Genomic DNA, 143,685 nt, shown 5'->3' with positions numbered 1-143,685 from the left:
GAAATAGGAAAAAGACTGAGGTTGAAAAAGCTAAGTTTGAGCTCCATATACATTTTATAGTGTTGGCTGACCACCCTTTTAGACCTGTTGTTTATTGAACAGTAGACTTTGGTTTTCTGTTTAAGTTGTGCCTCCTACAAGCCCAGCCCATATATATCATACGTGAACACAAATATTAGCAAACTTGCATAAGCCTGCACTAATGTCCTTCCAAAGGAAATCAACTGTGGGTAAACTCTGTGCTCTAGAACATCTCACTGCTCAAAGAAGTGGGGCGTGTGTAAAAAATAGGCTTAATAAAATTGGTTAAGACAGTTACTACCATTCTTCCTTACTGCATTCATGGAAGAACATTAATGAGCAAAACCCATTGTGTTTCTGGCTTTCCTTGGCCATAGATGAGAAGTACTGTAGGAAAAGCTGTGGCATCCATCATTCCCGCAGTGGCCTACTAGGCAAGTACATGAGGGCATGCTCTGTTCTTAGTCCCTGCCAGCTAGTATTCAGATACATATTGCATCTGATTCTGGGGATAATATACCAGCATCATGTCTACTAGCCTTTGAAAGCCTTATCACCTCTAATATTGGCTAAACCTTTAAAAATCCATCCAAGTTGGGAGTTGTCATCACTATACATCACTGTACTCTGTAGTTGCTTATTCTGTGGTTTTAACTATGCACTAGAATGAAGAAGCACTTCTTAACTTATGAAGTTAAGATGCTTTGTATCAAACTGTGTTTACTATTGATCCTTCTTGGTTGTCCTCTTTTGCTCTAGCAGTCCTAAATAATCTGATATTATCCGCAAACCTAGTCATCTTACCGCTCACCCCTTATCACAGTTAATGTGTAAACATAATATCTGGAGTCACCCCTGTCCACATGTTGTTGACACCCTTAGAAGTGGGAATGAGGAATATTTGATTGTTATCTCTAGGGATAGATTTCCTTTGCTTAGAGAGGAACATGTCTTCCTGGCCATTGAGACTTTGTGTTTAGTCGTTTAGTCGTGTCCGACTCTTCGTGACCCCATGGACCAGAGCACGCCAGGCCCTCCTGTCTTCTACTGCCTCCCGGAGTTGTGTCAGGTTCATGTTGGTTGCTTCGCAGACACTGTCCAGCCATCTCATCCTCGGTCGTCCCCTTCTCCTCTTGTCATCACACCTTCCTAACATCAAGGTTTTTTCCAAGGACTCTTTTCTTCTCATGAGATGGCCAAAGTACTGGAGCCTCAGCTTCAGGATCTGTCCTTCAAGTGAGCATTCAGGGTTGATTTCCTTTAGAACTGATAGGTTTGTTCTCCTTGCAGTCCAGGGGATTCTCAAGAGCCTCCTCCAGCACCACAATTCAAAGGCATCAATTCTTCGGCGGTCTGCTTTCTTTATGGTCCAGCTCTCACTTCCATACATCATGACAGGAAAAACCATAGCTTTGACTATTCGGACTTTTGTTGGCAAGGTGATGTCTCTGCTTTTCAAGATGCTGTCAAGATTTGTCATCGCTTTCCTCCCAAGAAGAAGGCGCCTTTTAATTTCAGGGCTGCTGTCTCCATCTGCAGTGATCATGGAGCCCAGGAAGATAAAATTTGACACTGCCTCCATATCTTCCCCTTCTATTTGCCAGGAGGTGATGGGACCAGTGGCCATGATCTTAGTTTTTTTGATGTTGAGTTTCAGACCGTTTTTTGCACTCTCCTCTTTCACTCTCATTACAAGGTTCTTTAATTCCTCCTCACTTTCTGCCATCAGAGTGGTATCATCTGCATATCGGAGGTTGTTGATATTTCTTCCGGCAATCTTAATTCCGGCTTGGGTTTCTTCCAGTCCAGCCTTCCGCATGATGTATTCTGCATATAAGTTAAATAAGCTGGGGGACAATATACAGCCTTGCCGTACTCCTTTCCCAATTTTGAACCACTCAGTTGTTCCATGACCAGTTCTAACTTGAGACTTTATGTGCCTGGAAAATGACATGGCTGCTACTGAAATGTTCCTGCCTGTGTGTTGGCTCTATATGTGAGTAAGAAGTCAGGGTACTTCTAAGTTTATTCTGGAAGTAATAGCTGAGCATTCCATTATTTTTCTTCGCAGAAAATGCTTCTTCTCTGGTAGGACTTGATGATGTGTGATAATTTTATCTTTTTAATTAAGCTTTCTGCCAGTTTACCTGGAGTAGGTTTAAAGTTATTTAGCTAATAATTTCCTGAATTCTCCTTTGAAAAGTGGAACATGTGACTCTCCGACTGCTTTCCTTCTTGGCTTCTGTTTGAGGTGGAGCAGGACTTCCCCATTCATTACTCACTTAGAAGACAAAAGCCTCCCGCTGCGCCCCTGTGTAAATGGAGGCACCTTCAGGTGTGGCAGGGGCCCATTTAATCCCCATGCAGGACCAACACCTTTCTGGTCTGTGTATTCACCGGCCATTTGTGTGTGTCCACTTTATGATTGATTCTCCCACCCACACCCTTTTCTTTCCCTTCTCATTTTTTGTTATTGTTGAATCCACCTTATGTAAGCTGGTTGTTGCAGAGGCACACCCACGAAAGCAGCGCTTACATTAGAAAGCAACATGACCATCTGTATTCAGGATGGTTTTCAAGGTCATGTGCACTACTTCTGCCACAGCCGTTGTTCAGTGGCACACTCTAGGCATTATCAGGGCCCAAAGATGGGACTGGGTAGTGGAGAGATCCCCCATTATTATTGGCCGGGGGGGGGGAGAATGAAAGCTCATTGTCATGTTTGAAGATGCTTAGCTAATTTTATTTTTCTGTATCATTGTATTACACAGCTGGAGCTTGGCCACTTTGTTGGAAGCACTCGGAAGTAGGACACCCTCAGCCTTAATGTTTGCCTCCAGAGATAGTTCAGACTTCATTTGATCTAGGACTTTATCTTTCTGGTAGTCCAAGGTATATCCAAAGCTGTCCTCAGTACTACATTTCAAAGGAATCATTTATTTTTTTCTCTCAGCTTTTTTTAACTGTCCAGCTTTCATTACTCCTATTTTTGTTATATGCTTTTCCCCTACAAAACTGCCCTTCAAAAACTATTTTTCTAATAAAACACTCTGAAGATCACCTTTCAAGTAATATGATTTTGTTCCAAATTATATGGCTATGTCAGGTGTTTCTGTTTTGTTAGGCGGTCAAGAGACCTCTTGACCTACATTTTCTGTGTGTGCGTATGTCTACGAAGAAGGCTGACCATCAGCAAAGATCTTTACATGTGGTGAAATCCCCCGCTTATGCGATCTTCACATATCACTCCAGGCAATGATATTTTCATATGGATTATTCTAGGATTTCCTTCCTGACACTGACTCCCATTCTCTGTAATTATTTAAAGTAAATATAACTTGAAACCTTCAACATAGTTGAGAAACACTAAGCCAGGTCTAGTGTAAACCTTGCTATTTAACTAAGGCATATCCTGAATTCTTGAAGAAAGCTCCTGATAAAAAATGTTTGAGGTACATGATTATCTTGAGTTAGAGATATGCATGGATTTAAAAATGAATTACCAAATTTGCTCAAAAATTGCTAATTCATCAATTCATATTCATACGAATCAAAGGCCCCGACAAATATGAATCAATAAATTTTTAGTGATTTCTGGTTCATTGATTTGTTGGGCTATAAAATGGTCCACCAGGCATCTGGAGACACCGGAATTGCAGAGAAGCTTCCCTAGACTCTCCTCTACAAGCCCTACACATTTGGTGAAGATTGAGTTTTGGATGTTCACCCACAAGGAGAAAAGTTCGCCCCAGGCACCTTGAAACATCAAAATCACAGAGAAGCTCTCGCTGAATCTTCTCTACAGTCCCTCCAAGTTTGGTGAATATTGGGTTTTCCCAAGCCAGCTGCTAAAGGGCACTTTCCTCAGAGGACTCACTTTGTGGGTGTATAACTCAGATGTCTGAAATCCAGTCTTGGGATTGTAGAGGAAAGTCAGGGGAATCTCCTGTAATTTTGATATCCCTAGGTCCTTGGGGAGAATTTTCCTGGTGGGGCACTCTTTGTAGGTGTATAACTCATCCAAAACCCAATCATCATCAAACTTCCAGGGCTTATAGAGGAGTGTCAGGGGAAGCTTCCCTGTGATTTCATTGTCTCTAGGTCCTTTGGGGAGTGCAGTATTTTTCTTTGCAACATTGGACTTTCCTTTCACTTCCAGGCACGTCCACAGCTGAGCGTCCTTTCGGCTTTAGCCCAACCACTTCATTAGCTCTGGAGCTACTTGTACTTGTCCTCCGCTCTTCCTCAGTAGCATGTTGGATGCAAGTCATGATTGCAAGGTATACTACACTGAAATAAAATCTGACATTTGAAGCAGCTAGGCAATAAGATACTTAGATGTGCCATTCTCAGCAGTTCTCGGCAACAGGTTGATGGCAGAAGAGGTTATGAGTGGTGATCCTCTAGAGAAGCCCCCCACTTTTTATACAGTTTTCCATGGGAACCTGTATTTATTTATGATACCTAAAACTAATTGGCCACCAAATGTTCAGAGGGCAACCAGAAAATTTATTTGGGACAGAATGCTTAAATATTTTTCCAAGCTAAATGGCTTATCAGTCATTTTCCCAGTTCCCTTAATTGTGTTGACTTTTCTCAATGACCCTACAAATACAACACATGCTTCTGAAGTCATGCCTAATTGTTTTCCAAGCTCCCTTTTCCCTAATTGTGTTGATTTTTCTCACTCACACAAATAAAACACATTCTCCCTGTGCCTACGTGTAATCTCCCCCCTGAGCCATCATGAGCCAGACCGCTTTTGGGGTAAATTTCCCAAAAGCAGGACTTCTAAGAATATTTCTGTAAAGCAGTAAATTTCCCCAAAAGCAGGGCTTCTAAGAATATTTCTGAATAACAACTGAGAGATGTGTTTAAAAAAATTTTAATGACAACAATAGGCCCTTTTCTGAGGCTGTAATATTTTAAGCAGGAAAAGCTTTGGGGAACTGTTGAAGCCTGCTTAAGGGGAGGGGATACAGAGGCCTTTTATAAATACAGGCCCAGGCTGTATGTAGCAGTGTGGAACCAGATACTGTATAATGAAATATCATAAATTGCTGCCTCTCAAAAGTATTCTTTTTATTCAAATTTTATAGGTTTGACAGAGAAACGTTTTATTATGATAGCATTTAAGCCCTAAGTCTCTAGAAACAGCGGATCTGATATTCTCAGTAACTTTTTTTTAAAAAAAAGGTATTATTGGAATTTGTTACATTGTTAAAAACGTCAGACATATAATCCCCAGTTCTCCTAGTGATGTAGACCAGTGGTTCTTAACCTTTGTTACTCGGATGTTTTTGAACTGCAACTCCCAGAAACCCCAGCCAGCACAGTTGGTGGTGAAGGCTTCTGGGAGTTGCAGTCCAAAACTCCTGAGTAACCCAAGGTTAAGAACCAGTGATGTAGACAACATGATGCTGGTAAGCAACCAATGTAGGAACATAAAAAGCAGTCTTAAAACAGATCTTTTCACATAACATCCGGAGCATCCTTGAATGGCTTTGTGCACCCCAGGACAGACAAACGTGTCCCTCTTGACCAGAAATTCCTACGCAGCATCCCTCACACGCTTGTTTCATATAGCCAGTCAGTGTTTCACATGTCAAAAGTGAATTTGATGACTGCTAGGCAGTATTACTACTTAAGGACATACCTTCTTTCCAAATAGCCTAACCTAAAGTGCTATGCTTGTAATGACACAGAGCCATAGATGATATGAAGGAAACTCTCTCTTTTTAGTTCCTTTAACAATATTTTTCTATTTGCATGCAGGTGCACATATGTTTGTGTGCGTTGTTGTGCCATCAATGGCAAAAGGGACTGAAATGATCTTTTTATTCCTTGTGACCTCCCACTGCAACAGCATCACTCACTACCTTGGTGCATGCGCTCGTAAGATTAGACCACTGTAATGCGCTCTACATGGGACTACCTTTGAGGCTGATGCAGAAACTCCAAGTGGTGCAGAATGCGGTGGCCAGACTCTTTAGTGGAGTGAGAAAATACCAACACATTTCTCCAACTCTGGCCACACTGCATTGGCTGCCCATTCTGTTCCACATTGACTTCAAAGTGTTGATGCTTATGTATAAAGCCCAAAACGGTTTAGGGCCTCGATATTTGTCAGAATGCCTACTATCACCAAGATCTACCCGTATCACTCGATCGAGTCAGAAGGTGAGGTTGAGGAGCCTAACGCCGAGGGAGGCCCAAAAGGAAAAAACAAGAAATCGAGCCTTCCTGGCGGTGGCTGCTCGCCTCTGGAACAACCTCCCTCCAGAGATTCGTGCGGCCCTGTCACTGGGTATTTTTAACCAGGCCTTCCCTCCAATTAATACTTAATTCTTCTTTCTTCGTTTATCTTCTGTTATCTTTCCATCTTGAAGAATCTGTTTATTGTTTATTGTTCTAAAAAAATTTATTTTCGTATATGTACATGTTATTCTTTATTTGTCTGGAAGCCACTTAGAGTGGTCGCAATGACCAGATAGGCGGGGTGTAAATAAAATAAATAAATAAATAAATAAATTGCTCTGTTTTCTCAAAACATTCTATGTTCAAAAAACATGGAACACAGTAACATTCCCAGTTTTGTTCTTTATTATGGGTCAGGTGATTTCTTGTTTGTGCAGAATATTTATGAAATACAGTGCTGTTAAGAAATGTCCTCTTGCAATTGTTCCACAGTTACCTTTCCTGCTTCGAGTAGGATGTGGTGGTCTAATGCTTGCATGCAACACCATAATGTGGACTTTCTTTGCCAAGGCTCTGAGATATTCGTCATCCTCAGCTGCTGCCACTGTGACTTCAACAGCTGCCAACTTCATATCTTCTGTGAGTACAAAAGACACCATATAGCTGCACCACATGATTGGTCCATGCACATGCTGTTGTTAAGCAATTTCATATAGCTGCTACAGATGTTAATCCCAGAAATAATTTAAATGATATCAAAAGGATACAGAGCATTATACATAATTGCAGTGCCTGTATGGGTAGATCTCATATTTGTAGTCTTTTTTTTTATTTTGTAACACAGAGATCATGAATGCAAACCACATGCTGACAAGCACATCTATCTGTAAATTCTATTGAAACCAATAGGGCTTACTCTGGATAAGTGGGCTTAGTTTAAAAACAATTGACACCAAACATACATTAACCTAATATAGAAGCAAAATCACAACTAACCCTTGTGTATTATGACATACATAAATATAGGTAAAGGTAAAGGTTCCCCTTGACAATTTGTCCAGTCATGTCTGATTCTGAGGGGCGGTGCTCATATCCATTTCCAACCCATTGAGCTAGCGTTTGTCCGAAGACAATCTTCCGTGGTCACGTGGCCAGTGCAGCTAGACACAGAACACCGTGACCTTGCCACCATAGTGGTACCTATTTATCTACTCGCCTTTGCATGCTTTCGAACTGCTAGGTTGGCGAGGAGCTGGGACAAAGCGACAGGAGCTCACTATGTCATGTGGATTTGATCTTATGACTGCAGGTCTTCAGACCGTGCAGCACAGAGGCTTCTGCAGTTTAACCTGCAGTGCCACCACGTCCCTCGTGTAATATGACATACATAAATATATATAATACCAAAAGAGATAGTGCTGTAGTGGTTAATGGCTCGGAGTGCCAAGTTCAAATAATCATTTGGCCAAGAAACTACCAGGTGACCTTGAACTAGTAACACTGTCTCAGCCTGACCTAACTCATATAATGGTTCTGAAGATAAAATGGGGAACAGAACTTTCTAAACTGCCTTGAACTCAATGGAGGAAAGACAGGATATCAATGTACCTATTGTCAAAAAGTATGCTTTTTTTGTTTTGATTTTGCAATTTGCATTTTTTGTTAGCATATACATACTGGATTGATACCCAATACTGGGTGTTTTCCCAAAGGCCCTATCTTGCTGATGATAGGATATGAAATTTCGTGTTTCTGTATTGGCCCCACAACATTTCTAATACATTATTTCTTATATTTTCAAATTCCACATCAAGTGTGAAACTCATATTTGTTGTTGTTTAGTCATTAAGTCCTGTCTGACTCTTCCTGACCCCATGGATCAGAGCAGCCAGGCCCTCCTGTCTTCCACTGCTTCCCGGAGTTGGGTCAAATTCATGTTGGTCGCTTCGGTGACACTGTACAACCATCTCGTCCTCTGTCGTTCCTTTCTTCTCTTGCCCTCACACTTTTGCAACATTAGGGGCTTTTCTAGGGAGTCTTCTCTTCTCATGAGATGGCCAAAGTATTGGAGCCTCAGCTTCAGCATCTGTCCTTCCAGTGAGCACTCAGAGTTGATTTCCTTCAAAAGGAATAGGTTTGTTCTCTTTGCAGTCCAGGGAACTCTCAAGAGTCTCCTCCAGCACCACAATACACACTCCAAATACATTTACATGGTTCTTTTGGATGTTGTCTTGATACATTTGTTTACTTATATTCAATGAGAATGAGATGAAAGACTGGCAGGAAATAGATGTGCTCCGGTTTGCCCTGCTTTCAGAGACCCCCACTGTCCCTTAATTCCAGGTTTTACATGACAGGATGGTCAAGACTCCACCCATCACTCAGTCCAAGTCTCCTGGGTGAATCAATTCAACCCCAGTCTTCTTGTGTCCTTGTTCTCTCTCGTGCTCCACTTCAGCTCAGAGGTCTCTTTCAAGCTGCCACAGTCTTTTGAATTTATGCTCTCTTCTCCAGAACAATAACTGGGTTGGAGTGGAGCCAGGCTATGTTCTCCTTGGCATGGACACAGTCCTCCCCATAGGATCCTGGACATCAGACTGGTCTATTCGTCCCTAGGTCAAATCATGGTGGGATCACTGAGTGCTTGAATTCTCAGCAGGATGTTCTTATGTAATACTTGTGTAGCCATAATAAGGCATGACTTCTGGACACTAAGGACTCTTCTGCCACATTGGCCATACCTGAGGGTCAGTCCACACTTCTCTTTCCTCCTCCTACACGTCTCCCCTCTTTCCCTTCCTAACATTCCACTCCTCTTTTAAACTACCACTCCTTCCCTTCCCAAAGGTTATTTCTGCTTCCTGCCTTCAAGGACTTCTGGCGTCTGCCCAGCCACCCAGACCATCCTCTACTGAGGGTTCATCCCATCTCAGGTAGTGTCATGGTGAAATGTGCTAGACATACCCCCTCTGTTAAGCTGGTGCTCAAGGGGGTAGTAGAAGGCATTGCGGTGGATGAGTCGATAGCCTCCCATTCACATAACAGCAAATTGAGTCCTCTACATACTGGTTATTATGTGTGCATGTAACAGCATGCATATTCAAGAGAGAAGGTATTGATGTGTTTGGGGAAGTTATTAATATGGGGTTACCCTCACTAGGTGTAGGGTTGCTTCTTCTGTCAACTGGGTGCATGGTAGTTTATACTATTTCTCAAACAATATAGTCTTTTCAGTCTTAAAATTTTTTATAACCATACATGGGCCAAAATTCTGTTGTTAATTTATGCTGATGAAATGCCATTGGTGTAAATGCAGTGCAACAAATTGCCACTAATTAATGAGACTTTGCTTGGATTCCTGATCACACACCAAGCTCTCCAACTTGCATGCAGTATGGAATTTGCTGCTGTGAATTACACCGTTGTCCTTCCACCAGCATAACCCTGCAACAAGGTTTTGTTCCATTCTTTTTCATATCTCTGCAAAGTGCATTTCAAAGGGCACATCCTAACCTACCATAGCTTCCAGGTTTCTGTGGGTTTTAAGGTGGGTCCAGTGTATGATGAGTTCATAATACCTGGGAATGGAAGCCCACATTTAAGGCATCAGCTTTTTGGCTTGGGATGATGACCTCCTTTTTCTTTTAGGCTTTTCTTGGAAAATTGCTGTTTGGAGAGACCCGTGCCCTGTTGTGGTGGATAGGGATATCTGTTACCCTCCTTGGACTTCTGCTGCTTCACACTGGGCCATCTCCACTGGGAGAGCAAAAGAACCTGAAAGAGAAGATGAAGTAGAAACCAGAAGCCCTTTCCATTTGTAACACAGGCCAGAAATTCCACCAGGCCAAAACAAAAACAGGCTTTCTTGCTTCTTTTGCCTAGTGCGCACATATTTTCTCTGTTTTTGTTTCCACGGCTGGATTTACAACAGATACTGTATAACTGAATAGTGTAAAGACTGTGCTGACAGACACGTTACAGTGAATTCCAGCACGCGAAGCCACAAAAGATACACCTTTGAGAAGAGACCGTGTCATATTTCTGAGGTAAAATATGAGAGCGTGGCATAAACAAGAGTTACCAGTTGGTACAAATTATCTTTCTAAGGCTGCAGTCATACCAGGGAAATGCTCCTCACTTCTAACTATATTTTCTATACCTCTGCTGCAAAGCATCACAGTTACGTGGTATATATACCTGGATGAGCGTCTCAATGAGTTTTAATGTTGCTGATTCATTTTCTTCAGTTTGAATCATTATGGGCAGCTACACTATCATACCGATTCATTTTCTCTCTTGCTTTACGGGGCACTGAGCCCCTTAACTTTAATTTTTTTATTAAAAAATTTAAACAGTGCATCAATGTTTGGGTACTGTTTCCTGATGGGTGGATTTCCCTCTCTTGGCCAGGCACCTATGGAAGCAATGCATTGCCTCCAATGGACCCAACACCCCCAGCTAGGGCTGTTCCGCTTGTCAGATAGTGGGTAGAGTGATGCAACACTTTTAAAGTTGTTGGCATAAGTTTACCAACCTTTTCAACTCCAGTGATGGAAAAAAATTAAAAATTATAGAAGGGCATCTGCATGGCAGTAATGGTGTCTGTCTTCCCTGATGAATTTGTTTTGGAAAAATATTGATAGGGTTGTACACACATGCCATACCACTAAGGAATATATTGAAATGCCACCGGAACAAAAAATGAGAAGCCTCCCAGTGAGGGAGAACTGAACCACAGTTACACTGCTGGCCAGTAAAATGAATCGCTAATGGCCATGACAGTCATGCAACTGCAAAGTTATACTACAATCTAACTTGGGCATAAATAGAGAACAATTCTGTTGTGTGATCATGCCCTTAGTTTAATAAGAAAGATATGGTATTATATGCTTTCCCAGTTATGCTGCCAAATGTCAAGTTTTTTTAATAGAAAGAGAATGTCCTTCCCACTTAATAGAATATGTATGCATTTTATACTAAAGTTGAACAGATGTCACACATACTTTAAAAAGGAAACTGTATGGATTGCTGTTTCTGTGAAACACAGCTTGGTCTAATTTTGCAATATTTGTTAAGCCATGTTTATATCTCCTTCATCTGTTTCTTTGCACGTTCAAATAAAAATATGAGGTAATACACAACAGAGATTTTCAGCCAGACTCTAGAAACCTTAGGTTTAACACCATTTCCCCCAGTCACCAAAAGCATCATTTTGTCTTAGCCCTGGCAGTAAATGACCTGCTTCTCAGAATTTGCTTCAGCAGCAAAATGAAATAAGGGTACTGTTAGCTTATAAACCATAACACTTGTCTTGCATTGAGAGAAATGTGGAATAAAAATGAAATTAATAAGTCATGGGCCAAAATCTTGTTCCATAGTTATGCAAGTGAAAGTGGGATGGCATAATTTGCAGGGAGAAATTGCTACAAATTAATGAGTTTACACTTGCAATCCTCATTATATCAATTACTCCATTTCCCTTCCACCAGTATAATTGTGCAGCAGGACATTCGCCATGAGATGTCAAATCAGAAAATTTGGCAGTAAGAACCAGACATCTTATGTTCTGCTGTGCCACACTGTTGTTTCTGAGAATTTATATTTATTGATGAGAATTTCTGTATGAGGGAGCTGATACGTGGGCCAGCCTCCCTGCGAGTGTGCCGCCATCTCCCTCCCAGACAATGGAAGAGGGCAAAAGAGAAAGGAGAAAGGACACCCAGAAGAGCTGGAAAGAAAAGGAAGCCAGGGAGACCCACAACAAGAATAACCAAAAGGGTGTGATTTTGTAGAAGTGGAAGATCACTGGATGGGGAACTAACTAAATTCTATTTGCCAAGAGAAGGAGCAGAGAAGATCAGAAAGAGACAGGTACCCCCAAAACCCTCTTATTGAGGAGAAAGAGATACACCGAGAATACCCAGGCCTAGAGGAAAAGAGGAGGGGATGAACTCCTTTGGCTAGAGTAGCAAAGGAAAAAAGATTGAGGAAGGAGGAGATGGTAAAGGGAAAGTGGGCACATCACCCATGTTGTGGCAACAGCTAAACATCAACCCCTGTGAGCACTCATTGACGGGAGAGATTTGGAGGAACCCCGTGTTAGGGTTAGAAACCCCATTAACAGTTCAAAGAGATAGTTGATTTGAACCCCATCCTTTGTTGAATGGAGATGTTCCTGTGGAGGTGGTGGTGGAACCAACCGCCCATGTTAGACAATAAAGGTTAACCCAGCCACCTTGTCACTTCTGGGCTGGGGAGCGGATGGTGCTGTCAAAGTCAAGGAGGAACCCACTCACAACTATCTTGTAGTAAGGCAGTGTATGCAAAAAGAAAACACAAATGTAAGAGTCATCATTGTAGGTGGCCAGCCCAGCAAGTGTCACATAACAGCAGAGGCCAGAAGGCTTCCTTTTGGCTCGCTCTGGTATCTCAGTTTGATAAAACTGTTGCTCAAGTACAGATATCAACACTTCATGCCCAAGTAGAAATCATAGAGAGTTTGTTAGAAGCACAAGTTCCTTAAGTGTAAAAAGACATCTGATTGTCATTGCACAACTTTTTCTTGCAACTTTTAGCTTGCAAATAGTAAGCTTTCCTGTATGATTTGTCATCAGGAGGTAAACATAGTATTTCTTGGCATCCAATGAATATTTTACACCTGTAAGACTTACAATGCTTTCATGTTTCAGTGATTGCTAAGTATTTTGTCTGATTTGACCCTTAGTTCGACCTTTTCCACTTAACCTGCGGACTAGCTTGTCAGGCCCTGGTGTTGGTGTTCCTCCTGTTCTCTAGTTCAGCTGTCTCTCTTTGTGATACTTGTGGCTTCTACACAGCAAGCACTGGCAGCAAATAAATTGAAATCCAGGAACATTCTTCCCTATTAATGTGTCCAAGTCACACCAGCGAAATGTCTTTTCTCACGTCTTTCAGTCCCAGATAAGTCATGTGTTGCGGTGATGTGACATATATCCCACAGTGTGTGTTCTGATGTGCTTTGGAAGTGCCATAACATTTAACATAATTGGATGCAGTATATGTGGCTACCCCTCTGTAGCTGGACATACATCTTTCACTTTATGTGTTACTCTCTGTTTCCCCCTTTTTAAGAATAACAAAATTGACTCTTACATTGATATGTCAACAATACAACCTTTCTGTGTACAAACTTACCTGAGGTGTTTGTGCCTCTTGCAGCACTGCCTTCCCCTCGATGGTGGAGAACCCACAGCCCATTGCAGTGGTGGTCCTACGCTATTAGGAGGAGTGATGCTCCACAGGCTTATTGTCTGGAATACCTGGAGGACTAGGGGAGTGTAAGAATATGCACCCTGTCCCCTCTACTTTTTACATACCCTTCTCCTTTGACTATGGTCACCTTTCCTTCTTTTTCCTTTGCAATCCTTTGATATTTCACTTTCCATATTTCAACCCACCCCCCAGTAGATATATCCTACGCAACACCTTCACCAAAAATGACAAATAGGTCGCAACATGTCAAGTATAAACTAAACTGTGGTTACATGATAATAATAATAATAACCTTTGAACTGCAGAACTGGAAGGGACTCTATGAATCATCAGGTCCAGCCCATTTCAAGGAGGCCCTTTCAGTTCAAGGGGAATTGAACTCCCAACTTCTGGCTCTGCAGCCAGAGACTTAAGCCACTGAGCTATCCAGCAGTTCATGATAATGATGCTTTAGGAAGAAGCTCCACCCCCTCAGTCACCACTGTCTAGCAATTTGCACCACTCTGAGGCACTGCCAGCATTTGTAAGCCAAGCATAGGCTCCATTGCCTCAGTGCCAGAGAACAGTGTTGCATACACATCTCCAGGCACTCTGACATTGCCTTATCTGTTGAACAGTGGCAGCTCTCAACCATGGGTGAGGGTGGGCCCAACATTGCTCATGAATTGCATGTGCTGTTGAATCATAAATACACAGAGCCCATATCCATTTGAGCACATACAGTAATAAACTGAGAAGCATGTTGATGATGTGTAGGCTCCAGTCTCTCTGATTACTCTAATGTTTACCCCATGTTTTCTGCCTGTATAACTGGATGAGAATGAGCTTGGATATAGGAACAAACACTGTTCACCTTGTAAGCCTGTCCAATAGTGATGCTTCAAATCCATATAGTCAACAAATGGACAAATCGATTTGTCATTTTGGTGCCAGTCCCTCAATAGGAAGTTTTGACCCATTGAAGCTCTTGCCATTGGCAAGATTCCTCTCTCTCTGACAGAAGTGCCAAGGTGACCCTGCAGAGAAAGATGGGGTGTTGGGCTTGTACCACTTGCCACCCTCCTTGTGTGACAAAAGAGAGATTTATTTATTTATTTAGTCGCTGTTCCTCACATTAGTAATTAAGGCTTACGCCAATTCTGGAAGAATGATGAAAAAACAGGTAAGAAGTTCTGATAATACATGAAGACCAAGTAATATGGACAGACAGAGTGTGATTTTTATGTGACCCACTATATATATTTTGCATGTCTTTCTGTTTCTTTGAGAAGAAAATTACATTTTATTCCCTGATTGCCTCGTGGCGCAGTGGTTAAACCGCTGTACTGCAGCCAAAACTGTGCTCATGACTCGGAGTTCAATCCCAGGTAGCCAGCTCAAGATTAACTCAGCCTTCTATCCTTCTGAGATTGGTAAAATGAGTACCCAGCTCGCTGGGGAGGGGGCAATGTGTAGCCTGTGTAATTAACTTGTAAACCACCCAGAGAGTGCTTGAAGCCCTATGGGGCAGTATATAAGCAGCACACTTTTCTTTTTCTTGCTTTTTGTTTCCTGAATGTTTCTTGAATGGGTAGGTGGGAGATAAATTCCCTTAAGAAAACAAGTGAGGAGAAATCATGATTAATATTTAGAAAAAAATAGAGTACCGAGGAATGAGTTGAGGATGCTGCACACTAAGTTTGTCTTTTAAACTTCTCCAGAATACTCTTCTGATAATCAACAATGTAAAAATGTTTTAATTTCACAACTAAATTAAATAAATAATTGATTTTTTAAAAAATTGAAACACACATAAAGAATCTTCATGCCCTATTCTATTTGTTGAAATAAAATACATTTTCCCCAGTCTCCTTATTCATTGCATTATTCTTTGGTTTGCTGCTGTACTATTTTTCTGTAGGATTGATCCTAAAGCAATTCACAGTGCATCAAATGAACAGCAATAAGTGTAACAATTTGAAACTATAATACATTTTTTTTTCCTGGATAGCTTGCTATTGCAAGTTACTTTGTTCATACAATTGAAAGGAGCAGATCTTCATGTTAAAAATGCAGATTTGTTTAAACTGTTATGAACTGTTATTTAGCACATCACCTGGAAAGATTGCTGTGGGTATTATATATTTTCATCTTTGCTGGGTTGAAAGTGGCACAACTTCAGAGGATGAGACAGACGGAAGACGAACTGACTGTTCAGCAAATTTGGGCTGAGCTCTGATCTTGCATTCTAAACTATTTTTGTGGATCTTAATTAAGGTGGCCTTCAAATGGGCCTAGTTCCTTTTCTGTTAGTAGTAGTGAGAATTTAGCTAATCAAGAGTGGAAGAATTGTTCCACAGTAGAAAAGATTTTGTGACATTGTGCTTTTGGATAAACTGATGCTGCAAATAAAACTCTTGTTGAGGACAATTGTTTGATTAAACCTGGTACAACTGTCTTTTTTTCACACAGTTAAATCATGACCTCTGATTTCATATAAGACCATAAAAAGTCTCTTTAGTTAATAGTGGTTATGAAATGATTTTCATTCTGTTTTGTTTCAGAGTAGAGTTGTGTTTGTTTAGTCGTGTCCAACTCTTCGTGACCCCATGGACCAGAGCACGCCAGGCCCTCCAGCCTTCCACTGCCTCCCGGAGTTGGGTTAAATTCATGTTGGTAGCTTCGATGACACTGTCCAACCATCTCGTCCTCTGTCGTCCCCTTCTCCTCTTGCCTTCACACTTTCCCAACCTCAGGGTCTTTTCCAAGGAGTCTTCTCTTCTCATGAGATGGCCAAAGTACTGGAACCTCAGCTTCAGGATCTGTCCTTCCAGTGAGCACTCAGGGTTGATTTCCTTCAGAATTGATAGGTTTGTTCTCCTTACAGTCCAGGGGACTCTCAAGAGCCTCCTCCAACACCACAATTCAAAAGCATCACCTCCCATATCAGCAGAACCAGTATCCATGGTTTCAGTTGTCTGTGGATTACCGTAGCCCTATATACAACATACAAGGGGGCAGGCCTTATGGCCTCTGTCTTGCCTTCTCGTGGCCTTTGTCCTACCTCCTATGTTGTATATAGCAAGGTTGGTCCCCAACCTTGGGCCTCCAGATGCTCTTGGACTACCAGAAGCCTTCACCACCACAACTTCTGCTGGCCAGGATTTCTGGGAGTTGAAGTCCAAGAACATCTGGAGGCCCAAGGTTGGGGACCACAGGATTCACTGCTGTCTGCAATTTCAGGCATTTGCAGTAGATCATAGAACGGATCCCCCATGGATATGGGCGTCCTTCTGTATTGATTTTTTTTTTTAATTACAAAATTTAATCTGGATCAGATCAAAGGCCTAACTAGTCCAGTGTCTTTTTCCCACTAGAGGACAAAGCAGTGCCTCTGAGGAGCCTATAAACAGGACATGGTTACAACATCACCCTCTTTTCTGTGTTTCTCAGCAACTGGTACTGAAAAGCATATACTTCATGGAGATGGGATATAGTTGTCATAACAAATCAGTTTTGACAGCTTTATCCTTCAGGAATTTAGGATCTAATCCCTGCTTAAACTATTTTTGCGTGGGTACCTTATAGTACAGCATTCCATCATTTAGCTATGTGCTGTGAAATACTTTTCTAAAGCCCTATCCTGAATCACACCACTTAGCTTCATTAGATGACCCTACACTTCAGGATTATTGGGGCATTCTCTGTCCCATGCAGTTTTATCTACCCCTGTTTTGCTCCCCCACCCTTTATATTTTTGCTAATATTGTAACTTTTTCTCATGTGGAAGTTGCTCTAAGCCCATAGTAATTTGCTTGTCAATATTTTATATTGACAAAACGTTAATCCTCAAGTTACCACAGGCATCTGGCACAGTCTTTAGAATTGCACTCACACAGTTGATGGGAAAGCTGGCTTCTTTTTTTCCTGCAGATTATAACCCCAAACCATGTCATTTGAAACTATTTCTGGCAGTGCATTCTAGTGTAACAGACAAACCAGAAAGTCCAGTATGTGAAACTGTCTGCGACATAGAAGAATAATGAAAGTAAAATGAGACATGAGGTATCTCAAGTGTGGGGTCACATAAGGAAGATCATGGCAGACAGAATTTGCAAGAATAAACTGTAGTAATGTCATAATCTCACCGACACAACCCAGTGAATGTTGCACTAGTTCAGAGTTTTGTGTTTTTTAATTCCCTGTACAAACACACACATACATACATACACTAAAAACATCAGAATAGTTACAATTAATAGCTTCTTGTGATAAATCTCTGACAGTAGAGAGTGAGTATCCTTGAATACTGTGAAGATTCAGAAGACATATTCCATATATTTTTCAAACTTTTCAATTGTAAGGGACCGGAATCTTGCCTTTGAAAGAAATCCTTCGCTCAAGAGAAAAGTCTGAACCTGGCCTGGATTTCACACAGAAAAACAAACATATCAAGCACACAAAATATGTAGCTGCTTACAAAAAGCAACCAATTGCACAATATATATTCCCCTTTCTCACTTGTTAGATTTGAAACAGTATTGAGTAAGGTGGGAATCCACCATGTCAAGTAAGATAACAGCATACTATATCTAAAATAAATAGAAGCTTCCTTTATCTCTGCCAGCTGGCAATTCTCACAGCAAATCAAATATGCCTTCAGATGAACCTTGACATCACATCTGCAAAATAAATAAAATACAGAGCTTTGAAATTTTCTTAACAGGGATTTTAAAAAAAACCAAATACCAGGATGAGCCTATAGTTTAATTATTTAATTAACAATTTTAATTATACATTACATTGTTGATGTAATTGTTCAACGGCACTGCAGTCTAACATTCCACTTCCATCACTTTCTGGAGGATTCTCATAGTAGGTGGAAATGTTTGCAGTTCTTCAACATTAAAAACTCTAGGGTCTATTGTTTAGTGTTGCTTGTGTTTCAGATGTTGAAATCTAGACTTTGAGCTTGATTAACTACCAGAATCTTCCCTCCCTCTTGTAACTGTCTGGGTACCCTAAAAATCTGTTCTGGAGGGCTGGCAAACTCTCTGGAGTAGGTTTGGATGCCATCAAGGGCTGCAGGGGTAAGAGAGGTGATTCTGTTAACACAGGATATGGAAATACACCACTGGATCGTGGCCTCTATGTAAAACTATTTATACTAAGTATTGAGAAAGCTGATACTACAAAAGCAGTCATTAATCCTTTTGTATCTGAAGGTGTGATTAAATAGATACAACGCCTGATTGCACTCAAAAGGATTGATTTGATAGGAACAAGCTCCTTTAAAGCAACCCTTCAGTCTCTATGGGAGTTGCTCCACTGTGGCCCCAAAAAAGTAGTAAGTCCACTGCTAGTCTTAAAAGGTTCAGATTGGTCACAAATCAGGGTCAGACTGAAGCACTATTCCCTGTACATCATGTAATTGCCGGGAAATATCTCACACTAGACCATGCTACACGAGCTATGTGCCCATGTGATCACACCCTAATTTTCATTGTTGCCTGTGCGAGAGATGGCAGGAGAAGAACGCATACAGAATTTTCTCTCTCCTCATTTGTAGCAGAAAACACATTGCTATAATCCTATTTTCAGATATCCGGTAAATCTGGCAATATGCCTGCAGTGGGATTCTGTAACTAGCCCTAGAAATTCTAATGTAATCTCGAGGGTCCACAAAATAACTATAAATTATATTCCCAAAAAAAGGTAATTTGTCGATATCTTTTCTTCTTGTCCAGCGTTACTACAGCTCTTAAATGTATATATGAACGCACTGTTTACTCCCAATCAATATTTGCTGTACTCATTAACAGTACAGTGACCCACATTTTATGATTACTAAGATATCATTATTTGCTTTAGGTGTAGTCTGTTTTAGAAGAAGAAGGTGTTGACTAGTATTGCAATCTTCATACTACAAAAAAAAAACCCTATAAATAATGCTACATAATAATAACTTAGAAACATACTAGGATATTTCAGTTCCAAAGTCACAGTAAAACCATTTTCAATAATAACTGTTTGAAGGCCAGAACTAAAATTAATACCCATCAATTTTATCTGTCTTTTTTAAATGTGTAAATTGAGAATAGTGACAAAAATAATGACAACTTCTGACACCATAAAAACCAACAAGTTTATTACAGCACAAGCTATTGTGGACAAAACTGTGACTCTTTAAAGTGCCACCAGACCTTCTGTTGTCTTTTACTGCAACAATGTCAGTCTGGAAATTGCAAGTACTTACATATCATATGTGCAAGTTTAGGATTGGAGAACCAATCTTTTCTCCCATACAACTGATCTTCCCTCTGTATGAATTCCACATTTTGTGCCAGGATTTAGGCAGCAATGACACTGGCAAACCAAACCATTCTGATTTGCTGTGGCTTGATTCGCAACCTAGTTTACACTTCTCTTCTGATTAGGTGATCACATGGAGACTGCATATTTTTTTTGGTGCCAGTGTCCACTATTCTGATGCGGTTTGATTCACACTTCTGTGCACAGCCCCCTTCCTTTGATTTTACCTTCTGCCATTCCCTAGCTCTTCTTTTATGGCTGATTGTAAAGCTATTGGGCTCTTTAAAGTGTTGCATGGCCTTAGGGAAAAGGGAGAGTTTTTCAAAATTCTCCGTAATGCAGGGGGCCCCAACCCTTGGTCCATGGCTGGTACTGGGCCGTGGCCTTGGCAGGACCAGCCGATAAAGACAGATCTCTTGGGGAACCCGCATGCACCCACACCCACACATGGCCACCCGCACACACGGGCTGCCCACCCACCTGCACAGGTGCCTCACCCATCCATGCATGCACACAGGCATGCCCCACCCACCCGTGAGCACTCACCACCCATGTGTGAGCATGTCCCACCCATGCATGCACAAACGTGCACCCTACCCCTGTGAGTGCAGGGCTGCCCCTTCCCCCGTGCATTGACCTAAACTAGTATCTCAAGATGATGATAAGGTGTCTTAGCATTAGACTCAGTGGTTTATTTTTTTAGAAGAAATCAGACAGTCTGGTGTTCCAGGTGAGATGACAACCAGAAAGAAAAAAACATTAATTTTTCTTTGTGCTTCCAGGACACCATACCCAGTTGTGGGATTCAAGGAGTTGGGCTAGAAAAAGTAACTTCTCCATTTTCTGATCACTCCACCTAGAAGACTGCATTTTAGCAGGAGGTTTTTAGGTTTGTCAGGCACTGTGAAAGAAGCTGGGGCTATCTCAAAGGGACGGGCTGCACTTGAACAGAAAGAGGAGCAGCTGCTCTTTTAAAAAGACCAGAGCCTGAAGTGTGAGGTTGGAAAAATAATTTGTTAATACAGGACCAACATTATCATTGGGGGACATTAATTTATTATCCACAGTATTTGGAGGCAAAATTACTTAATTCACCAAATAAGCAAGAGCTAACTCACTAATTGGGACGTGGTGGTGCTGCGTGCTAAACTGCAAAAGCCTGTGCTGCAGGGTCAGAAGACCAGCAGTCGTAAGATTGAATCCACGCGACGGAGTGAGTGCCCGTCGCTTGTCCCAGCTCCTGCCTACCTAGCAGTTCGAAAGCATGCAAATGCAAGTAGATAAATAGGGACCACCTCGGTGGGAAGGTAACAGCGTTCCATGTCTAAGTTGCACTGGCCATGTGACCACGGAAGATTGTCTTCGGACAAACGTTGGCTCTATGGCTTCGAAACGGGGATGAGCACCGCCCCCTAGAGTCAAACACGACTGGACAAAAAATTGTCAAGGGGAACCTTTACCTTTACCTTAATTCACTAATTAAACAGTCAGTTTTGAAATATGTCATGGGATTTTACATTGTGACTTTTCACTGTCATCTACTAATGACACGCTTGATGCTAGCACCTTCAGAAGTTCTACTCTTGCCAGTTTCAGGTGGCCTTTTGCAGTTTGTTACTTTTTTCCCTAAGCAGCCTACAAATCCTATAATGGAACGGTTGATTCTCTTGTTTTGTGTGAGGCTGCTTGTAAATGTGCATCATGTGTCCTCATTTTTTTGGAACTGTTTATGCAATGTCTAAGCAACTATGCTTAGCCTATGCATCTGTGAATAAAGCAAATATTACAAAAGGTCAAAAGCCTCCTGCAATTAAAGGAAATCAAACCCAAGTTAAGTGCTGCATCTTGGGAATATCTCACCAATCATAGAAATGGGATACATCTCACATCTGGAATCACTTGCTTCCTTATGTTGCAAAGATTGACCCACCTTTCCCCTGCACAGCTGCCCTGGAACTTTGAATGCCACAGGGACACAGAAAGGAAATATGTTCCACGGCTACTGACACTCATAGCCATACATTGATGTTTTAAAGGTTAAAATCCTTTGGATTGCTTCTAAATGTAATTCTGACACAAGCGATTTAGTGCTGCTCAATCTCACCATTCCACTCCCAATTCATAAAGTATTTGCCCACAAAGGTATTTGTCCAGGCTGATACCTTATTCAATCAGCTTCTTTTGATTTCAGATAAGCCGTCTGTCACCTGTACTTGATAGATTTCTTATGGCTACTTAATCTGTTCTTATGTTCAGTGAGAAGTCTAAGCTATTTTATTTCCTGTCAACAACTCCCTCTTGGCAAACACCACCCAGTGGCCACATACCTTCTGACACCTCAAAGAATCTAATAAAAGGAAGACGGCTTGTTCAGCCCATTCAGAAAAACGGAGTACGAGCCACACGGCTGATCTTTGCAGAACCAAAGCTGAGGAGGCAAAATGAGCAAAACAGCTGGTAAGTACATGAGGAAATGTTGCTTCCTTTTGAATAGCTTTCTTCTTCTTTGCCCTTGCTTGATACCTCTGGGTGAAGTAATGCAGAATAGCGCACTAACAAAGTTAAATAATGTCACACATTAATGGGAACTCAGGCCCTGAGGTTCATATCTTGTTCAATCAGCTTCAAATAAGGTTATAATTTGCTTTTTGGTTGTAGGCAATCTTTAAACCATTGGTAAAAGGAATGCTATTTATATTTAAAAAGCAATGGGGGTATTGAAGAGATTCCAATGTTGCAGCCACATTACAATCACCTTCTTTTTTTTTCTTCTCAGCATGACTAATAGTTTTGTTATGGTCTTATCAGTTTTCATGGAAAGTTCTGTGATATAGTTTATTTATGTATATATTTATTTATAGTTCTCTACCATAGCTGCCAAGGTAAGAAGTATAGCTGAAATTACAAACACTTTACATGCCATTGATTACAGTACTGAACTCCCATTGATCTCACTGCTTGATCTATAAAATACAGACACGTATTTAGGCTTCCCAATGACACTCTCCCCAAATATTAATATGGCTGTTAATAACTGATTCAATAAGGGTGATTCAGCTAGCCTATTGACATTAGAGCTTTGGCTTCTTTAAAAAAACTGAGTGACAAGCTGGAATGCATGTCACTCAGTGCAACCACTGCCAAGGAGCTTGTCCACTTGAGGAAAAAGGTACTGTACCTGGTTTAGCAATGTTCCTTTCTGTTCTTTTTTCCTGTTAGTCGGACATTACATTTGATCTTCTTCTCTCTGCCTTCCTTTGATTCTCTGTCTCCGTGGGAGAAAACTATTATTTTGAAGAGGGCTTTATTGTGGATAGCTCAGTGGTTTAGGTAGCTGGCTGTGGAGCCAGAGGTTGGGAATGTGATTCCCCGCTGGGGCTCCTGTAGGTAGAGCCAGCCTAGGTGACCTTGGGCGAGTCCCAGGACCCCTCCAGAAGGAGGGAAGGGTAAAACACTTCTGAGTAGTCTCTGCCTGGAAAACCCTGAAAAGGGGGTCACCATAAGTCTGAACTGACTTGACTTCACATTATTATTATGTTGCGGGGGGAGTGGATTTCAATGCTACAATGCTTCCTATGCAGAGTTTTTTTTCTGTATCAGGGACTCCGAGTTTGGAAGGCTTTAACTGACTCTTTGTTAAGTTAAAAAGTGGGGACTCAAAAGACAAACTATAGTGGGGAAGGAGTTTATAAGAATGTTCTTCCTTGGAAGCAATTTTTGGGACCAGACTTTTGCCATACAATGTACACACCAATATTAGTAAGCCTCAGTTCTTTTCAGGATAAATCATGCCTACCTGTGGTCATTTGCTACACTAGTTTTGCCCATTCAGACAAGCCCTAAGTGTGCCTATGGGAAAAACTTCATTCAGTTTGTCCAAATACTAATCCAAATGATGCAAATTTGTACTCTTTGCATTGGTGCATCACTGCATAGACCAGTAATATTGATGCTCTTGAAAGCTGCCTAATAAATGATGTGTCTTTAAACAAAGTCATCCAGTACATGAAGACGAACAGGCAATTGCCCATCTGTGTATGTGTCACGTCCTAACAGCTGTGCTCTTGTTCAAGTATATTTTTAATGTGTTATGGTTTATAAAGGCTGAGATAAAAAGAGGTGCTTTTGTATTGGCCATTTTGTTGTTGTTTTTATGCTGACCAGACAACTCAAGGCTCAGTTCAATAAGATCAATGCCACTCCCCCCACCCAACATTTTTGCTTTTTTTTTGTACTATTGACTTGTTCCAGGATTTGTTGTGTTGAGCAGAGTTTAGTGCAACAGTGCTTCCTATGAAGTGCTCATTTCCACGTCAGAGGCTCCCAGCTGAAAACCTTTCATTAGCTCCAAAATTAGCTTTTAAAAATGGATGGGAGAAAATTCAAGAGGTAATGTTTCAGCAAGGAAATAAGTTGATCATAATTCCTTTCCTGAGAAGCCTAGACAATTTTCAAAGACATCGTTCAGCACTCTTTAGCATGAACCACAACTAACTGTTCTCATTTGCTGTGGTGTTTTTGTCCATCTGGTCACGTCTTAATCTCGAGGCAATTTATCATTGACCCTTCAGACACACTTTAACAGGAAGCAATAGAACAGCCAGAATCAGAAAACATTGAATGAAAGGCAGTGAAAAGCCTCAACAACACTTGCAAACAAAGATAATCAGGTCTGAGAAAATATGGGAACACAATGCAGAAAGTGCTGCCGTGCAACTATTTAAGATCATCATATATAAATTCTTTTATTTAAAAAAAAAACAAGCAAACAGCAAAAACTGCAACGAAGAGGGCTAATACTCTGGACAGAATTCTGTTATGTCCTGTCCATGCAATGCTGTATTGTATGAACAGCTGGATAGTTCTGGAACTTACAGAAGAAAGTATTCAGTACCTCCTTACGCAAGCAGAAGTCTCATTCATGTTAATGGGTGTTTTCTGCATTTGTTTCAGAAAAAGAGATTGTATTGAACTATGTATGTGAAGTGTTCATTTCCACCTGTGCAACAGGATAGTCACTTCTATCACTCAAATTTGTGTTTCAAATGTAATTCATTTCCCCAGAGGCACATGGCTGGGAACCTGAGGCTGCCTTTTAGCAGGTTGGATTAAAGGGATAAATTTCAATTTTTCAAAAAACAGAAAGCTACGATATTATTGAGTCCAATGCTAACTCTCATGTAAGTGGATGCCAGCCACACTGACATGCATGAAGTCTGAGAAGGAAAGAAGGAAACAAAGGTTTTGTTGACAAAACCTTTGGTCTAGATGGTCCAGATAGAAATCCAATAAATAAATAAATACATTTGTTGACCAAGAGTACAGGTGGCAGAGGTACAGCCTGGCTGGGTTTAACAGTGTACCTAGCCTCCTACAAGCGACCTACGCATGCATGACTAACTGAAGAAAAGAAATTCTTCTCATGTATTTTTCCCACTGCCAAATTAATAGATTCTATTTCCTTTTCTTTTTGTTTACTCAACAGAGAACAAACAAAAAAAAAAGATCAGAAATGCCACACCAGCTTTACAAGCAAACAATTCCTTAGAAATTGTTGTAGGACTAGAAAATTCCTGTGGCACTTTAGGCCTTCCTGGTTTTCTTTCAGGGGTGACATTAAAAATGATTGCATAGGAACCTAATCACTCATTAAGACAACTGTGTCATTTGCAGTGACATCAGTTCTTTTTAAAAAATAACTCATGTAAGAGTGGCCTTGGCTTAGGACTATAGCACACAAGGTCCCAGTGTGGCCTCTATGAACAGACATCCTGTTGCATGAAATCTCCCTTTAATGCCAGAGGTTTAAACCTCCCCTCCTTGTATGATGTATGCTCAATGTTAATATTTGCAAAATATTAATACTGACATCACTGCAAGTAATGCATTTAGTGTAACAGTTGACTTACAATATCAGGATTAATCTAGAGGAATCTGAGTTTACGTTTAGAAACTGATTTCATGTTATTCTTCCAGTGATATATTTCCTCCACTGATTTATTCCCCCTTGTCTGAGCATTGAGATCTGCAAACAAAGCTCATTTCTACCCTCTGACAACCAATCACACAATAAAAGCTCACCTGCAAGATACAGAACATGAGAAAAATGCTAGCATGTGTCTTTTACTTCTTCAGGGAACTCCAGCTGGAAATAAGAGCTCGGTGGCATGTCAGCCATTCTTCAGCTCTCAAAGGAAAAGGACAATCAAGCTTACCTGTCCACAACTGTGATGGTGGGGAAATGGAATGTAACACCTCTTCAGGCAGTAGTTGAGAAAGAGAAATTGGGATTCTAGCCTCATTCTTTTTCCATTATGACAGCCATCATTTTAATGGACGTTACAAAGCACAGAAGAGCTAGAAATCCTTAAAAGCTATAGTTTAAGGCAGATATGGGCTGGCATCAGGCTTCAGGGAGTCCCCTTTCCCCCCCAAGAAGATCCACCAGTTATAACCAAATAGTACACACGGGAAGCGGAGAATCAGTGGAATTGGTTGCCTACTGTAGCCCCGTCATCCTACACAATACAAATACATCTGCATTTAGTAACTATAGATTAGCTCTTTGAACATAAAGTTCTCAAAATTGGCCAGCTACACAAAAATTTAGTCAAATGTGATGAATCAGTACTTGTATCATGCAGGCGAAAAACGTGAGGTTAAGAGATAGTATATGGACAATCATGGCAGGGATTTTTTAAAATCACATTTTCTTTTCTGGTGTTAAATTGTTAAAAATCAGACACTCTTGCCAATCTACTGCTTTCTTTGGGTCTCCCCCACCGCATGGCCTCAAATTCTCTGATTCTAAATCTGCCTCTAATATGGTAAATAGGAAAGCCAATTAGATTTGCATACACCTGGGAGGCAGGAAAGTTTTAAGGGTCGGATCATACTTCCGCACTATTAAAGAGCAGGCTGGGTAGGTGGGGCTCGTCAGCCATGGAAGGCAGCCCATCTAGGAGAAGGAAAACTCTGATTTCAAACCTCCACTGCCTTGTGGCTATATCACTGGTGGAAAAGGCTTCAGGAGTTAACCTAGAGGCAAAATCCGGAGCTGGAGTTCCGAAGGCAGTTCGTGTCGTTCTGGTCCTTGCCTTTCCATTGGACCAGTTCAGCAATGTGGAGGGTGGGATCTGCTGCTCCGAAACAAGTAGCATGCTCCTTGTTTCGGAGCATGCTACCATAGTCTCTCGAGACTGAAGGATGCCTAGAGATGGTGAACTCCTGAATCAATCTGCAGCTCCTGTGTGAATATTGAGTTCAATTTCAAACATAGTACAGGCTGCAAAGCAAATCCAGTGTAGTCACACCCTAAATAGCATATCATTAGCAACAATAGCAGGGAAAACTATACCTTCTGTTGAGTGACAAGACACCATCCATGCAGTCTGTTGGTTCATTCACTGACTACTCTTCATTAGAGCTTAGGAGTTTCCATTTAAAATCTCTTTTAAATCTAAGAATCTAGTGTGGTCGATTTAGAATACAATTCACTGGGATTTCTATTTGCTACCATCTATTTATTTTACTTAACCATAGTTGAGTTTTGTTCCTTAAGCACATTTTGTTCATTGCTAGTAACAGGTATTTGTCTGTTTAGTTTCCTCTCTCTTTTTGAAAACAAAACAACTAAACAAAAACACCTTAACTTCAGGTTATCACAACTTTAAATAACATAGTTAGCTTGGTCTAAGGAAACCCTAGCTATAGAAGGCTTGTTGAGTTCTGCACAATCTCTCGTGCATAAGAGCAACCTGAAAACCAAAATAACGACAACACAACCGATACATATTAAAGATTTTTTTTGGTCTTTTCCAGGGGGTCCTCTGAAGGCTGTTGGCGTTGATTACCTGAGAGAACAGAACACCTTTCTCCACCATACCAATGACTATGCAAACAGAAGCCTGATTGTGAGACGTGGGCAAGAGTTTAAGCTGAAGCTGGCTTTTAGCAGGGAGCTGAATGAGGATGACAAAGTCCACTTGCAGCTCAGCTTTGGTAAGCACTGCCATCATATCACTTTTTCATTAATAAAATATCAGTTTTTAATTAATAAAATATGCATAGAAATATGTGTCCAAATATCAAGTCTTCAGAGATTCTGCCGTCTGTAATCACAAACCATAAGGATGTCAGTCAAAGCTGAAGCAAATTCATAAAGATTTCCACCATTTTCTGAATGACTTAGGATTTCAGAACTAACTCAATTTTACAGAGAAGTGCACTTTTTCTTTTCAGGACTACAGTGAGTAAGAAGGGAAAGCATAGGAATGAAGAGACATAGCAATGGAATGTATTTTGTACGCTACACTGATGCACCCTCCTTATCCATTCGGGTGGTCCATTCTATGCAGTTGTATCCCAATGGAAGCAAGCATATGTGTATTAGGGCAGCAACTGAAAATGGGGAAGACAGACAAAAGCTGGTGCTTTGACATCTTCTATTACAGTCCTTATTAAATTGTTGAATATTGTTCTCCTCTTCCTCCCTTTCCTTTTTATTATTATCCTATCAAAGATCGTAAGGGATCATGTCTATTCTGACTTCAGATGCAATGGCTCTAAATAAAGATGTTGCCTTGCATCCAAACCAAACTCTAAGATTTTTCAGCCAAGAGGTTTGTTTCTTTCCTTCACTTAAACAATTGGCTCTAATGATCTGTAAGATTTACTTCTCATTGCATGACCAAAGTATTCTAGATTTCCACATTTTATATGTCTTACCATTTTTAGTTCTTCATTCACTTTCATACTCTTCATTGGTTACCCTCTCAATCCAAGGAATTCTTTAACCCCTTGGGAAAAATGTATATTGCATGTGCATGCAATCTTTAGTGCAGCACGTGTTAAGACATGGGATTCCATACCATATGAAACATGCCATGTTAAATGTTACTCATTAGTATATATTTTTAAAATTTCAGGTGAAAAACCAATGGAATCCAAAAAAACATGTTTATCTTTGAATGCAAGGTCAGGAGAAAATGATCAAAATTGGCATGCTAAGATCTGTCAAACAAATGGAAAAGAGGTACGTACATATGTATGGAGTATTATATATTTAAATGTGCACTTAATAGTATGTATTGATTTATGTGTTAACAGCTGTCACACATAAGATGATTTAAAGTGCTAGATCAGATAAATTTCTGTCATGGTGAATCTTCCAATACTTTTCCTTTATAAGCAGCAGTGCAGTGGTAAATTTGGGAATGTAAGTGATCATGACGCCAGTCCAAACATAAAGAGAGTTCAAAAATGCAGGCAAAGGTCCACCAGATCAGTCCATATTCATAAATAAGCAGTAGGTCTTTTGTAAAGTTAATGGCTCTTAGTTCAAAACAATCCACTCTCAGATACTTTGTAGTTCGGCAGATATATTGCAAAGTTATACTGGAAAATACATTTCTTTGTCAGCTGCTCTGAAAATTGCAATTAAGTTTAGAGGAAACAGGAAAGCTGAGGAGAGATGATAGATGTCATAGTCCCTGCTATTGAGAAAGTTCAAGGGCTTCACTCCTTCAAGCCCTGGCTCCACTATAGAACTGTTTGTAATTTATATACTGTATTTCTTTGTATCAAGGAATGAGCAGGTGATGAAGGGATGAGGGAATCAAGAAACATACAGTAAATTCAGTATAACTCCAGGAGCTCTGTAAATGGTGCTGTGTCCAGTTTCCCCTTGCAAAACAACATAGTAAATGAGCCAAGGAACCATGTTGTGAAACATAGGAACAAACTGTTTTCAAAAGCAGAATCTAAAGAAACAAAAAAGGAGGCAAAACATGTGGCACTTTATAGACTAATTATTATATTTTAATGTCAGCTTTCATGGACAAGTCCACTTTGTCAGACATATGGAAAAAACATTAAAGTCTCTTTAATGTTTAAATAGTAAGATCCTGGTTCAGACTTGAACCATCATGGTCTTCTTCATGACATACTGAGAGCAGTAGAAGGAAGGATTAGAGGCGAAGGACAAAGAAGGGAGATGTAATTAATATAATGTCAGCTCACGGGCGAGGTGTCCATAGTCAGAGGCCAAGAACTGTGTAAGGTAACATAATTGTAAAAGCTGAATTAAGAGGAATTAAAAATACAAATGTGAGTGTAAACAAAATTTCTGCGAGTGAGGAAACAACTGATGGCAATGCCTAAATGGGAGAAAGGAAACATGCAACAATTTAGAAAATTTGTAGACTAAGCTCAGTTTGTTTTTTAAGCTGTATTTTAAAGACCATGAGTGTATCTCTGCATAACCCCTTCTCTAAGAAGACGCAAATGCAATAATGAGGAAAAGAAACAATGTAGGAAAAGCAGGTGAATCTTTCTAAAATCAGATGGAACAATTTTTTAAAGTATGTTGCATGCTTCTAATTTTGCTGAAAGCAGCTGCTTCCAGTTTGTTATATTCAATTTAAATATTTTATGCTATTAAATATAAGATGCATTGAGATAATTCTGCTGAAAATTCCTTGAGATAATGTTTTAGTATATAATGATAGCATAAGCATTCTAGAGATTAGTAAATGTAAAGCTTTTTTCCTCAACAAAAGGAAAAAAGAGGTGGGAACCAACACACCACATATTCATAACTAAATAAAGCAAATTTTTATTTATTTATTTATTTATTTATTTATTTATTTATTTATTTATTTATTTATTTATTTATTTATTTATTTATTTATTTATTTATTGCCATTGTAAGTATATACACAGTACTGTGTCAGTACTGTGTACCCATACAATGTAACCCATACAATGAAATTCACAGACATCCAGAGACCAGACACATGCACACACATAAAATTCCCCAAACACTCCCCACCCATAAAGACAGCGGAAAAACAAAGATATAGTGAAGGAGAAGGAATGTTCCCCCAAGTAAATCTGTGCTCTAATATGGAGAGTACAGACAGACAATCCCAAAAAAGTCTGAATGATAAGAGCCTCAAGGAATCTTATTTCTGTAAGACAGAAATGTGGGTGGGTGAGAGGACCTGACAGCTGTAAGCCATCCAGCAGATCCCGTTATCTTAATATTCACTGAGCTATGTTCACATTTGCACTGCCCCAGGGGAAATTTTGTGATATATTTTATTATGTGGAGTGTCGTCGTCCAATGTTGATTTTGTGGTTTTCTTAGTGTGTGATAGCTGTAAGCAGTCCAGCAGATGCAATTATTGGAAAATACCTTCTTAAGGTAGCAATGGGATCCAGCATTTATTGTCCTGAGAACAATTCCATCTATGTTTTGTTCAATCCTTGGTGTAAAGGTAACTACCATGTCCAAAGGCTTTATCTTCTATTACTACTGTGCGCGGAGTCTATGTGAGTATGTGAGTGAGAGTGAGTGAGTGAATGAGTGATAAAAAGATGTGTCTCTCCTCTCCTCATAAAAACAGTGAAATCTCACTCTATGATAATTCCCAAAGTATAACAGTATCTAATAAGATTATCAGGCTGTCCAATACTGTTTTTTTTTTTGAGTGTGTGTGATTTTATTCTTCTGCCAGTCACAATATAATCATTTTACACATGAGTAAATAAAAAACATGGGTACAATACTCAGTATTCTGTCACTGCAAACAGAGCTTACAAATTCCTGAATTTGAGCTCTTTCTATTCAGATTTATTTTAAAAATGGCTATCAGTTATAACATCTATATATAATTCCCAGTAACATACATAATATGGCTATGTTATACCAGTTATTGAAAGTAAGGCATTATTTCACTCAAGCTCTGACTGGGGGCTTCGCACAAGCACTTGGTTGTCCAGTGTAAGAAACAGGTGGCCTTTCACTTGATCTAACATGGTTCTTATAGCAGGGTTAGGAAATACGTGGTTGTAAAATGTGCTGGTTCTTGTTTCCTATCTCGCATTCCAGGATGGTTTGTTTTGTGATTGGTCATTGGAAGGCGAGCATGGACTTAATTTTCAGTTCTAATTTCCAAGGCATGTGTCTCTCAAAAAATTTCAACCTGGACTATACCTACTGGCTATTTTGCCAGACACCTCCCTAAAAGAACTGAAGATATGATGAGACTTGGCTGACAAGACTGACAATTAAGAAACTTTCAACAGTCCTGCTTAGGCCTTTCTTGAACCACAGTTCTACTAAAGCACTGGTTCTTAACCTTGGGTTACTCAGGGGTTTTGGACTGCAACTCCCAGAAGCCTTCACCACCAACTGTGCTGGCTGGGGTTTCTGGGAGTTGCAGTTCAAAAACATCCGAGTAACAAAGGTTAAGAACCACTGTACTAAAGCAAAGTATATTCTTCTTGTGGATCTATTTGATAATTAACAGCTCAGGCTGTGTTTTTAGGAGTTTCAAGACACCTGATTGGTGGAATAAATGGATCTTCTGGCTGCTTTCTTTCTGCCAGTGTTTTGTCCTTCCTCTCTTTTTGGGCTCCACATTCTTCCTTTACAGAGAAATCAATTTGGCACTTTTCCTCTTGAGTCATTGATACAGGGTGGCCCACTGTATTTCAAACAGGAAAAGAATTATGGGAATATGCTCAATAATTCAACAGTAGAAATACATATAGCCATCCATCCAAACTGCTTTTGGACATCTGTAGTTGGAAGATGGCAGCCAGGCCACAAATTTGAATTCAAGTTCTTCCATAATTTTATATGAATCTCTACCAGACTCTCTTGGCATTTGAAAGCCAGAGATGTGGTGTCACACCAGTCAGAAAGTGTTGCCTTTCAGCCTGAGTTTTGGTCAGCTGTATGAAAAAGTGAATAATACATTATGTGTTTGTTTTAGCGGATTCTGTTTTCATGGCGGACAATGATGAAAGAACTGAGTATGTGCTAAATGATACTGGTTATATCTATGTTGGATCAACAAAAAACATACGAGGCAGGCCTTGGAATTTTGGACAGGTAAGAGATTGCATATTTCTCTTTATTTATATACAAACACACACTTCTGTTTCATTTAATTAAGTGGCATGAATGTAAAATAATGTGTTATTATGTACCATCAAGTCACTTCTGCCTTGGTGACCTTCACAGGGTTTACAAGGTATGCCAGATGTTCAAGTAATGGTTTAATATTGCTGTCCCCCAGTAGGGTTTGGAGAGGATTGGCGTGGTCTAAATAGGGTCATTTGAGGTCAGGGGGAGGAGCAATATGCCATTTGGAATTATCTTTGCATCCAAATGGCATACTGACCCCAAACAACTCCATTTAGTCTGGCTCTTTCCACTGTCAATTTCTGGCTTAATAAACAAGCCATTTTAGAATCTCGACAAATTGAACATTTCCTCTGCAGAGGGGCAGGAGGAAATTGTTGTTTGCCTCTGCTAGACCATCACTGATGCACTGAATCACTTAAAATGTATTTTGAAAGTGCTTTCCTTGCCTTGTGTATAGTGCAAACGAAAAAATTGCTTGCAGCGACAGTTTCAATTAGCACTTCACAAAAAATCCAAAGAAAATATATTTAATTTAACCGAAGTGATTCAGTATATCAGTGATAGTCTAGCAGAGGCAAAAGATAATAATTTCACTTCCATTCAATTTCCTCTGCCAGGGAACAGGGGGAGTGTTTAATTTGCTGATATCCTGACGTGTTGTGCTCATGAAGCCACTTCACAATACCAGAAATTGACAATGGAAGGTGCCTTGGCAGCTTTGACAGCTGCAAGGCCTGATTTTGGTCCATCCCCAGCACATACTGGAAATGAACCCCACCAAAAAAAAGAAGAAGAAGAAGAAGAAGAAGTCCCTGAGAAGTGCTCAAAAGATGTGGGTAGAAGCACTCTAGGGACAGATTGGTTTTCTCTAGTGGTCAATCTGATCATTGAACAAAAGAGCAAACCAACTCCGCAGCACACCAAACAGTAGGACAAATGCCTGTTTGATTGAACCCCAACTATCATTTAGTTCTTTCCTTCCCAGAATTGTCCTCCATGACAGTAATTACATGTCACAAATGTTATGATGTAGCCTTACATGAGAATTGGTGCTATGTTATCCTTCTTTTCTCCCACCCCCACCCCATCTTGAATCATGTCTTAAATTATAACTAACTAGATTGGCAGGAGGAGTATGTGTGTGATTCATTTGTTCAATTTTTTCAGAATTTCTCAGTACAAGAGGGTTCCCAAAAATGATGCATACCCACAAATTTCACAACAGAATATACATTAATATGGTTTCTGGAGAGTGGGAAAGAAAAAAGTGTCTTTTCCACCTTCACACCTGAAATCACTTTGTGTGAGTCTAGAGAGGGGAGTTTTAAAACTATAGCCTGTCTCAGCAATAACTCCCTTGCCAGCTAACTTGCTGATGCCTCTTTAATTCCCACCACCACCAAAACCAGTCAAGGAATCATGGTATGGGTGGGTGTCTCAAGTGTGCACTGTGTGCAAAGAATTTTGTCTAAGCATTTTTGTCATATGACCATGTAGATAATCATGAATACGTTAAGCTTTAGATTCTGGCATGGGGTGCTTTCACATTTAGAGGTCATAGTGCTTCTATCCAAAGTAGCACTATTCCATCTTTTTCATTTAACTGATTTTTTGTCTGTTAAGAAAAAGACAGAACAAGCAATAGGAAATCATGGGAGGTTTCCAAACTAAAGATGAATGAAACAGGATGATTGTTCATTAAAGGCCTTGGTTGGAAATACCTTCTGAGTAGCACACCCAAGTAACATCATTACATTAAAAACGCAAATACACACACACATACACACACACAACACACACACACACACACACACACACACACACACACAAATTGTAGCTTATTCCTATCATTGGAGGGGTAAGAAGATAGAGGCGTGCTTCTGGCAATTTTCAGTGGGTGTTTTGGCCTTTAAAGGCTGAATTAATGTCATGTTCTATAATAAATATACTGTACTATGCTTTATGCATTACAAGAGAGCCATTTATATTCAAATATGATGTCTGCATAAACTCATTTCTGTAATTATCAGCACTAGCCTAGACGTTACTGTATATGCTGATTAAACATTATTCCCTTCTGAGCAGCAATGATGATTTCAGCCAATCACTTTTTTCTTAGATGTCAAAATAGCACAGTTCACATTTGAAATCCCTATAAAGAATTTAGATTACAACAGCAGCTGCATTGATTAAAGGAAAGGGAATTTTCCAACTACAGTACGAGCAATATAATGATGGGCAAACTATATGATTTCTAAAACAGTTTGAGGAAGACGTTTTGGATTGCTGCATGTACCTGCTAGACAAGAGCCAGCTGAAGCTGAATGCTAGAAAAGATCCTGTGATCATCTCTAGGGTCATGTCTGCTTTGGTATGTTCATCAATAAATACTTTAACACAGATTGCTGTATTTTAGATCATGGGGATGAAAACTGTAAAGCTATACCTTAGTTATTCAGAGCCAGTTCAAGGGATGCCTTGCTCCCCAGTCATGGTTGCTACAGAAGCATATAACAAAAGAATTAAATTAAATTAAAAATCATGCGACAAGTAATAGCATAAGTACTATTCTCACACTGAGTGTTGTACAGTATCAGATGGCGACTTTGGACTGTTGCATGTTTTTTTGTGTAGAACGGTGCAACATGGTAGCACTGGCCAAGTCTTGCGGTGAACAGCAAGTATCTGGCAAGAACAGGTCTAAGCAGAATGAAGAGTCTCAGGGCAATCAAAGATGGTTCCTAGGAAAACCAGCCCCCTTTTTGCCACCAAAGTTTCCTTAAATATCTAGGCAGCATTTGGAAATATTAGCTTTAAGACTACAACCCTCATGCTTTTGCTGAAGAATTATGGCAGCCCAAAAGCTGCTGTACTTCTAAAAGCTTGCTGTTACTGACCTGCACTAAAGTCAAGAACATCTCTGCAAAGGAGCGGAAGATAAGTTCCTCCTTAGGTATTCTCATCGGGTTGGTTGGCAACATCAGATAAGAGATTTCAGCCAACCAGAGAGAAAGCATTTTTGGCTACAGCATCCTCCTTATGGAACTCTCCCCAGGGAAACACAACACGTACCTGTTATGTTAGCTGTTGTTTTGTGCTGCAGTATACTGGGTTAAACAGAGGGAAAGCACCTAGAATGTGGAGGTAATTGTCTGGAGATAATCTTAATTTCAGAAGCATTTTCTCCAGTGTCTAGACAAGACATGTGGTATATGCTAATGAAATTATTGGGCTGGAGACAGGATAGAAATTATGGATTGACCCAATGAATCTATAGATGCTGTCCCACTGTGTCTTTCAGTTAAAATGACCAGTAGATTGGTCTTATTCATACAAAAATGTTGTAGGACATTGGTCTTTTTGATTCAATGTTATAACTACCCAAATCGGCTGCACATCCCTGTTTATCTGAATAATAAAAGTCTCCTGCTTTGCAGGTTAAAAGCCCAGAGTGGCTTCTATAGGTGAGTTGAGAGGAGTCCGTTGGGTGTTCGTCTAGCAAAGGTTCCACAGTTACAGAGGTTTTCTCAGAGGACAGTGGAGGAAGTCAGGCTGTATGGATCTCTGTTCTTCACCTGTGTTTTAGGTTAATTCTGATGATGATCGTGGAGTGCTTTTTGCAAGCTGGTCTGGACACTATCAAGGTGGCACCTCTCCTCTGGCCTGGACGGGAAGTGTCCCAATTTTGCAGCAATATTACAAAACAAAGAAAAGTGTCTTTTATGGTCAATGCTGGGTTTTCTCTGGAGTGCTTACCACAGGTAAGGCACACCTCTGACAGGCAATTGTTTCTTCTGTCACTTTTCCTAAATTTGCTAATGAATTTGTTTTGATGAAAATAATGCAACATGTATATGGCTAGAAGCATCATAACTTGGAGTATTAGGTAGTGGGAAATATGACAGATGGCCTGTTGTTTTTATTTGTAGCATTCCCAGAAACGTGGTTGGCCACTCTTGGATTCAGGACTAAATGTTCTTGGTTTGATTCAGGAGGTTTAATTTCATCCTCTTCTGAAACTGTAACATAGAAGATTCACTGAAATCACTCCCCCCCCACTTAAAGGCCTGTGGCATCTCAAGTCTGGTATCCTATATCCAAAGAGCAGTGGCGTCTCATCCCTTTTGTGCCATTGGCCATTGCTTAGAAGGCCCTCTGAAAGAATCATGAGCCATGCATCTTGCCGAAGGAACCATAAAACAATTTAGAGTTGCTCTCCTTCTCTATATTTCAGTGATGCGCAGTCTCGGCATTCCTGCCAGAAGTGTGACCAATTTTGCTTCAGCTCATGATACAGAAGAGAATCTTAAAGTTGATGTTTACTTGAATGAAAAGGGACAACGAGTGGACTCGCTGACAACAGACTCTGTTTGGTAACCATTGCTACAGATTGCTAATTGATTGTTATAATCTAACTGCTCTTCTTTTAATATTACTAACTAAGCTTTTCTGGAACTGTCAGCAGCATTATTGAACAGCATTACTGGATACTTCCAACTTTCGATTCTTGAGCAGAGAACACAATTAAAATTCCAGAGTTCCGAAATACTGGCCAGCATCTTCTTGCCATTTGTGCAAGGTTTGCACAACCAGTTGTGGCTCACTGCAGCTAATTGATGAAGTGCCCGTCTCTGCCTTGGTCGCATACTTAATGCCCTTTCTGATGAATCTTACACACAGAAACAGTTTGGTGTTAACATCTGCCTTTTCAAGATAAATTCTAACTAGGAAAGTTGTCATTTTGTGTAGTGATTGTAATAATTCTGGGTGGCATCCAGGAAAAACGACAACATAATGATCAAGAAATCCCACCAGATTTCTCACAAGATTTCTTGGAGGGGGGAAGGGAAAAGTCTTGCACAGCAAAATCTTGTTGGAAAGAGAAGAGAGTTATTCTCCCCCCTTTACAGGAACCTGCAAGATTCATATTGCTGTCACAAGATCCAGGATTCCCAGGACACCTTACATTTTACTGTCATTCTTTGTATGTGTGCGTGTGGGAGTGGAGGGGAACCCACATGGAACTCAGGTTCTTCCAGATGGAGCATTTATACTCTTTTAAATTGCCTGTTAAGCACTGATCTTAAGAGTAACTCCCTGGACATCCAGACAACATTCATCTTACCTCATTAAGTACAGTGTTTTTTTACCCATGAGCTTCCAGACTGGTCGGTCTATCTATCTATCTATCTATCTATCTATCTATCTATCTATCTATCTATCTATCTATCTATCTATCTATCTATCTATCTATCTATCTATCTATCTATCTGTCTGTCTGTCTGTCTGTCTGTCTGTCTGTCTGTCTGTCTGTCTGTCTGTCTGTCTGTCTGTCTGTCTGTCTGTCTGTCTGTCTGTCTGTCTGTCTATCTATCTATCTATCTATCTATCTATCTATCTATCTATCTATCTATCTATCTATCTATCTATCTATCTATACACACACACACATATATATACACATATACACATATACACATAGATATAGATAGAGATAGATAGAGATAGATAGAGATAGAGATATATATATAGCTATAGCTATAGCTATAGATATAGATCGATCTCTCTATCTATCTATCTATCTCTCTATCCATCTCCCCATCTCCCCCAGAACTGCAGGTGGGTATGTTTTGTCCCTCATCATGTTTCTTATTAAAGGGAGTAGAGAGGGAAGAAGAGGAACAAGTCACTGTAATAAATGTAACGTCTAATATGCTCAGTGATCTTGTAGAAATAAGATTGTGATTGTGAAGTTTTACACAAGTGAAGCTTCTTACAGACCGAATCTGTCCACAGACTGAGACATGCTGTTATTTCTGCTTTCCTCCTTTCCATTCTCTAAATTTCCAAGGTAAGTTAAATCTTAGGCAAAAGCTAACGGCATTTGGGCACAGGTCCTAGCATGTCTAGTGAGCTTCCGTTACCACGTGTTAACAAATGACAGGCAGAGATAAGACCAGGCTGTCCGGAAGACCTCTTACATCTTTTTAAAATACTGTAGTGTATTTTGTTCTTTCCTACATCTTCAGTACACTATAACACCTCTGCAGAAGTTTTTTTAAAATTTCAGTTATTCTTTCAAGTACTGCTTAAGAAAGCACATGCTTTGCTTGGAAGATGTCCCAGATCCAAGTTGGGCAGCAGAGCGGAAATCTCTCTCTGTCTAAGACTTTGCAGAGTCAGAGGGCCTAGAATCAGATTTCCATAACCTGGACCATACAGATTGGAGAAGACTGGCCTAAATAGGCCAACAGCTTGATAAAGATACAGTATATTCATGTTTGTTTATTCACCATTGCTGTGGCTTGCATGCACAGTTAACATAAATCAAGTTCCCAATTATTTATTGATGTCTTCATAAACAAAAGGGGGCAGGGACTGTGTGGCCCTGCAGCTGTAGTTGGACTACAACTCCCATCTGCCCTAGCCAGCAGAATCTAGACTGATAGAAATATATCTGTGAAGATGCGCAGTCATCCAGCTGAGGTTATCTGGAAGCTGAGTCATGGCAACTGAAGAAGCTACTTGGATGAGTAATGAAACATTTCAACCTACCATATTTTTCTGTGTATAAGATGATACTTTTTATCTAAAATATTTAGACTAAAAATTGAGGGCTGTCTTATACACAGAAGTAGGGGGAAGAGATCAAAGCACTGTGGGATCACAGCTCTTTGATCGCTGCTTTACCTGCCACTTCCTAAACCTCAGGGGGCTTAGGAAGTGGAGGGGAAAACCAGAGATGAAAGGGCTGCAGGATCACAGCCCTTTGATCCTGCAGCCCTTTCACAGCTGCTTTCCCTCTGCACTTCCTAAGATCTTTGATCTTGCTTTCGTGAGGCTTAGGAAGTGGAGGGGGAAAACAGCTATCAAATTTTCTAATTTGGGGTTAGAAACGTGGGGGTCGTCTTATACATTGGGTCATCTTATATATTGAAAAATACGGTAATAAGAAGTCCAGTTGCCATGACTCAACTTCCAGATAGGCTGAGAGACCTTACTGCTTCATTGCATTTCAAAGGCCATACAGTAGTTGTCCATCTCCACCATGCATTCTATTACATGTCCTATTGATATAGTACATATACGTATTAGATTTAGTATACGATGCTGCAGTTGAGATCCATTTTTTATTTCCATTACTTAAACTTAACTGCCCACAGGAACTTCCATGTGTGGAATGATGTCTGGATGAAAAGGCCAGATTTGCCAAAGGGATTTGATGGCTGGCAGGCAATTGATGCCACACCACAGGAAAGGAGCCAAGGTAAGACTTTATACATGAGCACAAGCAAATGAAAAGTTAACATGTTGGAGATATTAGAACTGGGTTATCTTTGCCAAACCATGTTATTACCATACAGATTTCCATTATTCTAAGCTGGTGGTTTCCAACCTTGGGTAACGCAGGTGTTCCTGGACTGCAGCTTTCAGAAACCTCAGCACCACTGCTAGTGGTGAAGGCTCTGTGGTTACCCAAGGATGGGAACTACTGGTCCGGGCAGTAGAGGAGCTAAAGCGATGGTATGGCCTCCATGGAGATACGTTTGCTCAGTACTCCAGAAAGCAGCCTGCCTTTATTTCTTCAACATTTCTCATTAAAAGTGTCAAACAGTCTTTGTGGCAAGTGTGTGTGTGTGGGGGGGGGCAAGGTCTTAATGTGAAGGCATCTCAGTTTATAGAGCATGTTCAGCAAGGCATTAGGAATCTCTTTTTTTCACTGTGAATGTTAGCCTCTATATCTGACTTTGTTTCTATAGAGATTGAACAAAATTCCTGACAGCCTCTACCATGCTGGGAATTGCAACCATGGCGACCACCAGAAGTGAAAATGCAAAATAAGTGTGGGACTATTTATCAACTCTTTCATCTGACAGAATAAGGGAAGGCAGAGAGAGGCACCTTTGAAACCCAAGTAGTGTCAGGGGACCAAAGAAATGGGGAGAATGAAAAATGAGTGTGAAGGAAGGAATATCATTAGTAGCCTCTGGAAAGCAATTCAGATACTGACCTTATACAGGGGAATACTAAGTGCCAAAATAATTTCTAGCAGCAAACTACACATACTTCTGGGCTCTGCAGTGTAAAGGGGTGTAGCTTGGCATGTGTAGTCATCTGTATTAAATAAAATGTTTTATTTTATTATATTATTTATAGTTGTACGCTGCAATCTGACATCACCATGTCCACCACATGAGGAGAAGTTAGGCTTATTGATTATGAGAATGTCCGTAAAAATTGTCTGTTTCCTCAGCAGGCAAAGTCACTGGGCACAAAGAAGTATTGGAAGTATAAGAAGCATATGGGAGAACTGGAATTCTGGCAATTTTATTTATTTATAAGATTTTTTAGCCACGCCATTACTAATGGTCTCTGAGCAGTGTGCAACAACATTAAAACTTTAGAAAAACAGTAAACCATTAAAATACCCAATATTATAATAATACCCCATATTAAAACAGTCAATTTATCATTAATAAATACTGCTGCTCATACAGCCAGCTAAAGGATACTATTTAAATAAAATGCTGGCTAAACAGAAAGGTCTTTGCCTGGTGCCAAAAAGCCAAAATTGTCAGAGCCAGAGGGATATCTATAGGGAGGGCATTCCAAAATTGGGGGGCAATAGCCGAGAAGGCCCTATTTCATCCCCTCAACTCTTTCAGGGATGGCGCCTTCAGAAGGGCCTCCCTTTTTGATCTTAGAATATGAGCAGACTCGTATGGAAGAGGGCGGTCCTTTAGGTCAGGGGTTCCCAACCCCTGGTCCGCAGCCCTGTGGCAGTCCATGGCCTGGACCGTGGAGCCAGATCTCCCACCCACACAGCCTTCACACATGTGTGTGAGTATGCCCATGCCCCTTATGAACACCCTGCCCCTTCGTGCATGCACACAAGTGGGCCCACATGCTCCCTGAGCACCTCCGTCCCTTCATACACCCTGTGTGAGTGCCCTGGCCCCTTCATGCATGTGTGCAAGTGCATGCTCACCTGCACGAATGTACCCCGCCCCTTAGCGCATGCACGTGAGCGCAAAGGGGACCTGCCTTCCCCACGCACGGACCCCATCCTCCCCCAACTGGTCCATGGTACCAAAAAGGATGGGGACCACTGCTTTAGGTAACCAGGTCCTAAGCTATTTGTGGCTTTATATGTCAAAGTAAGCACTTTGAATTGGGCCTGAGCAGCAACCGGCAGCCAGTGTAATTTTTTCAGAACTGTTGTGATATGAGTCAGCACAGCGGGACCACTTGCCAGCCGTGCAGCCCAGTTCTGTGCCAGTTACAGTTGCCAGACCATCTTCAAAGGCTGCCCCATGTATAGAGCATTGCAATAGTCCAGTCTGGTTGTTACCAATGCATGTGGACACTGAGTCCACCTGGGCTTCCAAGGTCAGACCTGGGTCAAGGAGCACCCCCAAGCTGTGAACCCTGTCATTTAGGGGGAGTGTAACTCCGTCTAGGGCAGGGAAATGGCCCTTTAACCTATCTAGCAGAGCACCTGCCAGCAACACTTCCGACTTGTCTGGATTGAGCTTCAGTTTATTCAACCTCATCCAGTCCATTATCAAGTCCAGGCACAAGTTCAGAACGGTGACTGCCACACCTGGATTGGTAGAGAATGAGAGGTAGAGCTGGGTGTCATCAGCATATTGCTGACTCCTCAGCCAAAACCTCCTAATGACCTCCTCCAGTGGTTTCATGTAGATATTGAATAGCATGGGGGACAGTATAGAACCCTGAGGAGCCGCCATGGATAAGAGCTACTGTCCCCCAGCACCACATTCTGGACCTAATCAGCCAGGCAGCAGCAGAACCACCATAAAACGGTGCCTCCCATTCCCATCCCAGCCAATCTGTCCAGAAGGACCCCATGGTCAATAGTGTCAAAAGCCACTGAGAGGTCCAGGAGAATCAACAGGGACGCATTCCCCCATCTCTCTCCCAGCAAAGGTCATCAAACAGGCCGACCAAGGCAGTCTCCAGCCCATAACCCGGCCCGAAACCCAATTGAAATGGATCTAGATAATTCATTTCATCCAGGAGAGCCTGGAGCCGCTCAGCCATTTAGCTACTACTATTATTATTACTATTATTTATCTGTCACTAATGGACATAGAAATAACTACGTGGATGGGGCCTAAATACAAATGAGGAAAAAGCTCCCTGAATATTCATTTTTCTCTGTAGGGATTTACCAGTGCGGCCCTACTCCAATAAGTGCCATCAAAAAGGGAGAAGTTTATCTCCCTTATGACTCCAAGTTCGTTTTTGCTGAAGTGAATGCAGACAAGGTCTTTTGGCTTGTGAAGTATGAGAATGGGACTGAAAAATACATCAAACTACGTGAAGAAACCAAGGTGATAGGAAAGAGCATCAGCACCAAAGCAGTTGGAAAGGACACCCGTGAAGATATCACCAATCAATACAAATTTCCAGAAGGTATCATTTTTTCTTTACTTTTTCCTGTCTGAGGAAAAACATTTATCTTCCATAATTAGTAGTAATGTAGGACTTTCATATAGAAGTTTTAATTGTCTGATAAGGTTAATGACCAGAGATGAGGTAATTCCTGCATGTGTTACTTGTAGGTAAGGGAAAAGATTAATGGATGGGAAAGGAAATGTAGTGATCCAGAATCATTCTGATGTGCAAATTATGATGTATTTTGCAAATTTACTGTTCAAACTTTTGATGCTCTGTACTCTTATGCTGTGAAGTACCTTTCCATTTTATTTTTCTATAGAATACTTTAAAAGAAATGTAGTAGTCTGAAGCTTTAAATGAGAAAGCTGCTTCACAGTGAAACATACATGTATCAGCAGAAGTGGGACCACTTTCAGACCTATTAAGTAATTAACAGCAGTAAGCTTTTGCTTCACAATCAAGGGCCCTTCCCACATGATCTGAAGCTTACTATGTTTGACAGGATTCAGGACTAGAACTCAATCCCCCTACCTTAAAATCACTTTACTTTGCCCCCCCCCCGGCCTGAACATCACAACCCAACTGCCAAAATACCACCTACAGAGACAGTCCATGTCTTTAGAAGAATATATCATAACTACCAGTAACCATATAGAAAAAAAGCTCATTCAAATCATTCCAGCTTGGAAAGTAGAAGCCCCCCTGCAGCAGAGAGAGGGAGGAAGGCTACTTTGAGAGCAAAAAGGGCTGGACTGACTCAAATCAACCTTTGCATCATGTGGTCAGTAAAAGGATACTTTGAATTCTCCTGTTTTATAAGCAGAGTAAATGCCATGGTATTTGACCATGAAGTCACACTCAAATGCTGTGGATAGATATTTGTCTAACCTGAGACAATGAGAGAGAGAGAGACTTATGTATCATAATAGTTAATATTGAGTATCTTGGATTTGACAAGGCATCTGACAATTGAAATTGTTTCTAATTACCTCAGAGTTTATTGTTTGCTATCATTACTATCTCTCAGATACTCCGGAGGAAAGGAAAGCTGTGGAAACTGCTTGCTACTACCTGCAGTCTTGCTGTCTGGGAACTTCAGAAGATAAATCTGAGTCCCCCAAGGCTGACTTGAAACTTGGGATAGAAGGAGAAAAGGCATTGTGGCCAGGGCAGCCCATTGACTTTAACATTGTTGTAAAGAATGATTCTATGGGCTTGTGGACAGTCAATGTTGCTGCCTCTTGTCAGCTGGAAACTTATACCGGGAAAGTAGAGGCCAATCTTGAAAGCATTAAGCAGACCATCAACACAGAAGGGAAGCCAGGTATGCGTCCTAAAAATCTGATGTCATGTTCCTATATGTCATGTTACAACGATGAAATACATTTCTGCTTTTCTAAAGGAAGAGGGCTCAAATTTGGGCCCACATTACCTCTTTCTGTGAGGTACATAGCTGTTCATGGCATGAAAGTGAACAGGGTTGCATTTCCCTGTGGGCAGAATCTTTCACAAGACATGCCCTGTTTGTTTATAATGTTTTCTCCTTGAAAATGCAATAACAGAGAAGAAAAGCCATGATTTCTTCTTTGCAGTCCTCTTTCTGCTGATATCTCCTCTTCATATGTCAAAGGCAATGCCCTTCTTTAAAAAATAATACCCACCGCTGAGATACCATGTTCTCTTCTTGCCTTGTGTCATGTTTCTTTCTCTAGCTGTCTCTTTTGTTGTTGTTGTTGTTGGTGCAGTTATTGAGATCCCTGTGAAGATAGCAGCTGATGCTTACATCAAATCGCTGATGGCTGTAGAGGATGAACTTTTGATCAAAATTAATATTATTGCTGAGATTCAAGAAACCAATGAGAAGCTCACAGAAGAAGTAACTTTAAACTTCCAGTATCCACCTCTCAGAGTGGAGGTAAGAGGCTAAATAAAAACACAACCATGATGACATATGGTAGTGGTTGGTATTTATAAAACCTAAGAATTAATAAGCTGGAAATGACAACAACAACAAAAAAATAAGTCAACTGAGAAGAACTCTAGAAGAAAATAAAATGTTCTATTTAGTTTTTTAAAAAGAAGAGATAGCTGGCACAAACCCTGGAGACAGGGTTTGTTCCTTTAACACAGCTCTTCACAGGTGGAGAAAAGAAATATGAAATAAACATGCTGCCAAGAGGTATTACAGAGAAGTCTAATCATCAGGGGTTACTGTCAGTCTAGGCCACTGAACTGATTCATTGCAGGTTGGGCAGAATCAAACACTGAGTTGCTTGGAGCTCATCTAGACGGAGCATTTATTCCTCTCTGCTTCATGTCAGCTAGTGCCACTTAAGGACAAAAATCCTAGCATGATCTGTATTTATTACCCCACTTCTCTTCCGTCTTAAGAAATCAAAATCTCTTAAAGAAATGAGTCAAAAATCTTCTTAAAATCTTGAAGAAACCCTAATGAAACCAATTAAAAACCTTTATGATGCTCTTCTCTGCTGGATCTTTCCCCACTTTGCTTTAGCACAGTGGTCAGGAAACAGGGGTAAATTACCCCAAATGGGATAAAAATGAAAATCCTGGGGGTAATGAGGATGGTCGCGGCAGTGCAACCGTCCTCATTACCCCCAAGCATTTTGTTTCCGACAACACTGTGTGTAGGCAGGCATTCCATCACGGGGAGAGCGAGCCCTGGTGAGGAACAGCACAGGGCACCCACCTGCCCACCTTGCCTCCAAAGTGGGGGGGAAGGCGGTGGACCGGGCCAGCTGGACTCTTTGCCTGGCAGAGCCCTGGCCAGGGCTCTCCTTCCTGACCACCGCCCGCCTGCCCAGTGCGCTGGCAAGGAGGCCCCTTCCCGCCCCGCCTCACCTGAGCTCATGGCTGTGGACCTGCTGGCCCGGTGGTGCCCGCCTCCCCTCGCCAAGGACGTGCTTTCCCGGCAGTGTGGCAGCTCCAGACTGGCTGCTCAAGCAGTGGCTGCAGGTCCCGGGCAAGCGCAAAGGTAGGGGAGGGGTCGGCCACAGATAGCAAGAGCAGAGGGGCAGTGCTGGGAGGTGGTGGGGTAATGTTGACGTATATAATTTTTTTTTTGGGGGGGTAAAAGATAAAAAAAGTTCCCTGACCCCTGCTTAGCAGATTGAAAGGTCCAAAATACAGCACACATCCACTGCTAATGGACCACAGAAATCAGCTTCCTTCAAAAACCACTGTAAAAAAATCTGATAGAACACCTAGAAATGGTCTTCTGAAGGATTTTTGAGGAGGAGTTTTGGTTTGATTAAGTGAAATAATGCTAAATTGAAAGCTTCTGACCAGAGAAGCTTTTACCTGCCTTGCCCCAATTATATTCCAATTGTTACATTTGCACATATTAGATAACACATATTATGTTCCTGTTTTCATCAACATCATCTGATCTTTGATTTTTATTTCTTTTACAGATGCCAGAAACTGGGAAGATTGATCAAGATTTTATCTGTGCCTTTATTTTTAAGAATACATTGTCCATTCCCTTGGAGAATTGCAAACTCTATGTAGAAGGCCTGGGTTTCTTTGTGATGGAAATATTTGACCAAGGGTAAGGAGAATTTGAATCAAAGATCCTGCCACATAGTGTTGGCCACAGTTAACCAGCCATTTCTGTTTGACCAGACTTTTTGTCTCTCAAGCCCCCCACCTGCTATCTTGATGTGTGCATTCTTTAATTTGTGCCCCAGTCTTTTCTGCAGACTGCACAGAGCCTGGAAATGGCCACCTGGGACTTTTTTTTCTTTTTAAAGGCACATTGGTTTTCTTTTTTTAATTTTGGCCGTGTTCACACCACCAAAATGTCTCCATGTTTTCTCACGTCTTTAACTCACTGAACAGTTGCATTTTGTGGACATGTGACATATATCATGTGATGTGTGTTCTAATTGCTTTTTATATTGCTGCAACATTTAGAAATAAATGATGTGCTATGTGTGGCTTTACTTCTTTAGAAGAACAATTCCCTTCTTTTTTTCCCCCCAATATTCCACCACTACCCTTAAAAAAACCCTCTAGCATTGAGGTGATACCTACCACCACTGCCTTGATGCAAGACCTGCTGCTTCTGGAAGCTTCTGGTCAAAACTTTCCAATTGGGTGGGATTCAACTTAGAGGTCCAAAAATACTCCTGGAAGCCACAAGCAGGCTGTGGGCATACTTTGCCCACCCCTACTTGAAAACTGTTGGAGAGTGAGCAAGTAGCAAGACAGGACCTGTGTAAGTTTGTGGATTCAGCCGTTTAAAATTCAGAACGATTACCTGAGCACACTTTCTCCTTTGTAAAAGGAACCATGTCTACTCTTCTTTCTAAAAAACCCAAGAAAACCTATTAGAGAAGTACTAATAGGAAAGGGAGTAGAAATCCGAGTTCTACCAGAGAAAGTTGCAGGCAACAGAAGTCACAGATGCCTCTTTCATCTCTAGAGTACAAAGGCAAGATGTTTCCCCCTTAGAGAGAAAAGTGAAACCCGTGAGAAAGAATGAACCCTAAGAATAGCAATTTAAGGTTGAAAGAAGGTCACCCTTGGTCAGAATCTGAAACTGATATTTCATCTTCATTTCATGTCATTTCATTCTGTCTCTTAATGTTTGACGAAGTGGACATGTCCACAAAAGCTTACATAAAAATATAATGGTTAGTCTTCAAAGTGCCACATGGTTTTGTCTTTTTTTTTTGTATTGTATTGTTTTGTTTGTTTGGATTTCGCCTAATATGCTTGCACAGACTAACATGGCTACCTTTTCCAAGTCTTCAAGAAGGTACACACTCTGTATCCTTCTTGAGTGTCAGCTGGGTTGCATTCAGTCACTTTCAACACCTCGAGCAAAAGCCGTCTCACACATAGAAACCAAACTTCCTGCTCCTTCAGCACTGCCCATCTTGAGAATTGTCTTTCCAGTTGGAGAGTTGGAGAAGCAAGTACTTCCTTGAAACTTCATTCAGAGGCTCGGTGACCCTGTTTCTCCAAGAATCGGCACATTTGTTTTTTGAATTTTTTTAAATAATAAATTATCAAGTGTGCATGAAGAAAAAGAAGTCTCCTCCTGCTGTACTGAAAGGGAAAACTTGCACAAGGGCTTTTGCATGTGGCTTTTAATTGTGAAGTTTTTCTACTGAGTATGTATTATGCAAGGATTAACACGTGCTCTTTGTATTTTACTTCTTCTCTTAGGGACCTAGCACCAGGAGGAATATTTAAATGCAAAATAGTTTGTGCACCAAAAAAGGCTGGTCTGAAGAAGATTGTGGCCAAGCTGAACTCTACTCAACTAAAAGGGATAACTGTAGAAAAACTCATTTCCATTACTGAATAGGGTCATTTCCAAATATCAACAGGTGGTGTCAGTAGAGGTGTACGCTGTGAATGAGCTTTATTGACACTTGACATGCTGGCAGCCCTGCTGAGAGAGGCAGAGGCCAAATTGTCAAGCTAAAACAGTTTAAGTGGCTGAAGTGTTTTGATTCCTGCTAATGAAACTTTGATCATTCTGATCTTCTCTTGCTTATGTAGAGATTTGACTGCTTGTGGTGACTAAGAATGTGATTCATAAAATCTGGAATAGCATAATGTGATGGTATTGGAAAAGAGCTCTGTTTCCCTTTTTGCAACCCCTCTTTGGTTTTGTGTAATGTCAATATATTTGCCCCTTTGCCAGCTGCTAATTTTGACTTGATTTGCAATGTTTATCATTTGTATGCCTAGCTAGAATATAGTAAATATATACAGTATATTATAAAGATACATATAACCTTTTGTGTTGTGGTGTTTTTTTTTATATATAATATATCCTTCATTATGTACGGTACATTGTGCTATTCAGTTTTAACAAGGGCTAACATTTTTCACGTGTAGCCCAGATTTTACCTCAGAAAGTTTTGTTTTCACTATCTAACCTCAAAAAGAACATTTCAGCTGTATCTTCTGCATACTATAATGAGTTTACGTACTAACCATTCTTTGTTACATTTCCAATGACAATAAAGATCAGCACTTTATTCTTCATACTGTCTGTCTATTATGCTAGTTATGCCACAAATTTAAAAGGGAACACAATGGTGAAAGTAAAAACATCATACATCTTGATGAAAGATGCTGGTCCTTTTTTGACTGCAGAAGTGATGTGGCATAAAGAGAAAAAGAAACCATTTTAGAAAGATTGCGTATGTATCGATATGTAGCATATTGAAGTGGGGTCTTCTGACTGGTCATCTGCCCAGCCACCTACCCATAAAAAGCCTTTGCTTAGCATCTGTGTGGAGCTAGAACCTAGACTACTCAGTGTATAGCTGCCCTGACTGAGGATCAAAGTCAACACTGCGGGGGAAGTACTGTACAGTCCCTATTATTAACGCATTACCTCCCACTCCCCACTGCAACAAGAGGGGTATAAGCAGAGATACATGCATCAGCAATCAGTCTTGCATGTTAAGCCTGTGTACTTTCCAGCAGCCTGTCACAAACCATGTTAAATGCAAAATTCATAGTTGAGGAAAATCACATGGTTGAGGAAAATCACAGATGTCTCTCATCACTTGAGGAAGCACCTCTTCAGAAATGTGATAAATGCATTGTCTACTTTGAGTCAACATGTCTGTTGTAACCATATCAGCCAGTCTGGAGTAACAGTCATATCATCTTTCTTACAATTATGGCAAGATGTTAGAGATCATCTGCTTGTAACAGTCAGGGTGCCCCCACCTCAGTTTTGGCTATTATTTCTTTATTCTGATATGGCTAAAGAGACGATTTCTAATCTGATTACCAGTAAGAAATGAAAAATATTGTGGCTAGTGCAGCTTTATCTGGAGCACTGCCGATCCACAAGCAAGCCAATAAAAAGAACATAAAGTAGATGCCACGTCTACAGGACTGGATTCAGCCCAATCACTTTACAAAACTGTGAACTGATGTGAGGTAAGAATACAGAACAGATTAATTGCTGGCACAAGATACCTCCACACCTTGAAGCTCCTGCATTTTAAACATTCCCACCTTTTATTTAAAATGCTGTCACCAAGTGTCGCTGATCTTGTAATTTCATCGCCTTTTTAATAACCAAGGCATAGTTACCAACTTCCTGATCTTTAGTTTTACTATCGCTGCTTGTATTTTGTAAATGAGATTTATGGGTTTTTTAAAGTCTGTTTCTAATAAAAGCACAGTTGCCTCATCTTGATTGATAAGTTCAGGGAGAAACTTTGCCTCTTACTCTTAATGAAAGAGGAAGAGACTGTTGTAAAATAAATAATTACTGGAAAACTAACAATAATCATAGCTTTTCCGTTCTGGTGAACCTATAACTGAAACTCTGATTACAGAGTTACATTTATAGAGAAATTCTTGTTTCTCTATTAAAGCCATCCTCCCTCATGCAAACTCTCCTCACTCCTGACTTACTTCATCTCACTTGCATCATTGCTCCTCTCTGTTTTATTGTTACAAATCACTTCTGAGAGGCAGTACTCCTGTCAATCACCGTTTTATTAATTCATTTGAAGTGAGATCTGCAATGGAATGCATCTGTTCGGATTCCTAGCCAGCCCTGCCTTCATTCATGACAATCCACCTCACCCATTCAGGTTTTCCATTCTTATAAACCAATATAAATCTAATGTTGACAGATAAACTAAGATAACAAATCATATAACAACAGAATATGATAATACAACAATACGACAATATCATCCCAGAATGCAGGACATGCAACAATGGGCTCAAGTTAAAGGAAGTCAGATTTCGGTTGAATATCAAGAAAAACTTCCTAACTGTTAGAGCAGTATGACAGTGGAACCAGTGACCTCGGGAGTTGGTGAGTGCTCCAACACTGGAGGCACTCAAGAAAAACTTAGATAATCACCTGGCAGATATACTTTGATTGTATTCCTGCATTGAGCAAGGGTTGGACTTGATGGCCTTGTAGGTCCCTTCCAACTTCACTTAGCTATGATTCTATGACAATGCGAGACTAAGTAGACCTAAACAATGGCAAGGTGGTGGTGATAATCTATAAAAGAGAGGATGCACTCTAAGGTTTCTTCAAACAACCTAGTTTTTAGCATCCTCTTAAAGGAATAGTTTCCAGTTTCTCGTAAATGTCTTTCTAGCCTCTCTATGAGTAGCAACTCATAGGAGCACAGCCTGCATGGACTGGGTAGTGCGGGCTGATGTTCTTAGGGAAAGACATTCCAACAAATAGTGAGGTCCCAAACCGTGGAGGGTTCTATAGGGAAGAACCAAAACCTTGAACCTGCCATTCTTCTAAAGCTGCCAATGCCTTCCTCGCCTGCATGGATTTTTCCTTTTTGGTTATATACCTTTTGGCTATTCAGACAATGACATCTCTATTTGTAGAGACTGTTAGGATTACAATTTATTTATGAAGTGCCTAAAATGTCTTAGATGCTGTACGACTATTAAAATATGGAGACAGGCTCCACCTACAGGTTTATGTTCTAAGGGAACTAATACATAAAGAAAAGGATATGAGGAAGAAGGAAAACAAATAACACTGTATGGCAAATGAGAAATTTGCAGGAAGGACAGACTTCGGAACTATTTCATGAATGTTGTGTCACTTATCTGATGACCGAAAATTACCCCATGTGACATGTGAACTGTTGCTCTGAGATCAGCTTATCTTATCAGGGTGACACTGTGCTGACCTGGGCAGAAGGGGAGTTCATCATTTAGCTCCCCCCCCCCAATTCCCTACCTCTTCCAGGTGAAAGGGAGGTTTCCATTCCTCTCCACCAGCAAATTAAACATTCCAGCAGGAAGGCAAATGTGTACAGACCTCATGTTAACTTCTTGGCTTTTATCTTTGCGCAGAATAAGGAAGTGCATGTTTAGGTCTAGAAAATATGCCTCTGAGAAGGCCCTGGGATTATTGGTGTGCAAGGAGTGCATGACAGCTTCCTTTGTCAGATCTTTGCCACGTGCTATAAGCTCAGTAAAGCTGGGTGTTTTTGTTGCTGTTGTTTGTTTACCCAGGCTTCGTGCTCTGGAGAGGACACTCAGGCTTTGTATACAGAATCAAAACAACACGGAAAGGGATTGTCACTCTCGAATTGGCCTTCTCAGCCACACTAGACGCTGTTCCAAGTCCTCCATACAGAGCACGTTACCATAGTCTCTCGTGACTGAAGGATGCCTAAGTGGTAGTGTTTGTTTTTTTAACCACACAAATGGCTTTGTTTCTTCTTTGGAACTATTAACTATGATTAGGAGTCTTCTGTTCAGAAAGGGCATCAAAATTAAGACTTACCTTAACTGGGTAGATAAAAATCAATGATTTTTTTAAAAAAATCAAATTAATTTAAATCATGATTAAATTTTTAACATTGCCTTTAAATCATCAAAAATTTCAATTTTTAAAATTTAAATTGTGGCTTATATCAAATTGATTTAAATCAAATCCATCCTTCATCTTAAGTCACATTATAACCAGATGGAATGGCCACTGGAAATTCAGTTCAGAAAGAAGTAATTACATAATAGCTGGTCCAATGGGAACAGGCTGAGTGAGCTGTTTCATCCCTCACAGGGTGTTTTTAGTGTGCACTTAGACACAAATATACAGTTGGAAAAATATGTGCACTTGGAAAAACACAGAAAAAAATTAGACAGGTTATATATATATATTAATTATATATATATTATTAAATATATATATATATATTATTAATACATATATTAATAATTTAAACTACAGGCAGTGTCATGTAACATAATTTATATATGGGAAGGATGTGCTTGTTTTGTGTAATTAAATGAAGCTGCTCAAACCACATTAAAATAACTTCTTTATTTTGGCCAGAACTTCCTCTTAATCTCCATTAGTACTATAAGTCTGCAGGCCCTATAAAGGTAAAGGTTCCCCTTGACATTTTTAGTCCAGTCATGTCCGATTCTAGGGGGCACTGCTCATCCCGTTTTTAAGCCATAGAGCCAGCGCTTGTCCAAAGACAGTTTTCATTGTCACGTGGCCAGCGTGACTAGGGAACACGGTTTTACCTTCCCACTGAGGTGGTACCTATTTATCTACTCGCATTTGCATGCTTTTGAACTGCTAGGTTGGTGAGGAGCTGGAACAAAGCGACGGGAGCTCACTCCGTCACGTGGATTCGATCTTACGAATGCTGGTCTTCTGGCCCTGCCGCACAGAGACTTCTGCAGTTAGCCTGCAGCGCCACCACGTCCCTCTGCAGCGCCACCATGTCCCTCCATAGCACCACCATGTCCCTCCGCAGCACCCTAAAACAGACACTAAAGCCATCACTGAGGTTGAAGATTTGTGCTTGGCTTTTGAGGTGAAGTGATGGCGCTGGCACAGCATTTGTGCAGTTAGAAAATCTGCTTTTTAAAAACCTGGACCTCTCTCTTCCCTGAACTAAAGCTAGCTGGAATGGAGAGCAAGATCCAGACTTTGGCAAATTCTTTGATTCAACAGAAACACTTCAATGCAGATTTAATTAACTTTAAGCTTACTGATTTCATTAGAACTGGCTTCTAAGGAACAAATCTTTAGCAGCAGGCTGTTTCTTTTCTTTTCTGATTGGAAAAGCACTTGGCACTTTTCACTTTGAACAAACCAACCAACCAACCATTTTTGCAAATGGGAGAGAGGGAAGCATGCCAGCAGAGCCTATCCCAGTTACAGTGTCTCCTTTGCACACAGTCACAACTGTGTTGTGGGGGAAACCACAGGAGCAAAAGTGGGGGGGCAACTTCCTTCCCCCAAATATGTGCTAGCTGGACTGTTTCACTCAGGCCAGTGGTTGCCAACATTGGGTTCCCAGATGTTCTTGGACTGCACTTCCCAGAAACCTTCACTACTAAGTGTGGTGGCCAGGATTACTCAGAGTAGTAATCCAAGAACATATGGGGACCCAAGGTTGGGAATTATTGATCCAGGACTATGTACCGTGTATGCAGGATCATCAGATGCCATCTCTGCTCCAGTGGGTCTAGCTGTATTGTTTCACGTTATTCATATCTGATGTATGAAACTACTGAATTTATAAGTGCTATAGATCCTGTTAAGTGCTACAGGGGTCTCTTGGAAGAAAAGGGGGAAACACCACCACCACTGATAGCCTTACATTTAGCACTAACGCGATAAGAACGCCCAGGGATTCAAACCCAGCCTTAAGAGTTAAAATACTCATAGTCCTAAGCCTTGATGGTCAAATTACATTCACCTTCTCCTATGGTCTTCTTTCTTTTCTTTTAAATCTGAAGTTTTGAATATTTCTTCTGGAATATGAAGACATTAGTAAACTTTTCTTGCCAAACATGAACCGAAGCATTGCTCTCATCCATTCCTAATCTGTACTGTCTGGCATAGTCTTCAGAAGGTGAGAGACGGACAGCATACTTTACAAGAGCAGAAGCTTAAACTCGATGGATTATAGCCTCTGTGCACACAGGCCGGTGTGAGCAGAAAGAGAGCTCCGGAGAAAGGTCATCGGAGCATAACTGCAACCACAAGAAACACGAGAAGGCAACAGGGATGAGATGAAAATACTGAATTTTAATAAGCACCAGTACTCAGTGGAAGTCAGAAAATGAAATACAAAAAAGCAAAAAATGGAAGAGTAAAATTTGTAAATGCATACACTCATTAATTGCATAGAACAGGCCAATGTGCAGCCCAAAACTCCTTGTGAAAACAGAATATTTTTCCACAGTCTAGATTTCAGTACATCATTTATTAAAACCTTTGAACTAAGGCACCTTTCAGCCTACGTTATTGCTAGAACAGTAGCATTTCTTATTTAAGACACACCATGGTTTGAACACAGGCCCATTGGTTCACAGTACCATGAACACATTATGAACTTAATACCACAAGTGTACTGTATTTCTCTCTTCAGATAAATGCATGAACTCTTATTTACACAAACACTTAATATAGAGCTTTTCAAGGCAGGCTACTCACACAGTAGGAAGCAATACACCTAGTAATGTAAACACCGGATTTCAGACAAAGCGGCTATTTAATCTGAAGTATCTTTTTAGGCTCCATCCTAAAAAAACTCTCTAATAGGAGTAGAATAGCATCAAACCTCATTGGGGAAAGAAGGAAAGGTCAGAAACTTTGGTTAACAGCAGATTAACTTTGCTATTCTATAAAATAATTTGGTCTCTGTTTGCTACATAAAGCTTTACAAAATGGTTTGGAAATGAATAAGGCACTTTTATTGAGCACAGGAGAAACAGCTCCAGTAAATAAACCAGAACCTCACTTCCTATTTACTGCTTGATTTTTTTGTCTATTTCCCCACGATTCTCTTCAGCTGCGCACTGAAAAGATGAACACTGAAGAAAAATACAACCAAAATGCAATGCTATAGGAAGACTGACAAGAAGGACACAATGGGTGCTATCCCGACTTGCATTGTGAGAAGGGATCTGCTCTTGAGGGCTGGGAGACTCTCTAACAAGGATGAGACAGCAAGGAGAAATATCAAACAATTGTGTGTATACCTTGTGCAAGTGGAAGGGCCTACTATTTACAAATTACCTATTTGGGATTCAAACAAATGAGCAAAACAGCAAGATAACTTGGAAAACATAATCTTACAGACTAAAACTCCTATAATCCTCTAATCCATATGGCCTTTGTAAAGCCTCTGGCCCTATCCTGGAGATTCTGGGACTTATAGCCTTAAACAAAATCAACTTTTCCAACGTCTGGGAAAAAAACAGCCAATTTTTACATTGGCAGCATCATAGCAAAATTCTGCTCATTGCTGGGCAGTTCTTTCTCACTTTAGGGGCCAATCAGTTCTTTGGCAATATATCTAAATGTTGGAATATTTAGCATTATTTAACACTTTTACCGTACTTTTGAACAGAAGAAGATGCTTTGTTGTCCCTATTTGTTTTTTATTTTATTTTTGGGGGGTTCTATACTGCCCCTTTAGTGTGAAAACTTTCTGGGCAGTTAAAATTTAACATTTTTAAAAACCTAAAATGTGTTTTCATCCAGCAAATAGACAACACAAGTAGTAAGTTTCAAAATACAATAATGAAATTAAGGAACCAATAACTTTTCTCACATGTTTGAAGTAATGAACAGTGTTAAGGGTAATTAGCTCTACACTCCATTTTTAAAGCTCTATGAGCAGCAATTCCTAATAAAGAATCACATAATTATTTGATTTACTCCCCTGTGCTCCCAGTAACCATGAAATTAAAACTCTCATACTGTAGGCACTTGGGCCAGTACGTAGTAGTGGCACTGAAGGCAGGAGAAATTCTCCTAGTAAAAACAATTAATTACTGAACCGAGTGTGATTTTTCCCCTCAGACAATAAGCCAGTATGAGCCAAAATCATAGTGAGGAACAGGTTGCTTGGTATGTCCCCCATCCCTTTGATGCTTTATTTTCTAAATAGGGGTAGGAATTAATACACTATTTGTGGATAAATATCAAAGGATGGCTTGTTTCATAGCAGGTTCAAGAGTATTCTTGTATATGAATAGTCAACTGCCAAATATAAACCAGGTGCAGTTGAAAATGCTTCCATGTTAGCAGCGATGCTGCCAAAATAAATGTAGCAAATCCATCTAATTTGTTCAGCTGTTTTTACATCTTCCCTAAAGATAACTCCACAAGTTATTGCACTGGGGCAGAATGTCCGTGGTTTCCCACTTCTTTCCACTGTGGACCTTCTTCCCCACCCCTTTGAGTGAGGCACTTATTTTTGCAGAATTCAAATATTCTGGTAGCCACTATTATCACCCCTATCTTATTAATTTCCATTTATAAAACTACCATCTCCCCCAAGAATACAACTTTTTATCCCTTCTAAAAGTATATTTTGGTTCTGAATCAAGCTGGTGTTTAAATATAAGGCTGGCAGTTTACAACTTGGGGGGACATACATTTGCCCTTCTCATTTTAATAAAATGCCATAAAGTCACTTCTGACTTACAGCGACTCTCCCAGAGTCTTCAAGGTATATAAAGTACTCAGAAATAGTTTACCATTCCTTTCTTCTGGTAGTGTTCAGGGACCATACAGTTGCTTAGGACCCCACACGTGGCAGGATGCCCAGTGGAGATGTGAACTCCTAGGTCTCGGCTTTGCAGTCAGACGCTCCAACCCACGGAGCTGATTTGTACTCACTCTTTGCCTATTTATTCTCTGATAACAACAGGAAACAGAGTAGGTGCAACTACTCCCATCTGCTCCTCCCTTTTTTGAGTGCCTGCCCGTCCCTTCTACAGTTGAAGTCAGAGCGAAAGCTCAAGCAGGATACCACATGCCCTGCATATAGAACATTCTAGGTTTGATTCCTGGTAACGCCACATTCGAAAAGATCTGTCAATGGCTGAAGAAAAGGACCATGGCCTGGAATTTTACCATGAGTCAGAGTAGACACGAGCAGGCTAAGCAGGCCAATTGTCTGATTCAGGATAAGGCAGCTTCTTATAAAGAAGAATCTTGCTTCTTACTGCAGGCAGGAGAGGAAAACAAACTAAAATGATCAGAGATAAATGGGTAGGAGTAGTCATGTGGTCTCCTTCCTTGACAGAGAGTGAAAAGGAAGACACATAATTCCTGGTCACTGTAGGACAAGCCTAGTTTAGCTCCAGGCCAGCACCCTGTCCCCTTCTATGTAAGCATGCCAAGAGGGTCTCCTAGCCCCAAACAATGAGACTTTTAAATTCCCTCTTTAAGAAAGAGATAATTAGCTACTATGTTTTTAATTCATTGCATTTCAATTTCAGAAGTAAAGCTTTAAGGGACAAAAATATGTTAGGATTCAAAGAACTATTTCAGATGGATCTACACTCTTTTTAAATAAAGTACTCCCCTTAATTAGCAGTGCCATTTATCATGACCTGCTGTTGGAAATCCCTTCTGTTTGAGACGTAGTTTGCCATTCCATAGAGGGAATGGGAACTGATATTTAAGCCACACAGGTCCATAGCCTCCCTGCACCTGAAGAAAATTACACGAGTCTTTGGATCCTGACCCAACTGAGTTCTCTCTCATCTACCACAGACTTTTCTCCCCATTGCCTTATTTTAGAAGAAGTGGGAGTTAAGGTGCCCAGTGAGTTTACTGATGCTATTTGATCAGCAGTAGGAAGCAGGAATACATACCCTCGGTCAAATCTTTAAAACAAACCATCAAAGTTTAGAAGAAAAATACTGAAGAAATTACTCAGTAATTCTAAGTCATTTGCATTCAAAATATGTCTGCAATTTAAATATAAACTTAATACACCTCTAAGTCTTGCTGTTACATGTTGCTCCCAGTGATTTCTCATTCAGATTAATTTGTGCCTGTCCAGTTTCAACAATGCCATAGCATGTGTTGTTCCCACAACATATGGTTCTTTGCCCATGATAGCTTTATTAAAGACACACCCTGTGTGAATTAGCCACCTTTCTGAAATACAGAGGAGTATACTGTATTCTCCTACCTTGCCCTTCAAATGACTAGTTAATCCATGGCAATACCCATTTCTTTTACATATCACTATATAACCCATAGCCACCCCAAACACTCTTCAATAACATGTCCTGTGGCCCTGTATTTCTGGTGACAACCACATTGTTTCAGAGAAGAATTGCATTAATTGCTCATCAAATGAGGACCTATTCATGCAACTCACTGAGATAAATTAACATCAATCAGAGATTCATAGGCAAATAGTCTAATAACAAATTCCAACTGATTAAAAGATCAATAGCTAAAATGTTGATTTTACCCACTGTTGCCAGAACTATAAAATATCCTATTCAGAAGCTTCTTTCTAATAATCACTGCTCATTCTTCCAAGGGGAGGCTATTGTAGCTAAGCTTTCTTGCTGTTTTGGTTACAACAGATCTGTCATGTGTTCTGTTTGAACCTAGCACATCGTTCCTAGCACATTCATAATCCCTGAGGGCCACTCACATAGAAGAGAATTAGAAGAACTGCATGACAGAATTTGGATTTTTGTCCTTGACCAGATTCTGCACCTTGTGAAGACACAGTGCCACACTTAACAGACCAGTAAGAGTTAAGATATGTTTGGTAGTAGTTTTGCTTCTGAAACAGTATGCCAATTACATATTTTTAGGAACCGTTCAACTTTAGACAAATGATTAATGTTTCCGTAGAACCATTCTAGAAACTAGGTTACCTCGTTGTCATCAGTAAAGCACAGTAACAGGAATAAGTTGCATCACTTTTGTTTAGTGAGGTCCCTTGACTTAGAGAAATGATAAGGCCTCAATGCTTTCAGGCATCATGGTCCATGAAAGTTAAGTCTCCAACACAGCCTTTTCAAAAGCACACTGACATTGGTCAAAACATACTACATTATTCACAGAACACTTCCATGAACACCTCTCGATCAGAACGCTGTTCAAACGCTTCCTGGGACGCCATCTCAGATGGAGCCACTGTTGCTGTACCGGCTGGTGGAGCCTTCTTGCAACTCAGGTCTGAAAAAGGATTGAACCACCGGAGTGAAAGATCGCCCCCGAAAGCCAGTTTCATCCCTTCCCAGCCGCAGACTTTTTCCCAAGTAGGTTCCTCTTTTTTAAGCCGTTCTATGCCCTGCAGAAGACAAAACCATTTGCATTTGTTACAGGAGAACATTATGGCACTTGGGACACCGGGTGATTGTAACAGCATAAAAAGTGTAAGGTCTTTTTTGATCAGGAGTATAAAACCTTCTGAAGGAAACACTTAAGTATCCAGAACAACATTTGGCCATAAATAAAATACAGGGCATAATGACTTGATCAAGAAAATAGCAGTGAAATAAATATTATTTTTCATATGTACGGGGAACTGGAAGATGACCCAGTCAAAAATTCTTAGCCACACTCACAGCATAGAGAAGTTAATTCTGCCCCCTGTAACTCTCAGAATCTCCTCATTACCGCAGCTTGCTAGAGTCCCTCAAGTAATTCTTCCAAGCTCTAGCTACAGCCAAGGAACTGACAAATCCATGGTCTGCTACTTACTGATCACTACACAGGTGAAAACAGAATCTGCTCTCCTTTGCATGATCGGCCAACTATTATCCCTTTTCAGCAGTCTACTTCTGGACTTTCTCACAGAAGAATTTGTATTAGGAAAGTTAAAGAAATCCCAGTTAATGAATTGTATGGGTTTTAAGCTGCTAAAGCCGTGCCATGTTACTTATTCAACTAACACCCCCTCTCAAAAGAAAAACAGCACTTTCAATTTTTAGACTAGACTAGACTTGCACATGTTTCTCTTGGGTGAGAAAATGAGGATATATATAAAAAGAAGGCCCTTATTGATTTTTTCTATCTATCTATCTATCTATCTATCTATCTATCTATCTATCTATCTATCTATCTATCTATCTATCTATCTATCTATCTATCTATCTATCTATCTATCTATCTATCTATCTATCTATCGTCTCCTCATTTTCTCACCCAAGAGGGGAATAACCTAAAAAGTGAAAGTGCTACCTCAAACATACAACCGTAGTGCATGTTCCTGAAAGACAGATATATTCCTTAGATGAAACAAATATATATATTAAGAAAGCCCGTAATGATTGGTATATATATTGGTCAAATAATTTATATATTTAACCATGTAGCAGTTATCATTTAACTACTGCATGGTGGTCTAAGGTCTACCAACCATACATCTTGCTAAAAACAAAATATATTTCCAAGACTGATCTTACTGAATTTTTTTTCAGACTTAGAGAACAGCAGGCTTTGTCCCCTTTATCCACATCCACTAAACTGCCTGAGAAGGCCCTTAAATGTAAATGTGAGGAGGACTATTCTCTGGAAATTCAGGACCTCTTGAAGGGCAGGAGAAGAGTCTGTTCTGCACACAGGTACCTATGCAACCATAGTTTGGGACAGTACAACAAACGTGCTCGCTTCAATAACAGTGTCACCAGTGACATCTCTATATTCACCAGAAGAATTTGCAAAGGATTATCATCTTACATAATCATATGCTCCCTCACTAGTTAAATAAATCCCAAGAACCACATGGAGGTTTTGCTAGAGTGCTACACATTATTAGGTCCTCATGTAGCTGCAATTAATTAGCTTGTGTTTGCTCAACACAGCTGGTACATCCAGTAGGACTGGAAACACAGCAAGAGTTCATTTTTGTGTATGGGAACTAGGACTGCATAAGATGTTCAATCCCTGCCAGGCATGTTCATTAGGAAAAATATTAATACACATGGTGGCACTGAGTAATATGTTTTACTTCGTCCCTAGCCTCTCCCCAGCATGATACTGCCAAAAATGTAACTTCTAGGGCCATCAAGATGCAGCAGGCCCTAGATGCTCCATCTGTAGTGCCATGGTGGGGTAGGAGTTGTGAATCAAAAAGCGACCCATCACAGGAGCATCTGATAACTTTATTTGTATCTTGCTATAATGTGAGGAAACATTTGGTCTAAAGTTACATAATTTGGCACAAATCTAAATAAACCTGTTTATGCAAATCTACCTCAAACATACAACCATAGTGCACGTTCCAGAAAGGCAGATATATTCATTAGATGAAACAAATGCAAAAATGTTTGGAGTGCCTGAAAATCTGACAAAAGTATTACTGTGTAAGCTTCAATGAACTGAACTCATTGTGGGCTATGGCCAACAAAAAAGCAAAAATAAACAACCTATGGTACAACTATAGTAGGACTGTGGTATCCACAGGGGATTGGTTCCACGCCCCTCCCCCTTGTGGATGCTGAAAAATGCAGAAGTATTGAATGCTATACATTGCATTGTATCTGTCTCCTTCTAGTGGCCAGTTCTGGTAAATACATATAAATACATATTTCTCGTTTTTATTTATTTACTATTTTCAGGCAGTGGATGAGTGAATCAGCACAGTGGCTAAATGATCTCACAGATGGGGGGGGGGTCCTACTATAATCCATTAAGTCTTTAAGATGTCACTGCACAGTTTCTAGTAAATGTGTTGGGTTCAGTTCCACCCAATAAAGTGACAACTCAGAGATCTAAGCAGAATAAACACTGGAATACATTAAAAAAAAATCTGCAATTCCCCTAATTCTGCCACAGTTGGGAAATGTCAACCTTGTGGTGGAAGGGCTTACATTTCCTAGGAACTTGCAATTAGCAAGGCAAATGGTCAGGCGGTTGGGGAATTCTGGGAGTTGTAGTCCAAAAAAGTTAGTATTTCCAAGTATAAGAACAAAATTCCCATCATTGCTATCTAGCTTGGAATTAGGGATGGCTGTGAACCATGCCTGTAACTGGGGCTATTGGAATCTGCATTTCGTGTGTTGGGTTGCCGCAGTCCTTGGACCACTCCAGCAGTCCAGCCCTGAAACATGACCCTGAAACCACCCCACACCTAGATCCAAATTCGTAGCCCAAAGTAGAGATTTCTCCAAATCCAAACCCCACAAGTTTCTGATGGTAGGGGAAAGGAAGGGGTAAAATTGCCCTTCATCTCATGCAGAAAAACACAGGTAAGATCAGAAGGGAAGAATCTGAACAGCTACAAATGTTGACTTGACTACTAAGGCCATAAGAAAATCCCTTCACCCCCAAATTAGGAAAAGGCTGGCTGGCTAGCTCAGTGGGTTAGGCATTTGGCTGTAGAGCAGAGGTTGGGAGTTCAATTCCCCAGTGGACATCCCAGAAGAGCCAACCTGTGTGGCTTTGGGCAAGCTGCACAGTTCCAGAGTAGACTCAGAAAATGGGAATGGTGAACCACTTCTGAGTACTCTCTACTTAGAGAGTCCTGCAAGAAGTCACCATAAGTCAAAACTGACTTTACAGCACACCATTAAAATTATTATTAAATTAGGAAAAAGTATAAAGCTGGATAATATATATTTCGAAATAAACTTCTGTTGTGCCAGGAGCATCATCATATTCTCAACTGAGCGACAAAAGGCTCCTTAATAACTTTAGCATTTTGATTCTGTTATCTTATTCAAATCTCTAATATCTTTAATAGATTAACTTCCTTTCAATACCTATTATTTCTAGGGTGGTTTACACAAAATATCACAGAGCAATTTAAAACAGCACAAAAGTCTTCCTACAAATGACATAACCACCCTAGAACACCTCATTAGATATTGAATAGCTTGGGGAAACAGACCACTTCAGTGGATTCCACAAAATACATCAGTGTAGGCAGCAGATATGCTTCCAAGGAGAAAAGAGTTCTACAGGTAACTTTAGGGTGCCTATAAATATTTGAAGACTGGCCATCAAATACCAATCAATCTGGGACTGCCTGCTGTAAAGCATCATAAGGGGCATGTTTAATAACTCAATGTAAGGCAATCTAAACTCATTTTAAAATTCTCACTGGGATATACAGTTTTACAATGTATAATAAGCACTAGTTTTCAGTTATTTTCCAGCTCTGTACAAATGTATTTACAAGTGTTGCAAAGTACCATTACTTGGAAATTCAGATATTGGGAGAAACGACAGGTTACCCACCTGTAATTGTAGTTCTTCGAGTGGACCTCTGTAATTCACACCCTGGGTGATTCGCTCCTGTGTGGAGCCTCATTGAAAGATTCTAGAGCTTCTGCGGTAGCAATGAACACATTAGAATATGCCCCTCCCCACCCGTATAAGTACCTTGGCGCCAAGCATCCCCTTTCAGTTGTGTCAACTGCTGCTTAATAGGAAGCAAACAATGGTGTTACAGAGGGGAGGAGAGACCTTCTTGTTGGAAGGTCTGTGCTAGTATCTTTTTATCCTCTGGCAGGGATTCAATAAAGGTGGACATGTTGTCCCAGAGGAAGCGTTGGTAAGCTCCCATGGCTCCTTGATAATTAGCGACTCGCATGGTGAAGGGTGTGGAAGAGTAAAGCCATCTACCCGTGGAGTATACAGCATTCATTGGCTGTCTTTATTTGATGGCATGAGAGACTGCCGGTGTTGAGATCTCAATTGAAAGGCTTCAACAAATATAGAATTTGGAGCTGGTTGTTTTTGGAGGAAAATGGCTCCTGGGTCATGGATTCTATAGAGGTTATCAATCCACTTAGACATAGTATGGGAGGAACCTGGTTTTGTCAAGGATCTCTGCACAGTACTAAGGAAAGATGGTAACATCGATATGTGCACTGGAGTGGTTGTATTTTTAGTGATCGGATCAGATGATCGGCTGGTTCTGTTGATGGTCGGTGGACTTGCAGATCAAGGGATTTACCCATGCAAATCATAAGTTGGGCATAGGTCTGGAAATCCTCTGCCAGTGACGGTGGGTCGGTATCGACAATGTCTGACTCTGGAGAGATAAGTAATACCGATGGAGTCTGCGGTCAAGATCCATGGTCGGAGCCATCAAGGTCGCGTCTGGAGTCGACGGACTGTCGATCAACTTTGGTGTTGAGAAGCTGAGTCTCATAGTATTGCTGGTTATGAGTCGGAAAAGATGGAGGCGGCATGTCCATGGACATCTGTCAATGTCGAGGATCGTTGATGAACCTCGATTGGTAGGGATGGACCTCGGTGTTGAGCTCGATGTCGTGACGATGCCGGGGTCAATGACTTGGATTTACCGGAGGACAGGAACTGTGTTGATGTAACGGAATGGAGCGAGTGTCCACCAACCAGGATGAATATCGAGGATCGTCGTTATCAGAGCCTGTGTTTCTGTGATATTGAAATGGAGGTCGCTAATGTGATGGCACATCAATAGAATAAATTTATCCTGGCGATGCCAAGTGTGAAGAGTGATTTCCGTCATCTATTGTAGTCCGCTCGATTGTCCGAGGTTTTTTCGATACCAAGTGGGGAGCAGGTTGAGGTATAGTCACCCCTCAGTGATGTGGCCGCTTCGACACTAATGGTTGTTGAGAGGCAGGTTGACTATTAGATGGTATTATTGAACCAGGTAAAACACATGGTCGACTAGTTTGTGCAGTTTGACAAGCAGAGCACTGGTCGGGGCAAATGGCAACCTGATGCATGTGCTGAGCGTGGGTTTGAACCACACACGAAGCGAGCTATCGAGATTGTTGATGTCAATGATCCTGGTTAGGGATCAGTGGTCGATCTGAGGGCATTGAATATGGAACGGTGTCGAGCCGTTTGGGATGGGTATCCTCAGGCGATGGAATGACCGAAGGATTGCTGGAAGGAATGGAAGGTTGTGGACTGGGAGGAGAGGACGTTAGTTGGTCAACTTTATCATTCCATTCTGGAGACTGAGAACAGAGTTGATGAGACGGAAGTCTGTCATCATCTGAGGGAGATCCAACCGAAATTGATTCAGAGAGTTGTGGCTGTTGTGGGATGTCTGTAGGCTTGGACTGTTTAGCTTGTTTAGGAGGAACTGGTTCCAGAGCTGGAGCAGCTTCAGTATGTCCCTGACATTAAAAAGTTGTTTTCGAAGTCAATGACTTCAGTATGAAGGGGTTCAATTTGTGTGTCTTTGAGGTCTTAGAAGATGCAGATGGAGAATAAAAATGAGCTGGTGTAGCCAATGGACGTGGTTTCAATGATTCAGTAACGGCTTTTTCCATTGCTTTGGTTTGGGAAGTGGCCCTACAGGGAGGTTGGGCCATTTGAACTGGTTGTAAGTATTGTTTCCAAAGTTGGAGTTTTAGCCTCGAGAGGCAAGATAGAACTCCGGCTTAAAATTTTTGCAATGCGTACAGGAGGAAGTTTGATGCTGTTCTCCCAAACAGAAAAGGCACTTAGCATGTCTGTCGAAAAGTGGGATCTTATTACCACAGACAATGCAGTGCTTAAACAGGCCCAAAGGGGCCATGAATAGGAGAAAATAATTGGGGGGAAAAACCAATGATTGGAGGAGGGGCGCTGCAGCCAGAGGCTGAGCAAGGGGAAAGGAAAATCTCTGATGATAAAGAGTTTGATCTAACAGTTTAAAAGAAAAAGATTGATAACAGGAAGGAATCAAGAATAAGCTCTTTCTCTTTTATTCACAGAAGCAGAAATATGATGCTCACAGTGCGGACGTTGAAAGAAACTGAAAGGGGATGCTTGGCACCAAGGTACAGTACTTATATGGGTGGGGAGGGGCATATTCTAATGTATTCATTCCTACCGCAGAAGCTCTAGAATCTTCCGATCAGGCTCCACATAGGCGCAAATTACCAGGATGTGATTCACAGAGGCCATGAAAAAGAACTGGAAATAATGGAACATGAGCAATAGAGAGATTACTTACCTGTAACTCTGGTTCTTCGAGAGGTCCTCTGTGAATTCACACTAATGGGTTTAGTCTGCGCATGCGCAAAGGCCTCAGAATATTCTGGAGCTAAAAAATCGCTAGGACCGCCACCTACAACCCACATGGTCCACCCATCATGCCTTTACCTCAGTTCCCCAGTTCCGCTGCTGCCCAAAGAGAGATAGACGTGATGGAAGAGGGGAGGATGGGAGGGAAGTGTAAATTCACAGAGGACCACTCGAAGAGCCAGAGTTACAGGTAAGTAACCTCTCTTCTTTGTGGCCTCTGTGAATGCACACTAATGGGTGACTAACAAGCTTACCTTAACAAGCTGGAGGGACGTCACGGCAGCAAAGAAGACAGGACCGCACATCCAAAATGTGCATCTTCCTTGGCACACATGTTCAGGCAGTAATGGGATGCAAAAGTGGACCAGGTGGACCAGGTGGCAGCCCTGAAAATGTCTTGAACTGGAATGCTTCTGAGGAAGGCTACAGAAGTAGCCACTGCTCTCATGGAGTGTGCCCTTGGCAAGGGCTTTAGGGCTAATTCATAGGATAAGCGGATGGTTTGAATGAGCCACCTGGAAATGGTCTTAGAGGAGACTTGCAGTCCCCTATAATGCGAATAAGGAGAAATGAACAAACGTTTAGACTTCCGGAACGAGGCAGTCCTTTGAACGTAGAAGGATAATGCTCAATGCACGTCTAACAGGTGCAATGATTTTTCAACAGCAGTAGATAGATTAGGAAAAAGAAGTAGGCAAAATGAGCGCTTGTTTAACCTGAAAGGCAGAACAAACTTTGGGGAGGAACCAAACATCCAGATAAAGGGTGACCTTGTCCAAATGAAATTGTAGGAAAGGCGGGTCTACTTGAAGTGCCGCCAATTTGGAAGCCCTTCTGGCAGAGGTAATCGCCACTAGAAATAAAACTTTAAATGTGAGAAGTCGCTCCGAAGTAGCTAAAGGCTTGAATGGAGGACACGTCAAACGGTTTAAAAACATATGAAGCGACCACTGAGGAGTAGGAGACACTTGTGGGGGATTCAGATGTGCCACACCGTAAAGGAATCTTTTTTTACTTTGGGGTGACAGAACAGCAAAGCAGCCTCAGAGTCATGAGGTTGGTGTGCCACGATTGCCGACAGATATACTTTGAGTGTGGATAGTGCAAGGTGATTATCAAACATACGAGAGGAAGAGCCAGCATCCATTGAAGTTGGCGATATTGGGAGACTGTGAGAAGTTGAAAACTTTTTAAATGCCAGCCATTTGCACCTGTAAAGGTTCTTAGTAGAGGGTTTCCAAGAGTGGGACAGAATAGTGTTTACTGAGGTACTATTCTCCAGGCGATTAGATGTAGGGAGTGTAGGTCCGGGTGGTAAGTCATTCCATCGTGCTGAGTGAGAAGGTGAGGAAGACTCAGCAGCCTCATTGACTCTGAAGCCATGGCCATTAGCATCGTGAATAACGGCTGCCTTGGCCAATAAGGAGCAATGAGGATCGCATCTGCATTGTCCTGCCTCAGCTTCACAATAGTTTTAAGTATGAGTGGTATGGGAGGAAACATATAAATCAGATGTGTGGTCAATGGAACCATGAGGGTGTCTCCCATTGAACCTGCTCCCATCCCAGCCCTGGAGAAGTAGTTGACACATTTGGTGTTGCTCTGCATTGAGAATGCATCTACTGTCGGGTAACCCCATTTCCTGCAGATTTTAAGAAAAACTTCCTGGTCGAGGGACCACTCGTGCATTTGAAATGTCCTTCTGCTAAGGTGGTCCGCCCAGACATTGTCCTGAGTAGAGATGTGAACAGCCAAAGGGAAGATATGTTCCAGGCACCACTCCCAGAACTGAACCGTCAGGTACAGGAGTGGAAGATAGTGGGTGCTGCCCTGTTTGTTGATAGAATACATGGCTGTTGTATTGTCCGTTGTTACTTGGACCACAGTGCCCGCAATGAGTAGAAGGAATGCCTGAAAGGCTTTGAAAATGGTGAGTAGTTCCAGGTTGTTGATGTGGAGCCGCCTCTCCCTCGGTGACCAGGTTGCATGTACGTGGAGATGCTTGCAATGGGCTCCCCAGCCTACCAGGCTGGCATCGGTAGTCACTCTTGATGTAAGTAGGAGTGGAGCAAAAGGACGACCCATGAACAAGTTGGCTGGCTTGATCCACCAGAGAAGTTGTTGCGCGAGCTCATGAGTGATTTGAGGCGCTTGTTTGGTAAGTCCAATAGAGGATCGAAGAGCGATAGATACCGGGCCTGCAGGGACCTCATTTTGAGCCTTGCATGCTGAATTACGGACATGGTGGAGGCCATAAGTCCCAGAAGCCGTTGTGCGCAATGAGCCATCACATGTCGTAGAGGTTGAAAATGTAGCAGTAAGGATTGTATTTTGACCTCCCGTTCTTGGGGAAGGAATGCTCTTGCCCTCTGAGAGTCTAGTAACTTACTGATTGTGAAGGAACCAGTATGGATTTCTTGTGGTTGACCTGAAGACCCAGAGCTGCTAACAGAGACAGGGTGGTGTTGGTGTCTCTCAGTGTTTGCTCTTTTGAGTGTGCTACTAGGAGCCAATCGTCGATGTACACGTACACAAATATCCCACGTGTTTGAAGGAAAGCTGCCACAGGTGCCATACATTTTGTGAACAGTCGAGGAGCTGTTGAGAGTCCAAATGGCAAGGCATTGAATTCGAATAAACGCTTCCAAGAGAAAAATGGAGGTACTTGCAGTGGTCACATTTGATGGAAATATGGAAATATGTGTCGCTTAAATTGATCACTGAGAACCAACCTCCACGTTGGATCAGCGGAAGAATGCGCTCCAAGGGATTGCGAGAACTTGGAGTGATGGGCGATATAGCTGATTTTTAAAATAAAATCCTTATTTTGTTTTTGAGGGTGGCAGATGGAGGAGTGTGGATAATTCGAGGTGGAGGAGTGTTTATGAATTCCATGGCATAGCCGTGTGTGATAATGGAGATCACCCATGCATATGTAGTAAGATGGGTCCAAGCGTGTAGAAAGGGAGCTAGACGGATGGGAGAAGAAGTGGATGGGCGAAGAACTAAGAGAGGCATGAAGTCAAAGGCTCTGCTTGGATTTCTTCTCGGTTTTCCTAAAGGAACTGCAAGGGCACTGGCTCTGGTCTTGGTGGTGAGGCTGATATGAAGAGGATTGCTGAGGAAAGTATCTTTGTTTGCCTAAGTAAGGTTTGTAAGGCTGGTATGGGTATTGTTGTTTCTAATTATATCTTTGTGGTTTGTAATAAGGTTGCACATTATAAGAGTGGGCTGTCTTTTTCATCTTTTGTAAGGTTTCCAAGATGTCATCAGTCTTGGAGTCAAAAAGTCCTGTACCATCAAAAGGTAAGTCCTCTATTCTCATCTTTGATGTTAGCTGATCATAACCATGCATGTCATTGTAAAGTATTGGTGTCTCTAAATGTGGCTACCTCTGTTAGTTTACTGGAAGGTATCGGTACAGACTGAGCTTCCCTTTTACATTTCTTCAGTACCGGAGGGTCTTGCTCATCATGGTACCACTTGTGCCTTACAGTACCGGAAGTCCTGACTGGAGTGAATGATGTGCCTTCATCTGAAGAGTTGGTATTGTAAGAAGACGTGGTTGAAGATGAAGAAGAATCTGAAGAGTCGTCGAACCCGTAGAACATTCGAGGTCGTACAAGTGTTCCATTTCATGCCGCCACTGCCGATGATGATTGTATCGGTACGGTATGGGTGGCAAGTCATAACATGGCTTATGCTTCCTTTGATATTTGGGCTGATGCTTTCGAGCCTTAGCGCCCTCAGAGACCTTCAGTCTCGAATGCTTCGGAGGCTGGTAATCTCCGGTATCTGGTCTCGCGATATGGTGCGATTTATCCTTCTTTTTCTCTACTGTAACAGGGTCTGGTGAGCATGGAGACCCCGAGCCCATAGTGGAGTGCAGATCAGGTGGCAATCTAGGGCTTGCTGGTACTGAAGAATGTTCAGACGGCACCTCAGCCGAGGTATCCACCAAGAAAGTCAGTACCGCAAGCAGTGGAGATGGTGGCTCCCTATGAATTAGAGGGGTGAAGTCTTTATCGGGTACCGGATCAGTAACAGAATGGAGGGAAGAGTGTTGAGGTGTTAATTGGTGAAGAGGTGAGGATTTAGATTTCTTGGATTTTGCAGATGAAGTCTTAGATTTTACTTTAGCTGATGATCCAGAGTGGGCGCTGGATTTGGTCTTGGAAGTCTTTGGTTTGCACAACTGGACTGGGGATGCCATGGGGGAAGCAGTAGACATTAACAGAACTGAAGGAGTGTCCATGGTGGGAGGTTGAAGGGATTTTTCCCACAAAAGGCATGCAGTCGCTGCTCTCTTAACTTTAAAGCCTGCCTAGTAAAGTTCTTACAATGAGCACACGATGAAGGCTGGTGGGCTTCTCCAAGGCAAAACAAACAAAGTCTGTGACCGTCCTAAGTAGGGATCTTTTTGAAACAGGAAATGCAACTCTTGAAGGAAATTTTCGGGGCCATAAAAGGTGGGAGGGAAAACTGGGAAGGGGGGCAGTAATAACTAAATAATTGTTTGTTTTTTTGTTAAATTCAAATGGGGGAAAATATACGAACGATTGAAGAATCAAAGCAATCAATTTTCTATCTTCTGTAAATTCCAGGTTCTGCAAGAGAGAGCTTCAGAAGGAGAGACCTCCTAAGCAGCGGAAAAAATGGAACTGAGGTAAAGGCACGGCAGGCATGGGTTGTAGGGGGGCAGTCCTAGCAATTTTTTACCCCCAGAATATTCCAAGGCCTCTGCGCATGCGCAGACTAAACCCATTAGTGTGCATTCACAGAGGCCACAAAGAAGCTTTTGTTTTAAAAAACACCCAATGTTATCATACTAAAGATGTGTCTGTTGTAAAAAAGGTGGAGTGCCTGGTAAATTCTTTCATTCAGAGCAGACCTGAGGTTTCAAAAAAACAGTTTTTAGCCATTATTTATTCCTCCCAACCTGAAGAATGTTGTGCAATGAAAAAACAAACTACAGATAACTAAGAGGCATGGGGATTTCTGCAAAACTGCTTTGGTTCAGTGCCACCTTACTTCCAGATAGAAAATCAGACTCAAAAAAATGAACCAAACCCCTTTCCACCATCCCATGGTTAAAAGAAAGCATGTGGTTGTTAAAGGCTCTTTCTTCCAAGGAAATCTATCTTATTTAAGCACACAGGAGGAGGAGGAGAAGGCTTGTTCACTATGAATACTATTGTTACAGCCTGGGTGCTTTAATAAAAAATTGTAAAGAAGGAAAATAGATTTTATGACAGAAATGTCTATGCAATTGAATACAGTGGATCATACAGACAGTAGCTGAAATCCAGTAGGAAGTCACAAGTAGAGTAGGCCTACAGAATCCATGGAACACACAGAGGAATTACAGTGGATCCTCAACGTATGGAATTAATCCATTTTGGAACTGTTGCCGTAGGTCAAAAGTTCCGTAGGTTGAGGGTCCATTTCCCATAGGAATGCATTGAAAATACAGTGGTGCCCTGCATAGCGAGGTTAATCCACTCCGGATTAACCTTCGCTATGGTGAAACATCGCTAAATGGGTCAAAAAAACCCATTGGAACGCATTAAACATCATTTAATGCGTTCCAAATGGGCCCAAAACTCACCATTCTGCGATGTCCCCCCATGTTCCGGCAGCCATTTTGGGTGTTCCGGCAGCCATTTTGGGTGTTCCGGTGGCCATTTTGGGTGGTTCCGGTGGCCATTTTGGGTGCTCCGGCGGCCATTTTGGAACTGCAGAACAGCTGTTCCCCCTCGCAATGCGAGGAAACATCGGTATGCGGATTCATTGTTAAACGGTGCGCTCGTTATGCGAGGCACCACTGTAATTTAAATTGTTCCAGCCAGAGAAAAAAATCCGGGGCTTCCAAAGCTGCACCCGCTGCCCTCTTCCTTCTGTCCCCACTGTCCTCTGCCTCCCATCCCCGCGGGGACGGGAGGCAGAGGGCACCAGGGACAGGAGTCAAGAGGCCAGTGGGTGCACCTTTCTAAGCCCCGAAAGCCGGCAGCAGGCGCAGAGCAGCTTTCGGGCGGATCGGCTTTCAGAGCTTAGAAAGGTGCACCCACTGGCATCCTCTGGGCACCGGGGACAGGAGACAAGAGGCCAGTGGGTCTAGCTTTCTAAGCCCTGAAAGCCCAAAGCTGACAGTGGGTGCAGAGCGGCTTTCGGCTTTTCCTGCCTCCCCTCGCTTGCAGCTTTGGAAGCTGAAAGCCATTCTGTGCCCGCTGTCAGCTTTCTAAGCCCTGAAAGCCCAAAGCTGACAGTGGGCACAGAGCGGCTTTCTGCTTTTCCCGCCTACCCTCGCTCGCAGCTTTGGAAGCTGAAAGCCACCCTGCACCCGCTGTCAGCTTTCTAAGCCCTGAAAGCCCAAAGCTGACAGTGGGCATAGAGCGGCTTTCAGCTTTTCCCACCTCCCCCTGCTCGCAGCTTTGGAAGCTGAAAGCCGCCCTGCACCCGCTGTCAGCTTTCTAAGCCCTGAATGCCCAAAGCTGACAGCAAGCGCAGAGCGGCTTTCGGCTTTCCCTGCCTTCCCCCCGCTGTCAGCTTTGGAAGCCGAAAGCCGCCCTGTGCCCGCTGTCAGCTTTGGGCTTTTGGGGCTTAGACCTGCAGCCTACGGACTAGAAGAGGGAAGGTGGGGAAAGCGCCAAATTTGAATCTGGCGCTTTCCCCGCCTCACCCTTCCGGTCCGTAGGTCGATTCTCTGGCCACAAGTCAAAGTGAAACTTTGCGGCCGGAGAAGTCCGTAGGTCGAAAAGTTCATAAGTGGAGCCGAACGTAAGTCGAGACTCCACTGTACCTAATTCCCCACAGACTCAAATGACCTACTTTAATTGCAATTTACTACTAGATTTCAGACAGTGAATTATTAATTTGTAAGATTTTTCATCATTTACAACCACTTATAATTCAACAGTCATCTTTCTTCTATCATCTTGACTCCCAATGGATTTTAAAGGGTCCTATCCCCCTCAAAAAATGCACAGAAACAGTGTTCAGAAAAGGTTTATTGCATTTGTTTCCCATATGGAAGCATTGACAGAATTGAAAAGATGCAGCATTCACATTATTTTCAAAACGAGACAGATCGATCAACCTCTTCCACTGACTTTCATCCCACTCCATGGCTTTTATTCAGTTTAAAGGATAAATTCAGAAGCTTTGCTTATTTAGCAGTTCCACCAAATTGGGGGTTAACCCCTCCCTTTTCTTCTACTATTCACATAGCTCCCCTCAGTAGTTTTTAGATCCAAAATATATAATAAAATCCCTGCTGAAATACGAAAAGTGTTACAGACTTAGTTTGGGTGTAATCTATTTTACCCGCTTTTATTTGAAACAGAATGTCTTCTACACATCTCCTCAGTGCTAACTACATACACAGTTTGCCATCCAAATAGCCAATACAGAAGGCATGCATGATTCTTTAACACATGACATTTCCCCAATGTAAAATATATATGTATAAATATAAAAAGGAGAATAAACGTTTAGAGATATAAAAAGGTGGTAATGTCTTTTTTAAAAAAAGAAGACAATGCTGACATATCTACACAAACATTCTGTGCTTAGGTTTTATCTGGACTTGCAAGCCTCTTTTAGGCATGAACACTGTTCACTAAATTATCCTTCAATTTTATTAGAAAACTGATAGGCATTATCTTGCTATTCTACACATCTATATTAACATTTTTTCCACTTTCAGTTATAAGGCATTACAAACCACATACACTCACAAAAAACCATCCATCATTTAACTGAGGAAGACAGCATTTCCTGCTAACCAGAGAAGGTATTGGGGGAACAAGTATAAGTAAGCTAGAGAACAAAACCCAATTTTACTCCTAGCTAGACTAATTGAAATCAATGGGACAGATATTAATTGTTGCTGACAAGTTCCTTTTATTTGAATGTGTTTACTCTCATTGGGAAAAGAGAATACATACAAGCCCACAGTCCTTTCCATAGCTGTCCAAATAATGTAATGCACAGTAACATTGGCAATATATTTCAAACATAAAATACTAAGCAATTTGCAAGGTCCGATTTTAATCTTCCATTTTCTCTTCTTAGTATATGAGAAATAAAAGGCAAAGTGGAATACTACATCACAGAAAAACAGACCTACTGCAAACAAAATGCATCACCTGCTGTCCTGAAGTCTATGCCATTTATGTAGGAAGAAGATGGCACTCTTGGCACTGGCTGTCATTCAAATGTTAACCCACGGTGTGAAAATTACACAGTCAGTATTGGCGTGGGACGGGGACTGGGCACTGAGATTCATGTGATTCATCTTTACATTAGTGATGTCACAGAAAGTAGAAAGAGAAAACAAAATAGACGAGTAAAGTTAACAAGTTAAAAATAATAATAAAGCTTAAGCCACCAGAAATGGAGAATTACCAAAAGTTTTCAGAATACAGGGCTTCCCCCCTCCACCTTTTCTCTGCAATGATCAGCCACTGATTAGGCTTTAAAAAAAAAGATTTTGCCTTTTTTATTTCAAACATTCATATATAATAACCATAGTGCGGTGAATGTGGTTTTGTTTTAATGGAAATGCTGTTCACAAATTCTTAGACCACATACTGATACGGGTCTGCTTTTCCTTGGTCTGGAGTAGCAAATGGGCTAAGCCAAACTATAGAGAACGGATGGCCAAATACTGCTTTCATGTTCATCCATTTTGTTTTTTTAGCCCATCTTCTCTCTTCTTTTTTCAACTGTTCTATTCCCTGAAAACAGAAATATGACATTTTCAGTCAGGAAATTATTTTTCTGGTTCTGATTTCGGGGAAAAGTATCCCTCTTGTCTATCCTTTATCAAACAGACTGAGCAGGAAAATAATCAGGTGCATTGCCTAAATATTCCCCTTAAAGTATACATCTATTTGAGAAAGGACAGAAAAGGTTTTTTAAAACAATTTATGCAATATGTGGTAATTTATAAGAAAATCATACAGTTTTCATGAAAAGTTTAAGAAGTGCTGTAATAGCCTCATCCAAAAAAAGCACTCAACATGGCAATCTTACATCTTTATGGAATTAGTTAACAAGAAAACCCTGCAGTGTTATCCCTGCTCCAGCAACTTTCAGGTTCTCCACAAGCAAGTTCAAGAAATGCCCCAACATTGGTGCTGCTTTTGAAATGCCACTGAATCTTCTCACTGGCAAAAGCATAAGACTGTTAGCAGGGGAATGAGTTAAAGCATAAAGTGCAAGCATGTAGATGGGTGAGAAAAGAATAGCATTAGTTCAGTAAAGGTGAGAAACAGAATAAATACACCTCCCTTAAGTCAAAGGGCTTCCATATTATTCATCACTTCCACACTGCTGCCAGTATTTTCAAAGTATTTTTAACTGTTTAAAGAACAGCAAATATTCAGATATATATTTTTGACACTGGATATTTTCCAAATAAGATCCAATCTTTTAACCCCAAATTTTTCACGCTGCTATCCAGAAACACAACACTGTTGACCGCCACATATCAAAAGCAACATTCAGAATAATACGGTCAAAAACAGGTCATAGAACAATAGACACAGAGAATAGCAATGCCAGGCCCAAAAAGTAATATGCCACAAAGGTCATGTACACTATTGCCAGCCCACCTAAAAGGAGACCTTAAAAACAAAACAAAAAATAGTAATTTAGAGAAACTGATGAAAGGACAACAGGGAAGATTTAAGTTGCCCAGAGAACAGATGTATGTTCAGATAATGACAAAGCAAATGGTTGAAATCCTTTTCTGAAAGTTGTGCTGTGTACAACTGATGGAGGCGGGTGGGTGTGTATTTAATTTCTAAAAATTGCCACCACTAGTAAAGCAATTTTTGGAAATTAAAGACCCAACTGCAGTCTTGCAGCCCCAATGGCTTCCCCATGACAAAAGCAATTATGTGGGAGCCTCTGGACCTTCAGGAAGGCATCAGAAATCTCCCCCAACAGAAAGTCTCAAATAGAGCAGGTCCATTTGAATCAATGGAACTTATGGAAGAGTTGACTCAACAAATTCAATGGGCCTACTGTAGTTTCTATGGACAGAAAAGAGCAGATACGGATTAAATGGTTTTCAATGCATTCCCATGGGAAATGCAGATTCAACATAAGAACTTTTCAACTTGAGAACCATCTTCCAATACGGATTAAGTTCTTAAGTAGAGACCCCACTGTATTCTAGTACAAATGAACCTGCTAAGCAACAGGATTTCAGTCATAAAATTTCTTGCATTACCAATAAATGCAAGTTTATTAAAAGCGATCCAGAAGGAAATTCAGATATTAACAGACCGTCCCATGATAAAATAAAGACACTGGAAAATAAGCAGGGCTGACAAAGAATCATCTTAGCCTTTGCAAAGACATGCCTGGCTTCATCAGATTCCTAGTATGGAGGATGGGTGTGATCTCACAGATACTGACTGCATTTCGATACAATAAGGCACCATCATTCACCATTACAAATAGTCACAAATCTTGAATTTGAATATTTCCTCTTCTTTGTCAACTTTGAACAAAAGAAGGAAATTAGAAGATGCAGTCCCAGGATAGTTATTCTGGTTTGCTCTTTTATCTAATACTGGCAAAGTATCAATTAAAGTGGAGCTTGGAACATTAAGCCTGGAAATTATTTTGTTGGGTTAAATTTTAGAAATTGTGAAATTAATTTGCTAATTTGGTGTACATGAATGGGTTGGAGTGCAGGAGTCAGGAGTTCAATTTTGTACTGTGTCTCCCAGCAGAGGGGCCAGCTGAGATCACCCAAAGTACAGCATGTGTGGCTTATGAGGCTATGAAAGTTATACAGTCACAGTGCCTAGTTCCTTCCACCACCACCATTTCCATAGAAAGGGATCATGCAAAACATTCCAGTGTACTCACTAGTTGGTTCTGCTCCAAATGCAACCTTTAGAAGTGCTTCTCAAACTACATTATTCATTGCACACTGCAATTTGGTTTTTTTCACTTAGGTGAGTATCTCTGGGACACTCCCATCAGATTGTGTGTGTACTAGGAATTGTTGACTATGAGTCTTTGGAAAAGTAACACTGTGGAGGAACTGAGCGGTCTTCTGTTAAGATCATACTTTCAGACAAAGCTTCTACAGAACTGCAAGTAATCTACGAAGTAGTGGTCCTTTGTAAATCAGTCTTTTCTAGTTGTGAAATTCTTAATGCTGGACTACAGCTTTCAGAAACTGCCTACTGGCCATGGTGACCAGGAGGCTCTAATCCAACAAAATTTGGAGTGCCAAGGCTAAAAATCAACTATCCAGAGCTACTTCTCATGTGAACGGATACGGATGCTTTATTTCTTGGGAGGAGATCTGCGGACATATAGATATACAGTGGTGCCCCGCATAGCGACGTTAATCCATTCCGGATTAATGTCGCTATGTGAAAACATCGTTAAACGGAACGGAAAAACCCATATGGGGCCCAAACTCACCGTTCAGCGAAGATCCTCCATAGCGCCGCCATTTTTGCGCCCTCGGTAAGCGAGGAAACCGCGTAAAAAGGGTTGCGGCCATTTTGGGCACTCGGTGGCCATTTTGGAACCACTGATCAGCTGTTTAAAAAACATTGCAATGCGAAGATCGGTAAGCGAAACGCTTACCGATCATCACAATGCGATGTTTTGCCCATTAAAACATTTCAATGCGATCGCATTAGCGATTTAAAAAAATAGATCGCTATGCGGATTCGTCGTTAAACGGTGCGCTCGTTATGCGAGGCACCACTGTAGTACAATTAATGTTTTTAATGCACAGAAAATGCACTCAAAGCATTATTTTTTAAAAAAGCATCAATGCTTCTCCTGTTCGATGGAAAAAAGCAACAAACTTAACATTAACCTATTAATTTGTTATTTCAAAGTTCTGGTTTACAGGAAGCAGGATCAAAACATGATTTGCGATCCTGCTTTGCATGCACCAATTTCTCAGGTTTGTACAGAAAATCAAACTATATTTTGAGACAAATGAGAAACAGAAGCTTCTAATCTTCTCCTTTTGTACAATAGATGTATTAGAGATCAGGGAAAATATAGTTTGCTCTTATGTTTAACACAGCTGTTGCATGCTCCAGAGCTTTTGACAATTTTTTCACCAAAGGTTCCCAAATAAATTTAGTAGTCAGAGGATAACGGGACATGTACTACTACACACCAGTGATGGCTTGAACAGTGGAACAAGAAAGTAATAAAGAGAAAGTACAAGTGAAATAATGAAAACAAGCACGAGGATACTAAGAATGTTAAATCTGATACTTGGTGGAATATCTGATTTCTTGAACTTCATCTAACTACACACCAATGAGATCTGAATTACTTGTGACTATGTAGGAAAGTAAACTTTGTAGCTGGGGTGGACAGCTCACTAAAAATGTCAACTCAGTATACAGTCTTCTAGAAAGGAAGATCAGTGATAGAAATCATCACCAAAGGAGCTAGAAATTAAGTTCTCAATATCATATAATGCCTTAATATTAAATTCAAGAATCATGTACAATTCTTGCAGAGACACCCCTCTTGGCCATGAAACAAATTCCAAAATCCATGTTATGGCCATACCTTTATTAGGACAATTTCTGAATAAGCTTCCAATACCTGCAGGTCCCCTCATCTGTTGGAGATGTGACAGTAAGGAGGACAGGGTTAAAATGTACTTCTGGTTTCCATACAGTGGTGCCTTGCATTACGACGTTAATCTGTTCCAGCGAAATCGCTGTAGAAAAACGTCGTAATGTGAAAATAAAAAACCCATAGAAATGCATTTAAACCCATTTAATGCGTTCCATTGGGCTAAAAACTCACCGTCCAGCAAAGATCCTCCATAGAGTGACCATTTTCGGTGGCTGTCTTGCGAGGAAACCGTCCCAGAAAACAGCGGGGAGCCATTTTATTTACCCGGCGGCCATTATGAAACCGCCAATCAGATGTAGGAAAATCGTAGTTTTGCGAAGAATCAGTTCCCAAAGCAGGGAACCGATCATCGCAAAGTGAAAAAAGCCTATTCAGACAATTGTTTTGCGATCGCAAAAGCGATCGCAAAAACATCATCATAATGCAGGGCAATCGTAAAGCAGGGCACGACTGTATTCCAAAAAGATAAAACAACAACAATACTGAACAGAAAACATCAGATTTATCAAGAAGTTTGAACCCATTTCCTACAAGGAAGTACTGAAGTATTGGAGACTTTTAAGTTTACAGTGTATTAAAAATAGGATATACAATAAGACAGAATGTTATACCTTCTCCTAAAGATGCACCTAACTACTGAAAACTTCCTCAGGAATCCTTTTCTATGTCCTACATTCAGGTGTGCAGAGATTGAGGATAAGACCTTCTCAGCCATGGTATCTCATACCTGGGATACGTTCCTCAGGAAAGCTTGTTTGGCACAATATGATGATTCTTTAGCACCTGGTGATGGTCTTGGTATCTGTCCAGCTCTCAGATCAGTTCTTGCTCTCTTTTCCAATCCACTGCACTGACACTAGCTTCAGTATTTTGTCATTTTTATATAATATTTTGTTCTAATCTACCTGTTTGCCATTTTTAAAGTTGTTGGTCTTAAGCATATGCTGTGAAATTTTCAAACCAACAAATCTGAAAAAATGGAGAGTAGTATCTGTGTAAGGAACCAAATCAAGATCCTCTTAGTATAAAGAAGTGAGTTTCTTCTTCTCTACCATTTCAGCAGCATTAAAGAGGCTGGTAACGTATTTAATATTTCTTGGATTTGGCAGGCAGGAGATGTATAATTTCAAGTAAAAACATGGACAAGTCGTCCTATCGTTTTAAGAACTTACTCCAATATTACAAAACAATTTCAAACAAGTTTATGCACAGGAAAATCCAACTGTTTTCAGGAGAGCTTGAGTCTCATGGTGCAGTGATTAAACTGCTGTACTGCAGCCAAACTGTGCTCATAACCACGAGTTCAATCCCAGGTAGCAGGTTCAAGGTTGACTCAGCCTTCTATCCTTCTAAGGATGATAAAATGAGTACCCAGTTCACGGGAGGGGGGCAATGTATAGCCTGCATAATTAACTTGTAAACTGCCCAGAGAGTGCTTTAAGTGCTATGGGGTGATGTATACGCAGCACGCTTTGCTTTTTTGCTTTAAGTGCCTTTAGTCATTCAACCTTGGTGACTGGGAAACTGAGGGAGTTATTGTCCAAAAAAGTTTTTTAAATGGGGATGACACTGAAGACTTCTCTCATCCCACCCCAGTGTAGAGAATGTAAGGACTATATGAACCAATTTGTATTGTTCCATTTATTCACAGAACACAGAACCCTCTCTTATGCAGGGAAATAACTTTCCCCCCCAAAATGACTGATTACATGTTTAATGCAAGAGAATTCCTTTGCAGAAGCTACAAAACAAAGAAACAAAATATTCTCAAGCCCCAAACTGCCCCTTGAAAATCATCCTCACTGCCATATACAGCTGTATGACAACAATTTTTGGAAGGAACATCAAAGAGTGAAATGAACTAAACCCCCTCCCTACCAAGAAACAAAATTTATGGCATTTAAAAATGGCTCCTCATCACCATGAAGCAAAGCAAGGAGAATTTTAAATATGTCTGTTGTATGCATGTGCTGGAGCTGCATCATTTTTAGAGCAGGTTGTTCACCAGTAAGCACCTTCGATAGATTAGCCACAGGGTAAGAAGCTGGAAGACTCTATTGGGAGAGTGAAGGAAGAGTGACAGATAACCACAATTATCTCTCTGTGTGACCGCACAACAGATCCCTTCTGAGGTGCACATTGGTAAAGGAATTTGGCTCTCTCACATTCTGAGCTAGTCATAGATTTTTTTTCAGGCATTTTTTGTGAAGCCCCAGTACTAAGCAATGGTCCCTCAGAACTTTCCCTGAAAGGAGTGGTTTGGTTTTCACATGCCTAGATAAATTACAGATCCTTATTTGTAGGACATAGCTCCTGCATAGCTACAGTGGTGCCCTGCATGATGACGATAATCCGTTCCAGCAAAACTGCTGTATAGCGAAATCGTCGTCATGCGAAAAAAACACACCACTGGAATGCATTGAAAACCGGTCAATGTGTTCCAATAAGGGAAACACCTGATCGTCCTGCAAAGACCCTCCATAGGGCATCCATTTTGCGATCCCTGTCTTGCGAAAACAGGTCAGCAAAACAGCGGGGAGCCATTTTGCCAACCGCCGATCAGCTGTTTTTGCTGTCATGAAGAGGAAAAAGGAGAGGCTAGAGCAGGGACCGGGCACAAGGCCAAGCAGGCGCAGAATGCCTCCAACCATTCTTTGCTTGCCTTTCTGGACCGTTCTGAGTTCGATGGAAGCGGTACCGAGCCCCACCTCCCCCTTTTTTTCTGCCTTGCGCCGGCAGGGAGCTAGGTACGAGTGCGCGAGAAGAGGGAGGAGGAGGGGGGTGTCATTTTGTGTGTCAGTGTCAGTTGAAGGCGCAAGCCCATGTTGTTACTGTGGCGGGTGCCCTCCTGCCTCACGCCAAACGTGAGGGGGGAAGTGCCCATTCCTTTCTGTCATTTGTTGGGGACTGCGGCAGTGGCGGTGGCTCCCGGAGGATCCTCCCGAGCGCGGGCTATGACCTGCCTGCCCAGCTACTTAAGTGGCAGCAGTTCCTGCGCCGCCCTCCGCGCCTTGCTCAAATCTTCGTGGCGACGCCAACCCCCTGCGCTGCCTCAGTGGCGTCTCACTTTAATGCCCAGCCTCTTACATTTGGCCAACGCTGGAAAGCCAGCAGCGCAAACGGGCCCAGTGGCTGGAGGCAAGAGCCCCGGAAATTCAAATGGCCTCCTCGCCAGGCTCTGCCTCCAGCCGATGGGTCCGTCCACGCTGCTGGCTCCTGGCTTTCCAGCCGGGCTCCTTGGCTGTTCTCTCGGGAAGCCATTGGGCGCCTTCTCGGAGAAGCAGGAGCAGGTGGAACGAAACTGCCGCTCGGCGCCTCTTCTCATCACAAAGGAGAAGGAGGAGGGGAGGGAGTGCTCCTGTGCTTTCTGCCCGGCCATGCTCCCAGAGAGCAGGGGAAACTCCACATCCAGCGTCAGGCTGGGTGAGAGAGTTCAAGGCAGGAAACTGTCGGGCTCCCTGCCTGAGGATGGGAAACCACCCAGCCCTGAGCAGGCAAGGCGGGCTTGCTGCCTCCCCCTCCTGCCTGTTCCTACTTCCCTCCAATGCCGGTGAGTGAGCTGAGTAAGAAAAGGCTAGTTTTTCATCTCTGAAGGGTGTTGCCACCGCCTGGGATGCTGTGGGTTTTTTTATGATTCTTTCACCGTCCCTGCTGGCTTGCCTGCCTGCCGCTGCCTCCTCTGCCTCTTTGTGGGTTCCCTTTGAGTTCCGCTCGCCTTCTCCCACAGGGCTTAAACTTTGGGACTTGGGGTGGGACAGCTCGGGTCGGCAGCTGGAGTCAGAAGGAAGACAAAAGAGGGGACTGAGGCAGCTCCTCTTTGCCCGTCATGAGGTGGACCCCTTTTCTCACAGGGCGATGGAGCAGCGCACCATGGGGTTGTGTCAGGGCTGGGGGGAGAGAGAAAGAAACCCTCTGTGGGAGACTGACAGGGAGTGAGGGCATCTGGGGGTACAGCCGCTCCACTCACTCCTCTCCCACGCCGCCCCAATCAGCTCTGCAAAGCAGGCTGGCAACACCGGGTGCCCCAGCTGATGGAAAATAGGCCAAGTGGAGGGAGAGGGAGGTAGGTGATGACTTCTTCCTGCTGCCAATCACCTTTGCAGCAACAGCCCCCCCACACAGAAAAGGTGTGTTTGTGTGTGTGTGTGTGTGTGTGTGACCTGATCATCGTACAGTGAAACGATCGCAAAAAAAGTCTTCATCAAGTGATTTCGTCGTCAAGGGGGGTAGTCGTAATGCGGGGCACCGCTGTATATTTAAGTTGTGTTTGTGGGGGGGGGGAATGCCTTCTACTGTATTTCTTCCATTACCATCACATATCACTAAGTCAAGGAGTGAACAACAGTTAGCAGTGTAATCTGCAATCCTAGAGAGTAGCAGCTGTGGATTTCATTGTGTAAAACAGTAATAACTATTCTAATTATAGTTCATGGCATGTTTTCCGCAGGTGCCATGTTTTCACTTTCACACAGACCTGTACCTGTCTCTGGAATATGCCTGTTATTTTTAATGGTTTTCTCAGGTTTGTCATTACTTACCGGGACAAGGAAAGCAAAGCTGAGTGCTTTTTTTTAAAGTAAAGAAAAACAACAAAAGGGAAAAAAAGAGACCAGGAACTACTCACCGTTTCATCAGTGCAGATGGAGTGCACCTGTGTTCCAAACATTACAGATGTGAAGATGAGAAAGAGGAGCGCCTCAAAGCACAGCAGGATAAGAAGGATCACAGTCGTTGGTGGAGAGAAAGAACTACACTCTGTGAAAATGGAACATTACAGAGCCCTGAGTACTCCATACAGAGAGCTAATATCATACTACCCTGCTCCCTGAAAATAAGCCCTAGTATGATTTTTCAGGATGCTCGTAATATAAGCCCTACCCTGAAAATAAGCCCTAGTTAAGTGAAAGCCTGCCCTCCACCATTGTGCAGCAACCAGGGGTGTATGCTTTCAGAGGGTTTGAAGGCTATCTCCCTTGAATCCACCACAGGCTATATCACCTCCTCAAGATCCATGGAACACAGCAACCGTTGTATGGCCCAAGGGTTGCATGTCACCACCCTGTGATGCAATCACACATCATTCCTGTACTTAGGAGAAGTTTCTGAATTCTTCTTAAGAACCTTTTTAGTGGCATCTTCTTTCCCTTTAGTCTGTAGATGGGAAAACTACAGCCTTTTAGATACTATCAGACCAAAACTCCCATCAGCCCTCACCAACACAGTCAAGGGTAAGGAATGCTGGGAGTTGCAGTCCAATAACCTTTCAAAGGTACTTTAGTCTGTAAGCGTAAAATTCACTTACTTGTCCAGTCTTCTTCAAAGCAATGTAGGAAATGGAATCCAACCATAATCAGGGCATGCAGAGAAATCAGTGCTATATACATCTGAAACACAGTACAATTTTGAACAGTTAAAACACATTACTTTCAAAATAGTATATTTCTATGCACAATTCTATTATATATGCAAAATAAAGTGAGGAAGGTTTCTAATTATGCTGTTATCTAAGGGTCCCGTTTGGGAAGACATTGGCCCAGAGACTCGACCAACAGCTTGGGCTCACCATCTAATGCAAGGACTGCGATCAATAGATGGCAGCTTCTGTCTGTTGAAACATAACAGCAAGAAATATATGTACTAAGCAATGTATTCTTTCTATCTGTTTCCTGGGTTTGAACTGCTCCACATAATAAATTTTGCTATACAGTAGGACCCCTTTATCCTCAGGATTAGTATCCACTGATTTACTTATTTACGGTCTGAAAATGTTAAAGCCATTAAAAGAAAATTTTTCAGTATAAATATATGTATTTTAATGATAACGTTACTAGAAATGCTTACTAGAGAAAGCCAGAGACCATACTATGCATAGAGTTCAGTATAATCTGCATTTTTTCACATCTGCGAGAGGGCTTTGAACTGATCCCCAGCAGATGCAGGGGCCCTACTGTATCACAAAAGCAGAATAACTTTTAGATCCATTTTGAAATCAAGGAAAGTATATAATTCATTGTCCAAACAGATTTAACAGCAGTAATACTGTACTTCTGCCATGTTTTTCATTTAGTGTTCATGTATTTTCAATATATTTTTCATTTTTGTTACCCCTATTTAACCAAGACACAAGATTGCAGCCAAATTATTCTACACATTGTTTTTTTACAAACAAGTTCCCTTGAACACAATGGAACTGATGTATGAGCAAATATGCAAAGAGTGAGTAGGCATGTAAGCTGGATAACCATGTATTGTAACATCTCCAGTCTACACTACATGATACAGTAGATTGTGTTTCAACTCCAAGCAGTCAGGTATGCACCGTTCATCTAACAAGCTTAAAATTAAACAAGTAGTTCTCATTGTCAGCTGTGGTGTCTTCAAAAGAAGAGCCATCCTGAGAGTTTCAACTGAAGACAATCTTCTAACACACCAAGGTGACATTTCCCTCCTCCAACAGCTTGTCTTTACAGCTACTCCACCCTACTCAAACCTGCAGAAATACTCAAGCACACCCACCCATACACTTAAGAAATGTCAAGGAACTCTGATCTGGGAGTTTAATAATCCTCATATGAGACTGATACTTTTTAAAGCTGGAGCTGACATTCAAAACTCACTACAGATGTTTTTCTAGCCAACATGACTAAAGATTTCTTTATCTTCAAACTCATCTCTAAGTTACCTCAGTCAGAGAATGAATACTGTAGATATATTCAATGGAAAAGTACTTGGAATAAACTTAGTGACTGAACAAGAAGTCTATTTTCCTCCAACAATACTCAATTATGAGATAAAACTGAGGGCAGGGGGATCTATTCTTCCATGAGACATGTTTTATGACATGTAATAAGAACATTTTCTCCTCAAAGTCAAATTAAAGGGCAAAAAATTTGCTGGTTTTTCTGTGTGTATTATGTCCATGATATGGGCAGTTCTTTTATCCTTGCCTTTTCTACTCTGCTGCATAAGTGGAAGCCCTGATGCTGTGCGTGAGAAAATCTCCAGCTTCCATAACTGCAAGGTGAATGTTGTATGGAGTGCTACACCTGCAGATACATTATGCTCAGTGGAAAGAGGGTTCAGCCCAACATCTTTTAGAATACAGCTATTTATAATGTTAGCTAATCATGTCAATTTACTGAAACACAGTTAGCACTGGAAAGGGTCAGAGGCAATCTAGTCTGACCCTCCTGCAAAATGGATAACACCACTGCCAGCCAGATCATTTCTTCTCCAACCTTAAATGAGCAAACAGGCCTGCAAACAGTGGTGCTTAAATGTGGTATAAATATACTGAAAGGATGTGTGTCCAAAGGCCAGATTGCTGGACAATTCTGGCAGAAGTGCCAAACAGCACATGGCTGAACAAGGCAAAGCCAGACATTTCTAGCTGGACATCTCTAACAAAAAAACAAAAAAAAAGTGATTTATTTTTTCTTCTTCTCTTAACTAAATTACCAGGCTACACTGACAGAGGCAGAGCAATATGCCTTGATGTGAAACAAAATCATCAAGCGACAGACAAAGCAGCAAGACTAGAGAACTTTCAAATTATTTTGTGACTTAAATACTTTATTGCTTCATAGCCAATCAGGCTGTACACATAGACAGAAATTAAACTACTCTTAAAAAACAATATTTAGCATCTAATATAAGTATGCATAAACAATCAGAAAAGCTTAAAATAATAAAATAAGCACTCTTAAGCAAGTATCAAGTTGGGAATTTAACTTGAAGAGCTTGTGAAGCAGGCAATGAGTTCTGTTTTTCTATGGCTTGTTTAAAATATTTAGCAGCCCTGTAAGATATACAGTAGTTGTGCCAGCTAGCAGAAATAAAACATGAGGAAATTTTTCTTGATCCTGATTGTTAAGGGTTTAAGATATTGATCTCTCAAATCTGCATACAGAAGGCATTCTGCTAGAAAACATACCATCTCCTCCATCTTACAGCATCCTGCTGGGCAATATCTGCCTGTACCATGTTGGTCTGTATAACATCCCTGAATCTCTTTCAACTGCAGTGAGTTCAATATGTATTTAGTTAACAGTTGTCTCAGCTCATGGAGCTAATAAGGGACAAATATGGGGGCACCTTTCCGAAAGGCAGGGAAAAGCCTTTAAATATCCTATTGGGGTGGCAGCTAACTACAAATGCTGCCACTGGATTAATATTCAGATGGTAGTCTGAATATTAATATCATATAACCTTTTAATAATGTCTTGAAGAAAGTAAATATTAAGTAAGCACACTTGGATGACTTCACTTATTCTTCAACTACTGCCTCAAATATTTTCTAATTTGAATAAGTTGTTAGTTTTCCCAAGGGAATTACATTGCAATGGTTTAAAGAAGTAAACCAAAGAAGTTGGGCAAGTCCTACTTGAAGTTCCAAGGTCCCTGTTTAAACTACTCTATAAAAATATTTCACCCAGAGAACTACTTACTGTAAACAGTACAAAGTACTTTTGGTTATTCTCTCCTACACAGTTGTTAACCCATGGACAGTGGTGATCCATTTTCCGTATACATCTTTTACAAACACTACAAGAAGAAAAAGCACATATTAAGTCAAAATGGAATTCTACCCACTTCCCAAATGCAGTCTTCTACAGTTACCCGATCATGAGGAAAATGTTTCCTCTTCACCAAAAGATATTTAATCTTTCAAGTTAATTGAACTGTGGGCATATTGCACAAGATCATTAAGTAAAGAAATATCAGTTAGATATTTGGAACAATATCAACAAGTGATAACCCGGTTGCAGTTCTTCAACTGAGACACTCAAGTTTTCAGCACTTGTTTTGAGTATATCTCATCACAGACATCTATACTGATTCCCCTTTATTTTCATTCAAAATTAAGTTCAGCAACATGCAAAAGCAGCACAAAAGGCAACAGAAAGCATTATAGCACCATAAAGATTACTAAATTCTATATGGACTAAGCCTTCAACCTACTGCAACAATGTGAAAACATATCTAAAAAGAATAGGCACTGCAAGTTGATTTCATCTTATTTTTGCTCCTGTATGATATATGTATCTGGCTCCAAATCAAAACATGGATCACTGCTTCAGACAGACAGATCTCCACTTCTTCCTTGTTGTTGTTTTTTTAAGTACACGGGCCTGCTTGTCTACCTAGTCAAGTATCTTTCAACAATATTTCTCCCTCTCCCTCTTTTGTACATTTAAAAATGACTCTGAAAACTGATCTGTGTGATGTTTTTGTGACTAACACAGTGGATAAACAATCAGTTTTGTGCACAACTCTGCTCCTTATAGCTGATAAACGTTGGGCCCTATAAATACTCTATGAGTTTGGCTTCTGCATGAATAAGTTTCCTTCTGAGCCTGGCAAAACAATAGGATGTGTCAGACATGCAGAGAATATATTCCCAAACAGGACTCACATAAAATAAACTATATCTGTATGTAGTGAAATAATATACTGGATATAAAAACAATTATGTGCTGTCAAATCTGACTTATGGCACTCCTTTTTCAGGGTTTTCTAAGTAGAGAGTACCCAAAAGCGGTTCACCAGTCCCTTCTTCTGGGGGAATCCTGGGACTGTACAGTTTACCCAAGGCCACATAGGCGGGCTCTACTGCCCAGTGGAGAATTTAACTCCCAATCTCTGGCTCTGCAAGCAGATATATAAACCTGTACTCAAAACCTTTGCTCCCATCCTGTGCCACGATATATATAAGCAAGGTAAAAAAAAAAAACAGCACAAGAATAAAAGCACAAGAGGTGCCACATACGGTCTGATCCTGCTTTCAAGAACATATGGCACTCCTAACGCCCAACCAATCATTCTCAGCCCCAACATGTACAGAGCAGAGATGGGAAGTCTATCCTGAGCTTGATGAAAACCACTATTCCTATGCTGCTAGCAATGCCTTGGGACTCTATGGCCTTACAGAAGGCAGCACATGGATTACAGTTACCCATATATGGCAGTCAATGTTCCCTCTAAGGTGAGTGCAGGCATGGGCGCGCAGAGCTCCATCATTGCTGTGCAGTGGCAGCTGGAGTTGATGACTGCTAACTTCAGATGAAATCCCGCCTCCCCATGCAGATGGGCAAGGCTCTCATGCAGCAGGGATGACAAATAGAGGGAACGTTGACGGCAGTGGATCTCAATCTTGGGTCCCCATATGTCCTGGCCAAGAAAGCTAATGCTAAAGGTTTCAGGGAACTTTAATCTAAGAATATCTGGGGACCCAAAATTAGGAACCACTGATAGATGGTATAGATGTGTATACACACACTCTTTTCCTTGCAGATGGTGACACCTGATGTATGGACAAAAAGGATGGGGCCAGTGATGATATAAAACCTTGGGGGAATGGTCAGAAACACACAACACCATTTTATATGTGAATAATTTATTCACAATGCCAGTTATAGAGAACTGCTGATATTTTCATAACTGGCAAAAAATATCCATCTACTTGTTATGTTATATGCCATCAGGTCAGAACCGCTAACAGGCTTTCAAAGTAAGTGAGATATTTAAGTAACATATTTAAGTTACCAGTTCTGCACCCCCAATGAGTTTCTATGGCTAAGCAGACATTTGAACCTAGGTCTCCTGAGTCGTAGTTCATCACTCTATCCACTACACCATACTGGGTATACATCCATCTACTAGGCTGCCATAAACATAAGTATCAAGTCACAGAAAAAATAATACACTTGTAATGTACATAAATAAATGATAATAATAATAGTACCTGCAGTGGTGTGCTCTGTCTGGCTTGATACTACAGCACTTTGGACATTTGTAAACCACCTGCCCTGGCTTCAGCTGTAAACTTTCTATGAACTCTTTTGTAGCATTACCTTTAGGCACTGCACCCTAGAATTGAAAATAAAGAATTTCAGAGCATTTTCAGTCATCATCAGAAGAAACAGGAGGCCTCACAACAGGACTATTATGGATGTAGGAACAGGGAAATCTCCTAGACACAGAAATTAATTGACTTGTGTTATAAACTCATATCAAACCCTTACCTGTCTCAGGTTTTCAGAGAATGAAAACATGTATATAATTTCTCATTACTTAAACAATAATGGCAGGTGAGCATACAGGAGAAATGGGGATAAAAAGGTTCACTGTAAATATTCCAAATGTCATAAGAAAGAAGTGAGTTTGAACTACAGGCATAGAGTATCAGGTTAAACTGTATTAAAGGATTACTAGCTATAAGCACCAGTACATTTAAAGTAGCATGCGTGGAGCAAAAGTCGGCAGTTTCCTTCTTTGAAAATTCACCTAGTTCTTTAACATCAGTATTAATTTATTGGGATTTAAGTAGTTTTATGGCTTTATACCATAGTCTTACTCTCATCCTGCAGATGTTTTGAACTCATCCACCAAAGCCTGTACGGCCACTCATCATGCTAGCTGGGAATGAAATTTCCAGAAGACTGTGCTAATATATCCATAAAATGGATTTTCAGATTGTTATATGCTGCCATTTCACAATTAGATCAACTCAGATATAACTCATAATCCTGACAGAGACTGCAAAACATGCAAAACAGGCCTCCGAAAACATAACATCTGGTTGATGTGACATAACTCTATAAACCATTTTACCATTATTTATAGATATGCACCTTGTATTTGAATAAAGAAACATGAATGCATCTTTGGCTAAATGAACTACTGGATAACTGAAGAAGCCATAACAGGGATGTGTTGAAATGATTTTTGGCAATGTTGGTGCTTGTTGAGCACTTCAACCATGCAAACATAGGATTCATTCAGTCACTTTAAACTGTGGTCTAACTAAACTCAATATCCTTTCAGGGAAACTCTCAAATTTAAACAAATCTGGAGCTAAAAAATCAGATTATATTTTCACTTGATTCTGGCAAGCCTTTACCCACCATTTCTATATGGTAAATGGAGTGAAACTATTATCAGGCACCAGATTTGAATTATGCCATTGTAACTCTTCAAAACAAGAAGAGCCGTAATGATGTGGTTGCAACTTTCACAGTCAAATAAGAAGCATTTCGCTGCTGATATAAAGCCACATTCAGGCAGCTGTGACAGGCCAAGAGCCAAGTCAGATGCTTCCAGTTCTTCCATAAAGAATGTTTCATGGATACAGTTAGACAAAGGAAGTATTAACAAACCAGGAATATACACACAGTAACATGTACCACTTTCCCAGCAGTGAATTACATAAGTGAATTACATATTTTCTCATGTAGAGATATACATTGCCATGCATCTCTACCAGCAAGCTCTACTTTTAACCATATGTTTTCTCAGTCACTTTAAGCTATGGTCTAAGCCGAATATAATTTCAGGGAAACCCTCAAATTTAAATACATACACTTACTCAAGAGTGTTTTTGATTTAAATCAAATTGATTTAAATAAAGATTTAAATTTTTAAAATGATATTGAACAATTTAAATAAATTGACAATTAAAAGTTGATATTTTCGATTTAAGTCAATTTGATTAAAAAAACACTGATTTTTATACACCCTCACTACCAAAGAATTGATCCTTTTACTGTAAGAGAATCAACTGAAGTTTGAAACAACGGAAGTTAAGGCAGGAACAGGGAACATCTGGCCTTACAGATGCTGCTGGACTACAATTCTCATCAGCTCTAGACATCAGAGTCAACAGTGAGGGTTGATAGTAGGTGCTGACCAAAAGCATCTGGATGCATATTCTCCATCCTTGAGTTAGTGGGACACATCTTATAACTTGATATCAGTTATAATTCCAAAGGTTGGGACAACAGAAGCATTTCCAACACTTCAAAGACTGGAGGAATTGAAATGTTCCAACCAACTTCACTGAGCTGGGTTATTCCCCTTAATTCCTTTTTAATTATTTGTTACAAATTGGCACGGTCAGCCTTATAGATAATATGATTTGGAGGGCCTTCCACTTTGTTTTAAGTATGTACGTAACTCAAGACTGACATAAACAAAATGGAGAGTACTTGTTCAGAGTTTAAATCTATGCCTTCCCACCTCAAAAACCCTGTGGCTTGAAACTGGACCTTTAAAAGTCAAGGTCCACGATTAAAATTAAAATGCACTCACACAAAAGTGAATGTAAAACATGGCACAAGACAGGTCAGGACTAATATCCAGCACAAAATAAAAACGGGCAAGTGTGTTTCAATCAAAGAACAACTTCACTGCAATGATGCTTCCCTGAAGAGACAAACACACAAGACAGGTTTTTCTAGCTTTTCTGTTTTTCTTGCCATGGCTCGCCATTCATACAGCCTGTCCTACTGAAGATGGAGGAGAGATAAGTATCCCTCCTTCACTTTTCCCTGCTTACAAAACTGCTCCTGTGTGCTGCCTTAAGGCCCGCATACAGCTTCCTAACTGAAAACTGCACTGCAATACACAATTTAACGAATAATAAAAGCAACTATGCTTTAAACATAGTAAGGAAGAAACCCTGCAATTAGATTTGGTTCAAAACAAACAAACAAACCCAGAAGAAACGATAGCAGATTAATACATAACACTTACTGGATCTGTTAGCATAGCTCGCATATGTGAAGCCAGAGCCAGGAATGCCAGCCCGTTGAAAACTATTCCATTGATCACACTGTAAATATAGTCTCTTGATGGAAGCAGCATAACAAGAATGACTACAAAGTCAGCATAGAAGACCAGAAACCAGGTAATGACTGCACAGGCAATACCACAGCCATCTCGAATAAACCACATTGTTCCTGAAGAATCACTGCTGGGAGGTGGGACACACTTGTCTGGCTGAAGATACTCTGGTTTCCTCTCAATATCTCGGAAGCGGTGAATTGGAGTAATCATCATAGGTTATAATGTCCATTCTCGGATCTGGAAAAACATGGTTTACAAAAAATGGGTCTCCATTTTACAAACACAGTCAAGGACTTCCCCCTTTTGACATGCAGCTCATGGAGGAAACTGTAGAAAAGGGAAAATAAAATAAAAGGACTGGAAATGGTAAATGGAGGGGACCAGTAAACAAACACAAGAACAAAAGTTAGCATTGACTGGTCTTGTATTATGTAGGCTTCCCACCCAAACCAGATTTTGGCAATTGTATTAAGGTTAACATCACAATACACACAAAAAAGTGTCTTCAACTATCACTAAATTTCTGAGTGAATGAAAAAAATAACTTCAAATTTCAGTACTACATGGGCATTAAAAGGGAAATTGAGGAATTACACGAACTCTTACTACTCCACTAACACAGCCTAGAAGGGCTAGTAATTCCCACACATACAACCCATAAGAAAATGGTTATGTTCCCTATACCAGCGGTCCCCAAACTTTTTCAGACGGTGGACCAGTTGGGGGGTGCGGGCTCTGTGCGTGGGTGGGAATGGGCACCCCTGTGCTCGTAGCTGTGCATGTCATGCTCATGGGTTGCGCTTGTGGGGTGGGCGTGTCGCGCTTGAGCACACGCCCGCAAGAGCAACACGCCCACCCGCGAGTGTGACATGCCCAACTGTGAGTGCGACATGCCCACCCCGCGAGTGTGACACACTCCTCCACAAGCATGACACACCCACTCGCAAGCGTGACACACCCATCGTGCATGTGTGCAGGGGGGCAGAGATCCGTGTTTGCAGCCCAGTTCAAGGAAGTGCACGGACCGGCACCAGGCTGCGGACCAAGGGCTGGGGACCCCTGCCCTATACAAAGGGCAAATACTGAAGTTTTCACATGTACTCTCATATATAGTTGTGACTGGGTTCTTTTGAAAGTGGTGACAGTTCCTCAGATTTGGCAGGAAGAAGAGGCTGAGACCGATTTAAACTACTTTCAACTTCAACTTTATTCACATGCAGGGTATCAACTATTATGCCAACTGGGTCGGAACAAGATAAATCAGGCAACTGTCCATGACTTGTCAATGTTAACTTTTCAACCAAAGACGATCCATTCATTGTGGTGCTGGACCAAACTGCTCGCGATCAATAATCCTGCGCAGGGGTGCACTCCTCATCACACAAACCGTTCCACAACATGGGTGACATGCCCAGTCTCCCTCTTTCGGCAGTGTGTTCTAGATGGGATCAGGGCATATCACTTTTTTCTCCTGTCCTTGCCCTCGCAGAAAGACTATCATGGTCCATTCTTGCATCTCATAAACTGTTTCTCCTTTTGGAATCTCTGGATTTAGTAGTAAGCCTCCTACTTTTAAATTAGGAAAGTCCTTAAATAGGTCCCGCGCTTTTTCATACTTTTGGTCACATTTTTCTTTCTCTACTGCTAACTTGCTCTCTTGATTCTCCTTTTCCAGTCTCCTCCTGAACCTCCTTTCTCCCCTCTCTTTTATACCTTGCTCCCACAGAGTTTTAAATCCTGCCCTTTTCTTCCTTCGCCCTGATCCACCAAACCAACCTCTATGCTCTTCTTCTCCCCTACAAACATTCCTGTCATTCCTCCTATGTCTCCCTTATTAGTATCTTTCCCTTCCTTTGGTGGTCTTGCCTCTGGTTCTCCTTCACAATAGTACATGTGTATATCCTATAAAGCAAGTTTACAATGCTGAGATTATATAATTTTTAAGGTATATTAAAGCAATAATTCTGACTTCACTAGAAATTCATGGCTTCATTGGCAATTTAAGCATTGTACCTCAAAGTGATCTGTTAAGTAGTTTAAAAGTCCAAGGTATCCAGCTTAAGCACTGGTTACTGCAAGGTGAACTGTGTTATACATTTACACAATTTCAAGGTAGGAAGATGCTGTTAGAACTTTTATTTTAAGCTGGAATTTGTTGATTTGGGGTTTTTATTTTCAACAAAACTATTGAATGTATTAGATTTCTGAAATATATGGTGTATATAAAGGTCCAAGTATCTGAATAAATGGAACACCAGTTTCAGTACTGATTAGAAACAGTGACCAGAATCCTATTGCCAATTTGAATTGTGTAAGGGAACTTACATAAGCTTTGTTGGCAAATTGCCACCCATTAAATAACACTATGATTTAACCATTTTAAAGGTGCATGGTCGGTGACCAACGTGAAAGGAGCACCTAAAAGATAATATCTTAATGCCTGTATGGCCCATTTAGCTGCCAGTGCTTCTTTTTCTATGGTGGCATATCTTTGTTCCCGTGGGGTTAGCTTTTTACTTAGATACATTACGGGATACTCTACTCATTTTTCTTGAGACAACACAGCACCTATCCCTCTATCCGAAGTGCTTGTTTGTATAATAAAAGGCAAATTGGAATCTGGGGCATACCTGCTAGGCAAGTCATTTAGTATTTTTTTTAAAATGTTCAAATGCTTTTTGTTCTTTAAGCCCCCAGGTTACCTTATTAGTCATTCACTTTTTAGTTAAATTTGTGAGTGGGGCTGCTATTTCCATGAAATTGGGGACAAAATGCCAATAATATCCAGTGAATCCTAAGAATTGTTGGACCTGCTTTTTACCTTTTGGTGGAGACCATTCTGATATCTTTTCTACCCCGTCTGACACCAGTTGGATTTTCCCTTGTTCTACTTGGAAACCTAAGAATTTTACTCCTTTCCTCGCTATCTTATATTTGGAGGGATTACCTTTGAGTCTTGCCTTCCTTCCTTCGATTAATACCTTTCCCAAATGTTCTACATGTTCTTCCCAACTATTACTATAAATCAGAATGGCGTCAATGTAGGCTCCCGAGAAAGCTCTCACTGGCTCTAAAACTCTATCCATTAACATCTGAAAGGTGGCTGCTGCTCCATATAACCCAAATGGTATTTTTGTAAAATGGAACAGTCCTTTGGGAGTGAGAAAAGCAGTCTTTTTTTTAATCAGCAACCTTTAACGGAATTTGCCAATAACCTTTGGTAAGATCTGGAAATGATAGGTACTCAGCTACCGCCCAACCGTAATAACAAAACTTCTATTTTGGGCATGGGGTATTCATCAAACTTAGACATTCAACTTCCTAAAGTCTACACAATCATATACTTCCATGAGATTTGGGTACTACCACAGGGTAACTCCTCCATGGACCATAAGAGGGTTCTATCACACTTAAGGACAACATCTCCTCAACTTCTCTGTTTATCATTTCTTTCAAATGATGTGGCATCTTGGAATTCCCTTTCAAGCTCTTTAACTTGTTTCCTTTGATCTGATTCTAACTCTTCTCCAAAAGCAATTCCTTGGCTGTCCTGTAAACAGACTAAAGCTCCAGGCCCAAAATTTTCCTCTCCTGTTTCTCCCCACAACGCTTCCCTTTCTCTCCATTCTTTCAACAGGTTGACATGAAAAATCCCTCTTTTTCTTTCTATCTGGCTCCTACTCGTCTAAGAATCTCATATGGACTTTGCCATCTAGCAAACAATTTAGCGTTTTCAGCTGGTAAAAGTACTTTCTGTCCCAGTTCAAATTGTCTAGGGTTGACTCTTAGATCATATAGTCTCTTTTGTCCTGGCTGTACTTTTTGTAATTGCGTCTTGGCCATCTCTGCCACCCTATTTAAGTGTTCCCTCATCTCAATCACTTGTTGTACTACTATCTGGGCTTCATCATTCCCCCTTTCCCACTTCTCTTTCACCAAGTCTAAGATCCCTCTAGGGTTCCACCCATACATCATTTTGAAGGGAGAAAAACCAGTAGAGGCTTGTGGTACCTCTCTAATAGCGAACATCAAAGGAGCTATTAACAAATGCCATCTTTGAGGTTTCTCTAACACTAGTTTCCTCAACATCCCTTTCAATGTATTGTTAAAGCTTTCTACTAACCCATTGGTTTGAGAGTGATAAACCGCAGTGTGCACTGATTTTACTTCTCGTAGAAGCCACATCTCTCTAAACCAGACCTGGGCAAAGTGCGGCCCAAGGGCCACATATGGCCCACGAGCTGCTCCTGTCTGGCCTGTCAGTCGTTGCTCCAGTCCGGTGTTCAAGCACAAGACAGACTGGATTTCTCTCACTGAACAAGTTGAACATCCAAACCATTTATAGCTTTTTTTCTAAAGTTGAGCAGTTGCTTATCTTTTATTTTTAAGTAAAGTTGGTTTGGCCCCCCAACAGTTCTGATTTTTCATGTGCCCCCCTATAGAAATTAATTGCCCACCCCTGCTCTAAACGTTTGACTCATAAAGTTTGTGCCTTTATCAGCTAAGACTCCTCAGGAAAACCTAGTCTTGAGAATAGTTCCATTAACTCTCGCTAAGACCTTTGCAGTAGTAGATCTTAAAGGAATAGCTTCTGGGTATCTGGTAGCATAATCTACTATGACCAATATGTGAGTGTCTACCCCTTTTGATTTCATCAAAAGACCAATATCTATTCCAGTTCGTTCAAAAAGATGGTCTACTAGAGACATTGGTATCAAGGGGGCCCTGGGTCTAGTTTTCATCTGAGTTATTTGGCACTCATGGCAGGTTTTACAATACTCCTCCACTTCTTTACCCACACCTGGCCACCAAAACCGTTCTGTTATTCTTGGGATCATTTTATGGGTGGACAAGTGTCCTGCCATTGGGTACATCATAAACTAATTTCAAAATTGTCAGAGTATTGAAAATTTTATAGGCCTGAACAGGTCCAGACTGTAATATTAATGAACTGCCATGATGTTCACCTGTGCAAGTGCTGAGTCACAGTCACTATGAAGAAGATGATGCAACATCTGTGGATGATGCAACACACATGTAAAGAAAGATGATGCAACACATGAAGTGATTGGACAGAAGCATCAGTTCAACTGTATATAAGTGAACATTGTGAACACGAATGTATCTCCTTCTCCCTTCTCTATGCTACTATCCTCTATGCACTTTGCCTCTATTTTTGCTGCCACGCCGAAGGTGTGCTACTTTATATATTTATATATATATTGTTAATACACATGTCTTTTTGTAGAAGAAGAGCCTGTGTGTGTTTTTCTTCAGTCAGAGAACTCTGCACATTAAACAGCAAGAAGCTGACAAAATCATTTTTCTCCATTTTTGGGGGATCACCAACTGCTTACCCCCTTCCTTATCTACATAATACAGCAGTTCTTCTTGCATTCAAACCCTTCAGCACCCGCCTTTACCGTTCCCACCTACTGAGCCTCTTGGAGTACCTCTTGCAAGGTAGAGTAATCTTGTTGCCATAATCTTGTTTGCTCCCGTGATGTCTCTTTCAAAAAAAAATCATTTTCATCTTCTTTCTCCTCACATTCCTCACATTCACCTTGCATCCCTTATTTCAACTGAATTAATTGATGAGCTCCTACCCAACCCCATCCTAACAGCATTTCTCATGATAATCCAGGTACTATTCCTACTTTCAGCCTGTGAGATTCTTCTCCTATTTTCACCTCTGCCCAATCCATTTTATAGGCCTTTGAATCCCCATGCATACATCTGACCATTAAACAGTCTTCTAATGCCGTCCCACTCAGGCTTTGTAATAAAGTCTTGCCACACCCCGTATCCACCAATGCTTTCTTCTTTTTTCCATTTACCCATGCCACCCCCCCCCAGCCTTTCTGTTCTGAACCCTGAACCTGCATTGCCTTTTGAGTCTGTCCTACCCAGGAACAATCGGTTCCTGGGCAATCGCGATGCACATGTCCCTCCACGCCGCATCCAAAACATACGGGTCGTCTGACTTTTCCCATCTTCAGACCGGTGCTGCTTTCAAATAGTCAAACGTAATGGGTCTCACCGGTTTGGGACCCATGGGTTCAAAACCCCGTCCACGCGCTTTCAACATATTCTTAGCTTTGAAAGCTCCTCACGGTGTAGCACCTGTGTTGCTTCCCATCACCACCTTGTCTCATTATCTGCCTCTTTTGAAGAAAAGAGTGGAGTTTTCTCTTCCGAAGTCTTCTGCGCTATAAAAGTCCTCAACTAAGCGAATCAGTTCCTCAAGTTCTTTAGGGTTATTTTTTTGTACCCAACTTTGTATATTAGTTCCCAAAGTAGTAACTAGCTGTTCTATCACAAGCACCTCTAATATTTGTTCCTTGGACCTTTCTTCAGGTTTCAGCCACCGTATTAAATTAGCTTTCATTTTTTGTGTTAAGGGACATGGATGTGTCCCCCGCTCTCAATTTCAGTTCTCTAGATCTTTTCCTGTATGCCTCCTCTGTCAAATGCAACATACGCAAAATAGCCATTTTCAGTCTCATATTGGGCAGCTTCTCTAGGTGACAAGGTGTCCACTACTTTTTCAATACTCCAGTGAGGCAGGGAACCAATATCAAGGTCCATTGCTCTCTGTGTGGGAGGAAGATATAAAATTGCCAATTTGAATTGTATAAGGGAACTTACATAATCTTTGTTGGCAAATTGACACCCATTAAATAACACTGCATATACTGAGGAACACGACCAGCACGTCATTAATAAGCAGCAGTTTGCTGCTAAGGCTTAAACTATTTCCCTTATGCAAATATAAACCAGCAATAAGATTCTGGCTTATGATGATTTTTCAAATGATGAGAAAAAAATTGTATGGGAAGAAATCATAAAACAAATATCTGAATATAAGATAATCAAAACTTCTAAAATCAAACCTAGAAATTCCTTCTTCTCCATAAACCCGCCACTAGAATGTTCAATGGACTTAAACTACAACTCCCAATAGGTTACAGAGAAAGCTTTTAACCTGGATGTTGAACTGCTGGCTCAGTTTGCCCTCTGGGATATAAACTGTCAATGAATGGACAGCTTTAGGTCATGCTTTATATTTGCACTACGACCACATACCAGCAGGTATGGATCAGGACTAATGTTCAGCTTTGCAGGCCTCCACAATCTGCAATGTGTCCAAACCTGTATTTGCAGCAACTGGAATTTCCTATTTGTGAAGTGAGTTGAGACTTTTTATTCTTGATGTCTCCATGACATCAAGATGCATGTGCAAGGAATCCAAGTTGCTGCAATGAAAAGGTAATTTCTAATCTATTAGGTTAAGCCTGAAAAATTCTTCCCAAGGGAGAGGGCTAAAGGCCACTTCTAAGGGAGAAAACAGCAAATGTCCTACTAGGAGAACAATATAAATCCCACTTCTTATTTCAGCACTCCTTGAGTAGTGTAGCAATACTACAGTACTGCCTTGACTTACGAACGTCCCAAATTACGACCAGCTCCAGCCGCAAAATTTTGCTTTGACTTGCGACCGGAGCTTCAAGTTACAACCAGAAATAAGGCAGGGAAAAAGGTAGGGAATTCAGACTGCTAACCATTGGTGGTGAAGAGACTGCTTCTTTGTAGCTCTTTCACTCCAGCAGTTAGAGAGTATGCGTTCAGAGGAGGCTTCCGACTGCCTGGTAAGGTGCTGCTTTCTGCTTTTTAAAAACTGGCTGTTCCGGGTGGGTTTTGCAGCTGGGTGGTGGGGTTATGTTTCTATGCTATGATGGGTCTTGCAGTCTTTGGTGTTTTTTTGAGGGGGGGTCGCATTTCCAATGGGTCTTGCAGTGTTTGTTTGCTTTTTGGTTGTGGGTGTTTTTTTTTTTGCAGTTCTGATGGATCTTGCAGTCCCTGTTTGTTTTCTGGTTTTTTCCCCTTCGGCCAGAACGGATTAATTGCATTTCTGATGGGTCTTGCAGCGTTTTGTTTTGTTTTGTTTTGGGGGGGGGCTGGTGGGTTTTCCCCCCAGCCAGAATGGATTAATCGTGTTTCAATCCATTCCTATGGGAAATGGTGCTTCGACTTGAGACCATTTATTAATATTATTATTTATTGTATTTATACCCCACCTATCTAGTCATTTCGACCACTCTAGGTGGCTTACAACATAAAACATAACAAGTTCATTTTGAGTTACGACCATCTTTCGGAATGGATTAAGTTCGTAAATCGAGGCACCACTGTACTAAATCAATGAGAAAATGTTTTCCATTTTTAACTTTAACAGAAATGAATTTCAAATGTTTAGCATAATGGATTCAATGAACCTGTGACTGGCTACTAGTGGCAGCTACACCAAATCACAGAAATCTCACTACAGAGACAGAATCTGAAACCTGAGAGCTCAGATGCCAAGTTGTCTTTGTCCTTGTGACATTCAAATACGAAAGGGAGCCAATGGATTAAACCAGACTCCAGTACATTTTAAAATGTAGGCTAAATATTATAAATCATAAAGCTATCAGACTTCTGTTCCTTCAGGCTGCATGTGCTCTTGTAAGCAATGTTATTTCCAGACACCCTGCATCAGTTCCTCCAAGAGATATACAAAAGAGACAGATTAAACAAATTATGTAAAAATTGGCTGAATGTGCAACACGCCACTTATACTAACAAAAATTTATAGCTATACCTTATGTTAATGAAGAGAATTAGAGTAGACTCTTACAATCATGCATTTAATGGTTGCTTCCCTCAGAAAACTCATAAAAGGGAGATGCGGCAACATACATTTCCATCAACCAACATGTGCACTTTTATCCTACTTAAAACAAAGCTGCTATCTTAGTAACAGATATTGCTGTAAAGCCTATTGAAGAGCACAGAAAAATCTCTCTGTAAAAATTAACTTCATGACACCTGTTGTTGAGTAAAAGTTTACATTAAATACTTTCTAAGGTAAATTTTGAATAGGAATACTAATACAAGATTGTCAGTTTCCTTAGGAAAACCTGAGCTTTCTTCAATTTAGCCTCCAAGCTTCAAATTTCACACCCTGTAGACCAAAGCAGGAAATATGGTTATGATCTGAGAAGCAGTAGGGGACTGCTTCTCATGGGACAAGCCCTACTTTTTCCTCAATTCTTTCAAAAGTTGGGAAAAAAATATTGAAGGATTAAAAGAAGGAGGATTAGTTGCCTGAAACAGCAGACAAAGCTTTAATTTCATTCCTACAGTGCATAATACATAATGTGATCCTAAGGCTTGTTGTGGCATGAAGTGATAAAAACACAAATATTTAATTAAGGCAATATTAAAACTAGATGCACATTAAAAACAGGACTATGTTTTATTTGTAGCCTACTATTTCAGAGTATAATCACATTGCTTGGGGAAGATGGGAGCTGGAATTCAGCAGACAAGAAGGAATTGAGTTGTGAAAGGCCGATCTGGTTAATAAACTGCTGTTTGGAGTACTGGATTGCTGAAAGTTTTCTGGAATGTTAACAGACCTTACAGGATCTGGAAAGAACACTGCCATCTAGACAACACTGCAGGGTATTAAAATACAAGTAAAATATTAGCATAACCAATGTAAACTCAATATCTAATCCAACAGTTTGAAAGACATTCTGACTGAACTCTTGGATTTATCATGAGAAAGTGTAGAGCCCTGCTGTCAAAACAATTGAAATGGCAAACTGAGATGTAACAAGGCATAATTTCCAGTCACTTTCGCACAGTCAAATAGGAATGAATTTTCCTTTTTTGCAGTTTAAGAATCTGTAATCCCAATTCGACCCTCAAAGTATCAAAATCTTCAAATGAATTTTTGATCACACAGTTCACTCATGAGACTATTCTAAATGCAGCTATTGTAAAGTCAGCATCTGAACAAAGGAGACTGAGATCTTGTTCAGAGGACAGCTTCACCCAGACCAGTTCTGCACTACAATATTAGAACAGATTGGGGTGTAGAAAACCTTGTACATATCAATTAGTGCAAAGTGGTAGTGGCTACTTTAAACTCTGATAGTCCACCAAGTCTATTTGCCAGTCCTAAATAGATGAACATATCTGAGTTTCTCATATTCTAAACCAGGATATCCCTAAATTACCATCTGCCTAAAAACATTTTAATATATATTCCCCTTCTACCTTGCATTGTTCTATTATTTAAACTGCCCTTGTAAATAACTTCACAAAACTTTTCAACTAGCTTGAAAGCACTGACAGGAGCTAGCAAGACAACAGAGCTCCACTGCCCCCTACTATTTCCATCAACCCACTCACTTACCCACCCACTCCTTCACCGACACATTCATCTGGATGCAACTCTTTCCTTCCCAAAGTCATTCAGTAAACCTTCATGACTGCAATGAGGTTCGGATCTAGGCCTCTCCAATTACTGTTTGACAGTCTAACCCAGACCATACTGTATGATACACAGACCACTGTACAGCAGCTGGGTAATGCAAAGAGGGTCACCAACAGGCAATGGCCTGTTTCATATTAAACACATGAGCTGAGAAATCTGGACATGATGGCACAGAAAGCATACTTTTTATGTCCCTTAACTCAAAATGGCACCTTCAAAATACACAGCTGTTCAGATAAAGGTTAATGTTTGAATTTGTTGCCTTTTTATTTCTTAATGAATTTGTTTTTCCTACTTTGATTCCTCTCATATTGCTAGTTACACTACAAAGACATTACAGACAATAGCTGCAGTGCTTGCTGAAATAAGCAGGACAACCAATTAAAATGTCATTCTGACTAGTTCTAAAATATGTGTGTGTGCATATCTATCTCGCAGACCACTGTAACAATTTATTAACTTCCTTTACCTCCTACTACTCCATGACAAATCTATAGCTTCTCATCTATGACCTGAAATTATGTTTCATATAACCCATGCCAGGACCTGGAAAGTCATTTGACATTGGATCAACCTGAAACAGTTAACTAAGCAATATTTTGGAACTATCAATTCAGCAGACTAAGCAGACAATGCAATACCATATTACAATTCAGAGCAGACAGTAAAGTGTTCCAAAATGCTACTGAAGGAGAATTCATGTGTGCTCAAGTCACAGTGGGACAGAACATGTTAAGATTATACTTCTCCCCTCGCCCCTTTTTATACACCACACACCTTCCTACAGCCATAGAATCAAAGAACACAGCTAATGTAAGACAAGAGCAGTTTAGCTTAGGATAATAAAACATACACTGTAAAATACACTGTAAAAGAAGGCAAACACAGACTTATCAGAAAGCTAACACTGTAGTCCTAGGCATGTCTATTCAGAAGTAACTCCTGCTGAGTTCAAGGGGACTCCCTTTCAGGTAAACGTGTCCAGGCCTTCAACCATGCTTTCTTTTCTGTTAGGCAACAAATAGATGAACACAGTAGTGCTATATAAGAATACAGTTATTTACTCTCTCTTAAGCAGACGAAATCTTTATATTGGACTGAAAATTTCTTGTCTAAATCCCATTTACAGTGGTGCCTCGCTTAACGATTACCTCATTAAACGACAAATCTGCTTGACGAGGTTTTTGCTACTGCTTTTGTAATCGCAAAACAATGTTTTAATGGGGAAAAATTGCTTTATGATGATCGGTTCCCTGCTTCGGGAACTGATTTTTTGCTTAACAATGGTTTTGAAACAACTGATCAGCTGCTCTCAAAATGGCCGCTCGCTGTGCAAAATGGCTGTTTTTAGGATGGATTTTTCGCAAGACAGGCACTGGAAAATGGCCACCCTATGGAGGATCTTCGCCAGACGATTAGGTATTTAGCCCATTGGAATGCATTGAGCGGTTTTCAATGTGTTTCAATGGTTCCCCCCCCCCCGCTTGATGACGATTTCTACAGCGATTTCGCTGGAACGGATTAACGTCGTCAAGCGAGGCACCACGGTATATGCTATTTCACAGATGTCACGTTGCCAGCTAAATGGGAGCCATAAGGAAAGAAAGAGGCTCCACGTTCCATTGTGCACACATACCTATGGTTCTATGAGTAGCTTATCTGATCAATGTAACAACATGCTGATCTGCTCAGAAAAGGTGAACATCAGCATGTAATAGCTTCCCCCACTTATCTGCAGTGGATGTCTCAGACATTTCTCCTTGCAGGTTTCAATACAGAGGCTAGGGTACCCAACTTATGTGGGGTACACATGTCACAACAGTCCCTCTGCTATAGGAAGGAACAGTGATCCATGTAGCCCCAAGCCTCAAAGGGTGAGGCTTTGCTGGACTCAGTGGGGCTTGCCAGGATTTGAGAACATCTATGTGTTTCTTTCTGTTATATTGTGTCAAGCTGCATTCCTGTCAAACATCTATACAAGAAACATTCAAAAGGACAAGTGGCTTCTGTATTCATCAAGACTCAGTTCTGGCTGGTCCAAAACTGCCACTTAGCATACTCCATTTGTAACCAGATGCTGCTGTCTACAAAACACAAACTGACCACAAGGAAGAATCATGCACAGAACAGCACTAAAATTGCATGTAACACATTTTATGACATGCCCAACAGAAAAAATAAGACTTTTTATTACTTAAAAGGTTATAACTGGAATGTGGGTTTTTTCCAAAAAGTTCAAATGAAGTGGTATGCCCAAATATAATAAAATGAAACAAACGAAAACTTTTTGGGAACCCTCATTTTTATACTTAAAAATTAGTTCTTTATTTCTTTTATTTAGCTTTAAAACATCTATTATAATTCTAACAGTGTATACTATAGTTTCTACCTTTTCCTGGATACTGAAGAACAATGGTGAGTAGAGGGACCTACTCTGGTTTTCATCCCATGAATCTTGATATTCACCTATCAAAAGCAGGTGCAAAACAGTGGCTCAGGAGGCACATACATGCTTAAAATTAAAATGAAAGAACTGTGTGTGTTTGCAAATACTCAGCACAGAAATTTGTTTTCAGTTCCACAGCTGAGCTTCTGTTGTTGTTGTTTAGTCATGTCCGACTCTTCGTGACCCCATGGACCAGAGCACGCCAGGCCCGCCTGTCTTCCACTGCCTCCCGGTACAGAAGAGCTTCTATACTTTTAAGCTAATATCTATTTCTGGTTTCCTTTCCTTTCCTTCCCCCCCCCCTTTTTTTTTGGATAATTATTTCAGTTGTTGCTTTTAATTACAAAAGCCCATCATTCACTACTCAATTCCAGATCATCCAGAAATTATAATGTAGATCCAAGGCTAATTTCTGCCCAACCCTATTAAGTAACCCAAAGGAAAACAATTCAAGTTTGCTAAAACATGTTCCACAGTCACAATCATCCCAATAATTAAGCACAGAATTTCCTCAGGCAGCAGATTTTAGGCATCCCAAAACAGCAGCAAATGGTTAGTTGTTTAATTACGACTGCATTCTTACAGCCAGAAAGCAAAAGCATCATTGGTGAGCTTTGCTGCTTCAAGGGCCAGAATAATTTGGCTGGCTGAAGGTACTATTTGCTCAAATATACCCTTGACTTTGGGATCAGGGGAGGAGCCAGGCACGTACCATTGCTGCTTTGCCTCAGACAGGCAAACGTCTTCAGGCAGCTCTGTCCACACAGAAAGATTGGTTTAAAAACAGCACCAAACTTCTGAGCTTGTCTAAGATTTAGGTTACTGGTAACCATCAGTTTAGAAATCAAAATCTGAAAACCTTTACTAGCATTATAAAACTGGATAACATAGTCTTATGAAAAGCTTACCACTTACAATTGCAAACATATTCTGATTACTGAATTCTTCCAGTAATATCAAATACCAGCAACTAGAAAAATAAGCTGTATCACAGCATTTATTAGGGTAATTTGCAATTACTTGGCACATATCTAGCTATAAGAATAATGATAAAGAGAACTACCCTTCAGAACACACACACACACAGCAAGTGGAAGAATATTAAGATAAAACTTGGCATTGGACATGTTTATTCAGACCTTCCAAAACAGGACAGCAACTCCACAGGCTTAGCATGTGGAGGCTTCACTCAGACAAACACCTGTTTGTAATGCAACACTCCACAAGGAAGTACAATACCACACACTCAGAGTGCCCAGGGCAAGCTGGAAATCTCACCTATTGAAATTTTTTCCCCTCACTATTCTTCCAGTAAATGCAGCATTAAAATTTCTTGGACATATACACCCTAACATTCAGTGATAACTAAAAAGGCCAATGTCTTTATGATTTCACATCCAACTTATCTAGGGATCTCAGAGTAATCTACATAATTCCAGACTTCATCCTCACAACTACCTTGAGAGATAGGTTATTAGGCTGAAAGAAAGCAATGGAAAACTTCTTGGCTAATAATATTTCTTGTACAATTCCAGCACTCTCCTCCACTACACCACACTATCCACAGTTTATTTCAAGATCATTATTTTAAGTTCTGCTACTACAACAATTCTCACACTTTTCCCCACACATTATTTCAAACAAAAATCTAATGCAATAATAATAGAGCATATTATTATTATTGTTTCATACCCTGTAACTGCCCTGTAATTTTTACACACAATATTTTTTAAACAATTTTTGGGAATTTCAAACAACTGCTCTTTATTTCCATCAGTCAAGGCACATGCACAAGTTGTGTAGTGCTTTCATCACAAAAGCTGAATTATCAATATGGCCCTAGACAACCCTGGAACTCGCTCTTTACTTAGTAATTTTTAAGGAATGAATATAGTAGATTGCTACAGTGTCATACTGTATAATGAAAAGGGGATATCTTGACAATGTCATTTTTTGCCTGCTCAGTAATCCAGTCCTCATGAAAATACTGTACTGGCATTGATCCTCATCACTGAGGGAAAAAAAATCATGCACAGGGCCCAAACCAGATATTTGATTGCAGTGCAACCTTTTCACAAAGCACTAGGATGGAGCTCATGTGCCACAAACCACAGCTAGAGAAGCTCTTGTGGTAGGAGAAATTAGCAAGGTGCCTGCTTTAAATGGGTGCCCCCATTCTTTCTAGTTATGGAAAGCTTTGCATCTCTTTAATATACCAACTCTGCTCATTTAACCAGAGTTTTGGAAAGCTTTTTGCAAGGCAGACAGAGGGAGGAACGCTGAACTGTACAGTACTAGATCACAGGGTGGCAGGCAGGCTCTACCACCTGATCACACAAAAAGCTGCCAGTCTGGATCTGCTACATGGGGACACTACTACTTGGCATTTCTTGATAGTGAAGAGTGATTGAGAAATAGGTCACATGCTATGGATATAACAATACCAAAACGCTAGGGTATGGGTGCACTCTTTAGTACACCAGGTGGTACACCAGGTGGTACCATACCGTTCACAATATTGTTTCCTGCCGTTAAACATGTAAATACGACTCAAGTAGAAGAGAATCAGTTCGCTCAGCCGCTGGTCATTCATTCCTGTACTTCCGCATCTTGTCATTCGCGTATTTCCATATTGTTTATCCCGCCATTGGTCTGGAAATAACTCAACAGCCTGCCCATTAATGCATTCCCTTCAGCATAAATCGGCGACCCCTTCAAACTTCAGATTTTCAGCCAAATGCACCGAGAGATGGATGGCGGTCCCTCGGATGCTGCCCTGACCCTGCCACTGGCTTCAGCTTGCAGGAAACCTTACTCCACACCCAACCAACCCAAGACCCACGATGCCCTACCGCTGGCTGCGTGACACCCTCACTCCCACACTATCACTTTCTCTCTCACACACACACTCGCCTACCCCTCACATCTTCCTCTGCTGCAGAGAAGGTAAGAGCCGGGCCACCTCCTCCTCCTCCTCCTCGGGACGCCCACCGGCTTCTTTCCCTCAGACCGCCGGCTTGGAATCCCCCCCCCCCCCGCGCTCCCTTTCCCGACGACGGGCTTCCCTTTCTTCCAACCTACCCAGCCTGGCGAGGAAGCAACACGCATGCTGCCGCTGCCGCTCCCGGCGCCGCCGCCGCCGCCACCACCACCCTCGCCTTGCCAGCGGCCCGCGCCTCCTGGGTCGACCTTCCAGCGCCCAACGCGACGTTCCATCCGCCCGGCCGGCAGGCAGGCCGGCCAGCTGGGAGAGCAGGCGCGCGGGGCGCTGCTGGCCCAGGAAGGCGAAGGTTAAGGCTTGGCTTCCCCAAGTCGCGGCCCCCCCATTCGCGCTCTCCACGGGGGCCGGGGGAGGAGAAACCAGGAAGGGAGCCGCGCCGGCCACGCCCTCTCGCTCCACTTCCTCAGAACCGGAACGCCTCCCTCCTACGGAGGAGGGTTGGGCGCAGGGAGGGGGGGGGCCGCCGCTGCCTCCTCCTCCGTCACTCTTGCGGCAGCTGCATTGTTGCTGTCATGCCCGCCTCCGCCGAGGCGCCTCCGTTGGCCTTGCCCTACTTCAGCGAGGGTAGTCTTAGGGTTTGTAGGATGGTGGCTGAGCTGCCCCGAGGCTCCTCCCTTTCCCATTTGATCCAGTAATATAGCCTGTGACCAACTTGAAAGGAAACAAACCAGGGGTTCTTCTACGTCCAGAATTCTCAAATTGGTAACAGCTTCTCTATATTTCCACTTTAGATCATTATTTAAAAAGTGATAGTAATTTGCAGGAAAATATGAAACGGATTAGACCGAAAAATACATATTTTACTCCTAACGTTTAAGGTCTTTATTGTTCATTTATTACACATTCTCAGAGCCCAAATAATCTATTTTGAGTTTCATTGTTCTTTTATTGAAGAATAACTTTAAGAGCTATTCATAAAAAAAAAAGATTTTCAAGGACAGAACCAAAAAAAAAAAACCCCACTAAACCAGGCAGTTAAAATAAATAAGAATTAAAAAAAACCAAATGAGAGGAAGTTGGCACAGGGAAAAACTCAGGCGTTAGGTAGTACAGTTAAAAAGAGTGTAGTCAACTGATAATTTGCAAGACTTGAGCAGGGTTGCTGCTGTTAAATATGTTTTCAAGGTCACCAATTCATTGGCCCCATAAGCTTGAAGTGACCTGACAGCACATAACAAGGCCACTGAACTTAATGGTCTATATCCTAGTATTATTATCAATGGGAGCAGACATGTTGAATAAACTACTGAATGGCAAGTCAGTATCTATGTAAATGCCACTGACTCAATAGGCCTGTTCTAGTCAGATTACCAACAGGATTCTGGCTGATGCACCTTATTCTTCAGAAATGCACAAGATTACACTGTCAGTTTTCAAAGTGCACTGAAACACAGAGTTTATTTTAGCCTTTCAAATAGCAGCAGAAAGGAAACTATAATAAGGGTATAAACAAAAACAAAAAAAGACAAATGTGAACTTGCAGCCACATTTGGCCAATGCTCAGGGATCCTGGCCAATGCTCAGGGATCCTGGGAATAGTTGTTGAATATGTGACGAATCCACGTGTTCCCTGGCCAAGGTGCAGATGTTTGAATAAAAGTTATGCATGTGAATCATGGGGCGTCCCTTTTAACAGGAGATTTACTGTATTTTGCACTACTTGAAGTTCCCTGATTATCTTCAAAGGAATTCACTCTCATCCACTTCTCTGCTGACCACACAGATCTATTCAAGGACAACCCCACCTAGGTTTAATAAAAATGAAAAAATCAGCTTAGTGTCATAAGTGTACTGATGCTGAATGCTATAGCCACTGAAAACCCTTAGCAATTTCATATACTGTAGCTGCTAGAAATGTTAATCTCAGAAATGATATCAAAAGGATACAGAGCATTATACAGTACATAGTTACGATGCCTGTATGGGTAGATCTGATATTTGTAGTCTTTTTTTCTTTTGTAACCCAGAGATCATGAATGCAAACCACATGCTGGCAAGCACATATATCTGTAAATTCTATTGAAACCAATAGAACGTATTCTGGATAAATGGGCTTAGTTTAAAAACAATTAACATCAATCATACATTAACCTAATGTAGAATCAAAATCACAACTAACCTTTGTGTATTATGACATAATATAGGTAAAGGTTCCCCTTGACAATTTGTCCAGTCATGTCCAACTCCGTTTCCAACCCACTGAGCTAGCGTTTGTCCGAAGACAATCGTCCGTTGTCACGTAGCCAGCGTGACTAGACACGGAACCCCATGACCCTCCCACTGTACTGTGGTGATACCTGTTTATCTACTTGCATTTGCATGCTTTTGAACTGCTAGGTTGGTGGGAACTGGGACTAGCGATGGGAGTCACTGTCACATGGATTCGATCTTATGACTGCAAGGTCTTCTGACCGTGCAGCACAGAGACTTCTGCAGTTTAACCTGCAGCGCCACCACATCCCTCGTGTAATATGACATACATAAATACAGTGGTGCCTCGCTTAACGAGTGCACCGTAGAACGAAATCGCATAGCGATCCCTTTTTTGGGATCGCTAATGCGATCGCTTACCGATGTTTAGATAGGGCGAAAATCGCTTTGCGATGATCGTTAAGCGTTTCGCTTACCGATCTTCGCAAAACGAAGCTGCGGATCAGCTGTTCGGCAGCTCCAAAATGGCCGCCGGAAGCCCCAAAATGGCTGTGCGCAGCGTTTTCGCGCCCTGCCCTCGCTTACCGAGGGTGCGAAAATGGCTGCCGGACCCAGGAAGCATCGCTGAACGGTGAGTTTTCGGCCCTATGGGTTTCCCCGTCCCGTTCAGCGATGTTTCGCCATAGCGAAGGTTAATCCGGAGCGGATTAACCTCGCTATGCGAGGCACCACTGTATAAAATACCAAGGGTGCTGTAATGATTAATGGCTCGGAGTGCCAAGTTCAAATAATCATTTGGCCAAGAAACTACCAGGTGTCCTTGAACTAGTAACACCGTCTCAGCCTGACCTAACTCATATAATGGTTCTGAAGATAAAATGGGGAGTAGAACTTTCTAAATTGCCTTGAACTCAATGGAGGAAAGATAATACAGTATATCAATGTACCTATTGTCAAAAAGTATGCTTTTCTTGTTTTGATTTTGCAATTTGCATTTTTTTAGCATATACATACTGGATTGATACCCAATACTGGGTGTTTTCCCAAAGGCCCTATCTTGCTGATGATAGGATATGAAATTTCGTGTTTCTGTATTGGCCCCACAACGTTTCTAATACATTATTTCTTAAATTTTCAAATTTCTCCTCACACATCAAGTGTGAAACTCATTTTGTTGTTTAGTCGTTAAGTCGTGTCTGACTCTTTGTGACCCCATGGACCAGAGCACGCCAGGCCCTCCTGTCTTCCACTGCCTCCCAGAGTTGGATCAAATTCACGTTGGTAGCTTCAGTGACACTGTCCAACCATCTCGTCCTCTGTCATTCCCTTCTCCTCTTGCCTTTACACTTTCCCAACACCAGGGTCTTTTCCAGGAAGCCTCAGCTTCAGGATCTGTCCTTTCAGAGAGCATTCCGGGTTGATTTCCTTCAGGATGGATACGTTTGTTCTCTTTGCAATCCAGGGGACTCTCAAGAGTCTCCTCCAGCACCACAATTCAAAAGCATCAATTCTTCATATTATTGCACCCCTATTATGAATAAATGTCTGTTAGCCACTGGCTTCACGGCCACGTTCTCATGCAAGTATGGCTCCAGTCCATACTCGCCTGTTGAGCATCTTTTTAAAGTAGGTTTACTTTCGAGTCAATGGGCACTCTCAGGCTATTCGCCTGTCTATGCAATTACTAGCGATTTAGGTTCTGAACAACCCAGGTTTGGAACAAAGTAAACGTATACATAAGAACACACAGAAATCGACTAGCGATCTTGCTTCCTTTTCCAAAAAAGAAGTGTGCCGAAAGCGGGAAATTCCTCCTCCCAGACACCTCCCAGCCCTAAGTAATCCCACTCTACCCGAAAGGTACACTCAGCAAATGAATCACCCGGGAGGTAAAAACAACCAGATGGGGAGGAGGGCATGACGCAATCATAAGGCGCAGTGAACGGGCGGAAGTCCTTGGGCTTGCGTGGTCGCCCTTTACTGATGGTCGAAGAGGGGCGCGCGACGCTTAAGATGAGCGGAGTCTCAGTAGCGCGTTCGCTATCATGGCGTCTGTGGTGCTGAGCGAAGCAGAGAAGGTGTACATCATTCACGGTGTCCAGGTAATGACCACGAGGGAAACGAGGCCCTTGTCACGTGATTTAAGGGAGCATTTCTGTGGACTCTCGACTGACGGTTGTGGCGGCAGCGTTTGCTCTAGCTCGGCGATCTCACTGTTACATGTACCCAACCATGTGCAAAGTGTATTTTTTTCTCCACTGGGCTGATTCACATGGTCATTCGTAAGTTATGCTTTTGAGTAGTATGCAGCAGCATACTCCTCAAAAGCATAACTTTAATATATAAGCGTTGCTATCACGTGTTGAGTTGTGATTGTTTCAAATCTTCTCTGGTGACTAACATCCCAGCAGAGATAGTCCATTCCGTGAGTTGGAACTGATCAAGAAATTTCCAAAGACCTAGCAATGTTACCACAATTTAAAGAAATAGTGACATGATAGATTGGCCTGCCCTTTGGATATCCAGTTACACTTCTTGAAATATCAATATGTTTCTGTTAGTAAAAGTACTGCATGTAAACTCTGCATTTTAAAAGGAGTTGGTGATTAGCCTGGTCAGCAGCTTTGAGTAAGTCTTCATTCAGAAGATTGTCTACACCCAGGCTTAGGTGATCAAGAATGAGGTACAGCTTACACAATCTTGCTTTCCTTTTCTGCACCTTGTCTCCTGCATGCACAGGAGGAAGAGAGTATTTTAGAAAAAGTGATAGTTCCACACTATACACAGTTCTTCCTTCAACAACACTGGGGTTAGAGGCGCTGGACCCCCATAGAGTTAAAAATCTGTGTATAACTCTTATGCCCCCCAAAACATAAGTGCAAAGCATAAACAGTTGATTCACACACACCCCTCCTGATCCTCATCAGCCTCCTGGCCTGCCCCAGCACCTTTTCCAGCTGCCATATGGAGTGGACCACCATCATACCAGGGGCCACGGCACTGCCAACAAAGGGGTTTTAGGTAAGCCCAAGACCCACTTTTTTGAGGCCACCTCCTGGAGACAAATAGTAGCACAGTGTTTATGGATTTTTAAAATTCACTTATTGAAGCATTTACTTATTTATTGAAAGGAAACTGTATACAGTATAATCAAAACTATACTCCTCAGATTTGTGCAATTCAAGGGAGAAGTGTAAACTGATGGACTGCTCCAATCAGAGCAAGTTGACCAAACCAAGAACACACTTGTGTTTAATTTTTATTTCTTAACTAAATATTTGTTATTTTTATCAAATACAGTGTAGAAGAATGGTCTGTTTCAAAGTGAAAGCAGAAATATCATTGCATTCTACACAAACAGAGAGATAAAAAGAAATGTTGATTTGTTGATTTGAGACGTAACAGTTAATTTATGATGATCCTAAACCTTATTTTTTATATCAGAAATCAGGAACTTACAGATGTTGAGATGCTGTTGGACTGCAAGTCCCATCATCCCTCACAATTGTTTGTGCCCACTGCAGCTGATGAGAGTTAGCGTTCAGCAACATTTTAAATAGTTACACACATTCTACTTCCTTCTTTTAGATCATTATCTGAACTAGACCTAAGTATATAATGATTGGGCAGAATGCAAAGATACATTTCTTTTGTAATTTTCCCTAGTCCATAAGTTTATAAATTATATGTAGTCATCTACATCTCTCTGTTAGATAGCAGTAGGTAACAACATTGTGGTGGATATTTTAGGAGGACCTTCGGGTTGATGGCCGTGGCTGTGAAGATTATAGATGTATTGAAGTGGAAACCGATGTCGTATCGAATACAAGTGGATCTGCCAGGGTAAAGCTTGTAAGTATACCTAACAGGGATGGGTATGCATTGCTATTTACGTTATTTAATGTTAACTATCCTGTTTCCCCGAAAATAAGACCTAACCTGAAAATAAGCCCTAGTATGATTTTTCAGGATGCTCATAATATAAGCCCTACCCCAAAAATAAGCCCCGGTTAAGTGAAGCCCCGTCCTCCACCATTATGCAGCAACCAGAAGAAGATGACATGACTGTCTTTGAATAAATGTAGATTGTTGTATATGAAAAAAATAAAACATCCCCTGAAAATAAGCCCTAACGCATTTTTGGAGCAAAAATTAATATAAGACTGTCTTATTTTCAGGGAAACATGGTAAGGATCAACTGCTGTTTATAATGCAAGAAATTGCAGATTGCCCAGTGCCCTTGCCACTGACTGAGCTGTTATAGTGTCATGAACCTTCAAGGAGAAAGTATAGAATTGATTCAGAAGAGGGGACCAGGGTATAAGTTTTTGAAGGTGAGGCAAGGGCTTGAAGAACAGAGGTATAAACCAATAATGCAGGCGTGACCCCCCGCCCCCCCCCCCCCAAAAAGAGCTGAGGACCTCATAGCTGAAATCTATGGAGGCTCAAGTCCTGTTGTCAGGAGCAAGCTGGACAAGCAAAACTGCTGTAGAGATGGATGCCAGTAAAATGGATAGCGAAGCACCAAGTTAGGCTAGCCAGATGGTAGGAGGATACACAATAACATTGTGGTTATTTGATTTATGTGGTTGGATATTTGCTTACAGCATTCCTAATCATAGAAACAGTTTGGAAGTTTTAGTTATATGACAAAGATGAAGAAAAATATAAGTTATGTGTTTACAGTTACAAATTGGTGATTTCTCTGTTTGAGTAAAACGAGTCAAGGCAAACTCTCTGTTGCATACTAGTGATGTACTTTTTCACTTTTTAAAATTTGTAATTCCCAGAATTCTCTAAAAATTCCCTCTGTGGCCTTCTTGGATTTTCAGCTCATAAACACAAACCTACATACAACTACATCACTCTGACCAGGAGAAGGGCTTTTTTCCGAGCCTGCATTGCCTTCGCAAGTCTTGCTTCCTGTTGTTAATGTAAAAGTGAGAGAGAAGCTGCTGTAGTGCTTCTTGGAAGTTGTAGTGCCACTGCCCATTAGGCTCTATAGAGGGCACCTCCTGAACAACTACAACTTTTAAAAATATTAACAGCAAGAAAGAAGGCACAAGAAGCCAGTGCAACCTCAGAGATAGGTCTTTTTGATGAACAAAATTTGTCTATAGGTATGTATTTGCTGGCCGAAACTCAAAAACCCAAATAGCACACCCATATTCCATATATTAAGGGGAATTTATTATCATTCTTATATTTTGTGGTAAAGTGTACATTTACCGCATACTGAATGAAATCTGAAGATGTCATATAACTTCAGAGTTTTGCAGCCATTGGCTTAAATCCTGTTTATTAGTTACAGAAAAGCATACGTTTTGGTGAGTTGTCTCTCGTTAAGAAATCTCTGTGGCATTGTCTGTTGCATACTGAGTTGTACAATGAGACTATGAACTTCCAAACAAATTGGAAGTGCAAAAGGGGGGGGGGACAGGATAGCAGCTGGAAATAGATAAACAAATAGTCAAGGAATACATTACCACCTTGAATGAGTTCAGATCTCCAGGGTCGGATGAACTGCATCCAAGAGTACTGAAGGAACTGTCTGAAGAACTCTCAGAACTGCTATCCATTATTTTCTTGAAATCATGGGAAACATGTGAGGTGCCAGAGGGCCAGTGTTGTCCCTATCTTCAAAAAGGGCAAAAAAAAAAAAAAAAAAAAGGAACCTGGGAACTACAGGGCAGTCAACCTGACATCAATCCCATGCAAAATTCTGGAACAGATCATAAAGCAGTCATTGTGCAAGCAGCTAGAAAACAATGCAGTGATAACTAGAAGACAACATGGATTTCTCAGGAACAAATCCTGCCAAACTAATTTGATCTCCCATTTTGATCAGGTCACCTCCCTGATAGACAGAGGGAATGCTGTAGATGTAATATATCTTGACTTCAGCAAAGCTTTTCAAAAAGTGCCCCATGATATCCTGATTAGCAAGCTATCTAGGTGTGAGCTGGATAGAACATGTGTTAGGTGGATACGCAAGTGACTACAGAATCGTACTGAGAGTGTGATGATCAATGGGTCCTTCTCTAACTGGGAAGAGGTAACAAGTGGGGTACTCCAAGGCTCAGTCTTGGGCTCGGTGCTCTTCAATATTTTTATTAAATACCTGGATGAGGGAGTGCAGGGAATGCTTGTCAGATTTGCAGATGATACCAAATTGGGCAGAATAGCTAATATCCTAGAAGACAGAAACAAAATTCAAAATGACTTGATAGGATGGACACTGGGCCAAAAGCAACAGAATGAAATTCAACAGGGACAAGTGCAAAGTACTGCACCTCAGAAAAAGAAACCAATTACATAGTTACAAGTTGGGAGATACCTGGCTCAGCAGAACTATGAGCAAGAAGGATCTTGAAATTGTCGTAGATCACAAGCTAAATATGAGCCAACAGTGTGATGTGGCTACAAAAAAGGCAAATGCTATTTTAGGCTGCATTAATAAAAATATAGTTTCCAAATGCCATGAGGTGCTAGTCCTTCTCTATTCAGCACTGGTTAAGCCTTACCTTGAGTATTGTGTCCAGTTCTGGACACCACACTTCAAGAAGGATGCTAACAAATTGGAACAAGTTGAGAGGAGAGCGACAAGAATGATCAGGGGGCTGGAAACCAAGCCTTTTGAGGAAAGGCTGAAAGAACTGGGCAAGTTTAGTGTTGAGAAAAGAAAACTGAGGGGTGATATGATATCACTTTTCAAAAATTTGAAAGGCTGTCATACAGAAGAAGGACAAGATCTGTTCTCGAACATCCCAGAGTGCAGGACACAGAACAATGGGCTCAAGCTAAAGGAAGCCAGATTTTGGTTGAATATCAGAAGAAACTTCCTAACTGTTAAAGCAGTACAACGGTGGAACCAGTTACCTCAGGAGTTCGTGAGTGCCCCAACACTGGAGGCATTCAAGAAAAACTTAGATAATCACCTGGCAGATGTGCTTTGATTGTATTACTGCATTGAGCAGGGGGTTGGACTTGATGGCCTTGTAGGCCCCTTCCAACTTCACTTTTCTATGAGTCTACAGTCAACCCTCGACTTCCAAATGTCCATAGATACAAACGTTTTGATTTATGAACGGCTCCGTTGGCAAAAATTGGCATCGACTTGTGAACAGAAATTCAAATTTCCCACCCTTTCTCCCTGCTTTTTTGCCTTCGGAGCTCTCAAAGGGCTTTCCACCCGACATCGGAGGAAGCCCTTTGGGAGCTCCAAAGGCGCCCATTGTGGCAGCAGGGACCCCCAGGGAGGTCTCCCATGGTGGCGGAGCTCTCAAAGGGCTTTCCCCTGACATAGGAGGAAGCTGTTTGAGACCTCCAAAGCCAAAAAGGCAGGGAGAAAGGGCGGGAAATTGGAATTTCCAGCCCTTTCCTCCTGCTTTTTGCCTTTTGAAATGCTGGAACGGATTAATTCCGTTCCCATGCATTTCAATGGGAAATGGTATTTCAGCTTACGAACTGTTCGACGTACGAACGTCGTTCCAATACGGATTAAGTTCATAAGTGAAGGTACCACTGTATGTTAATATTTTAGACTTCCTTCAAAGCAGTGAAATAGCCATGTTCTGAAATGTAGAATTTCATAATTAACAGCCTAATTTCAATACAAGTTTTAGTTTCCTAAGATGTACTAGGTAATGGAAAGTTAGATGAATGTAAGCCAGTAAATACCACAAGACTTAGAAAACATATCTTACACAATGCTGTGTTTTAACAGGGGCACACAGACATTCTGGTTGGAGTCAAAGCAGAAATGGGAGCACCAAAATTGGATAGACCAAATGAAGGCTACCTGGAATTCTTCGTTGATTGGTTAGTGCAAAGTACTCATGGCAAATTATGTCTATATGACTATAGACTGGTAATGTTGACATTGATGTCAGTAGTGGGGCAGAGGACAGTCTGTTGATTTCCAAAGTTTCTGTGCCAGGGAAAGAAGGTTTTTTTTTGTTGTGGTGGTTTTATATAGTCTGCCCTTCCTTCAACAAGTTCAGGGTGGCATACAAAATGTAATCACATTCATTTTAACATAAATGTTTTATAAAGATCTATGATTTATGCATGTTTGCTTCAGAATGATTAATATCCCCAAAGCCACCTAGCAATCAAATTTGACAACAACTTTTCTTCCCTTCCAATCTTGTGCAGCCTGTTTACTTTCACTCCCTTACTTGTGATGTCTTGTTTTCCCCTCCCCCCCCCAATAAGCTGAAATCCTGTTGCATAGCTTTGTCTGTGTAGTGAGAATGACTTTGGTGGGTGGTGAAATTATCAAGCCTAAGACGTGTGAATTAATTTAAGGAATTTTTCATGGTGTTTGCCCTTTTTTCAGAACAGATGCCTTATGGAAGTGACTGTGGGGTGGGACAATATGATTGCTAATGTGGCCGCAGAAATATAGCTATTGCCTGTTTCATGGCTTGGGGCAAAGAGAAACCAGTTGGAAATAGTGGAGTACAGTGTTACTGCCTACCACTAGATGGTGCTAATTGAACAGATTTTTAACATCTGGAGCACTTTTTAATGTGATGTACTGAAATTTCCTCTGGTTGATTATAGTTTTACCACAGATTTTGATTATTCCGTCACTCCCACCCCTGATGTCCTTAACACATTTTTAAAAGTTACCAAATTATGAACTTACTTTGAACTGAAATTCTGGACCTTCTTGTCTTTCTGACTTCTAAAGAGGGAATTTGCATTTTCCAATAGCATGTTTATTTTGTACATTAATTACCATTGTTGTTCCAAAGTTTATTGCGATCAAAGACCAATAAAGCTAAACAAAGCATACAAAGATAACAGTATGCATTTTAAAAAGGAAGTGCTCCAATAAATTAGGAACATTTACGTGGACTTCTCTCCGCGGCACTGTTGGGTTCCCCGAACCTACTGGTTCTGGGGGATTTCAACGTGCACGCGGGGGCGGAGACCTCTGGTCCAGCTCTTGAGTTCTTGGAGACCATGGCCTTCTTGAACATGTCCCAACATGTCAACGGCCCCACTCACGTGGGGGGTCATACACTTGACCTGGTTTTTTCTACCAATGGGAGTGAGAGTGGTCCGATGGTGACTGACCTTGAGTCGGTACCCTTGTCATGGTCGGATCACCACCTAATAAAGTGTACCATTAAAATGGCTCTCCCCCCCTGCAGGGAGCAGGGATCTATTGTTATGGTCCGCCCTCGAAGGCTACTGGATCCGGTTGGATTCCAGGATGCCATGAGAGGTGTTACGGCTGACCTGGCTGGCGCTGCTGTCGAGGCTCTGGTGGATGGCTGGTTTGCTGCCGCGACTAGGGCTGTTGACATGATCGCACCTAAACGCCCTCTCCGCTGCAGAGACCGCCCGGCACCCTGGTTTAATCGGGACCTCCGGGCGAGGAAGCGGGTCAGGAGATGGCTAGAGCGCAAATGGAGAAAGGTCCCGACGGATTTCAATAGGATAGCTGTCAGGGTCGCTACTAACCTTTATCTTGCTAAGGTAAAGGCTGCTAGTAGATCATACCTCGCTAACCGGATAAGCGAGGCGTCCAACCAGCAGGCGGAGTTATTCCGTATAGTACGCGACCTTTCCGGAATTGGTCCGGGCGATGGGCGTCCCCCTAGTTTTTCGCCGGACCAATTTGCAGCATTTTTAAAATCAAAAGTGGAGGCCATCTGCCGGGACCTCTCTCCTTTTTTGAGCACAGTGAGTCGAGCTGAGATGTCCAGCGCTCCGTCTTGCCCGGTGATCCTGGACACCTTTCAGCCTGTTACGCCTGACACTGTCTCCAGGGCGCTTGACCGCTGTCGTGCCACCACCTCCTCTTTGGACCCTTGCCCGGCCTGGCTAATCAAAGCAGCCAGGCCGCTAACAACGGAGTGGGCCACGGCTATAATAAATGGGTCTCTCCTTGAGGGCAGATTTCCATCTGCCCTGAAGGACACACTCATTAGGCCCATCAGGAAGAAACCTAGTTTGGCGGCGGACGAAATTGGCAACTACAGGCCCGTTGCCAATGTTTCTTTCCTTAGCAAGGTAGTCGAGAGGGTGGTGGCCGACCAGCTTCAGGCGCTCCTGGATGAAACAGATGCCCTGGATCCATTCCAGTCGGGCTTCAGGCCGCGCCATGGCACAGAAACGGCTTTGGTCGCCCTGTGTGATGACCTATTGAGGGAGGCCGATAGGGGCAAAGTGTCCCTGTTGGTCCTCCTCAACATCTCAGCGGCCTTTGATGCCATTGACCACGGTATCCTCCTGGGGAGGCTCTCCGAGTTGGGAATAGGTGGCCTGGCATTGTCCTGGCTCCGTTCCTTCTTGGAGGACCGCCCCCAGAGAGTTCAGCTTGGGGAGAGAGTCTCGGCCCCGTGGAGCCTCAATTGTGGGGTTCCACAGGGGTCGATTATCTCCCTAATGCTATTTAACATCTATATGAGGCCGCTGGGTGGGGTCATCAGGGGGTGTGGTGCTTCGTGTCACCAGTATGCGGATGACACGCAGCTCTACATCTCCTTTTTGCCAACCGCAGGAGAAGCCGTCCTGTGCCTTCAGCGCTGCCTGGGGACTATACTGGAATGGATGCAGGAGAACGGGCTTAGGCTGAACCCGGACAAGACGGAAGTACTGAGGGTGGGCCCTCCCACAGTTGGGGATTTGGGAAACTGAGGGTGGGCCCTCCCACAGTTGGGGATTTGGGAAACTCCCTCTCTTTTGGGGGGGTGACTCTCCCTGCAAAGGATGGTGTCTGCAGCTTGGGGATCCATCTGGACCCGGTGCTCTCCATGGAGTCACAGGTGGCGTCAGTGGTCCGCACCGCCTTTTTTCACCTCAGGCGGATAGCCCAGCTGCGGCCCTACCTGGATGTGGGGGCGCTCACCATCTTAGTACACACGCTCGTAATCTCAAGATTAGACCACTGTAATGCGCTCTACGTGGGGCTTCCTTTGAGGTTGCTGCGGAAATTACAGGTGGTGCAGAATGCGGTGGCCAGATTACTCAGTGGAGTGAAAAAATTCCAACATATTTCGCCCACTCTGGCCGCATTGCACTGGCTGCCCATCAGGTTCCGCATCGACTTCAAAGTGTTAACGCTTACGTATAAAGCCCTAAACGGTTTAGGGCCTCGATACCTGGCGGAACGCCTACTCCCACCAAGTTCTACCCGGGTCACACGGGCGAGCCAGGAGGTGAGGCTGAGGAGCTTAACGCCGAGGGAGGCCCGAAAAGAGAAAACAAGAAATAGGGCCTTCTCGGCGGTGGTTCCTCGCCTTTGGAATAACTTACCTCCTGGCATTCGCGGAGCTCCCTCGCTGGGCACCTTTAAGAACCTATTAAAGACTTGGATGTTTCGGCAGGCCTTCTCTCCAGATTACTTTTGATTTTTTTTTCTCTCCTTTATTGTTTCCCTACTTTTAATTGTTGTTGTAATTATGCTGTTTTATGTTATTGTATTTTATCTCTGTTGTTGGCCGCCTAGAGTAGTTCACCGCGACTAGATAGGCGGGATATAAATTAAATAAATAAATAAATAAAATAAATAAATAAAACTGAATTGATCCTTACTATGTGACCGTTGATTAGCTCATCACCCTTGGAATCTCTTTTCAAGGCTTAAAAGGGCTATACAAGTTTTACAGGCCTTCAGTTGTTGTTGAAATGATAGATGAATCATGTGAGAGTTGAATTCATACTTATCTTCAGTTACATGTTGAAGAGTGCAATCACAACACTGATGGAACTCTTTCATGGCTTTGTGCAAGACAAATAAGCAAACTGTTCAGTTACAAAGAGTAAACCAAAATGCTTTGAAGAGCTTACGGATTGTTACTGAGTTGTTTGCTTGATCTATACATTGCTATACTAGTTTAGCACTAGATCACCTCTGCAAGAGAAATAAAAATCAATATGAAATAGAAACAACCCATACTGTGTTTCTGTGGTATGTTGGTATGTGTTTCGACAGTATGGAAAACCATGGAAAGCTTTTCCTTTTCTCTAGCACCATGCAACACTTTAAATAGCCCCGCCAGCTTTACAGTGAACCCTAAAAGGAGAGCTGGGAATCGGCAGAGGGCTGCGTCAAAGGAGGGTGGGACTGTGGTGTAAATCAGGCCACATCGGATTGAGGAACCAGTGTCAACGCTGGCCTTGAAATAATCCACAGTCTCTATGTGATAATCTATTCTGAAAATAATCTTAAAATTAGCTGCAAATCAAGCTGCACTGGCCTGCCAGTGTGGTTGCAGTTAGAGAGGGGAAGGGCTTTTCTGTCTTTCATGATGCTGTCTTGTCTTCTCTCCTGCTCTTTTTTTTTTTTTTTGACAGGAAGTAGGCCTGATAAGTTTTTATTTCTAAAATTAGAAGTGCTGGGGCTAAAGTCTGGGTGACCACCTGCTTTATTCTTAGATGCATGGAATAGAGTTAGTGAATGATTAGGGAAGGCACTCTGCACATGCCCCAAAGCACTGTATACTACTTAATCTGTTTGAGCATGGATCTAAGGAGATCTCTAAATCAGATTAAGCCACGTGTTCTAGACATTCTTCTGTGGTTAAAAAAACACTCAAGCTCTGTTATTAAGCGCTGCGTGTGAGACATCTAAATAAGTCAGATACATGGAACCTCAGTTCTCTCTGCCCATCCCTCATTAACCTATTGGAGCTTGTGTTGCTACAACATACATACAACCTACAGTTCTCTCCTTCTGGTGCAGCAACAGCTCCTCTGCTGTTCAGATCTCATATCTTACCTAAATATATTTTCAGAGTGGAATAAACGGGCCCCACTTTGCCTGTCCCATCAATGTTCTAAACTGGACAGATAGCTAAACGGAAGCCCCTGAAATAGCAGCTATAATCCTGAGATCCCTGATTTTGGCAGAGTCACACAGTATTAATGATGATGATGATTAAAAATACCAGACACAGTCAAAATTATAAAAACAATGACTGATATTATATAACACAAGGGTTCCCAACCTTTTTCACCCCGCGGACTGGCTGGGGAAGATGGGGCACTCCCCGCGCTTGTGCGCATGCACGAAGAGCTCTCTCGAGTGCGCTTGCGCAAAACAGCAGCACTTTTCTGCGCACACATGCTCGTGCGCATGTGCAAACGGTGGTGCAGCGCATGTGCAGGCATGCTTGTGCACATGTGCAAACGGTAGAACGGTGCTCACACGGGCACGCTGGAGCGCAGGCGCAAACAGGCTGTGTGTGGGTGAGTGTGTGTAGGGGGGGTCTGTCTTCGTGGCCCAGTCTGGCTCAGGCCACGGACCAGGGGTTGGGGACCTCTGATATAATAGATAACAGATACAAGTTTTAACCAAAAATCTCTGTTAAATACCTGCATAGTATATATACTGTTCCTAATACAGTGGTGCCTCGCTTAATGGGCACCTCGTTTAACGACGAATCCACATAGCGACGAATTTTTTGTGATCGTTTTTGTGATCGCATTGCAATGGTTTATATAGGAAAATATCGCTTTGCCATGATCGGCACCCTGTTTCGCATACCGATCATTGCATAGCGCTGATTTTCCAACAGCTGATCGACAGTTCCAAAATGGCCGCCGGGTAAATAAAATGGCCGCCCGCTGTGTTTTTGCCCAGATTCCTCGCTTACCAGGCAGCGAAAATGGCCGCCATATGGAGGATTTTCGCTTAAAGGTGAGTTTTTTGCCCATAGGAACGCATTAAACGGGTTTTAATGCATTCCTATGGGCTTTTTATTTCTGCATAGCGACGAAATCGCTTAGCAGCAATTTTTTCCTGCACGGATTATCGTCGCTATGCGGGGCACCACTGTATTGCCTTTTTTTTTTTTTTGTAGCTTTGCTAATGTTATTTCTGAAATCTGCAACTTCTTATAATATTGTGTTAAATTTCTTGATATTGTTCCCAAAGCCCCAGTGTTAATAGGGACTACTGATGTATGTTTCATGTACAAGCTAGATATTTCATTTCCCAGGTCTCTGTATTTTGTTAGTTTTTCCAATTCTTTATCTTCAACTCTTGCAATGTCAATTATCCTGTTGTTGTTGTTGTTGTTGTTGTTGTTGTTGTTGTTGTTGTTGTTGTTGTTGTTGTTGTTGTTGTTGTTTGGTTAGTTTGTTTGTTTGTAGGGTGCCTTTCTCCCAATAAGGGGACCCAAGGCAGTTAACAATATTTAAAGAATAGAATTAAAAACATAGTAAGTTAAATGTTAAAAAAACCATTAAACTGTGTGCTAATTAAAATTTGGTTAAATAATTCAGAGCAAGTAAACATTTAAAACTTAACTGTAAAATTCCTTTTATTTTATACTAAATATTATACTGTTACAAAGTAAGTCAGTTAATATATGTGTACTTTGCAAATGTTTTGAATCAGTATACTCCCAATATTTCAAATGACTAGAGATTAGCAAAATGGGATGAAGGCTTGCAAAACTGGCTTTCTTTCTTTTCACCTCTTGTTGAAAATGTACAAGTAGAGACTATTTGTCTTTGTCAGAAAACGAACATAGTTAGAAGCATATAAAAATAGGGAACAATTTTATTGTAAGTTTTTGAGCACTTAATACAGATACTGAAGGAAAATAATTAGGAAATTATTCGGAAGGTGATGTTCTGTTTTTGTAACCTCAGCATGGTCAAAAGTTTCTAGGCATGCCACTAACAAAGCCTGTTAGAAAGTTTAGTGAAAATCTGCAGTGTTTAATTGCTTGGTTAATTAAACCTAATGCTTTTTGTTAATGAAGAAGGTATAAAGAGCAGAGTGGCAAATTAAAAAAAATCTTGCAAATCAGTTAAAAAGTAAAAATAAAACTCAAATGCAAATGCTGGACCTTTCAGACAGGCACCAGAAAACAAAGTAGGTGTTCTAGTGTTCACCCATATGTGTGTAGATATTTTCGCTTAATGGTTTTCATTTAGTAAGATTCCTTCTGTGGGTTGACAGCTGTGGTTGTCTTTATTAGGGCAGGAAGGCTTCCTGCACAGAATGGTGCAGGTCTTTTGTAGCAGTTGCAGCAGCTTGGAGGGGCTTGATTTTTTCGCCCTCCCTACCCACAGCTGTAGCAACGTACAGCTTGGCCTGCCGCAGATCAGAATCTCAGGCAAGCAGTATCTGGGGCCATTTGCTGTACACTTGTCTCCCTCCAGAGAAAGTCGTGGCTTAAGATCTAGTCTCTGGAGTGGCTCCCACATGCAATGGACAGAGGGCTTCTGAATCCCAGGCTAGTAATGTAGAACAGAACTGGCTGTACCAGCAACTTTAGGTTGTCCAGTACCGTATTTTTCTGTGTATAAGACACTGCTTTTTCCTAAAATCGTTACACTAAAAATTGAGGGGCGTCTTTTACACGGAAGTAAGCTGAGAACAGGGAGAGAATAAAATGGCCCATACTTTGCCTCTGTAAACAGGCTTCCTTCAATCACGAGGCTTAGCTTCCTACAATCAGGAGACTTAGCTTCATCCAATCACAAGCCTTATGGAACTGATGTCAGCTGATCCGGAACAAACCAATTGGAACACACCTCGTTGGAGATGGAGCCAGTAGGCTCAGATGCAACAGGGACTCAAAATGTCCAACTGTTCTGAGCCCAGAGGCTGAATCCTCAAAGCTAGGTTTTCTTAATTTGGGGGTTAGAAAAAAAGGTGGGTGTTACTACACCATGCTGGGTCACGGGCAGATGCCTATCCATTTGAAAATGTTTATGTGTTGTGATATTTGAAGTTAGTGTCTTTTATTGAAGTACAGTAGTGGCCAATTAAAATATGTTGATTGGACTCTCACTCTAATTGTTCTCACCCAATATATTTGTCTCGTTCTGTCACATTTAACAGGCTGCACCATTACCCATTTTCAATTTCCCCTGCTCATTCTTAAACAGAAAACAGAGTGAGCCAGTTGTTCTTCCAAAAAGTAGGTCTCCATCAAATGGAGCAATCAGGAGACTGTAACAGAGAAACAGAGGTGATGTACGTCCATTATGTGACCAGCGGATAGGATAATGGTTTAGGTAATTCATAGACCTTTTTGTGCTGGTTTATTAAAGATGACTTCATTTATGTCCCTTAGCAGGGAGAGGGTCTGACCTACTGTTCTGATTTGTGCTGTGAATCTCTCAGATTGTAAGATTAAAGATAAACATGTTTCCTTTCAGTTCAGCAAATGCCACCCCAGAATTTGAAGGCCGTGGTGGAGAAGAACTCGGCACTGAAATAGCCAATACCCTTTACAGAATATTTAACAACGAGAGCAGTATTGACTTGAAGTTGTTGTGTATTAGTCCCAGAGAGCACTGCTGGGTGCTTTACGTTGATGTCTTGGTAAGTAAGACAGACCAGAGGTTAATTTAAACCTGTGCTTCAGTCAACTTCTCAAAGCATTGGTAAGGTTAATATTTGTGGACTTCACTTAGAGCAAGGCTAGATAATCAAATTATCATCACACTCCTAAATATTAGTAGTGCTTTCTTTTATGCCATTTCTGCCACTGTAGCAAATTCATTGATGACTCAGGGGGCCTTTTGGGTGACGGAGAAACAAAAATATCCAGGGGCAGGGGAATAGCTAGGAGAAACATGCAATTCATGAGCTGTGTGTCCCTTCTGTTTTATATTGTGAGCCTCTAGGCAAGAGACACAGAGAGAAAATATGCATTTCTCTGTCTGCGCCACCCATCCTCAACATCAGCCACCTGGCTTGGAGGGGAGAAGGGGCTTTAGAAGGGTTTTTTGTTGTGTTATCAATTGCCATCAAGTTACATCCATAGAGACCCACAGGGGATCTGAGGGAACAGGAAGGGGGGAGGACGTTGGAGGGGGCAGCCATTGAGGTGGTTCTGGGTAGGGGAAGGAATGGCAGTGGGGGTAGAACATGCCCACGTAGGAGAAGAGAGGTTAGATATCTTACATCTATCCCCTCTTCCAGTTCTACCCCCAACCAGATGGTATCAGGTGACCATATCAGCAAACCCTCAAGCCACACGATGCTGTTGATGAACACTAGGTCAGTACAAAATAAGACTGCCCTCATCCATGATTTAATTTTGGATGAGGGTGCTGACCTGGCATGCATTACTGAGACCTGGGTGGGAGAGGAGGGTGGTGTTCCCCTCTCTTAGCTGTGTTCGCCTGGGTACTTAGTCCAGCACCAGTGTCGCTCGGAGGGTCGGGGAGGGGAAGTTGCTATAGTCTATAGGAGTTCTATCTCCTTGACCAGGCTTCCTATCCCTTTGAGAGGAGGTCTTGAGGACCTGTATTGTGTGTTGGGCTTGCAAGACAGATTAGGGATTTTGTTGGTGTACTGCCCACCCTGCTGCGTACCAGTGGTCTCCCTGCCTGAGCTGACGAAGGTAGTCTCAGACCTGGTGTTGAGGACTCCGAGGCTGTTGGTGCTGGGGAACCTCAACGTCCATGCCGAGGCTGCCTTGACTGGGGCAGCTCAGGACTTTATGGCCACCATGACAACCATGGGGCTGTCTCAATGTGTCATTGGCCCAACACATGAGAAGGGCCATACCTTGGACCTGGTTTTCTCAACGAGACTGGAAGATGTTGGTTTGGATGTGGAGGGGCTGGTTGTGACCCCATTGTCATGGTCAGACCACTTCCTGGTCAAGTTTAGTCTATTAGCTTCTTCTCCCCTCTGCAAGGGTGGAGGATTATTAAGATGATCCACTCTCGGAGACTAATGGATCCGGATGGTTTCCTGAATGCTCTGGGGGATTATCCATCTGAGATGGTTGGCGCTCCTGTCAAAGCTCAGGTCACCCTATGGAATAGGGAGATGACCCGGGTGGTTGACACAATTGCACCTAAGCATCCTCTCCCTACACGCAGAGCCCAGACAGCTCCTTGGTATACTTCTGAACTGCGGGCATTGAAGCGAGAGGGGAGACGGCTGGAGCACAGGTGGAGGAAATCCCACTGGGAGTACGATCGAACATGACTTGGAGTCCATTATCGGGCCTATTTCGTGGCAATACAGCTGGCGAAACAGCAATATTTCTCCAGCTGTATTACTTCCTCAGAATGTTGTCCAGTAGATCTGTTTCGGGTGGTCTGGGATCTTCTTCAGCCGGGAAATCCGGTGGAGGTCCCGGACTGCTCATCAGCTCGCTGTGATGAGTTTGCCATTCATTCTGACGGAAAAATCGCTCAGATTCTCTGTGGGTTGGACTCCACCGTTACTGCAGAAGACGGTCTGGCAACTGCAACTGGTCCAGAATTGAGCTGCGGTGGGGCCGCTAGGGAACACATCAAGCCAATTCTGTTTAAATTACATTGACTACCAGTTGCTGCCCGGGCCCAATTCAAAGTGCTTGTTTTGACGTATAAGGTCCTAAACGGTTTGGGCCCTGGATACCTGAAGGACTGCCTCCTTCCATATGAACCTACTTGGCAGTTAAGATCTAGCCAGGGGGCTCTTTTGAAAGAGCCATCCCTCAAGGAGGTAAGAGGGATGGCTTGTAGAGAAAGGGCCTTTTCGGCAGCTGCCCCCAGACTATGGAACACCATCCCAATTGAGATTCATCTGGTGCCAACGCTGATGTCATTTTGGTGCCAGGTCAAAACCTTCCTTTTCCAGAAGGCTTTTAATTGAAATAATATCAACTGTGGGTCCTGATGGCAATTTTTAGAGTATATATTTTAGTTGTATTTTAATTGTCTGTTTTTTTACTGTATTTTAATTGTTGTAAGCTGCCCAGAGACCTTTGGGTAGTGTGGGCGGCATATAGGTTAGATAAATAAATAAATAAATAAATAAATAAATAAATAAATAAATAATGCCGTTTTAAATCAAGGAGACTTCACTTGTCCTTTTGTTGACTAGCTGAGCCTTGGACAGCAGGCTTTTGTTGTTCTCAGTACTAACTTAATTTTTAGATATGTTATATGATAATATCTTATGAACTTACTGACTTTATTCAGAATCACTTCCCACTAGATATGTCCTTCTGTTCTGTTTCTTGCATCACTGCAAGATATAAGACATTGTCTGCTCACTGCCTTCTTAAATAGCTTTCTGTCTTACATTGTCTTAAAACATTGCTAAAACTAGAGATACATAGGCCCAGTAAAAAAAAACAAAGAAACCAGAAACATTGGGAGTGGCTTTCAAGATAGTTTCTGGTTGGTTCCCCCCCCCCCCCTGAATTTTTCTGGGCATTCACATCTCTAGCTGAAACGATAAGAAACTGCATAGTGCCATGTAGCTTAAACATTTATATTATACCGCTTTATTTTTATTTTTTTGGTAGAAAATAGGGTGAGACCATATATTCATAGGTGCAGCCACAGATACACTTGTAGGATTGTTCATGTAAATCTCATTTCATTATTTGTCTATTCCTTTATTTATTTCAGTTACTGGAGTGTGGTGGCAACTTGTTTGATGCCATTTCTGTTGCAGTAAAAGCAGCATTGTTTAATACCAGGTAAAGCACATGTGTTCTCTTTTTATAGTGTTTACATGTAGACTGGAAAATGGGTTTGTTTTATAGCCATTGGGGATCCTGTGGCTGAGAGGGAGTGACATGCCCCACATTGCTTAGCAAATTAAGGAAAAGGAAAGAGATTTGAATTCTAGAGTTCCTGAAATCTAGCTGAGGCTGTAGTGCTATATACTGAATTAGGAGAAATTACTTTCTGGGTCAGCAGGTACAGGATTACTCTCCTCGTCTCTTACCCACACCATCTTTCCAGTAACATGTTTTCCTTTTTTCTTTTCATTTACCTGTCCAGTTTATCAATTTTTGTACATTCTAGACAGTCGTACATGGGTGATGATTCTAAATGGAGCAATTGTCTCTACCTAAAGACAGTACGTTTAAATTAGTGGATGTGGGGAGCTGTGTCTCTGCTTAGTGCTTCTGCTGTATTCAGAGATGGCGTAACTCCATCAGACTTTCTAACTTTGCCAGTCAAACTAGTTGAAAACATCTTGCTATGTGTTTTGTTTCTTCCTGTATTATATAAAACTTCCATAGCACTTTGGCACAGTTATGAAAGGCTGCACAGAACAGTTTTAGTCTGTTTATTTGAAAAGGCCTCAATTTTGGAATGAATCTGTATTATGCTGGGAATGTGCCCTTTCTTTTCTACAAATGGGGAAGCTGTTTTAAATTATTTGCTGATACAACTTCGTTTTTAAAAAGTTCAGAGAAGCAGAACTAAATTTTCCTCAAGGTTTTGAGAAAAGCTCTTTTGTTTCCATTTTACCTGGATCAAAAGTTGTATTTTCCCCAAACTGGTAGCCTTCCTAACGTTTTGGACTGTATTGTCTGTCAGTACTAACAAGCAGGGCCGGTGCTGCAGGAAAATGGGAGTTGTCATTGAAAGCATCTGGAGAGTACAGATCTTCTAAGTGTCTTGACAGGTCAAATACAGAGATTGTAGTTTGAGCACTTTTCTTAGAACATGTGCAGATCTTGCTCCTAATATAGATGTTTACTGATGGCTCTAAACAGCATCTGGTTCCCTGTGTAACTCATCTACCCAGCTATCAGCATTGTTTCAGTCCCAGAACCAAAACTAAATGCCAGATTGAAATGAATTCCAGGTAATTTGATTCATCTAGCAGAAGCTGGAATGGAGAGGCTATCACCTCCACAGAAACAATTGTATTTGTAAAGCCTCTGCAATAGATATGTCTTCAGATGGAATGCAACTGAACAATGGACTGGCTTCCAGGGTATAATCTGATGATGCTTGCAGGATTGCTGGGATGAACGATGGAGTATACTGTTCTGTGAGATTAATTTCTATGATGGCCTGTAGCATCCCCTCCACCCTGGTTCTTTCTGTGCCGTACAAATTGTAGGTGCTCCTGTTGATCATATTAGGCTTTGGGGGTATATCTTTTCATCATGTGACCAAGTAAGAGACATAATTGTACATTTCTTTAATTGTTTGGCGTACTGATTTCTAAGTGAGCTATTCTTTAAGAATATTTATGATTCTTCTAGCGAACTGCTACACTGCCCTTTGATATTTGCTTAGAAATTATAGCAAACCTGCATTCAAAATATACAGACACAACATATTACTTGTGGTTCATTTCTCTTTTGTTTAGGATACCCAAAGTGCATGTTTTGGAAGGTGAAGGAGGACGGGAAATTGAGCTGTCTGATGATCCTTATGACTGTATTCGACTTAATGTGGATAATGTCCCTTGCACTGTGACTTTAAGCAAGGTAAGCCTCTAAAAATCTGAACTTCTGTTTTGTGTGCTTGTTTCCATACAAAGTTTCAGAAGTTTATGCACTTGACTTTCAAGAATGGGAGAGATACCATCTTGTTTTGAGAGTGGTCTCTGTTTAGAACTATCAGTTTTTACTATATGTTTATTGAATGCATTTATCTGCTTCATTTTTAAAAAAGGCTCCCAGAGCACCTTATGGAATAAATAACAAGGATTTTGCTCTTCTGTAACTTTACAACAGAAAGGACCTTTACTTACCCAATGCTTTAGGAAGAGATTTCCCAAAGGAGCTATACAGAAAGCAATTGCTCAGAAGGGCTTTTGTTCCTCTCAATAGATCTTTTGGGGAATGAATCACCTAAGGATGCTGGAGCAACAAATTTCATCCAACTATAAGGACTCAATAGTGTTCTGTCTTTTCCTTCCTGTCAAGAAACGTTCCTTGTCTCCCTTTTCTTTACATACTGAGTTTCTAAAAACAATTTATGATTTTTTTTGTGCTCATTAAACACTGTCCTGAAATCTGATATGATGAATGGCAATGTAGAGGTTTATTTATTTACAGCAGTGGTAAAGGGGCTTTTTATGTGGAGGGATAAATTTCCTCAGAAATACTCTATCAGGAACTATGCACTGGTGATAGATAGACAGAGGCAAAGCCAGGTGCGGTTGGAGTGGTGCCAGAGTGGATGCTCCACCCCTTTCTCCCTCTCTTCCTCCTCACCCAGCAGTTTGCCAAGGGATGGATAGGTTATCCGTGCCACAGCCCACACTGCAGGAAGTGTTTGAAATTCAGCTAAGGGTTGCATGCCTCCTTAGGCAAATCTTGGAAAAGTTCCTTTTTTGGATTACAGCTTTAAAAGATCCAACAATACAAAAGAACAGTGAGCACCGCATAAAACTTAAACATATAGAGAGATGTGTCAACATGATGTAAAAATCTTTATTGCTTAAAATGTTCAGTGCATTTTGGCCTCTGAATATTTCAACCTGTCAGTTGCCACTAAATTGGATTGAAGATTTTTTTAATCAAAATGTTGTGCAGACTGTTTTTGTTAACTCCTTGGAAACAACCTTAAGACATTAAGAGACCAGATCCTATTGGGTATTTTAAGCAAAGGTGTAAGCACCAAGACTTTTTTCCTGCTAGCCACCTTACTTGGAAAAAAAGCTAAGCTACAGGAAAAGTTGCAAAAGCGTGCCCATGTTTTGAGTAAGAGGGTGTTGACCTGTGGTTTGTATTTTCTTATGGGGGGGGGGAGTATAGCTGCAACCATAACTTTTTGCTCCTAATTTAAAGGCTTTTTGTGTAAATATTTTGTAGAACTGCATCTGATGTTGAAATAATTAAAAGACACTTGATTATTTGGCAGCACTAAGAATACAGCAATGTTGAATTCGTTGAATCTTGGGCCTTAATGGCAGGATCCAATGTATGTTTACTTTGAAGTATGTCCATTGTATTCTGTGGATGTAACCTGTGGGTGTAACTTGTGGGTGACTGTGCATAAAACCAAAACCCACATTTGACTCTTGTTGCAACTATAGATTGGCTATAGACATGTAGTGGATGCCACTCTGCAGGAGGAAGCGTGTTCTTTGGCTAGCCTCCTCATTTCTGTGACCAGCAAAAGTACTCTAACTTGTATGAAGAAAATTGGAAGAGGGAGCCTTGATCCAGAAAGTATATTTGAGATGATGGAGGTAAGCAGGGTTTGGGGAGGTTCAAACTGTGCTGTGAATGTTGAGCATGCTGATAGATTACAAAAAATGATCAATTACAAAACTGTTTTGGTTTGAAGCATTCCTTCTTAAAATATCAACAGCTTTCAAGTCATGTTACATTTATACATTCATTTGTTTATATACATTAAACCTAGTTGAATTTACCACTTAACAAGGAGTGAATAAAATTAAAAATTACATTTTATCAGCAAACTGCATGTTGCATGCTGTTACGCCCCTGAAATGGTGATGCATCCAATATGTAGGGTTCAGAGTTCTTTTCTTAGATGGAAGGCATGCTTTTGCTAGGTATGGGTTCAAGCAAGATATCAGGAATACAGACAGCATGACTTTATTAGTTTTCTTTAATGTTTTTATATTCTTTGATGTTTTGACACAAAGGTGGGATTTCCACTGTTTTTCTCAGTGTCAACTGGGCAAACAATATAATCTAGCAAATCCATATTTTTAAAAAAAACTTCCAAAAGAAAAAAGATTTGGAAGAGTATAGCAAATTATGCTATGGGCTGAATTTTATTTTTTGGTAAGTATTACTCATTTGTATTGTCTAAATCTGTATCTTGTTTTTTATGGTCTTGACTTACCTTCTATAACTTTATGCCTACAGCTTATACCCACTCCCTCTTTAAAATGTTCCAGTTATATGGAAGGGACAATCTTTATTCCAATACATGTGGTATCGTTGTTACATCCATCAGCTCTGCAGCAGAAACTTTTATGTATTGATTATCTCTGTGGATATCCAGACAGTCAAAATATTCTTAGACATAAATGTTTTGTCCACAGTTGGAAGCTGAAGTATTTCTGATAATTTTTATTTCCCCTTCTCTTTAGCTCTCAGCAAGGGAAATGTTTTGTCAGCTAGTCCCTTTTTCTATCTTCTTACTTGGTAAGACTATCTGGCCATTTTATTTTGCAGTAGTGCTGGTGAATCAGGATTTGAGCTTAGAGTATTTTAAGCACAAACTAAATATAAGCCCAGAAAGCAGTTGTGTGCATGGTTTTCACTTTATGCTGCAGAGGAACACAAGCTGATGTGTAATATTTTACTTTCCCGTTCCTTAAAAAAAATTCAAATTGGAAGCCAGATTTTTTTCTTCTGTAATCGGTTCATTTTTACGAAAAACATTTTCTGTGTTGAGTCTGTCTTCTCCTAATTCATGTTGCATTTCTTTTGTTATTGTTTGTATTCCAGACAGGAAAGAGGGTGGGCAAGTTATTGCATAGCTCCTTGCAAACAATTTTAGAAAAAGAAGAAAGTCTTGGAACAACACGAAAAAAAGTTGGATTCCTCGGATGAATGCTGCCATTACATCAGTAAAGTTGGAAAAAAATCACCAAGGGGTGGGTCTATTTAGTTGTTAGAGGCGTTTTGTATATATAAAGATGAATGTATATTCTTAAATAAAGATGCACCTTTTATCTTTCTTTTGTCATTGCAACTCTAATTAAGTCCCTAAAGAACAGTGGCAAAGCAAAAGATATGAACAACACTTCTACAAAAAGATAAAATAATTCAGTGATTCTACTCATACTATCAGCAGGATAAACTGCTTTTACCTGTGGAAATGTTTTAAGGAATTGTGCACAGAGCTAAAAAAATGCTGCAGGGATTTAACTGTCTCTTCCATGCTATTAAGGACGATGCTGGTCACTTTGTTGGCAAGGAACACCATCTGATGCCAAAGTACAGAGACATGTTGCTCCAGACAGGGAACTGCCTCCACACCCAACCGGAACTGCCATCTGACCAAGAGCAGCTTTTCCAGGGCAGCTGTAGCCATTTGCAGTAGTGGAAATTTCCATGTTTTGCTGCGCAGTTATTGCCATGTTTTATTTTGTCATGTATCCAGTAGAGCATTAAAAGAAAACATCTGTGGAACATTTGTCCCAGAAACATCTTAATTGTTTTTACTCTGACTGTAACATCAGAAAGTCTGATGGAATAAACCAGGCACTTCAAGACTTTGGGTAAAAATAAGGAATAATATATATAGTAGTCAAAAAGATTATTATATATCAATGTTAAAAGTGTAATTCTGAACCAAATAGCAGGAGTTATAATATAGATCAAGAGCACAGTAAAATTTCATAACTTATGTGAGTTCATATTTACTCATGAGCAGAAGGAGGCTGTTTGTTCTGTGAAAATCTTAACAGTTGAAAAGATGTTGCACTTTCAAAGTTGTAAATCAGTGAGTTCTAAATTGTCCCATATCTCAAGGTTTTTCAGTCCTGTGGAACTCTAATCAATATAAAGCCACTAACGAAGAGGGTATCATGTAAATCAGCCCTTCATTTTTTCACTTCTGTGTGATGGGCATTGTGGGGAGGTCACAATTAGAGGTTGGTGTTTTGTATTTTAAGGAAAGGAAATCATGAAAAAAGATCTCATTTTCATGGTCTTTCACTGATTCCCAAAAGAGCTTTTAAAACTCAAATGCTTCATGTTAATGAGAGAGGGACATGAATGTTTGGGGAGGGGGGCTGTGTTTCCCTTCTTTCCTTTACACTTCCTTTTACGTCTTGTCTGTCAAAATTGCCCAGGAACATTTTCCTCAATATTGTTGTAAGGGCTGCTATCAGCAGCTAATCAGCGTTTAGAGGAGCAAATGTAGAAGGGCCTGCTTCGGTGGGAAAGGAACCTGCAGTGGGTGTGCTGCAGCATAACTTTTCCTCAGAGAAGTATCAGTGGGCAAAATGGGCTGATAAACCATCCACGCTTATTTTGGAATAAATGTCACCGAGCACTGTGAAAAGGTCCACACTGAGATAAAAGTAAGACTTGCATCCTTTAAAGTGACCCTTTGTTTTCGGTGGGGCAATTGTAATTCAAGACATTTCAGCCCAAGAATATCTTCGGAGTTTCAGAACTTAAACATGGCTCACATTCCTTCAAAACAAGAAATCACAACTGGTGTATCCATGGTACACTTACTCCACTGCCACCCCGAGATACCAACTTTCTTCATTTGAGCAATGTGATTTAAGGTACTGGGGGAGGGGGATAACAGGAAGGGAATCATTCAGTTGCTAGCATTTTTATTGAACAGTTGTAGTTGGGAATTCTTACTGAAGTGGACCACATCATTCAGCAGTCTACCAGTAGATTCATATCTACCTTCTGCCCACTTGTCTTAATGGATGGATTAATGTAGGTTTGCAAATAACCACTCATACAACCTGCTTATGAAGAGTACAAATTGCATCCAGGCAACTAACTTTTCTAAAGTGGGGGGAAAAGGATTGTTCATTCATTTATACAACTGAGAATAATATGTGTGACTAAGAGGCAGCCTAGTTTAATCTTTTGTGGTCTCATAATTGGAAGGCTCATTTGAACAACATCAATACAAGACAAAAGCTTTGTTCACATGGCATACTTTTCTAAAGTTCAATCTCTCAATGCCTTGTATGCTAATTGTAATATGTTTCATTATTTGTTTCCTTATTTAAAATGTATGGGTATTGTTTGTTTGTTTGTTTACCACCTATCTAGCCAGAAGCCAATGTTAATCCTAACCCTGTGTGCTAGATTTCATTTTCTGTTTTGAATATCTCCACTGGAAGAAGAAAGGAGTGCGATAATTTTAGTGTTAAGTACCCTGTTTCCCCAAAAATAAGACCTAACCTGAAAATAAGCCCTGATATGATTTTTCAAGATACTCGTAATATAAGACCTACCGCAAAAATAAGCCCCGCTTAAGTGAAGCCCTGCCCTCCACCACTGTGCAGCAAACAGAAGATGACATGACTGTATTTGAATTAATGTAGATTGTTGTATATGAAAAAAAAATCCTCTGAAAATAAACCCTAATGCGTTTTTGGAGCAAAAAAATAAGACCCTGTCTTATTTTCAGGGAAACACGGTAGCTAATTACAGTGGTGCCTCGACTTACAAACTTAATCTGTTCCAGAAGATGGTCGTAACTCGAAATGGTTGTAAGTCGAAGCACCATTTCCCATAGGAATGCATTGAAGTGCGATTAATCCATTCTGGCTGGAAACAAAAATCACCAAAAAAAACCAAAACACTGCAAGACCCATCGGAAACACAATCCATTCTGGCCAAAGGGGAAAAAACCCAAAAAGCAAACAAACTGTAAGATCCATTGGAAATGCAAAAAAAGAAAAAGAGAGAAAACCAAAAAGGAAACAAACCCCATAAGACCCATCAGAAATGCCAAACACACACAAAAAACAAAAAACAAAACCCAACAAAAAGCAAACAAACCCTGCAAGATCCATCAGAAATGGGGGAAAAAACCCAACAAGCAGATAGACCCTACAAGACCCATCGGAAATGGGGGAAAAAACCCTAAAAGCAAACAAACCGTGAAAGACGCATCGCAAATGCAAAAAAAGAACACCAAAAATCAAACAAACCCTGCAAAACCCATCAGAAATGCAAAACACCCCCCCCAAAAAAACCCAAAAAGCAAATCCTGCAAGACCCATTGGAAATTTAAAAAAATCCAAAAGCAAACAAACCCTACAAGACCCATCAGAAATGGGGGGGGAAGCAAACTCTGCAAGACCCATCAGAAATGGGGAAAACCAAACAGCAAACAAACCCTGCAAGACCCATCAGAAACGCAACCCCCCAAAAGAAACAAAAACTGCAAGACCCAAGAGAGGTTAGATATATCTATCCCCTCTTCTAGTCCTACCCCCAACCAGATGGTGTCCATATCAGCAAACCCTCAAGCCAGATGGTGCTGTTGATGAACACCAGGTAAGTACAAAATAAGACTGCCCTCATCCATGAGGTAATTCTGGATGAGGGTGCTGACCTAGCGTGCATTACTGAGACCTGGGTGGGAAAGGAGGGTGGTGTTCCCCTCTCCCAGCTGTGTCCTCCTGGGTACTCGGTCCAGCACCAAAGTCGCTCAGAGGGTCACGGGGAGGGGGAGTTGCTATAGTCTATAGGAGTTCTGTTTCCTTCACCAGGCTTCCTATCCCTTTGAGATGAGGTCCTGAAGGCCTGTATTGTGTGTTGGGCTTACGAGACAGATTGGGGATTCTGTTGGAGTACCGTCCACCCTGCTGCATACCAACAGTCTCTCTGCATGAAGTGACGGAGGTAGTCTCGGAACTGGTGTTGAGGACTCCCAGGCTGTTGGTGCTGGGGGACCTCAACATCCATGCCAAGGCTGCCTTGACTGGGGTGGCTCAGGACTTCATGGCCACCATGACAACCATGGTCCTCAGCCCGAGGCATAAGGGCCATACCTTGGACCTGGTTTTCTCAATGTGACTGGAAGATGGTGGTTTGGATGTGGAGGAGCTAGTTGTGACCCCATTGTCATAGACTACTTCCTGGTCAAGTTTAGCCTATTAGCTTCTTCCCTCTGCAAGGGTGGGGGATCTGTTAAGATGATCCACCCTCGGAGACTAATGGATCCAGATGGTTTCCTGAATGCTCTGGGGGATTATCCGTCTGATATGGTCGGAGCTCCTGTCAAAGCTCAGGTTGCCCAATGGAATAAGGAGATGACCCAGGCGGTTGACATGATTGCACCTAAGCGCCCTCTCCCTGCACACAGAGCCCAGACAGTTCCTTGGTATATTTCTGAACTGCAGGTGATGAAGTGGGGGGAGACGGCTGGAGCGCAGGTGGCGGAAATCCTGCTGGGAGTCCGATTGAACACAGAGCCCATTATCGGGCCTATTTCATGGTGAAACGGCACTTATTTCTCCAGCCGTCTTGCTTCCTCAGAATGTCGTCCAGCAGAGCTGTTTCTGGTGGTCCAGGATCGTCTTCAACCAGGAAATCACGTGGAGGTCCCGGACTGATCATCAGCTCACTGTGATGAGTTTGCCATTCATTCTGAGGGCAAAATTACTCAGATTCACAGTAGGTTGGACACCGTTACTGCCGAATCAGAGGATGTGTCCAGTGTGCTGTGCTTAGGTCAAGGATTAATAGATGAGTTTCAGTTGTTGAGACCAGAGGATGTGGACAGGGTGCTTACATCTGTCCATTCTACCACCACTCTGTTCGACCCTTGCCCATCTTGGCTAATTGGAAGATCTGCCAGGGGGGTTCACACCTGGGTCCAGGAGGCCGTAAACGCCTCTTTGAGAGAGGGAGTGTTCCCTACCACCTTGAAAGAGGCAGTAATTCAGCCACTCCTAGAAAAGCCTAACCTGGACCCAAGGCTGATGGTTAGCTACTGAACAGTGGTGAACCTCCCATACTTGGGCAAAGTGTTGGAGTGGGTTGTGGCTGGTCAACTCCAGGCGCTGCTGGATGAAACGGATTTTCTGGATCCATTTCAATCGGGTTTCAGGCTGGGTTTTGGTACAGAGACTGCCATGGTCGCGTTGTATGATGACCTTTGCTGGGAGAGAGACAGGGGGAGTGTGACACTGTTGATACTCCTGGATCTCTCAGTGGCTTTCAACACCATCGACCATGGTGTCCTTTTGGATAGGCTGGCTGGGTTGGGAGTTGGGGGCACCGCTTTATGGTGGTTCCACTCCTTCCAAGCTGACCATGTCCAGAGGATGGTGCTGGGGACAGTTGCTCTGTCCCATGGCGTTTGTGTCATGGAGTGCGTCAGGGCTCGATACTGTCCCCCATGCTGTTTAACATCTGCATGAAACCGCTGGGAGAGGTCATCAGGAGGTTTGGGCTGAGGAGTCAGCGATATGCTGACAACACTCAGCTCTACCTCTTGTTCTCCACCATTCCAGGTAAGGTGGTTTCTGTGCTGAACTTGTGTCTGAACCTGATAATGGGACTGGATGAGGGTTAATAAATTGAAACTCAATCCAGAGAAGATGGAAATGCTCTTAGTGGGTGCTTCACCGGACAGGCTGAAGGGCCATTTCCCTGCCCTGAATAGTGTTACACTCCCCCTAAGGGACAGGGTCTGTAGCCTGGGGGTGCTCCTGGACCCCAGTTTAAATCTGGAAGCCCAGGTGGACTTCGTGGCCAGGGGCGCCTTCCTTCAGCTATGGAAATTATACCAGCTACGGCCCTACCTGGACGAGTCTCATGACAGTTACACACACACTGGTAACATCTCGCATAGATTACTGCAATGTGCTCTACGTGGGGCTGCCTTTGAAGACAGTTTGGCTACTGCAGCTGGTCCACAATCAAGCTGCGCAGCTGGTGAATGGTGGGACTGCTAGGGAACACATCAAGCTGATTCCGTATAAGTTACATTGGCTACCAGTTGCTGCCCGGGCCCAATTCAAAGTGCTTGTTTTGACATATAAAGCCCTAAACGGCTTGGGCCCTGGATACCTGAAGGACCGCCTCCTTCCATATGAACCTACCTGGCAGTTAAGATCTAGCCAGGGGGCCCTTTTGAAAGAGCCGTCCGTCAAGGAGGTAAGAGGCAGGGCTTGTAGAGAAAGGGCCTTTTTGGCAGCTGCCCCCAGACTATGGAACGCTGTGATGTTTACCACGTAACCCCTGCTTGTTTCCCCAAACAAAGGGAACACACTATGTCTTCCCACCGGCAGATAACAATTGGGACGTTCACCCTTTTTCTCACTGCCACCAGTGGATTTCTTTTATCCACAATATATAAATATTTTATTCAGACACTTGTCAGGTCGCTGCCAACAGAACTGATTTATTGAATTGCATTAACTTTAATTATAATCACAGATGTTCTTTATTCAATGCATACAATATAATCATTCAAATATCATATATCTTGCCACATTCACCACCTGCTCTATCTATCCTGACCAGCTTATCTTTATTATCTCTTCTCACTATCTCCCTGACTATCTATCTATCTATCTCTCTGCTTCTTTTTCTCTCCTCCCTGCTTCTCTTCTGCCAAATCTCCTTCTATCTCCTGACTCTGCCCCTCCACTCCTCTCATAGGCTCATGCAAATGAGAACCGGACTGTGAGTGACAGGAGTGACATAGGGCAACCGTCCAAATGCCATCCAAATTGAGATTTGTCTGGCGCTGATGACATTTCTGTGTCAGGTCAAAACTTTCCTGTTCCAGGAGGCTTTTAATTGAAATAATATCAACTGTTGGTCCTGATGGCAATTATTGGAGTATATATTTTAGTTGTATTTTAATTGTTTTCTTTTTTTTAAACTGTATTTTAATTGTTGTAAGCCACCCAGAGACCTTTGGGTAGTGTGGGCGGCATATAAGTTAAATAAATAAATAAATAAATCAGATCAAAGCACAGAAACATAACCCCCCCAGCCCAAAAACCACGCTGCAAAATCCACCCGGAACAGGCAGTTTTTAAAAAGCAGAAAGCAGCACCTTACCAGGCAGTTCGAAGCCTCCTCCAATCTCACACCCTCTAACTGCTGGGGCGAAAGAGTACAAAGAAGCAGCCCCTTCACCACCAACAGTTAGCAGTTTGAACTCCCCACCCTTTTCCCTGCCTTTTTTCCAATTGTAACTGGAAGCTCCGGTCGCAAGTCAAAGCAAAATGTTGTGGCTGGCGCTGGTCATAACTCGAATTGGTCGAAAGTCAAGGCACCACTGTACTGTACTACATATGTGAATGCTGAGGTTCTGATAAAGGCAAGGCTGCAGGGACTGGCTCTGAGGAGCTGGCAATCTTTATTGTTGGACAAGAAGTCCAGTCAAAAGGAAAAGTCAAAGCTATGTTAGATTCTTAGAGCATCTATACAAAACAAACATTTTCATTCCTTGTTATTTTGTCTAAGGATTAAACAAGAGCAAGGAATGAAAGAAGCATCTCATTTCTGTGCACGCCCTCCATGTTTATGGGAAAGTTTGAAAGCCGTAAGCATACTGGCTCTCTCCCAATAATCTTTAAAAATAACCTCTAGTCACTGGAATGCTTTGGAAGAATCTGGAATTGTTTCTTGGCAGAGATTTTTGGTTGAAGCCCATGTTAAGAAGTCTAGCTCAAGACAGTTCAGCTCCACTTCGGCTCCACTCCTTTTGAGAACAGCAACAGCAGCAGCTGCAGAATGCCGCTACTCCAGAGGGTCTGCCTCCTTGTGTGCCTTGTTTGTATGGCACAGGTGACCATGCAGCAAAATACCAGACTCAAGAAAAAGCCAGAGCCCAGGAGAGGTAAGACACTTGGAAAGATCAATCTTTAAGTTTCCATCTGATAATGGTCTCTCAATTGTAAAATTTGGTATACAATTTTTTTAAAAACCCTTCATTTCTGTTATGCTCTGAGAGCTGCATCCAACATGAGTTACTGTTGATCTAATGTTAGCTCCTGATACTGCCAGGTAGTATTTGATTGTATTACCAGATATTGCTACACAAAGTCTTCTGTTTGAAAAGGAGTTGAATTCATTCGCGGATTTGATCTTTCTGTCTCTTTAGTCTATGTTCCCCAAATCGACAACAGCAACATCTGTATAAAGACCACAGAAAATATTGTAACATAGTGACCAAGCTTTAGGAGTTCTCCAGAATTCTTCATCCTGCTGGGTGTTAATTAAATGGTGTGTATGCATGTGCAGGAGTGATGTCTTTATTCCCAAAGTCTGCAGTTTGTTAAAACTTTTACTTGGAATGCAGGAGCTAATAATTGAATTACGTAGGTTGCAATCCTATATACAGTATGTCCCACTGAATACAGTACAGTGAGACTTACTTCCCGATAGGCATGTATAGGAATGTCCTGTCACTCTCCTTAGAAGTGTAAAGCAGCAAAATAAATACAACATGGCAGAGAGCTGTTCCTTTTTGGTGAAATGTATTTAGTTATTCAGTACTGTCTCAAGCCCTTAGTAGAATGCAGAAGTTGCTTGGGAAGCAAACAAACAAACAAAACAAAAACAAAACAAAAAACCCACAGCAAGATGTTAAAATGTGAGAATAGCTGTATTCTCTTTGCTACTAATGAAAGTTCCCAACTCTCAAAGCCAAGACAAAAGAAGTACTCCCATGGTATCTCATGATTCTCTCCCACACGGTCTGTACTGCTCATGAAGTAAAATTTCTGTCCAATATTTTTATTTCTAAGTCTAAAAGCATACTATTTTCAGGCACTTATAGTAGTCAGTATATGCTGGCTTACATATATACCAAATATCAGCTTTCTGTGTAGTCTAGAAGTACATTAATCAATTGGAGGTATACCTTCCCTCCAGTTCCTAAAGAAGAAGTGTACAAATGGCCCACACAGACATTTTACTGCCAACTGCCTCCACCTCTCCTTTTTAAAAAGCAGTCATCGTTT

At 41.5% G+C, this 143,685-nt stretch overlaps 5 protein-coding genes across 12 annotated transcripts in view; 4 read left to right on the top strand and 1 right to left on the bottom strand.

Moving 5' to 3' along the window:
* Positions 1-10,576, top strand: part of TMEM42 (transmembrane protein 42) — a 12,680-nt gene extending 2,104 nt beyond the window's left edge. Inside the window, exons 2-3 of the mRNA XM_020807669.3 lie at positions 6,712-6,858; positions 9,868-10,576. Coding sequence (XP_020663328.3) covers positions 6,712-6,858; positions 9,868-10,014 — 294 coding nt within the window. The 3' untranslated portion in view covers positions 10,015-10,576. The remainder of the gene's footprint in view (positions 1-6,711; positions 6,859-9,867) is intronic.
* Positions 10,577-22,017: 11,441 nt separating this feature from the next.
* On the top strand, positions 22,018-49,143 carry TGM4 (transglutaminase 4). The gene is made up of 14 exons (XM_020807668.3): positions 22,018-22,218; positions 27,583-27,762; positions 28,689-28,795; positions 30,911-31,040; positions 32,544-32,662; positions 34,962-35,069; positions 36,285-36,459; positions 36,933-37,071; positions 39,862-39,965; positions 42,887-43,138; positions 44,151-44,447; positions 44,869-45,038; positions 46,558-46,694; positions 48,320-49,143. Exons 1-14 carry the CDS (start codon positions 22,203-22,205, stop codon positions 48,459-48,461), a joined length of 2,076 nt encoding a protein of 691 aa, XP_020663327.3. The 5' UTR covers positions 22,018-22,202; the 3' UTR covers positions 48,462-49,143.
* A 6,508-nt stretch (positions 49,144-55,651) lies between these two features.
* ZDHHC3 (zDHHC palmitoyltransferase 3) lies at positions 55,652-108,791 on the bottom strand. 7 transcript variants are annotated; one of them, XM_020807659.3, is made up of 7 exons: positions 108,515-108,656; positions 92,568-92,897; positions 89,779-89,903; positions 87,482-87,578; positions 84,337-84,418; positions 83,659-83,789; positions 55,652-59,715 (listed from the first exon to the last, which is right to left on the bottom strand). In XM_020807659.3, the coding sequence occupies exons 2-7, from the start codon at positions 92,871-92,873 to the stop codon at positions 59,476-59,478; spliced, it is 981 nt and encodes a 326-aa protein (XP_020663318.1). In that variant the 5' UTR covers positions 92,874-92,897; positions 108,515-108,656; the 3' UTR covers positions 55,652-59,475. The 7 variants fall into 7 exon arrangements, with proteins under 7 accessions (XP_020663318.1, XP_072859625.1, XP_078233498.1 ...); XM_073003524.2 differs by lacking the exon at positions 108,515-108,656 and adding an exon at positions 108,351-108,418; XM_078377372.1 differs by lacking the exon at positions 108,515-108,656 and adding an exon at positions 105,377-105,453.
* A 3,738-nt stretch (positions 108,792-112,529) lies between these two features.
* Positions 112,530-135,397, top strand: EXOSC7 (exosome component 7). Of its 2 annotated transcripts, XM_020807677.3 has the most exons (9): positions 112,530-112,687; positions 114,336-114,437; positions 118,312-118,406; positions 126,726-126,891; positions 129,933-130,003; positions 131,641-131,761; positions 133,318-133,473; positions 134,711-134,859; positions 135,156-135,397. In XM_020807677.3, the coding sequence occupies exons 1-8, from the start codon at positions 112,631-112,633 to the stop codon at positions 134,813-134,815; spliced, it is 873 nt and encodes a 290-aa protein (XP_020663336.3). In that variant the 5' UTR covers positions 112,530-112,630; the 3' UTR covers positions 134,816-134,859; positions 135,156-135,397. The 2 variants fall into 2 exon arrangements, with proteins under 2 accessions (XP_020663336.3, XP_020663335.3); XM_020807676.3 differs by lacking the exon at positions 135,156-135,397 and having other exon boundaries at positions 134,711-134,942.
* Positions 135,398-142,187: 6,790 nt separating this feature from the next.
* CLEC3B (C-type lectin domain family 3 member B) overlaps positions 142,188-143,685 on the top strand; it is an 8,585-nt gene continuing 7,087 nt past the window's right edge. Inside the window, exon 1 of the mRNA XM_020807670.3 lies at positions 142,188-142,559. Coding sequence (XP_020663329.1) covers positions 142,454-142,559 — 106 coding nt within the window. The 5' untranslated portion in view covers positions 142,188-142,453. The remainder of the gene's footprint in view (positions 142,560-143,685) is intronic.

The sequence above is a fragment of the Pogona vitticeps genome, chromosome 6 (genome assembly GCF_051106095.1).
Source record: "Pogona vitticeps strain Pit_001003342236 chromosome 6, PviZW2.1, whole genome shotgun sequence".
Lineage (NCBI taxonomy): Eukaryota > Metazoa > Chordata > Lepidosauria > Squamata > Agamidae > Pogona > Pogona vitticeps.
This window is presented reverse-complemented; position numbering and strand designations above follow the sequence as displayed.

Excerpts from the sequence above, each read along its gene's own strand:
- TGM4 (XM_020807668.3), top strand. Across the intron at positions 32,663-34,961 it reads GGCCTTGGAATTTTGGACAG|TTTGAGGAAGACGTTTTGGA; the intron begins GTAAGAGATTGC and ends TTTCTAAAACAG. Across the intron at positions 39,966-42,886 it reads ACCACAGGAAAGGAGCCAAG|GGATTTACCAGTGCGGCCCT; the intron begins GTAAGACTTTAT and ends TTTTCTCTGTAG.
- ZDHHC3 (XM_020807659.3), bottom strand. The coding sequence starts at position 92,873 with ATGATGATTACTCCAATTCACCGCTTCCGAGATATTGAGAGGAAACCA. Across the intron at positions 87,579-89,778 it reads GACAGAGCACACCACTGCAG|TGTTTGTAAAAGATGTATAC; the intron begins GTACTATTATTA and ends TTCTTCTTGTAG. Across the intron at positions 84,419-87,481 it reads AGTACTTTGTACTGTTTACA|ATGTATATAGCACTGATTTC; the intron begins GTAAGTAGTTCT and ends ACTGTGTTTCAG.
- EXOSC7 (XM_020807677.3), top strand. The coding sequence starts at position 112,631 with ATGGCGTCTGTGGTGCTGAGCGAAGCAGAGAAGGTGTACATCATTCAC. Across the intron at positions 112,688-114,335 it reads ACATCATTCACGGTGTCCAG|GAGGACCTTCGGGTTGATGG; the intron begins GTAATGACCACG and ends TGGATATTTTAG. Across the intron at positions 126,892-129,932 it reads TGCTTTACGTTGATGTCTTG|TTACTGGAGTGTGGTGGCAA; the intron begins GTAAGTAAGACA and ends TATTTATTTCAG.